The sequence below is a fragment of the Vicugna pacos genome, chromosome 21, assembly GCF_048564905.1.
Source record: "Vicugna pacos chromosome 21, VicPac4, whole genome shotgun sequence".
NCBI classification, from domain to species: domain Eukaryota; kingdom Metazoa; phylum Chordata; class Mammalia; order Artiodactyla; family Camelidae; genus Vicugna; species Vicugna pacos.
This window is the reverse complement of record NC_133007.1, coordinates 12,025,253-12,147,148: the sequence shown is the minus strand read 5'-3', so window position 1 is coordinate 12,147,148 and position 121,896 is coordinate 12,025,253. Positions and strand designations below refer to the sequence as shown.

At 35.5% G+C, this 121,896-nt stretch overlaps 1 protein-coding gene, 2 long non-coding RNA genes and 1 pseudogene across 5 annotated transcripts; 2 read left to right on the top strand and 2 right to left on the bottom strand.

Annotated features, from left to right (window-relative positions):
• Positions 1-2,656: 2,656 nt before the first annotated feature.
• On the bottom strand, positions 2,657-70,929 carry RC3H1 (ring finger and CCCH-type domains 1). Of its 2 annotated transcripts, none has more exons than XM_072946076.1 (20): positions 70,793-70,929; positions 45,283-45,660; positions 42,088-42,208; positions 40,616-40,855; positions 39,928-40,103; positions 37,118-37,318; positions 33,708-33,840; positions 30,187-30,305; positions 28,396-28,508; positions 24,786-25,067; positions 24,254-24,468; positions 22,259-22,629; positions 21,606-21,773; positions 17,747-17,899; positions 15,377-15,590; positions 14,812-14,902; positions 14,559-14,691; positions 12,369-12,539; positions 11,327-11,442; positions 2,657-10,293 (listed from the first exon to the last, which is right to left on the bottom strand). In XM_072946076.1, exons 2-20 carry the CDS (start codon positions 45,511-45,513, stop codon positions 10,143-10,145), a joined length of 3,399 nt encoding a protein of 1,132 aa, XP_072802177.1. In that variant the 5' UTR covers positions 45,514-45,660; positions 70,793-70,929; the 3' UTR covers positions 2,657-10,142. The 2 variants fall into 2 exon arrangements, with proteins under 2 accessions (XP_072802177.1, XP_072802178.1); XM_072946077.1 differs by having other exon boundaries at positions 12,369-12,512.
• Positions 70,930-71,181: 252 nt separating this feature from the next.
• LOC140688034 (uncharacterized) lies at positions 71,182-103,904 on the top strand. 2 transcript variants are annotated; one of them, XR_012062700.1, is made up of 2 exons: positions 71,182-71,672; positions 99,880-103,904. It is a non-coding gene; the product is annotated as an uncharacterized lncRNA (long non-coding RNA). The 2 variants fall into 2 exon arrangements; XR_012062701.1 differs by lacking the exon at positions 99,880-103,904 and adding an exon at positions 77,040-77,388.
• On the bottom strand, positions 101,120-110,189 carry LOC140688035 (uncharacterized). Its single transcript, XR_012062702.1, has 3 exons — positions 110,116-110,189; positions 102,525-102,595; positions 101,120-101,257 (listed from the first exon to the last, which is right to left on the bottom strand). It is a non-coding gene; the product is annotated as an uncharacterized lncRNA (long non-coding RNA).
• LOC116284836 (U6 spliceosomal RNA) lies at positions 110,002-110,086 on the top strand (annotated as a pseudogene).
• Positions 110,190-121,896: the final 11,707 nt, after the last annotated feature.

Below are 121,896 nucleotides of genomic sequence, written 5' to 3'. Positions count from 1 at the left end.
GGTGAGGGGAATGATGGGACACAGCTGACTTCGGCAGCATGTTTGATGGCACCCGTTTGGGTGTTTAGAAATGTCAGTCATGCCTGTGCTGTTCTCAAGTTGCGGCTCAGTTAAACACTGTCTTAGAAGCACCTCCCCTCCTCTTCATTTCCACCGGCCTGGTGCAGGCCCTCACCACTTGTTGTAAGTCTACTGCAAACTGAGCACTGTTCCACTTCAAATCACAATCATCACATCATTCTCAGGGTTAAAATCTTTACTGGTTTTTAATTGCTAAGGGATAAAATCGCAACACCTCAGAATGGTACATAAAGCTTTCCAAGCCCTGGCCTCAGCCTAACTTTTCTAGTCATCCCCAATTCCTCCAAGTTCCGTGCCAGGTGACATTCTTTTGTGATTTTGTGTATGTGCTCCCAGGCTTGGAGTCTCCGCTCCCCACCTGGTTCGTCATATCAATCCTTCTGTACCTTTCAGGATCAACTATTTGGGTGTAAACCCTTTCCTGAGTCATCTTTTTTTCTCCGGCCTCGCACGTGTTCCTTTAAGCAGTCTAGGCAGTGCTAATTATGTCTTACATCTCATTCATTCGACTAACATTTAAGTCTGATGGGCAGAGACTGGACCTTTCTGCTTCTAAAACTGCCCATCATGTAGAAAGAACCCTACCACTCACAAGTGTGGTCTTTGGGCGAACAGTCCCGGCGTCACCTGGGAGCATGTTAGTCATCTCAGCCCCACTCTGACGTGCTGAAACAGTGCCTGCACTGTATCAAGAGCCCCCGCTGAGCTGTGTGCACACTAGGTTTGAGAAGCACTGACGTAGAAGCTATCCAATAAATGTGCACAGACACACAAATGTGATCCCTTCATTGCCCTGCTCACAAGCCTTCTTTGGATTCCTTTGACTTTCAGAATAAAATCTAAACACCTTAGTGTGGTCCGCAGGCCTCTGGGCTCTGTCTCTGGCTCTGCCTCATCTAAAACCACTCTCTCACTCCCTCTGCTTTGGTCCCAGTGACCTTCCAAATTCCGTAACACAGTCCTTCTTTTGCAGAGTTCACACATCTTGTTTTCTCTGACTAGGAGTCTCTTGTCCTACCTCCCCACCCCCAAACCCTTTCTTCAAGTCTTACCTTCAATGCTGCTTTCTCAGGAAAGTCTTTGCTGCCCAGCCAGGCAAGGTTAAGTCTTCTTTGTGTAAGTCTCACAGCTCTGTGCTCTTCTCTTCTGAGGATAATTGTGGTTGATAGCAATCCTTTGGTAATTCTGTCTGGTGTTTTGTGTATGATTGGTACGCATCCTTAAACTGTACACATGTCAAGTTCTGTAACTGGAGTCTAAGCTCCATGAGGGTAGAGAGTATTTCCTCTTTGTCCTTCAGGGTTGTGTCACATGGGGAGTACTCAGTAAACTGCTTTAGTAAATATTGGAGTTTAAGTGTTCAGTGAGTAGTTGACGATTCACTTTTGATGTGCTAAGTGTTCCAGGTAAGGGTGGCAGCCATTAACTAAATAAGCCACCATGTTGGGAAGCAGACGGATTTACTAACTGATCACTGCCGATTAGCTGGTTACTGGGATTGAAGTGCTAAGGCTCACAAAAAACACACTCACATTAATCAATGAGTCTCAGTGTCAGAGGTCAGAAGGCACCCTATCGCTTTTAACCAGGGTAGCCCTAGGTAAGTGGTAAAGACAGCAGGTCTGCTTTGGGAACTCCCACTCTAGATTTTATGACATTGAAGAATGGTTGCAGTAGTTACCATGCTTCATACCTTCTGAACTTTGTTTTTACTGTGGCCCTTTCCCTTGAGGTCAGATATGGTACCACTAGACACCTAACTGCTAACTGACGGTAGTAGCAATGCTTATTCATTGGCAATGTGTATTATTTTCCTTTAAAAAACATTTAGTTATTTTAAAGGAAACTCCAGCCATTGTCATTTATGCATCTTTAAAAAATATGGACATTTTCTTATGTAACAATGTTGCTATTATGACACTGAATAAAAATGTCATTCCTTGGCTTTAATACTCAAAACATAATCAAATTCTCATAATTATATAAAAAATGCCTTTGTGTGTTTGGTTTTTTGGAATTAGGATCCAAAGTCTGTATGTTGCATTTGCTTTTTTTTAATCTCTAAAGTTCCTCTAAATCTAGACCAGTCCTCTCCCCTCTCCCTTTTTCTTCTTCATGCTAAGGTGTATTTTTCGGAGTTCTCTAAGAGAAAAACCTTGTAATTGCAAGGAATGACTAATGGCTGGGGATTTATTTCAAGATAATTAGGAAAAATGAGTAAGGATGGAAAGACAAAAAATGTTTGTGTCAGGGAGGTACCCAGAGCAAGGCCGTGTTGCTTACTAAGCATAAAAAGGTCCTGATTTTAAGAAAATCCATAAAAACCAGAACTTTGGATGCTGTCTTCACTCCTAACGTTCAATCACTATATAAGAAATGAAGGACTCTGAACCGTAGTGTGTGTAAGGTCAGGCTAATTTCTGCTCTATCTATAAAACTGGCTACTCTGAGTAATGTGTTTGCTTATGCACGTTACCTACTTCTCTATTTTTCACCTAAAAAGTAAACAGACACAATTCCATAAAAAAAAAAAGGCGTAAAAAAACAATCCCAAGGATAGAATAAGACAGACTCATTTACAAAAGACTGCGAGTTTCTCCTCATTAATTTATCATTTAATATAAATGCTGACAGAAAGCAGATAAAGACCTTGTAGACACTTCCATATATTTACAAACCAAAAGGTGAATCACCTCCTTCTACTTGTTAAAATAGTCCTTTTATCTGCAACTCATGGGAGCCTTAAACACTAACTAGGAGCAACATGAGGCTGAGTCAGTTTCCAAGATAATCAAGAAAGGAATAGCATTTTAACAAAGTGTGGCATCTTTGATATAAACAACATGCACACAGATAATACAAAATTGAAAAAGATGGCCCTCCTCCTCTCAAAACCCTGCAACAAGTAGAATGTGTACTTATTCAGACCCAGAGTTTTACTACCCTAAACATCTTCCTACTATTATTTTTTTCCACCTCACTTTCCAAAAAGCTGTTTAAAAACTGGAAATATAAACAGATTTTAAAAAGAGAGGAAAATGGTCTGTATCAAACAGGATTTTTTTTTTTCCTATTCCCAAAGAACTCTCAAAACATAGTCTTCAAATAAGATCTCACAGTTTGCCTGGTGCAAAGGAATTATTCACAGCTTGTGAAATTCCAACCCATTATCTGTCTTCACTTTTTAAAGAAAAGTTGGAAACACTTGGAAAAAGTAAAATTTCACAAACTTCAGCAATTTAAAAAGCAGTTGTCCCATTAAGGTTCAATACTTTAATTTCTGAATAGGTGGGGAGAGGCAGGCGATAAAGAAGAGGGAGCTAAGGCAAGGAAAAAAGTAGGAATACAAGAAAACTGTTAAAAATGGTATTTTGTCTAGCACTAATTTATAAGAACAGAAGATATAAATTCTCACTATTAAAACTGTAAGTGATTTCATGAAATTACTTATAACCTCTGACTCAAATCTCATGGGCTCCTTTATTAACCTAGATTATTTTTGTCTTGTTAAATATACCTCTGCAGGGCACAATCACATACAATCAATACGATTGGTAAATTACACAAGCTCTATTCCAAGCAAATATGCATCAATGTTAAAAAGTTACTAAAAAAAAAAAAAACCCCACAAAATAAAACAAAATAAAATCCACCCAAAAAGGTGATAATGACTGCAGAATGTCTCCAGGAGACTGGTTTGAGCCTAAAGACCAAATTGACCATGGTCAGGGGAAAAGGGTAAGAGGAGTAACGTGGGGAAGAGACCACACACAAGAAGAGGAATCTCACAACTGGAAAATGTTTAAGTGGGTGAAAGGTTTTGTTCATTATCTGAATTCACTCTATCCATTTCTCTTGTTCCCGCAAGTTATAGACTGATCATAAAGTTAAGATAATGAGGCCAATGGATCAATGAATACAATTAAAAAAAAAAAGCCCTTTTTCTTTTCATTCCCAGAAAGTGGAAAGAAGAGAAAGGATGAAATGGGGGGGGGGGGGACGGGACCGTAAAGAAGATCTAGGCAATATACCTGGATAAAGCAGCTCTCAGAACAATGTTTTAGTTGAACAGAGGATGTAAAAATGATAAGCAAAAGCTGAAAATGCCTTGAAATCAGTGGGACAGTTTACAGGATGGTTCAGACATATTATTGCGAGAATGGCAGCCAATCAGTGGAGAGAGATTATGCTAATAAATGGTGATTTTTAAAAATCAGTCCAGAAAAAAAAAAAAGGGCTACCAATTATCCTCCCAATGGTTTGTTTTCATTCTTCTCTTGACCCTTTCGTACACCAGCTGGGGTTGGGGTAGGGGACCACCTGACAGTTTCCAGTTATAAGACGACTCTGAGTGTACAACCTAGAATGGATGCCAAAGACTTGTGAGCTCTGTCTAGAGATTAAATTAAAAACAAAAACAAACAAACAAAAAACAAAAAATCACACACACAAAAAAAACCCCAACTAGAAACGTGAGACCTGAATATAAGAAAGTAAGTCACCTTATCTGGTATATAACATACATTAGGCTAACAAGCTCCACAGGATTTTACTTTTCCAACTACACATTTTGGACACAATATTGTCTTGAAGTGTATTTTAAGTTCTCTCTCTTTTTCACAATAACATGCTTTATTTGTGTGTGTGTGAAAATAAAGGTTATTACTCTAGGGATGTTCTGCTTGGGAATAAAGTTTAGGGAAAATTCAGTGTTTCGCTGAAAATTCAGAGGCCCTGAAAATAAGGATTCCAGTGGTGAGGTAAAGCTCCTTTGCCACAATAGGATTTCAAAGGGCTCTTTACCTGCTCGTTCAGTGCAGTGTTGAAGGTCCACCCCCTGGGAATACATTTATTACTTAGCGGTGTTACTTCGTCTTGGTGGTGGTAGTTTCCTATTTTTCATTTTTCATTAACGTCATAGCTAGTATTACTTACGAATTAGAATATAATATGTTACAACATCTCTAACAGTCAAAGAAATGGAATCTTAAGAACCAAATCTTTAGTTGGCATTTACTACAATTAACACTACATTTTTCAAGTGGCTCAGAATAGTTGAAATAAGAATTTTTTAAAAATACTAACTGCAATCCATTTAGAACTCCCAATAAGTAATTTCAGCAGGAAAATTTTGTAAAGTTGAGCTGAAGAAACAAATAAATATAAAAATCAGAGTGTCCCAAGGTAGAGAGTCATGAACGTGGACCAGCAAAATGGGCAGTCAGGTAGCTGGTAACAGCAGCAGACTGCTTGCTGTCTAACCCCTAAAGTCGAAAGTGAAATCTGCTTTCGTTTAATAGCTCTAATTTTTATCTAAAAGGATAGGTAGATTTTTTTCAGGGAGATCACCTTGCAAACATTGTAACTGTATATCACCAATAAAAAATAAACACAATTGGACTCTTTTAAGGTAAAAATCTAAGTAAACACTGAAGTTAAGTTTCCAGGCAGGTTATTAATTTCCCCTAAAAAGTCACTGGGCCTTTCCTTTTAATGAGAAATATAAATCATTACAGATGCTTTTTACAGACAGATTTTCTATATTCTTTAAAATGAGCAAAAGGAAAGTCAAAAAAGATGCATCCGTCACCATTTGTTTATAGGCAATAGCAACTGAGTACTCATTAGTGAAAAGAAGTCAATTTTTCTCTGAATCTGAATATAATCCAACATATACTGACTTCATTATTTCTCACCAATCACATGCTGATGAATTCTTTTACTCAGTCCCATGACTTGACCATAGTGACAGTAGATTTTCCCATAGGCAGAAGTTAAATAACAAAAACAAAGGATGCTATCATGACAAGATAATCTCAGTAAAAGGTAGGAGGGACTGCTTATACACAATATCGTAAAAGATGACATTCACTGGTTTAGAGAAACTGATGAATTTTCATTACTCTTACATTTTGTAAGGCCAGTTAACTTCAACAGTTAACTTTAGATAAATCTACTTGCACACAGTACAATCAACTCACAGATACTAAAAGGTTTCACAATCAAAATGGCTACTATTTCCTCTCAAACCAAAACAGAGTAAAGCACAAGTCTTTGGCTCTCCTTTAAAGAAAACAGCAGGTTACCGTTCCTAACCAGACCTTGGTTTGCCTACCAGTAGGGCAAATACCACATTTGTGCATCACTGAGTAATAACACCATTAGAAAAGGCAACTTCACAGAAGTTATTGGCTAAGCGAATTCATTTGAATGCTCTGTTTTGAGGCAGCAAACTGTCACTGTTGCAGATTGGGGAGGACAGTGGGTAAATCAAGGGCAACTTGCAAGATAGAAAAGGGCCAGAAAAAATAAAAAGAACTTTCAGCTCCAACCCTGAAGATCTATGGAAAGTTTGATGGAGAAACATACTCAAGGTAGCAAATTAAGAGTCATACCAATTTTGTCTTTTAGGCAAAAATAAATAAATACTTGGGAAAGACTAGAAGGGAAGGGAAATAAAATGGGAGAAGGTAATCATCACATTAATGCTGTACCAAATAAATTTTTATACATTCTGAGTAGTTGAATATTTTGTAGCTGGCATTTGAGATAGTGTCTTATTTGAGTATTACTAGAAACTTGTAACTGATTTTCCTTTTGATTAGAAAAGTAACAAGGAATTGATCTTTGGTCACTTTAGCCTCTGTAAATTATCCATAGCCTCTGCAAATTATCAACTGAACTTATGACAATATTTATAAGTAAGGCAAAAGAACTACATTTAAGTCAGAAAACTGAATCTAGACATTTTATTCTCAGTTCTACACTTTTCCAGAGAACGATGAGGAAAGAAAAAGTCAAAAGTATTTTAAAATTCCTAGGTGCAATAAAATTCTGGTTTTGCTACTCAAACAAGAGTGAACACAATTCTTATTTCTCCTACCTTAAACCCTCTCAACTGTTCATGTTCATCTGAGATGTTGAGTCTTGCTTTTGAATTCAGTGAAAAGCAGTCATCTTCAGAAGAAATTAATATTTGAATAAGTAAAAATAAAAAAAACCAAAACATAAAAAATATTTCCTATCTGATTGATTTCATCTTTAACTGTCTCTAAAGGAATAAATTTTAAAAGCCAGAAAAATCAATGTCTTTCACAGATTTTTCACAAAAAAGCAGTTAAGGAGGGAAGCAGTTTTGCCCAAACAGGCCATTTACACTTACAAGCTTATGATATCACAAGGTATATCACACAGAAAAGGAAGAAAACAAAGAAAAAACCTGCCTAATTTGGAGGTTTTACCGAATTCCTAAAACTGCTTGTGAGTACTAGGAAGTTGTAAGAATTTTCATGAGGTAAGTCGGGGTAACCAATTTAAAATAGGTAAGTTAAAGGCACAATGGGAGAATATACCTTTCTTCTGCCTTTCAACCCAACCAGATTTCCTCCAGAGTGTGGGGCCCTACTTAGAGAGGTACAGCTAGAATTAAGGCTGCAATTTAAGAGATCCCACCCCCACACACACCATCCCCACTCTATGAAAATACCTAACACAACAGGGACTATTTTAAATCAGTTCAGAACAGTGGCTTCTCTGGTTGTATTCAGAACAGTAACACTATGTAAGTTAATCCCTGTTCCTGCCTAGCTTACAAAATCAAAACGGTGAAAGCAAGAATCAGTGTATCTGAAGGAAATAAGTAAGAATAACAGAAGTTGAGTTATTAGGGGTTTCAACAGATACCCCAAATGGAATTTTACTTTTATTCCAAGCTTCAACAAAATCAATACCCATAAATTCCTTTTCAACAACAGAATCATTTTGAGTTCCAAATTGAACCAACTGCTTCTAAAATTTAAGAATTAGCTAACATGTCCAAAGGAGAAATAATCTGCCCAAATCTGCCTACAGAAGGTTAGAGGCCAAGAGTATTATTGCCTTTTATAGTTACAGAGAGAAATGAAAAATCTTGGGACTCTGCCAGACATTAAATTTCTCTCCTTCTCCCAAAAAACCCAAGAAGCATTTAAAGAGTAAATGTAAGAGGGTTTTAAAGAAAAAAAAAAAAAAAAAGGCAAAAAAATGTATTTAAAAAAAAACAAAAAAGAAAATATGGATATAACTGACAAAATGCCTCATCTTCATTCAGTGCTTCTACCTCCCAATCAGTCATTTTATCGCAACAGCTGCGCTCATGCGAAAAAATCCATAAAACATACCCAATATATATACAGATATAGCTATGTATATATGTATATATATAATATATATAAATTTTTATTTAAATAAAAAAGAAAGCTCGAATCCCAAGCCAATATGTGTATATCAAATCCTTGACCAGCCAGGTCTGTAGGGCATAATCAAATTCAATGTGAAATAGTATATAAACATGGTGCCTTGACTGGGCAAATTAAATAATTGCTACTCAAAAGAGTGTTCTGTTTGGACTCTCCTACTGGTAGGCAACGGCAGGACTGTGTTACCCTCCCCCCACCCCCCCCCATTTGTTTCATTTAACAGTATGATGGATACAGAGCTTAGACTGAGGTTGTTATGACCTCAGCAGGAGTCAAGGGTTAAGAAAACAAGAAACAAGAAAAATACAAACTCTTGCTTTTACCCAACCAAAGCAATGCAGTAACTTATTACATAACCAGTGCTTTCTGTTTTAGTAGTATAATCCAGAAAGGGGAATTTTTTTAAAAACCAGGCAAACAGGGATAGGAAGGCGACTGTATCAAAGAATCCCCATTAAATATGTTTTATAGGGTCTTAGTTCAGTATAGACATGTGGCATCAGAATATGTGCAGCAGAATTAAATAATAAAAATCCCTCCTTATTCTTTTCAACATCTTCATGAAGAATCTTTTCAATACTGTAAAACCAAGTCTACAGAAAGTGACTTCTAGGTACTTACTACCTACTTGCGCTAATGATTCTGAACAGCAACAAGTCATCAGTTCATAACCTATCCACAAGATCCAAGCAGTTCTTATTTGCCAAATCTCTTTGAAAGCCAAGGGCTCCAGTATATAGGGATTTTATACTTTTGGTTTCTGAGAGTAAAACAAAAACATTCATTGAAAAAATCTGGCTCTGCTCATCTTAAGTTCAAATCAAGTGTTGCAGTTTTAAAACATGGTTGATTGTCCTGGTTTTTATAACATTCTATGATTTCAGCAAAAGTTCAGCTTGGAGAAAGAAGCACAGCTCTAGATTTCCAACCATCAGCTCAACATAGGTAATAAACCAAGCATGTATTTTCAGTGTTAATACATCACAGTTCATCCTTAAAACAGTCTCCATTTAAATCTAATCAAGCAACCTAAAAATTGGCTCATCTTTCTGATTACATCAAGAGAATGAAAAGAGTCCATAATATGGAAAGGAGGACTTCAAAAATTAATTGGCAATTACCTTTCTGAAAAGCTGAAATAAAAACAAAACCAAGGAATAAAGCCTTCCTGAACAACAAAAAGTTTTAACGCCACATGGAAAACCTACCTACACATGAAGCTAGTGACCCAGAAAGAGAAAGCAAATTATGGTTTCCAAATAACAGCATGGTTTGCTGCACATTTTCTAATAACTAGTCTATAACTGTCTGTTTCTCAAGCACCGCATAATTCTTAGAAAGGCCGGTGCTTTTTGTCTATGCAAATTTATGGGGTTATGAGAGCTGGAAAAGACTGAGGGTAAGGAATTATACACTGGGTATGTAATAATACCAAAATACGAGAAAAACCTACTTCATTAAGATCATACAATTAATCAAACAGAGTGTATATATAATATCTTCTTTTTTTTTTAAAGCCCTGGATCCAAGGCGTCCAAAGTTATTAAAATAAAGTTCATTCACAGAACAAAAACAAATTTAATCTGAATTGCTTGCAGATACTGCTAATTTTCTTTTTCTTTTTCTTTTTTTTAAATTAAAAAATGCATTAATGTGAACTATGTGCAGGGTTTGTTTTTAGTAGTGGTGTTTGTGCACATTGCCTCCGGTACTTCTGGATTTCTCTGACCATTCTCAGAGAAAAAGCTTAGAAGTTGTCCATTCTCCTACTCCTATGCCCCGCAGATTGGTTAGGAGCAGAAGATAAAAGTAGGACTCCTCATTTTAGGGAGCAGAACTGGGTGTAACTCCTGATCTCTGGGAGTCATTATTGTCCCCTCCTCCCTCAGGGTCCTCTGATAGGTTCAGAGAGCTGGTCTTGTTTGATAGGAGGCTGATATTCTCTTGTGTCAAGGCTGATCCATTCGGCACATCACTGTTAACATTAAAAAAAAAAAAGGAATTGAAATTTTTTGAAGGAGAGAGATAAAAATGATTATTTACTAGAATAAAACCAACAGGGACTTTCTTTTAGCAGTATGGAAAATACACGAACGGCTTTCAAACTTTAATTTACAGCTCTATATCCATGCTTTAGCATAGGGGCTAGTGAACTAAGGCCAGCTAGCTGCCTGTTTTTGTAAATAAAGTTTTACCAGAACTTTACTAGAGCCTGCCCATATGTTCACATATTGTCTATGGCTGCCTTCTCATTACAATGGCAGAATGGAGAGTTTCAACAGAGACGATAAGGCTCGTAATTTTAAATATTTACTATCTGGCTTTTGAGAAAAAGTGCTGACCCTCATGTTTTAGCAGTTTTACTAGTGTAAGAAATTATTTTGAACTCATGATTATGCATGGATTTAAACAGCCAAAACCTAAGCCTGAAAGCAACAGGACATTAGAAATTGTTACATATCATCAGGAGGGCAACTCAGGACATGCATCAAAAGCCTCAACACACTCCAAGCTGCAAAACACCCTAAGGTGCAAGATGTGCAAACAAAGAATTAGCTACAATACTGCTTACTGCAGGGTTGTTCACGATAGCTGATATGTATCCTTCCACACCCACAGAAGAATATGGATGACACGGGAAAGACCAAATTAAAAACCAGGGGGAAAGGGTGCTGGGTAAGTGGGTGAAAGAGGTTAAATGCCTATATACTTTAAAAAGACCTGAAGGGTATACATCAATATGTTAACACTGGTTTTAAGTCAATTAAAAAACAAGGGGAAGAAGGAAATGGAAGCAGGAAATTTCATTTGTTAGGCATTTGCTTAGGTATTAACAGATAATTCAATCTTGTTTCTGGTCTAAAATAAGTTTCATTAACTCCTAAATTTATGCAAAAATATTCTTTCCTCAGTGTATATAGAATAATGATATTTTAAAAATTAAATTGTATTTATGAAAGTACTTCTGTAATGACTGGATAAAACTATGAAAAGGTCCTGTTCTTTACCTGAATGTCAATGTAAGGTCCTCAGCTGGAACCTTATTTTGTGGTTCTGGTTGTCCATTTTCTGCTTGCTTACTTGTATTCAATTTGCTTTTCGTGTCCAGAGAACACTGGTTCTCCTTTGAAAGACAAGGAAATAAATTCAATTATCTTCTATTTAATGATGCTAATGGAAAAGAGACCAGATATATATAATACAAAATGATGAACCAGAAATCATTTTTAACTTTGCAAAATGACCAAAGAAACAGGCAGACTAAAAGACACACACATACAAAAACATAATGGAGTACTGATAACAAGGGGGAAAATGCCTAGAGTTAACATGGGAAAAGAAGATCTCATAGAAAAGCTGATGATCAGAAAAAGCAAGTCAAAACATAATAAGTGTCTATAATATACTTACTGACAACAGAACAACAAAAATACCCCATTTATTAGCTTAAAAAGAATTTGAAAATTATGCAACAAAAAAAATCAATTACCATGCAACCTGAGGGAATGGTTTAATCCCCTAGGATTCAAATTACTGACATGAATGTTCACGCACTATCAAACAAACCCTAAGCACATCTATGGACACAATTCCACAGGAAGGAATTTCTAGATAGCATCTTACTCATGTCAAAAAAAATATGTCTTCAATATGGATATGAAACCTAGAATGTTATTTGGTAATACGTCTTTGAATAACATGATGACGTTGCAAAAAACACCATCCCCTTTGCTTCCTTAATCAGTGTGTTTAACAGAAATTTAGTAACTTCCAGATAACTGCCTTGTTTTCCCTGAAAAGTTTTTTGTAATGCAGAAAACTAGGACAAAGAACACACTCAAACCAAAAAGGGAATGAGGAGTGATAAAATAAGGAGGCAGTCCATTTTCAATATACGTATTCTAAGTATTAATCATTCACTGCAGTGCCTTGGGGTGATGAATCCATAGCTCGAGATGATTCTAGAACTCTAGAGCCATAAGTTCTATGACACAACTACACAGAGGCTTTCCTTTCACCTTCCCTCTCTTTTCCCACCGTAACACTTACCATACTCAGCTCCCGGGTTCTCTTCCCAATTTCCCTTTCCACCTGGTGCAGTTCCAAGCTCAGCTGCTCACTTGAGATCATTCCAGGCCATTTTGGAGGTGGTGGTGGGGGCTGTGACTGGCCTGCCAGGGTGTTCGCCTCCCTCTGCAACAGCAGCCTATTACTAACAGCCTAGTGCATAAAGCCAAGCACACACAGAGCTCAACACATTTCACACCATGCACAGAAGGACCAGGTCCAATTCCAGACCACAGCCTCAAGTAGCTTATCACTCAGATACTGGCAAGGAAAATGATGCAACTATAAGGTACTGTTTCTTTCTTTGAATACCAGTGGAATAAACAAAGGAAAAGATAGAAGATTTAAACTTCTTAAACAGTAATATAATCTTTGGTAAAAGGCGCTCTTTTTATTTTCTTATTTGAAAGAGAAGTCAACTATAAATGTGCTTCCTTTCCCCTCTTTTTAAATTGAATTTTCTCAGAAAAAATTCTACAATTTATTTCAATGAAACCTCGGTAATGGCAATTTTTAACCACGGTGAATTAAATATATGTCATACTTCCAAATGATGCTGATATTCTCTCTTTTTTAAATTAATTTCTTTATTTTTTAATGGAGGTGCTGGGGACTGAACCCAGGACCTCATGTATGCTAAGCATGTGCTCTACAACCGAACTATCCCCCTCCCCACATGCTGATGTTCTTTTGGTACAGAAAATGAATCTAGAAATTTCAACTAAGACAAAAAGCCATGAAACAGGATAAGGAACAATGCTTTATGGAGTTAAAGGTCCAAATTTTTAACAAACTAGTGAACTAAACATGAACATAATAAACACAGCATTCCTTTTTTTTTTTTTAAATAATAGGAATCAGCAAGAAGTTTTGGACCAATTTAAATAAAGCAATGGAAAAAGGAGACAAACATAAATACTATATAGGTTTTAACTTCTAAACCTTACTGCTTATATAAGAGCACAAGCCAAATACATGTTCAAAATACAAATAAAGAAACAAACGGGTGGGGGAGGGTATAGCTCAGTGGTAGAATGTATGCTTAGCATGCACAAGGTCCTGGGTTCAATCCCCAGTATCTCTATTAAAAAAAAAAAGATAAATAAATAAAAACCTAATTACCTACCCCTCCAAAAAAGATAAGAAAAACTGAAAAAACAAAACAAAACAAAAAAGTCCCTCCTATTGGTCTTCTTAATAAGAAAGGCTAAGATAGAATCAGTTAGAAATTTATTTCCAAAGTAATGCCTTATTTACTATTAAAGATCCTAGTAGAAAGATAAAGACTAATGTTCCAAAAGTATCTTTTTCTCCAGAATGAAGCAATGTATTTATCACTAGAATGTCTTTCATTTTCCATATTCAAAGAATATATAAAGGATAATATAAAAAAAAAAACCTAGTCTTCCTTATGTGGCACTTAAAGGATTTTAAGAATTCTTTCTTTTCTAATATTTTGTTTCTCATAGGTATGAGGTAGCACGGTGGAAAGAACACTGAATTTGGAGTATGAAGACGTGGGTTCATGTTTCAACCTCTGTGAAACTCGTAGCCTTCAACCAAAAAAAGCGGGGACAATACCACTTATCTAATCTATCAGGGACATGAAAGAGTCAAGTAAGATAAGTGATAGTAATTTATAACCTGAAAGAACTACATTAATGCTATTATTATACAGAGGCTTTTTTTTTAAGGTCAAAGTTCTAAGCTTCTACTTTCTAAAGATGCTGAGGATGAAACGAAGTGAGAAAGTTTTAAAAATTAAAGAAAATATAAGAAATTAAAAACAAATCTCAATCTAAAAGCATTTATTGATTACAAAAAAAACCCTTCAACTTAAATGTGTCATCAGGAAATATAAATTACTTTTATATATTTTATTTTATATAATATTTTAGAGAAGCTTTGATTTGAAAATAAAATTCATTTTATATTAATATATAAAACATACAAAATATACTATGTTTTCTATTCTCAGGTAATAGAAATTCTAAGTTTCATATTGTCCCAGACTTCAAAGTACTTAAATTCTTTGAAAAATGGACATCTATACTACCTCTTAAGAAATAGAACATTAAATTCTATGTTCATTTACCTCAAAACTTCCTCCTTTTAAAACCTCTTTGAGAATTCCTCAAAAACTGGAATGAAAAAGTATCTCTAGGCTTATACCTCTAGTCCACGTAGCTGGGTCTGCTGGCTGATTTGATGGTTTAGTTGCTGCAATTCTAGTCGTAGCTGTTCCCTCTCAGCAGATGGAAGAGGTTTTCCATGACTGGCCACTTCTGACATAGATAATCTCTCCCTTTCATGAGAAAGAAAGTGTGCGATAAATTAAAAAAAAATTTTTTTAAATATTATTGACCAGAAAAACAAAAACATTCAATAATTTTAAGTCTGTGAAAGTAAAAAGAATGACTCATACCTCTCACTGAAGTGTCCCTGAGAAGGTATGTTTTGATGAGGTGAATATGGAGAACTTCCCCAGCCACTGTGGGTTCCATATGGACTATAATCTGCAAGACAGTGAGAGTAATTTACAGTGGTCTGATGTAATTCATAGATTTGATTCTTCTTTTAAGATAGCCATGATCTAAAAGGCACAGGCATATTATATACACAGCTATCTTGAAAGATGTCTACCAAAATGGTAATAGGGTATTGATGTTTGTTTTTTCCTCACTAAAACATTAGTCTTTGTAATTTTTCCTTTTGCTTGAGTTTCCTTTTTAAATGAGATGTACTATTTTAACAAAAGCAATAAAACCAAAAAATGCACAGGTTATCTTCATATTACAGACATTTAATTTTAGTTTATACCCCCAGAATTCCCTAGGTTATAATTACCTTTCTACAGGGATAATACCACAGAAGTTTGAAGACTACTGCCTTGGAAGATTACGAAAAGCACTGATGGTAGACGGGGAGCAGGTGGTGCTGGGAGTCAAGAATATGAACCCTCTACATCAGCTTACCTCTGAGATTCTCACCTGAAATGTTAATAGATTTTGTGGGAGCTCCCTGAGGTGCCATAGCCTGCATTGGGCCTGCACCCTGATATATTGTTTTGGAAGTTCGAGAGATGGCACCAAACCGAGATACTGTTGGTCGGTCTCCAAACGGGATGAGATCATCATCACTGGTTTCTGCTGCTCTTCTCTGAAGGTCCAATCGCTGGTCTCTCATTCCTTTACTCTCCACATTCTGATAAAAAGTAAAATGAAAAATCCACCCCACACTTAAATCTCCAACATAATTTCCTCTCACTCTGTAATAAGGTTAAAATAGAGTATAACATTCTTATTGATAAGACTAAAATCATTAGTTGCTTTTAGCTGTCATATAGAACATTGCTTTTGAAACCTCTGACCTTTTTAAACCTAAAATAAGAATTATATTTTACAACATGACCCAATATATATATACATTCAAATATATATACATATGTACACACACATACATAATTTCATAAGAGATATTTACCTTTACATGTACTGTACTCTTGTGTTTATATTCTGTGTTATTCTATTTTTATTTATTTTGGGGGGGAGGTAATTAGGTTTGTTTATTTATTTAACAGTACTGGGGATTGAAACCAGGACTTGTGCATGCTAAGCCGGCACTCTACCACTGAGCTATACCCTCCCTCCTCTACATTATTCTAATTTATTTCTCTAAAAGAAAGACTCATCATGTTCTATGCAATTAATTTTCGAAACTCAACAGTTGGAAAAACAGTTTAAAAATATAAGCGCCAACATAGCCTTTTCAAAAGGATTCCAGTCAGAAAGAACTAAGTATTAGGATAGATGGAAATCTAATTGCTAGACCTTTGCTATTTAAAGGATAGTTCAAGGACCAGCAGCATCTGTGCATCATTTGAGAACTCATTAGAAATGCAGACTTCCATGTCTCATCCCAGCTTTACTGAATTAGAACCTGCATTTTTAACAGATCCTTAGGTAATGTATATGCACATTAATTTTGAAAAACACTGGGCTAGACTTTCATCCATTTGGGAAATGTTCAATTACATCTAGGTTAGGTTGGCAAACATTTTAATTCTTCATTGATTTCAGGAAATGAGTTCTATTTTGCTAATGTTTATGTTACTTTATTATAATAACCCTTTCTGAAAGCCAAGTACAAAGCAAGGGTTTCTATTTCCACCTCCTCATCTCATTCCTGTTCTCGGAGAGGCTGTTTTCTATGGACTAAAAATGACACTTCCCTAATCCTTCTATAGAAAAACAAAAGGTTCATTTTTGATTTTTCCTCTTCTATATCCTTTTCTTTCTGTCTCTTTACTATTTTTAATTGGCTGGCATCTAATCATATTTATGCTCCAGATATGACTTCACTCATTTATAGTGGTATTGTCATCTAAGTCTTCGTTTTCTATTACCAAGAATTGGTCTTCTCTTAAACAGCTGGACAAATCTTTGTCTATGAAAACCTATATAATAACCTAGGGAACCTCTGTTAGATTTATTAAGGGCAAATAGCTTAAGAATAATAGTCAACGCATACCTTTAACCTACCAATACTAAACTTCTAAGCATAACTTTCATGCATACACACAAGGAGACATACTCAAAAATAGTAAAAGATTAAAAACAGCCTAAATGTCCATCAACAGGAAAATGAATAAACAATTATACATATTTATTGCATGATAACAGTTATCATACAATATTATCTGATAAAAGAATTAAAATGAATGAACCTGAACTATAGGTATAAATTTGGATACAACTCAAAAACAATGTTGCATGAAAATGCAAGTGGAAGTGTATCATATATATAAGGTCTATGAACATGCAAAACAAAATTGTTTAGAAGTAGTATAAAATTATCTATAAAATGATAAATTCTCAATTCAGGATAGAGGTTGCCTCCAGGGAAGGAGGGAGGGACAAAATGAGATTAGGGAGGTATACACAGGAGGATTTAACTACTTATGTAAAGTTTTATTTCTTTAAAAGATAAAGAAGCAACTAAGATAAAAGTGACACATTTTAAGCTTGGGTATTAGATACACTGGTTATTACATTATTTTTTGTTTTAGAAAAACCAAGATCTTGATTAATTATGCAAAATAATTTCAATTCTAAAGAGCTGTTGGGTTAATCGCTGGCTGCATAGAAATATAAAAATACTCTTGTCTAGACAAGTATGAAAAGATTTTTATTTATACCTGAAACAAAAAAACATAGCTTAAGTATGATTCAATCACATAGTATAGAATATGGCCTGGAACTTCAGCAAAGCTCAGTTATCTGTGTCTATAACTGGGGTTTATCTTTGATTTGTATTCGTTTATTTGATTGATCTTGATTTGTATTAGTTATGACACGTACCATCATTTCCACACTCCCTGCTGCCGCAACATCTTTGGGTTTTGCATCTTTGGTTCCAATGTAGGAGCCGATGGTGTCACATGACCAGGGTGAGTACTGGCTATAATCATTTCCTTTGTATTTCCCAGCTACCTTGAAGTCTTCATCCAAAAACTATAGATTGGGGTGGGGGGAGAGAAAAGAAAAAAAAAAAAGGAAATGGGTCTATGAATAACAACATAGAGAGCAGGAGTTTCTTTATTAGAACATCATGCTGAGGCAACATAATGATAGTTATTTGATTTGTGTCACAATAGAAGATTTTTGTAGACTATGAAAGATAGAAAACAAATGAAAAATGATGTCCAGCCTTTATATTTCATTAGCAGAGGGTCATAAAGAAGCATCTGAATATCTTTCAAGCAATCAAATTAGGATTTTTGAGGTTTGCTCATCCTCTTTCTCATCAGATGAAATTAACACTCAGGCAAATACATATATCACGTCCTAGTTTTGCTAGATCCTCCTTAATGTATTTTTCAATAACATTCCAGGTAAACAAGGGTATTAAAAACTCTTAAAATGTAATTTAAAATGTTCCATATAGTACATGATGATATAACAGCTTTTTTATTGGAATCTTTTAATAGCAATAATTCATATCTTGAATTAATTCTGATCCTTAGGTTGATTCAATGAAGTGAAAAGGATAAGATGCCAAATTTTCTTTTCTCAGGGTGAGTTCTGGAATTATGTAATAACAAAATAGGTATTCTAGGTCTAATGTATTTTTACTAAAATTGCAACATTTACATTTTTGTAATGTTTTACAGTTTACAAAGTGTGTTTATATATAGACTATCTCATACGTTCCTCAAGTCCTTACAAGACAACACGGGTGATCTGACTGAGGCTATACCAGTATAGAGTGTGCTGAACAATATTAAATTGCTTTCACTTTATGACAGATATATATACCAACATACTAATACTCTAGGGGGTTGTTGGTACATTTAAGTGGCTCATGCTTTCCCCTATATTAAAAACCTCCACTATTTTCTGAGTCATCACCACTGGTCTTCTGCACTGGCAGGGGGGTCTGCTGTTCACAAGTACTACTCATTTTCAACTGCAACTCCTGTTTCTACTGTTTATAACGTCTTTCCTTTTTTTTTGTTTTCTTTTTTTTCCTCTTTCCTTTTTTTGATCATACTTTAAAAAAAAATTCCATCTCCTTTTTTTATTTCCCCTCCACTTAACAAATTTCACGTAGAACAGCTAGCTTTTTAAAGACATGATCTACTAACAAGAGTGCTTTTTCCCCCAATCACAATGTATTATGCAGCTATTAAAAAGAACGAGATAAATTTATACACTGCACTACTGCATCTAGGATAATTAAATAAAAACAAAATACACACAAAAAATGTAAAAAACAAAGCCTGGAGATATTATTACTAAATGATCCTATTAAAAATGATAACTGTATGTTAGTTCACGAACAGAGAAAGTTGAAATATATAATAAGCTGACAATGACAGAAAATGAGATTCTGGAGAAATTTTCTTTCTATGTTATATATTTTATGTATGAATTTAGAACAACTATATGTAGGTTGTTTATAATCAGAACTAAGGTTTAATTATATAGCTTTGTATGTCATTAACTAAACTAATTCTAGATGAAGTTCCTTAACGGCCAGGCCTTATTATAATTTTTTATTACAAATAAAAATATAATAATACAAATAGTCATTATTTACTGAATGCCTGCTAGATGCCAGATACCTTATGTCTCATGTAATCTTCACACCATTATGAGGCAGGTTTTATTATGCTTGATTTACAAATAGAGAAACCTGAACCTCAGGGTTCCGGAAGGTAAGCAACTTACACACTGATCACACACTGAGTGATACAGCTGAACCTCACAAATATATTTCATTCCAAAATTAGCTCACTTTTCAGCGTCATATTGCTTTCCATTATTTCCTAAAAAATGGTATGGCATAACAAGGCTCTAGGATGTCTCTAGTATACAGTTTAAGAAAAAAAATCATGTGATGTGAATACTGTACAAGAAGAAATTATTACGAATATCAGAAGTGAAACGATGAACATCACTGTAGACCCTGTAGACATTAAAAAGGTAAGACAACACTCATTCATAATCGTTAGCACTGTCTTGTAAAAATACTAAGAAGATAATGTACCCTGTAGTACATTATCAGTTTATTCTAGCAACTTTATTTCGGTGTTCTTTTTTTCCTGCCTTTCACTACCTATATTATTAACCTGTCTATCCTATTCTTTGAATCAACTTTATCATGCTGCTGTTTTCCTCATTATTGAGTTAAATAAACCCTGACAGGTCTCATTTACAAAAACAGTCTATAATGAGGAATACAGAGGAATTTCATTAATGTGATAAAGATTATCTACAAAAAAACTGACAGCAAACATCACAGTGGTAAACTAGAAGAAGCTCCGTTAGCTCAAAGACTGGAAATAAGTCAAGAATACCTATCATTCTTTTATTTATTATTATACTGAAGATTCTAGCTTGTACAAAAAGGAAAAAAAAGAAAGAAAGAAAGAAAAGACTTAAGGACTGAAAAGGAGAAAGTAAAATGGTTATTATTCAAAGAGGACATAGAAAATCCAAAAGAATCTACTAACAAATACTAAAATTAATAGGGACATTTACTAAGGCTGCTTTAATAAAGAGAAATTAAGTACATTTTTGTGTATTGACCCTTGTGTTCAGCAGCCTTGGTAAATGAAATTTCAAAAAGTATTCCAGTTAAAACAGCTTCAAAAAACCTTAGTTTTTTCTAGGAGTAAGTTTAATGAAAGATGTGTAAGACACTGAAAACTCTGAGATATGATATTCTTGAGAGAGATTTAAAAGGATCCAAGGAAGTAAATCTCCACGTTCTTGGAGATTTAATACTGGAAAGATGTCACTTCTCTCTAGATGGACCTAAAGCAACATTGTTCAATGAAAATACAATGAGACCTAAATATGTAATCTAAAAATTTCTAGAAGCCACATGAAAAAATAAAAAGAGGTAAAATTAATTTTAGCAACACATTTAATTTAATCTAATATATCCAAAGTATTATCATTTTAACATGTAATTAATAGAAATATTAATAGAAATTATTAGAAATATATTACTTTGGGGGGGTACGAAATTATTTTGGGGGGTACGAAATCTCCAGATCCAGTGTATGTTTTATGCCTACAGCACGGGTGAATTTGGACTAGTTACATTTTAAGCACTCATTAGCCATATTGGACTGCACAGACCTAGAGATTCAATGTAATCCTAATAAAAACTGCAGCAGATATTTCTATGGACATCAACATGCTGATTTTGAAATGTGTTTGGAAATTCCAAGGACCAAGAACAGCAAAGGTAATTGTGAAGACTAAAACTGGAAAACATACATAACCACAGTAAGACATAAAACTATACTAAGACAATGTGGTGTTGGTGTAAGGATAGAGAAAAAGATCTTGAAACAGAAGAGAATCCAAAAACATATATAGTGACCTCACTATGACAAAGGTGACCTGATTATGATAAAGGTGACTGCAGGGGACTGGGGAAAGAGTAGTCTTTTAATTAAATGGTGCTTGATCAATGAGATATCCTCATGGAAAAAACAGATCTTGACTCCTAAGACACTATATACAAAATTCAATTCTAAATGGACTTAGATCTAAATGTGAAATAAAATAATAAACCTTTTAGAAGAAAACACAGGAAGATATCTTCATAACCTTGAGAATAGGCAAAGATTACTTAAACAGGACACAATAAACCACTGATAAAGGAAAAATTGATAAATGAAACTAAAAAAGATATGCTTACTTCCTCTTGATGGAAGGTAGGAGGCAACGTTGGTGAAGGTGCAAAAGGAGGTGGAGAGATAACCTTCCTTTCCTCTAGTTGGGCCATTATTTCCTTTCGTCTTCGATGTAGCTCATCTAGACTAGGATGGGGCTGGGGAGGAGGAGGAAGCCGGCTATAAGGAGGCTCCTGAAAAATGCAAAGATCAATAAAAATTGAAAAATAATTTCAGAACACATTGATTCATTTAGCAAATGTTTTTAAAAAGCAGACTGTATACTTAAATAGACTTAATAAAACAAAGCAAAACAAAATAAAGCCCCCTAAAACTCTCAGGATTTCCCAAAAAGCTAAATTTTTTTAGTTTCTTTTTCTTGGCCAGAGATTGTAATTTCTAAACAGATCTAGAAATGTTAATAAAACCACCTACAGTTCAGAAACTAAGATGGGTTAGTGGGAGTGGGGTGGGAATTTTTTCCCTTTTAACAGTTTAAAAACAAAAACCTGTGCAGATTATGAAAAGGTAAAAAAAAAAAAAAGAGAGAGAGAAGATGCTTTATTTAAAAAAAAGAATTAACTGATCAAAGGGTTATTACCATGGCAAGAGGTTAAAAAGAAATCACTGTAAGCAACAATCAAATTAAATCTAATAATAAGAAAAAACTATGGCATACTCTGTTGTACGCAGGTCTGATTTGAGTTGGATGAGGAGCCACCGGATAGTACCCCTCCATCTGTTGGTATCTTTCTCTGGATTCTGGTACATAGGATGGTACTGCTGCAGGTGGAATCTCAATGGGTATAGGACTTTCTCGGAAAATCTCCTCTCTTGTGTAAGACTGAGCAGGGTATACTCGACGGCCATCATAGTGTGGTGGGTACATAGCTGTGTACTGTTGTGGCTGTGTGCCAAATTGAGAGTTTACTACACGATCTTGCAGGTAGGGTGGATAATGATCCAAGTAGGGAGGACCAGGTTCAGGAGCAGATGGTGGAGGTCGGACAAAGCGAGACACACACTGTGGTGGTGGAGGATAATACATACCTGTACAACACAAAAGAGGAACGAAAAGCAACAATGGGCCAATTTAATTTTCTATACAAGACTTTTCTTTTTAAAATATTTCAACACTAAAGAATTACTAATCCACTCATTTCTTTAGCTGTTTTTCCCTCTGCTTATGTGGTCAGGTTTGCTTTATGAAAAATAACAAGCAAAAATTATCCCTAAAAGCCATTGAAATCACCAATCTACTTATGGTCTACAATAGTAAACTAGGCTCTCAATTGTCTTGTCTTTCCGATGTGCCTTAAGACCCTGCAAACACTGGAAAGCAAAAACCTACATCTCCCTGAAGTTTAGGTTCCATAAATCACTCACTTGCATTAGTTTTGAATGTGAAATTGAGTTAACTGGAAGGAGATGCGGCCTACAAAAGATGCATTTTGCTGGTGCACATCTAGTAGCTATAGCTCTAGAACTCTTGACACAACAACGGTAGCAGTAGCTTCCCAATTTCCAGGCTTTTGCCTCAACTGATGAGCTCCTCGTGCTGGCATTTAGAAGTTTCCTATTTCTACTGCTACTTGACTGAAGCAGGTTCTTCCAGCAGCTGCTTCTGGGATTCATTCCTGGAGGCCTGGCTTAAGCCTACTTTGTCAGTACTCAACTCTGTGGGCACCCAAATGCTCTGCATTAAACCTCTTCCTGCTTAATATAGCCAGAATGATTTCTGTTATTTGCAGCTGAACCCTAATTGATACAATGTATTTAAGGTCAATTCAGAAAAAGTAGTTGAGTTTTTCCTGCAATGAATGGTCAAAAGGAAGATACAGATCAAAAACTTGTACCATATTCTTATATGTATTAATAACACCATACCAACTTAAAACTATTTTTTTGAAATCAGAAAAGACATTTCTGATTCAAAATTGAGATGGTCTTGGAAAAAGGAAATGGATAACAAGTTTAATCTATCCCAGTTTAAAAATAGTGCTATACCATTTCTGATAAAGAAATTCAACACTTCAGTTTAAAGATCAGTGTTCATTTTTACACATGAATTGTATGCATGAAGCCTCAGTCCTCTCCTTCGTTCTCCATACCTAATAATATTAAAATTGGCTAATTTTTCACATTTATCTATTTTCTAAAATACTTCTTTTTTCCCACCACACTAATTCAGACCTCAACACTCACACCTGGATTAACAGCAATCCTTACTCCTCCTCGACTCCAGACTTGACTCTTCTCTTTGCAATCCATTTGTAAATTTTTCTTTCTATTTCTAATACCTCCGCTTAGGGCATTCTTCCATAAAGTCTTATATCCCCTGAAATATTAAAGTCTTTTTTCATGCTTGAAGAAAATTTTGGTCAGGAATATATATATATAGTCTCAGCAAATTTTCATTATCTACCTGGGTGACTTATTTCCATAATATGTGAACATATTTAGCATACAATTTTGCTCTTAGTAAGGGCAATTTGCTTTTCATAGCTTTGCTACTTCATTTATTTCATACTACTTAGTTGATCATATCTCAGTTTTTTCCAAGTACTAAAAAATGCATTTATTTGAGGGGGCTACTGTAAATATGATCACTCTTACTTGAAATGATTTTCATAACTCCTAAGAAAAATGAGCGATGTAAATAAAAGATCATTACCCTGCTGATAAGGTGCTGGTTCAAATGGTGGGGCCGCTCCTCGAGGATCCTGGTAATAAACATCTGCCTGTTGTGCTGGATATAACTGAGAACCTCGTGGAACCATCTGAAGTGGTTTGGTGACAGGCATAGGGGGCAGGTCTGACGCCCCTCGTGGAGGTACAGGATGTGGATTCACAGGCAAGGCAGAAATACTCTTAGGGACAGATTCTAGCCTATAGCAACAAGATTCTGCAAGTCAAGTTTAAGGTCTTGAAAATATTTACAATGTACACAAATTGTTACATGTAAAAAAAAAAAGCCACAATTTAGTTATCTGGTTTCTTCCAACAGTCATCCTTTCTACAAAATTCACAAACTTTGATCCTACTTCACCTATGTTAATTGTTTCTTAAAAATCATTAGCACAGGAAACAAAGAAAAGACAAAATACAGCCCCCAAATGAGTTTCTTCCCCTTCAAAACAAAACATTGATTTTTTTTTTTTGTATCTATAAAGAAACTTAAATAAAAGTTTAGAAAAACAACATACAGGTCAGGAGGTGATCCAGGGGCACTACTGCTCAGGTGATCTATTTTTCCTGGTTTCAGACTAGAATCGTAGCTGGGGTCTGTCCCTCGTGGGATCAGCTGTGTTACTGGATTCCCTGCTGATACAATTCCGTTTGGCAGAGCAGGGGGCTTTCTGCTGGGCAAATCCACTGCACCTTCATCCGGAAGGATAGCTGCTGAAGGCAGGCCCACCTCATTAAGTTGACCCAAAGAGGCACTCAGGGGTCTTCTGGGAACCAAACGTTTGTTCATTTTACGAAATCTATATAAAAAGCAAAGGCATATACCAAAAACAAAAATCATTAAAGCAAAATCAAGAACTAAAATATATTGAAGAAACAAAAGGAAAAGATTCCAAGCACAACATTTTTTAGAAATTCTCTTGAAACACTGGCTCTAGCTATCAATTTGAAAACTTGTGTATGTGTGTATACACATACACATACACACACACACACACACACACACACACACACATTTTGGTGGTGGGTGGGGGTGGGAGGACTATCCAGCAGCAGTAATCACTGTTAACAGTTTGGTATATAATACAGACTTTGCTCTCTATACACTGGCTTAAGTTTGGTATATAATATAGACTTTGCTCTCTATCCATTGGCTTAAATTCTGATGTATAAGATTATTATTTACAGAAATAGGGCTGCATATAACCACTTAGTAAATTCTTTTCCTCTACTTAATAATCTTGAATATTCCTTTAAGTCAGTATACTTTAGGTTGTTCCTAATTTTTTGGTATTAAAACAATGCATTAATGGGAAATTATGTACATGTACTGGAACCCTTGTGTAAACAGCCCAAAGCAGAATTATTAAGTCTAATGTATGTACATCTGAAATTGTTATAATGCTCCAAAGCTATTATAACTCCTACTGATAATAAAAGAAAGGTCTTTTCTCAGTATCTCATTAAACACTGGTTAGTATCAGCCTTTAATAAGTTGACAGTTCAAAAATATCAAGTTTTGATATCATTTGCATTTCTTTAACAATTAGTGAAACTAACATAGTTCCATATTTGCTGCCATTAGTGTTTCTTCTGTGAATTGCCTATTTATGTTCATGATCCATATATCTCCTGGTTCTTCTCTTAGAGATTTGTAGGCACTCATTTTACGTTAGGGATATCAGCCTCTCGTACGTCATTTCCCCACCAATCTTTTTTTTTTTTTTAATTCCAGTGTTTGGGCCATATCTTAGTTTTCAATTTTCATGTAATCAAATTTAATAATATTCTTCTTTATAGATGCTGGGTTGTCATTACTCAAAATGACATCTTTCCTGATGTTTAAGATTATGTAACAACAATAACAAAAATCTCTTAAGTATTCTATAGTTTGTCTTCTTAAATATTTTTTTTAAATTTTTCAACATTTTTTATTGAGTTCTAGTCATTTTACAATGTTGTATCAAATTCCAGTGTAGAGCACAATTTTTCAGTTATACATGAACATACATATATTCACTGTCATTTTTTTTAACTGTGAGCTACCACAGGATCTTGTATATACTTCCCTGTGCTATACAGTATAATCTTGTTTATCTGTTCTACATTGTGAAATTCCAGTCTGTCCCTTCCTACCCACCTCCCCCTTGGCAAACACAAGTTTGTATTCTATGTCTATGAGTCTTTCTGTTTTGTATTTATGTTTTTTTTTTTTTTTAGATTCCACATATGAGCGATTTCATATGGTATTTTTCCTTCTCTTTCTGGCTTACTTCACTTAGAATGACATTCTCCAGGAGCATCCATGTTGCTGCAAATGGCGTTATGTTGTCGGTTTTTATGGCTGAATAGTATTCCATTGTATAAATATATCATATCTTCTTTATCCGGTCATCTGTTTTCTTAAATATGTAAATCTGATACATTTATAATTCATTTTGGTATAAAGGTAAGAATCTAGCTATAATTAATTTTCAAATGGATAGAGTTGTTCCATCATCATCTTTTCTGTTATTGATGTGAAATGCCACCTTTAACATATATGTTGAGTTCCCAATATGTATCTGGAACTTCTTCTAGATTTTCTACTGTATTTCATTGGTCTAGCTATTCCCATGCTAATACCAGTCTTTATTCCCACTTTTGCTCATAAAACAGGTTAACAGTTATTAGTCTAGTCCCTATTGAAGAGTTTTTTTTTTTTTTTCAGAATTTTCCTAACTGCTGGAACATATTTTTACTTCTAAATGAATGATTTTGTTAGGTCCCCAAAATCATGATGTTAAGATTCTAATTGGTATTTCACTGAATATACTATTTATAAGAGAAAATAAAACCTTTATAATTCCAACCCTCTAAGAACATAGTATTCTTCTTTATTTATTCAGTTCTTCTCTTATGTTCCTAGCTAGTTTACCAATTCATTTAATACAGATCCTGGAGCTTTCTTATTAGTTTATTATTGGTATTTATCTTTTATGTTTGTTGCTAATGCAAAAGAGATCTTTAATGTCACCTTTTTAACTGGTTGTATTTACCATTTTAATTTGTATGAGACTAATTCTTTTTTGTAAAGTAATTTTTTGATTTGTTACCTTACTAAATTCTGGTTTCTTTTGTTTCTAGTACTTCTCTTGAGTTTTCCCATGTAATGATTTTGGCTATTTTATTCTCTTGGTTACATACATTAGCTACTTGCACAATATTAAATAATAGTTTTACTATAAGAAAATCTTCCCTTACTCTTGATTCTAACAAGACTGACTCTAATAATCTATTATCAATTAAGCATCATGGTATCATGCTGGCTTTTGATTTGAGATGTAATTATCATGTTGGCAAAGTGTCTAGTCTATGATGTGTTTGTACCACTAAGGGATCTTCATCTATCGTGGACATTGGATATTATTCAAATGCCTTCTGGCATCTTTGGGTATGATCATATGGTTATTATACTCTGTTCTCCAACCTATAGTAATTATATTGTGACAACTTTGCACTTAATAATGGTGTCTATTTTAATGTATTATTGAATTCTAAGTTTTAATATTTAGGATTAAAAAAATTAATATGTGAGATGTATTTGTACTTCTTTATGTGCTTTGTCAAATTTGGTGTCAGTGTTACACTGGTTTCATAAAATAATTAAGAGGTTTTCCTTCCTTTCTACTATTTGCTAGAAATTTAACATCACTGAAATTATCTGCTCCTTGAAATTAGAAGGAATCTGTGAAACTGAGCTTGGCAATAAATAATTTCTTGAGTAGAGCAAAGGGCAAATTTCCCCATTGGAAATGCATTATTCAATTAGTTAAAATCAATCAGTTGAAGTTGATGAAAGTTCTTAAGAGTTTTACTTTTTGGGGGGAATGAAAAAAAACTCACTTTTAGATACAATTAACCATAAGCAACTTTCTATTTTTAGGCACAATGTAATGAATGCTAAAGAAACTGCTTTGGTTTTTTTTTTTTTTAATTTTGTATTACTTTCTAAACACTCTTATTCATTAAAGAGAATGCAACTACCTCTCTTCATATTTCTCAGTGGCAGCAAGTAATTCTGCTTAATAATTCTACCTTATTCAATAACAAGTTATTAGAAGGCTGTCTAATGACTTTCACACTTACTTTTCCAGTTCCTCCTGTGAGTGTGCAAATGTACAGCTGGCCCCTCGAGGGCATCCTCCTCTCTGCTTCATGTCTCGACACATGTATGTTTTGTATTTGCTATGCTGTGGAGGCTAAGATCAAAATTAAAACATTAGCTTCTAAGAAAAAGAAGTAAATTCCATGTTGCCATTTTAGGATCTTAGTAATCTAGATGAATAATTCATACTACTTCATATAATTATCTATATTGCCAAGAGCAAAAGTGCTGGTAATTCATTCTGTCTGAGGTCTTAGAGAGTCCCAAAATTCATTCATTAATTAAAAAATGTAATGCTGATTTTTCTGATATGTCGACACTAACAATCAAACATAATGTAACATCAGATAAATTATTGATTCAATCTCATGAGAGTTGTATTTTTTTTTTTTATAATGGACAAACCACTGGGTATTAGGACTTTCAACTATTTAAACTGTCTTCTAAGTATTTTCTTTGGATGATGTTCAATATAGCTATACTTATAATCATGTTTCCTTATAGCTAACTACAAATCTACAGTAGGTCCTATAACTGAAGAATATTCTGTAACCAATTCTTGACAGGCAGAAGAATATGACAAGGACTTTAAAGTATCTCCAAAGGTATAAATGAAACTTATTATTTACAAATCAGGGATAAAGCAGGAGGACAGATTTGGGAGTTGATAAGATATCAAACACAATACTAAGCTAAGTGAAATTTAATGTATTTCATCATTTATTGGCAGAACTTAAAAGTTAACCGTATTATATTTTTATCACATTCTTCACGAGGTCTAACAGAACAGGGAGTTAAAAATAAGTTTTTTAGATTTTTTTTTTTTTTTTTGGTGGAGGTACTAGGGATAAAACCCAGGGCCTCATGCATGCTAAGCACACACTCTACTGCTGAACTATATCCCCTTATTAAAAGATAAGTTTTTAATTTTCTAAATTTTTTAATTGTAAAGTTCTGATCTGTGCTTAGACTAACTGGGAAAACTGTGTTCCTATGTGGATCTATTCATCTATACAGCAGAACACTTTTAATATTTCTTGCTTTCAAAGAAAAAAAATATTGAATAATCTATTGTTAATATTTACTTGAGCCAGATAAATTAATAACACAGTTTTAATTTCTCAAGCTTACTACTACGAAATAAAGCGTGCAGTGAACCTAACGTAAATCTTGAGGGCAAAATGAAATTATTGGGAGTAAAACTGAAAACTCTTGCCATAATATAGGCTATTATATTTTACTGCCATGTTTCATTTAAAAATATTGGAGGAAAATTTGGCCCACTGGTATAAGACATTATGCATGAATAACATTTAAATACTAATAGAGAAAAAGCATTTACAAAATATGTGAACAGTATTGGAGAGAGAGCATTAGCACCAAGAAGTGATACCTATCGTCAAACTGGAATGTAACAGTAACCAAAGAGAATGATTTTATATAAATGGAATAACCTTTAGCACAGGATCAAATGCTGCATATCCAACGTGAAAAGTGACTCCAGCACAACACCAGACCAACAAGGATTATTTAATTTCAATGTTGTCAGATAAAATTACTAGGCTAACCCAGTAAACTGGCTGTTAATCATCCTAAACTATAAATCTTATTATTTTTGTTACATTCTTCATGATGTTTAATGGAACAGAGAGTTAAAAATAGGTTTTCAATTTCTAGTTTAATTTCCAGTTTCTACAGATTCTCAAAGCACATCATCTTGTCAGCTTTGCTTGTATCTGTGAGGATAACCGCAATGGTTTACTTCTCCTCACCTGCTGTTGATCTGCTCCTTTTTTGCTGTGATTCTGGATATAATCAACCAGCCCATGCACCACTGTACGCACAGCAACCAGCCCATTTTCAAGCTGTTCCCAAGTAGGAGGAGGAGCATCTACACAACAAATTAAAAAAAAATCTTAACTATGTTATGCAATGTTCTGCCCAATATTAAATGAATAAAGGAGTTAGTGTCAGCAATTTAATGAAAAGATAAATAATCAAATACAAAATATTCAGATAATGAGGGTTTGAATGAAGAGAGCAAAGCAAGAAGTGGGACAGGTATGTGTAAAATTCTAGACAGAGTATCCAGAGAAGGCCTCCTTGAGGTTACATTTGATTAAAAACATTAAAGTAGGGTTTGAGTGTGCCTTGTGGATTTATTAGGAGAAAAAACTTTCTAGGAAGAGGGAAGAAGATATGCAAAGGCCCTAATATGGGAGTATGCCTGGCATGTTCATGGAGGTGAAATTTGGAATGAATTAGATGGGAAAAGAATAAGAGAAGAAGCTGGAGAGAGGTAAAAACCAGATCAAAAAAGACTGGCTTTTACTGAGTAATGGAAAGCACTGGAGAATTTTTGAGCAGAGGGGTAACAGGATCACTCTGGCTCCTATGCTACAACCAGACAGACAACAGGAAGCTATTCCATAATCCATGAATAGAGGTTAGGGTGGTAACAGTGAAGGTGCTAAGTAGATAAATTCTGAATGGATTTTAAAGGTAGGGCCTATAGGATATGCTGATAGATCAGATGTACCTCATGAGAGAAAAACAAGTTGATGATGTTTGGACTGAGGAACTGGAAAGATGGAACTGCCACTAACAGGAATGGTGAGAAAGTGGAGGACAGGAGTTGGAGTTCACTTTTGGACAGATTAGCTTTGAAATTCTTATTAGATATTCAAACAGAGCTATTGGATATTGAGCAGTCAGTTGGATATACAAAAGAATTCAGGAAGAAGGTCTGGGTGGTATATATGTTACACAGATTCTAAAACACCATCAACTGTTTAACACATACCATTATTTTATATACTATCAAAATAGAAAAAAGATTGCTAATTATCACGTCATTGATTGTACAAATGAATCCCAACTTCAGTAATGCTATAATCTGAAAACATGTGGGCTTCAGAACTGATGAGATACAGTAAATTTGCATTTCATGTAAATACTATTTAAAGCCACGAGACTGGATAAGATTACCTAGGGAATGAGTATAAATAGAAAAGAGAAGAGATACAAGTATTAAATTCTCAGAGTACTCCAAAGTTTGGAGGCTATGGGGAAAAAAAAAAAAAAGGTTAGACGCTATGGAGATGAAATCAGCAAGAGGCTGAGAAGGAGGGTCCAATAAAGTAAGAAGAAAACTAGAAGAGTGTGCTGGCCTGGAAGCCAAGTGAAAGGAGTCTCACAAGGAGTAGAGAGTAAATAACTATGTTAAATGCTGCTAACAGGTCAAATACAAAGAGAACCAAGAACTGATGTTTGGAATTAGCTACATGGAAGTCACTTGTGACCTTAACAAGAGCAATTTTGATTGTGCGGAAGACATAAAATGCCTGATCAGAGTGAGTTCAAGAGAGCGTCATAAAACGGAGAGAAAGGGAGTGCTAAGTAGATGGCGAATAATGTCAAAAGTGGGTTATGATGGGGGAAGGCATAGCTCAAGTGGTAGAACACATGCTTAGTATGCATGAGGTCCTGGGGTCAATCTCCAGTCCCTCCTCTAAACATAAAATAAATAAGCCTAATTACCTCCCACCAACAAAAAACTGGGTTATGATGAGAGAAATAACAGTACGTTTGTACAGTGATAGAAATACTCCAGTAGAGGAGGAAAACTGATGACATAACAGAGGAAGCTGGACAGATATACTTGACAAGATGATATTAGTACATGAGGAGAGAGGGTAGCCTCAGCTAGTACAGTTTATCCACTGTCATATATAAGAGAGCAGACTGTATTGGCACAGATGCAGGTAGACAGGTTGGTGATTGATGGGGTGGTAAGCTTGTGGAAGTGCTCTTCTGATCGCTCAGAACGATCAAAGCACAGAAGTAAACAAACAAGCAAAAAATCACTGCGCTCTAGGAATAGATTTTATGTTGTCTGATTAAGTATTTCTGGTTGTAAATTTATTACTCTGAATGTCATAGTTAAGAGTTCCAAATCTTATTCTATAAGCAATGGGGTGTCACTGCAAGTTTGTAAGAATAGACATAAGATCAGAGATATGACTTATTTTACAGTAGTAAGTAGACTGGTTGGAAGAATTAAGAGTAGAGGAAAATGGGAGGGCATTTAGTCTTAGGAAAAGGAACGAGGCCCTCACTGAGACACTATTAATAGGCACAGAATAGAGCATATTACGAAGGAACAGATAAATCCTGTTGTCTAAAATGGTATATAGAGTAAGTGAAAGGAAAAGACTCAGGTTTTCAGCTTACACCTCAAGAGAATGAGGTCATTTACAGACAGGGAACACAGGATGAAGAGCAGGTATCAAGTGAAGGGGAGTCTGCCACACAGAGAGGACAGAGAATCTCAGAAAGCATCTGTGGAAGTGGGTCTGGAATGATGAAGAGCTAAGAGCGACACAGACGCGACACAGACACTAGGAGTCTGTTATTAATAAAGAAATAATACCTGATGCTGAGAATGACTGTCATCAATAGAGAGTGCAGGGAAAACAAAATCCAAGAACACAAATGGCCTGCTCTTCAGGGGACAGCAGAGCAAAGAGTGGTCAATATAAGACAGCATTCAGAAAGATCAGAAGAGAATCATTAAGATCGCAGAAAGATAAGGCATCAGGAGAGTTTCTATGTCAAGGAAGCAGTAAACAACATTACCAAGTATTGAAGACAAATCAAGTAATTTAAGGACTGAGAAAAAGTTTGGAATTAGAAACAAGGAAATTACCAGCGACTGTTAAGAGTTTTAGTTTAGTAGTAAGAATAAACACAGAGACAGCAACAGAATACAAGCTAACACATCTGAGATGCTAAGAATTAGGTGAAAAATGAAGACTGGATGATTTTTAGATCAAGGAGAAGGATCAGGAAAAGGCTTATTAACAAAGACATGTAACAGAGGATGTGTGATGGAATAAAATATCATAGAAAAGGGAAAGTTGGGACCAAAAAAATGCAACTAAAGATATGTGATTTAGAAAAAAAATGAGAAAACTTAAGTTTTGTCAAAAGAGATGAAAATGGTAAAACACAGCACAATTTTGTCATGGGAGAATGAGGAAACATAAAGGATCCCAGAGAGAACCTATTTTCTGGATGATTATGAGCAGCACAGTAAAAAGTATTAAATAAACATTAGTTGAAGTAATAAAGAAATAGTCAAGACTGGGGTCAGAAATGTAAGTACTGTAGAAAAGTTCTGGAACTGCTACTCTGGGAAATTCTAGAAAAATATAACAAAAGGTAATTAAAAGAATCATTAAATAGCATTACGGCACATATGGGATAGTCCAGTAACGTCTCTTGGGTTTACCTGGGCTAGGGTCAATGTTTGCTAATAGCTCCAAATGGGGTCTTAGTCGGTTCAAGTTTGCTGGATCTCCAGTCCGCTGGAGAGCAATTGTTAGTTCCTGAACACTTTGTGCAAAAGAGGCTGGGGTCTGCAACTTAAAAAAAGATAAATATTAACTTCCCCCTAAAGGCTAGATAATCCTTTAAAAATAAAGGCTGCTTACAATATCACAATAATTTTTGTAATTTATTAAATCTAATTTTTATCCTCCTGCACATCCCATGCTTTGGCCAGATTGTATTACTCACTACCTGAACCCTGAACTTCTCTGCATCCACAGGTTGGCATATTGTACACTCTCTTTCCTCTGTCCTCATATCCCTCAAATGTGAGACCTTTCTCAAATCCTCAATTTGGAAATATTCTTTACGTCTTATGTTCTTAAAGCACTATGTTAGTTTGACTCTTGCGGGGGGGTCTTTCCAAATAATTCAAATTTGGAAATATAGTCTAGAGATAACGCTATACAGTAGCAAGAACAATGAAACCGAACTCAAACCGAGCTTGAATTCAAGTTCTATTATAGATCAACGATTATGACACTATATATAACCTTTACAGACTCAATCTGAAATCTATCTGTTGTATGGACTAAATGATTTCAAAAGTCCATTCTAGCTCAGAAAAACCCTACATTGGTTTGGGATTCTTGGAAGATTTCAGGTTGTATATTTTCCTAAGACTTAATGACACACATACTTGCATTAAGTCTCCTAGGTTAGCAAATACATATGACCTTTAAAGGAAAAATTTAACTACATGATAGTAACTAAGGGTTCTTACTTGGAAACATTTGACTCTCTATGTAATTTATTAATATAAAAGAGAATTTTTCTCCCCCAAAGGTCATTCTAAAAGGTAATTTTTAAAAAAGCACATATTTAAAAAAAAATGGAAAATACAACTATGTTGACATGCCTTTAATTCAATTTTTCATCTCTGCATGCTTTTTATATACTTACAATCAGCCATTTATAAACTTATGGGTTTGCCTCCCATTAATACTACAACAAAAGGATTTTTATATAGCTAACCATTTTTATTATGAAATACTTCAAAGAAAAGCAACTAACATAATACCCATATATCTACCACCAAGACTTAACAGAAATATTTCACTAACACTTTTCCAAGAAGAAATTAAATGTTATTTATCAGTAGAAAAGAGTATCTGTCCTGACATAACTGCAATTTAATGGCCATTTAACAGTGCTCTGAGTAGACATATCTTAACTTTTTTATCCATCTCCTTATTTTGTCCTTTATAAATACCTCAGCAATTAACACCTTTGAGTTCATACCTTTGAAAGTTTGAATTATTTCCTTAAAATAAATTCCTGGGAATACTAAGTTTGGTCAAAGGACATGAATATTTTGAGGTTTTAATTACTGACAAAATTTTTTCCAAAAGATTTGTAATGCATTTTACAAATCATCAGCAATGAATGAGAGTATATGTTTCTTTACTAAATTAACAGGCAATATTTGGTATGCCACTGTTTTAAATGTGCATTTAATTATCACTGGGGCTGAAATCTATCTCATCAATTAGATATATTTCTCTTTGTGAACTGTTAATTCATGTTTGTCTTTATTATAGCATAATTGCTCTTCTTACCACTTTGAATAAATTCTCTATTTACAGTGTCCGATACAGTAGTCATTAGCAACATTAGGCTATTAAAATGAATTAAAATTTTAGTTTACCAGTTACATAAGTTACATTTTGAGTGTCTAACAGTCATGTGGGGCTAGTGATCGCTGTATTGGACAATGCATATTCAGAACATTTTCATTATAACAGAAAGTTCTATTGATCTGTATAATAAGATGTCACACTGCAAAGTTAATTTAATAGTTGTATGAAAGTTTCAGATACTAAATTCAAATTACTGCTATGGTGAAGGAAAATTACTACAGGACATACATCTAGTTACATAATCCAGTTCAGACAAGAAGGTTAACCTCCTTGTAGAATCTTCATAAAAGAAAGTCAAGTTTCTCTTTAGAGGTATAAAGCTACTCCTTTAAGAGATCATTATTAAGGTTTCAATATGTCACAGTTAGTCAACTGCATAATTTTATACCTAGAAGTTGCAGGTAAAGTTTTGTTAAAGGTATGCAGGAAGCTTACAGGCAGAACAAATAATATAAATTACACTTAAAGTTATTGCACTAAGCAGTTATAAAGCACATTTCCCAATTCTTTTTAACATCAATCTACTATTTATTCCAAGAATTCTATCCTTAGGAATAGAAAAAAAGGGAGGAGGGGCAGAAGAGTCTGAAAAGAGGTTTAGTGATTAAGAGAATGGACTCTAGAGTCAGAATGTCCAAGTTCAAATCCAGGTCTGTTTCTCATTACCTATGTGATCCTGGAGAAATTTACTTAACTTCCCTCTGCCTCTGTATAAAAGGGATAATATAGGACTGTTGAGAAGATTAAACGAATTATTTAAAAACCACCAGGCACAGAGTAAGCTCTCATAAGTGTTAAATATTTTACTGAGGCTACTCTTACATATTGACATTATTTCTCTAAATTAAATGTAGGGTGAACTCTAATGTATAATCATCTCTGTAGTTAAAAAATATTTAAGATAAAAGAGTAAAAATTAAGGGAAACAGTAAAAGTTTAAAAAATTATTGAACATAATATATTTACATGGCACTTTAAGAATTTTTCTTAACAGCTCTTTCATATATTTCATGTTGAACTACAAAAAAAAAACCAGTTTAAGTATTATTTTAGTTTTAAGAGAATTGAATACAGCTCTTAGAGTTAAAATTAAATAGCAGGGTCTGACCTACAATTCACATGTACTTGAGTGATCTTTTCATCGTAACAAACAATACATAAATTAGAAATGTTGCTGAAAATCTGATCAAATTTAGAATGGTTGGTAACTTACTATGTGAAATTATTGAGAAATATAAGAATAAGAAATCTCAATGTATACATCTTCAAAGCTAATAAATGGCTGCTACAGGAAGGGAACAAAGGTATTTTGAAAATGGGTTTGACTAACACAATGATCAAAACTCAAGAGAATAATAAAAGGGAGAGAGGCAATGATCAAACAGAGATGGGAGACTCTCAGAGGAATGGGAGACACTGCTAGATAAAGCATTACAGCACAAATCAAATTAAATCTTATATGAACAACAGCATCTACACCCCAATTTAAAAAATCTTTATACGAACAAACTGGTATTATGATGTGACTAGTTATGACATAACACTCAATGACAGAAAATATAATTTACAAGAGCCTGCCATACAGTATTCACTTTAATATACATTTGTTAAATAAATAAGTTACCAAAACTCCAAGATTAGTCCAAGAAGTAAGGGACAATAAAGGGTCTACCTTGTCAATAATGGACTGCATATGAGATTTGTGAGACTGGTCTCCATAAAGCAAAGAGGACCATTGGTCTGGTGCAATCCGTAAGCCTGCTTCCATCGCAATCTGCACTATTTGGGAGTCATGTTCTCGCCGCAGAGCTTCGTAGGTTCTAAATTCTTCTTTCAACTGCATCAAAGAAGAGTCTTCATCACGTTTGGTGACCTGATAAGGCACACATAATTTCATGAGTCAGGTAAGAAATAAACTAGGCTTGTACTTTATATGACCACATATAGATTAGAAAATACTCCGAACAAAGAAAATACTCATACAATTATTCTGAGAAATAATGTATGTTTCTTCTCCGTATCTGTGGGTTATCACTCTTGGGCTTGCCTGGAATTGAGCTAGCTGGTACTCATAACTGAAAGAGCTTCAATGCTGGTATGATTCTAAAGATGACTAATTTGCACTTGGTTTAATTCTCCATGAAGTTGAGTAGATTAGGTCACCATCAGAAAGTGCAAATCTAAAATGCTGGACTACAAAAATCATAATGAAGAGCATAATAATACTTTTTATTAATAAAAACAACTGACACGTATGAATACACAGTGTGTGCCAGTGAGTGTGTTAAGTTATCTTAAGTGTTATGTTAACATGTGAACTAATTTAATTCTTTAAATTTGTTGAGGAAAGTACTACTCGTATCACCCCTAACAATTCACATTTAGAGTCAAGCTGGATTTATGCCAAAAGCTTAATAAATCAAAGTAAAATAATTATTCTAATCTAGGATTACATCCTAACATATTTTAGAACATACTTTGCCTTGTAAATCTTTTATTCCCATAAAGATTCAAATACCTCTAGTAGAAAATTTCCATTTTTTCCCCACCCATCAAAGAAACTATAGGCTATTTTAGTCAGGACATCTAGGTCATACTTACATTATATTTTTTAATGTATTCCATTCTTATTAGAAGAAGATCTAACTTAAATTTTGTTAGGTAAATCCACAGAGAGATCAAATAGATTTTAAAAAATCAATGACTATAGTCACAAAAACTAAATATATCTTGTCCCTATTCAAAGGCAAATTTAAAAGGCCAAATGTATGTACATATGTATGAAAACACTCTCTCAATATAGGCTAAACCTCACTAAAATGTAGAACATGCTTTCTATATGATGTACTGATTCCCAGGGCTTGGCTCTTTAACTAAAAACACTCAGAGTTACAAGATATGCAATGTCTGAAGTCTTGGAACTGTACTGTACTAAGAATGACCAGAATTATCCTGCAGCCTGAAAAGGCTTTTCCAATGGAAATAAAAGAGATGCTATAAATACACAGCTAAAACACAGCAATGTGGATACAAATGCCTACTAGGAAGAATGGACAATGCAGTTGGAGCCGAGTTCCATGAAGAAGATGAAACGGGTATTGGTAGACACTTAACAGAAACTCTGCCATAGTGAATAAAGTTTAATAAAATTTAGGGTATGGACCCATTGTGATAAGAGAAGATAAATCTTTTCATAATTGAGAGTGTGGTACGAACTACCTCCAAGAGAAGAAAGTAGGTGGACAATGAAATAAAAGGAAATAATCATGACCCAAGTGAAAAATAACTGGAGTTTTACATATTCTAATCTTTTAAAAATTATTATTAGTGCTTTTAATTAGGATTGAGAGAGGTTCACTTTGGGTATTCTGGGGTTTTTGACTCCCTTATTATTCTTCCAGAGGAAAGGCTGGATTTTTTTATTTTTTATTTTTTAAGCTTCCTATATTGTATCTATCTGGTCCGGTTAATGGGGAAGTAACACTGGAAGCAAATGGACATTCTGAAGTGTATCCCAGATCACACTGTACAATAATGTTATTACAATCACTGTGACGAAAGTAAGTTATTCAGGGACAATCTCTGGACTAGTTGGGGTTGTTTTGGCTAGAGGTTCTGAGAAGTCCCTAAGAAAAACAAAAGGGGTGAGTATAGACTGGAGTCCACATCCCATTTTCTGTATATAATCTGACTCTAGAAAGAAACAGAATTAATATTGGCATTTAGCTAGAGCTTTAAAGAAAATTTAAGCTAAATCTGTATGTGCTGTTGACCTGGTGGCCCATTTTAACCTTCTCAAAAAATGAGAGAATAGAATATAGTAGGATGGCTAATGTGGGAGTTGTTTTGTTTTGTTTTGTTCTTGTTTTTTAAGCTTGAGTGTCAGATGAGGGAATGTGGTGACTTCCTTACAGCTTGTATGAATTAACAATTTTTTAGAGATATGCTTCCCTGGCCCAAGAAGTACCTTTACATATCATGTCAAAAGCAAGAAGCCTTGACATTTAGAAGTCAGGAAAATAGGATGAACAATAAATGAAATATAGTGGGCACCAATGTTTGAAAGAGTGTTGATTTGATTCAAGATGCATTACTATATATTGAAATGGCAAATGGAGCTTCAGTACTTTATATGTGGAATTACATCAGGAACAAAGAGTGAAATAAAACACTCCTGCCTCAATGACTCTCTCTTTAGATCAATTCTGTTCATAGTCTTGGTGGAAAACTGACGTGGCTTAATAGTCTCTTCAAACAAAAATCTGTAAGCCTTGATTTGATCTATCCTATTGAATATCTAATACACAAAATCCAACACTACAAGATTTAATAGGACATCATCTACGTTCTTTAAAAGAATAAAGAAAAATTGTTAAAATTTTCTGAAAAGATACAGGCAACTTTACTAAACTCAAAGTTTTACTACTTAAGTTTGGGGAAAGGATGCTTTCTTTTAAGCTGAAATTTAACGTAGGTTCATACCTTGAAGCAAGAGGCTCTATAAAGGAGCTGGACAACATGCCCAATGCTAGTTTTAGAGGCTTGAGGAAACCGTGGCTCCAACCTTTGTACCACAAAGAGAACCAATACTTTTCTTGACAAAGCAGAACCATCTTCCAAGGCCAGGAGAACCAGCTTTAGAGCTTCCTCCTGCATTGCTAGGAAAAGTTGAGCAAAACCAAAACTTAACATGTACAGAGGTAAGACAAACCTGTTTCTTAGAAGGGCAATATTCAATAATTTCTGCGGGTACCACTTAATTAATTGGCAACACAACAACAGACATTCACAGTTACACTTTTTAACCCTTCTGGGACAATTTTGTATTACATTACATTCTGTATATTTAAGAAAGTCAATAAAAGATTAATATATTTCAGGAAAACTTCAATCAAAATGAACAAACTTTGGCATTAAGAGAAAAGATTTCACAACATTGTAAAATGACTATAACTCAATTAAAAAAAATGTAAAAAAAGAAAAAAGAGAAAAAAGCTTTAAGTGTTCTGAAAAACTGACATGAAATTAATTACCCAAGCCATGATTGTCAAGTAAGATATTACTTGATAACAGAATATTGCAAAGAACTAGCCTTTGTACATCACTTACAGTTCTTACACAGTAAGTTTAGAATTACTAATATTATAAATATCAAACTTTAATTATATACCTGGTCCAAGGAACTGGCAGCCCCTAGCCCTGACTGCTGCCCAAAGATTGGAAGAGAGTTGCTGAGGATTCTGGTGCTGGAGAATGAGCTCTGTAACTGTTCGTTCACCTAAAGATCGAGCTGCCCTCATGGCACGAATCCTGCCTTCTTCTTCCACCAGTTGGCAGTGGACCAGAGTCACCAGCTTCCTCTGCATCGGGCGACTCAGAACACTCTGAGTAGTGCTATTCAGACCCACTCCTTTAAAGAGAATAAAAAGTTATTTATAGGTTTACAATGCAATTTTAGAGTCCAGGAAAATTTTCTCTGATGGGCTGACTGACTTACAAATATGTGAATAGTTTGGGGTTCTACCAGAATACTTACACAATAAATAAAATTACACAAGTGGAGCCTAGCTTGCATTTTAAAAGTATACAAAAGCTATTAACTCAAGCAAATATAACACTCATTATGACATTAAATTACCATTATTCATTCTAATCACAGAGGAATAAAGAAAATAAGGCCAGACAACATTAATAATTAGTTAAAATCCCAAATCTTGAGGTCCTAACAGGTCTCACATATTATTTCATAGTGGTTAATCTTACTTTCCTAATGAAAAAATTAGCTGTAATGGCAAGGCAACAATGGCAACTTCCAATTTTGTTACATCTCCAACAGCATACCACAGAAAACTGGATAGAAGGCAGACAACTGAAAGTTGTCAAATGATAGATAGCCCTTCTAAAACCACCAGTGTATTTATATGTACTTAAAAAAAATTTTTTTTTAATTGGAAATACAGTCAGTTACAATGTGTCAATTTCTGGTATACAGCACAATGTCCCAGTCATGCATATATTTGTTTTCATATTCTTTTTCATTAAAGGTTGTTACAAGATAGTGAATACAGTTCCATGTGCTATAGAGAAGAAATTTGTTTTTTAAAATCTATCTTTATATATAGTGGCTAACATTTGCAAATCTCAAACTTAAATTTAACCCTTCCCACCCCCTTCCCCCTTGTAACCATAAAACTGTTTACTATGTCTGCGAGTCTGTTTCTGTTTTGCAGATGAGTTCACAGTGTCCTCTTTTTTCTTTTTTTTTAAGATTCCACATATGAGTGATATCATATGGTATTTTTCTTTCTCTTTAGGCTTACTTCACTTAGAACAACGATCTCTAGGTCTCTCCTGTTGCTGCAAATGGCATGGTTTTATTCTTTTTATGGCTGAGTAGTATTTCATTATAGAAATAAACCACAACTTCTTTATCCAGTCATTCAAATACTGTTTCCAACATCACATAAACTTTAAACTTACTACTTTATTTGATGTAGCTTGTAATGGTATTATTTAACATCAGTGGGTTTGGTTTACACTAAATAAATTTTGTTAACATTTACTTATAGCCCACAGTTTTTATGAGAACAAAAGCACCTTTAATAAACATTTGCTTAGCATGGATAATTTCATCCAATTTACCTCTAGCACTGCTGAGTGGTTTCAGGTACAGTGCTAATTCTTCTACACATTTCCTGGCTTCCTCATAATGCTTTGTATCTTCAACTCCACTACACAAAGTAATGGGCTGCTGCTCAGGGACCTAGAGGTCAAAAAAAAAAAAAAAAAGTGTTTTGAGTGCTCACTAATTAAAATCAAATATTTTACTGAGTATATTTTATGCATTCCTACTGAATATATTTTATACACCGGTAACATGAAAACTACTAAATTTACTGAATTATTTCAAAAGATCTTTTCTATACATATGCACAAAATTATTACATAAAAAATTTTGTTTCTGTAACAGTTTTATTGATATAATTTGCATAACATCTAACTGACTCACTTAAGGTATATAATTCAATGACTTTTGGTATATTCACAGTTATGCAGCTCTCAATATTTTAGAACATTTTCATCACCCCCCAAAAGAACCTCATACTCTTTTAATGTCACCCCTGCCATATTTCCTCCCAAACCCCCACCAGCCCCAGGAAAAAACTAACATAGCTTCTATCTCTGTAGATTTGTCTGTTTTGGACATCTCATGCAAACGGAACCATACAACTTCCAAAGTGACTGTGCCATTTTATATTCTTATCAGCAATAAATGAGAGTCTTTGTTGCTTCATATCAGCACCAGCACTCGGTGTTATCAGGATTTGAGCTATTCAAACTGGTGTGTAGTGATATCTCATTATTGCTGTTTTCACAATTTTTAAAGGTTATATTCCATTTATAGTTATTATATTATGTTGGCTATATTCCATGTTGTACAATATACCCTTGTAGCTTACTTTATACATAGCAGTTTGTACCTCTGATTGATTGTTTTAATTTGCAATTCCCTAATGGCAAATGATGCTGAGCAACTTTTTATTTGCTCATTTGCCATCAGTATATCTTCTTTGGTGAGGTGTTCAGATCTTTGCCCATTTAAAAATTATGTTTCCTTTTATAAGTGACTTGTAAGATTTCCTGATACATTCTAGATACAAGTTTCTTATCAGATACATGATTTACAATTGTTTCCTCATATTCTGTGGGTTGTTCTTTCACTCTCTTGACAGTCTTTTGAAGCACTAAGTTTTAAATTTTGATTTAGCTCAACTTATCTTTTTTTCCTTGTGTTTTTGATGTCATATCTAAAAAACCTCACTCCTATTCCAAGGTCACAAGTTTTATGCTTATATTTTCTTCTAACAGTATTGTGGTCTTAGCTCTTAAACATACAGTCTTTGTTCTATTTTGAGTTAATTTTTGTATACTATGTGAGGAAGGGGTCCAAATTCATTCTTTTGCATATGGATATCCAGTTTCCCCAGGAACATTAGTTGGAAAGACTGCCCTCTCCCCACTGAATGGTCTCAGCAAGTCATTTGATCATAAATGTAGGTTTATTTACGGACTGTCTATTCTAGTCCATTGATCTAAATGTCAGTCTTTATGCCAGCATACCAGTTTTGATCACTGCAGCTTTGCAGTTTCTAAATCAGGAAGCATGGTTCTTCCAACATTATTATTCTTTTTCAAGACTGTTTTGGCTATATGGGGTTTCTTGTGAGTCCATATAAATTTTAGAATAGGTTTATCCTATTTTTGAAAAAAAAATCACTAGAATTTTGAAAAAGCTTGCATTGAATCTATTGTTTTGAATAGTAGTATAATCTTAATAATATTAAGTTGGCCAATCCATGAACATGTGATGTCTTTTCATTTATTTATGTATCCTTTAATTTCTTTCTGCAATGTTTTGAGGTTTTCAGTATACAAGGTCTTTCCCATCCTTCACTAAATTTATTCCTAAGTATTTTATTCTTTTTGATGCTGTGCTAAGTGGACTTGTTTTCTTAATTTCCTTTTGGATTATTAATTGTTAGTGTACAGAAATGCAATTGATTTTTGCATGTTAATTTTGTATCTTGTACCTTGCTAATTCATTTATTAGCTCTGATAGCTTTTTAATAGAAGTCTTTAGGGTTAAAGTAATGGCCACTAAGTATTAAAATGTCCTATTCTCAAATTTTGTAAACATTAGTTGTTGCAGTTAAGAGATGGCAGGGTCTTACTCAATTCTGCAGAAAAAGAATTAGTTCATCTTCACATAACTTTGTGGAAAAAAGTTAAGTCTTGGTTATTTGTTATTAAAATATTGTATCTCTAAAACTGTTATCTCCAATAAGTCTATTTTTAAAACATTTCCAAAATATTTTGGAATCCATATGGGAATTTTCAAAATACAAATTGAAATGATTATGAAATGAAAAATTAAGTATATAAGAAAAAAAGAATCAATTGTACTTTCCTTTTGACAAATATATTGTAGTGCTGTTGGCAACTTCATCAAGTCGGATTTGTAAATAAGTTTTCCTTTTGAATAAGCTGTTCTAGAACTGCTCTCTTTATCTCCAACATACATAATATCAACCTACCCTGCTTTTTATCAACTTACAGGCAGATCAATCTAGCAAATATTAGTAGGGCCAGATCCAAAGTTTTAGGACATTTAATCAGAAAATGATATATGGGAAACATGTGATAATTTTAGACTCACACTACACAAATTAATTTAAGTGACAGATTATTTAGGTGAATCATATCTAGCTCTCAAAAGCCTGCCTCCCTTGGCTTTGTGAAACCTTCTAAAGATATTTGTAAACACTGACACAAAACTTTCAGAACATTACCTTCAGAATTCCCAGACTAACCTACCAGGGATATTTTCTCCTACTCTAGATTAATGGCTCCAAAGGCTGTCTTCTATAGTTTTTGTTACTTTCTTCATCTTTCATTTCAGTTAGTGCCTACTAAGTAAAATTGTCTGAAGCAGCTTCACTTTTCCTATTAAGTAAAATGCAATAGTTTTGTGAATATTTTCCTCAACATTAAGAAGACTTTGTGACTTACCTCATAGGTTTCTGTCATTATCTGAATAGCTAAGGTTGTTGACAAAGTCTGAGAACCAGACTGAATGAATGTTACTTTACAATGACTGAGAAATACTGCAGTACCACAATAAATCTCCTAACATAATGAAAGATACGCACAGTATTGAACAGAATTTTATCTATTTAAATAGAAGGCAATATTACTCAATTTTAACTCGACGTGTTTCTCTCAGGAGGGAAGAACACACACACACACAGAATAAGTATAGTACGTTACCCATCCTACCTGAGCACCCACTAGCTGCAGCAATGCTGAGTTTACCGGGAGGAGTTCAATGTCTGTGTTGATAGTGGTCTGGTCAAACGGGCAAGCCTTGCGGTGGAGTTTATTCAGGCACATCTTGCAGACAGTATGGCCACAACCCAAACTGATGGGCTTTCGAATTGTTTCGTCGAAAGTCTGAGTGCAAATTGGACAGGAGAGGAAATCCGTCCACTGTGGAGCTTGTACAGGCATTGCTTCTGTAGTTACAATTCACTAACACACACACACACAAAATCTAAAGCAAAGATTCCACTGGAATCAAAATCTTTGAAAAAAGTTTATCTTTTTTTTTTTTTTAATATCTTCTGTAAATAGTCAGCACATAGTGTGAAATATAACCTGGAAAACAAAGAAAAAAAAAATGAGTATCTTCCTTTTCAATTAAACTGTGCATTTTCACTCTACTATCTATAACCTTTTATACCATATTTATATCACCACAGCATACCTTTTTGCACTTTTACAAAATTGGAGCCATAATAAAACATCTAGTCTCATCCCCGCATTTTAGAGATGGGGAGTAGACCCCAGAAAGAGGAAATAATTTGCCAAAGGTGGTAAGTTAGTAATAAAGTTAGATCTAAGTCTCAAGTTTATCTAAGTCCACGATTGCATCCTACTTAAAAATTAGCCTTTTTAAGGCAGCCTATAATATTCTGATCTGTGCAAATTAATCTGTTCAACTGTGAAAATGTATCAAGCTCTATACTTACGATGTATACATTTCAGTGTATGTCATATCTTAATAAAGAATTTTTTTTAATTGGCCTAAAATTAAAACTACCTTAAAGTTACTTTATCATCAAATTCGGTATGGGTAATGAGATTAAAAGCTACTGCAGGTTTATTTTTAAGAGTTTTATTTACTGATAAAGACCTATAAACCTCTGTTATGGCTTATACTTATTGCTGTAGTGTGCTGTGTTAGAACACAGTTAAAATTATTTACATCGAAAGATTTTTTTAACTCCAAAATTTAAGAATGATAGAACAATCACAGCTAACCAGAACCATATTTCACTGTCTTCTCTCTTATTTTTGGTGGGGGATTAAAAACCAAATCACAAAACCCATCACCTGTATCTAATATAAATTTTCATTACATATAAGAGCTAACCTAAAATTTCTAGTGTGTATCTTAAACAATACCTGTTGTACTTAATCTAGCTGTAGCTTCTAAAAATGAGAACCAATGCACAGAACAGTAAAGTAACACAGTATTAGAAGTTCTTAAAGATTTGATTATGCCCAGTACAGACTGCTTACAAAGATTAAAAAAGAAAACTTCATTTAAGCTGTAATTAACTAGAAAAGTAAATTATCTACACACCTTATTTTTCAAGCATTATGTTTAATTCATGTTTTACTAAACTAACTCAACCTTAAATGCAAACCCATTATTGACGAAAGAACACCTTCCATTAGGTATGTTAAAAATTTTATCCATTCATTCAACGAATATTTACTAAGCACTACTATGTGACAGACTGAATTGTTAGGGAAAGAGTGAAACAGCACATAGTATCTACCTTCTGAGCAACCTCAGCTTTGACTGGGTTTCTGCAAAGTGTATCAGACAAATGGGCAATGAAAAAAATTTAAGAGCTTACACAATTATCAAGTTAATTTCATATTTATGATCTAAAAATTATCTGCACGTTCAAATAGCCCCTGAAATAACAAGAAAGAGTAAAGAAAGAAATAGTCCACATTTGGGGTGTGGGGGACATAGCTCAGTGGTAGGGCCTGTGCTTGGCATGCATGAGGTCCTAGGTTCAATTCCCAGTGCCTTGTTAAGGGGGGGAATAAAGAGAAACTGTCCACATTCTGATTTCTATACTGTTTTAATTATAAATTTTATTAAAATGCACCTGTAAATAGAACGAGTAGTTACAAGTATGTTTATATTAAATTATGACTACTTAATAAAATGAGATTATCATCCAGAGTGCAAAAAAAGAAAACACAGTATGTAATAATCAGAGTCAAATGCTACAACTGTGTCTGGGGTTACAGAATGCTCCAAAATAAAGAATAAAAAACTAAGTGTTTAGAAGACATAATATTCAGAATGAGAACTGGATATTAATTAGAAAATGTCTGCTGATGCTGATTAAGTTGATAAAGTATCATCCATACAAACTTTTCTATAGATTAGCATAGCAGTTTATATTAATGCCTACAAAGCATCTGATTTTGTGTTAATCTCTGTAAAGTAGAACTAATGGTTTCTTGTTTTTTTTACTAGTATGGTCTTGCAGAGAATTTATAATTTGTTCATTAATCATGAAGTATAGTCAAAACAGCACTTATTCCCTCAAACACTATAAACTACAGAAACCCAAAAGAGCACAAAATATAAATGTTTCACTGCACAATCACTGTAACTTTTACTATTTATACAGCTATGTGCCACATGTTGTGCTAAATGCTTTACACAGAGCAAAACTGTAATAGGCAGGTAAGCACTGTTATCCCATTTTACAGATACAGTTGACCCTTGAACAACACAAGTTTTAATAGCTAGGGTCCACGCATACAAGGATTTTTTTTTCAACAGTAAATACTACAGTACTACACAATCTAGGTTGGCTGAATCCTCCAGTGCAGAACTGCAGATGAGGAGGAACTATGTGCCTAAGGGCTGACTATAAGTTATACACACACACACACACACACACACACACACACACACACACAAACTGCGTGAAGGGTCAGCATCCCTAACCCGTTGCTCAACTGTCAGGTGTATGAGAAATGGAGATTTAGTGAGGCTAAATAAGCTAAAAACAAATAGAGCTGTGGTATTAACCCAGACATTCTGGCTCAAAATCCAAACTCTTAACCAAATCACCACTCATAGATTAAAAGTTGATTATAAAGAAGGAAGAATTACTTGCAGTTTCATTCAAACATCAACTATACTTCATTTTTTTAAAAAAGAAAGAAAAATCAATGTCACAAAGCTGCTAATAGCGATGGTCAATAATTCTTCTCTGGCAAACTTGCCGACAAATGTAATAATGGTCAGGTCATTGTTCTAAACTTACTTGTCTTCTCGACAAGCTATGAAAGAGATGACTATCTTCTCCTTCTTGAAAGTGTCGATGAACCACACTCCCCTTATCCTTCCCCAACTTGCTGGCTTATTGCTTTGATCTCTTAAAATCCTAAATGCTGGAGTGAGTCATCAGAGCTCTAGAGTTTCTTTTTCTCATCATTCTCCAGTTCAATAACCTGAAATCACTCTCTATTACATTAAGAATAAAATCTGCATTTTGTACTTCGGTTTACAAAGCCCAAAATGATAAGACCTGTAATTATCTCTCCAACTTCAGTTCCTAACACTTGTCCTCATTACCCCAACATCCTCCAGCTACTCAAGAGAAGCTTGTTCTCATCTTCAGATAAACTTAGGATAGCTATTCTGTCTAACCTTTGAATTGAAGGCCACTCTTTATCACTTAGATGCCATCAAGAATGTCAACTCCTCAGAACTCCCGGACCAGCTGAGACTCTAAAAGAACCTCTAACTCCTCTCTAGTCCATCAGTATATTTAAATTCTCTATAAAACATTTCTACCATCTGTAAGTTGTACTTTCTTTCTTATATCTTTGTTTACTCAGTGCATATCTTTATTAAAATGTAGACTCCATGAGAGCAAACGCCTAATCTGCCTTGTTCACTGTTAAAGCTACAGCTCGCTTCTCACTAGAACTCAGGCCCAGTAAACATTTTGCATATAATTTCAAAGAGTTCAGAGACCTGTGAAAATCTATTCATAATCTCTAGGGTATTTAAAGAGTCCAGATTAAGAAACTCTAATCTTTATTATTCTTTCACCAATCTTTAAATTGCAGCAACTATTTGAGTACATGTCCAACCCCGTAGAAAACAGAAAACACGGTCAAACACAGACTTAAAATACCTCACTGCTCTCCCACATGATTTCAGATCAGTGCTGCTAATAACAAATTTCCCAAATTATTCTGTTGTATCAAGAATTGTGTAAACAGAATCATAAGAGAAATGACTGATAAAATATACCTTAGAGAACATCTAGTTCTAGACTAATTTTTCAAGATGAGATAATCTGATTTATTTATACCCTGATTCATGTGTTATTAGGCTTTCAAACACCTCTTTTTATTTGATTTCCAAAACCCAAAGAAGTTGGAATTACTTTCCTTCTCATAGAGAAATAAAAAAGCATTCAGAGAACTTGTCCAAGGTCACACAGGTAGTAAATGACAAAGTCAAGACACATAAACCTCAGGCAGGCACATGACACTACAGCCTACGCACTTTCCACTATACCAATTTGACATGGGGGAGACGAAAGACAAAAGACAAATAAAATAGCTTCACTTAAAGTCATGAAGCCATCCAGGATTAGAAACCAAGCTTCCTGACTCCTAGTTTTAGTGTCCCCTGCTTCCCAACTGTATTACCTTGGACATAAACCCTTCATTGAACCTCTAAAAGATTTTAAAAATATCACTCTATATTAAAGCTACAGTTAACAATATTTGGCATAGATCAAGGCATCCATTAACCTTGGAAATAATATGTAATATTGTTTATATATAACATGCTCATTCTTCTAGGAATAAAATCCATGACTTCTATCAGATTCTCAAAGAAGGTTCTGTTTGGAGAGGGAGGGGAAGGGAAATAAGAATCAATGACTCAAATATATTGAAATAAAACAACTGCTGAAAACATGAGACTATAGAAAAATGAAAACACCAATTTAAATGAACACATATTTCCTCTATATTTACAACACAATCTCATCAGACTAATGCTTATAACAAATCTTAAGTAATATAAAAATTTTAAAGTAATATATGATCACATAGATCAAACATTTTTAAAAATGATTACAGTGAAGTGTCATCCTCCCACCTCTCCCATCTCTCTAGCTCTCATTCCTACTTCATCTCCTCAGATGAACACTTTCCTTTTTTATCCAAATAGGTTGATATATAAATACATATTAAATATTAAAAGTATCTTTAAAAAGTTCTACATGTTAGTCTTGGTATTAATGAATATAAATCGATGGAAGAAAAAGGTCTGGAAAAATACTGAACAAACTTAACAGCAGTTACATAACTGGGCAACTTACAAAATGTACATAATTATTTGTTACTTATACAAGTGCAAAATATTTGAAAAAATGAAAACAAGAGAAGATAAATAAATTAATATTAAGACTATTCAAAACATTCTTCCTTATTAAATTGACCTTCTTTTACACATTTGGATAGCCAAACCATGAAAATTTATTAGTTCTTTTCAAAATTCATTAAAAATCATTTTAATAACTTCTCTAGAATTAATGTTTCAAAGAACTAGTATAATTTATTAATTTTATGTATCATTTCCATTTGTATTAACCTAGTAAAATGAAGTATATAGTTGCTAACCTCTGATTAAAAGAAATTTTCACATACTGAAGTCATTCTGGCTTATATATGATTTGACTTAAATTTTATGTTAACTAGAACAGCCTGTTTGTGGCCTATTAAATATACATTGTACATCTGCTTTAATTATTAAGAAAGGGCACAATGACCAGAAGTAAAGAATGTCCACCTTAAAAAATAAATATTAAAACGCCTGTACTCCTTTGATGGTAAGACTCCTTTTCCAGATGCCAAGGCCATACTGACTCACTGGGTAGGTGCTGAACTGTTTTTCGGAAACCTTGAAGGAACGTATCCCTGACTTGTTTGATGTTCTGTATTCTGATGACATAAAACGGCTGAAAACCATGCTTCTCCAGAGCAGTTCCTCAAAGTTACCTGAGAGGCCGTCTTCTGGGTTGTAGTTCTCAGTTTGGTTCAAATAAAACTCTTTTCTATTCCTATTATAGACTGTTTATTGATTATTTTGATTTACACCTCTTACATTTTACAGTAAAACAGTTCTTAAAAACAAATATAATGAACTGGATAGATAAACATACACAGAATCAGCACTCAGTTCTTCACTAAAAATAAAAACATTCTTTTGACCATAAAGATAGGTTTGAGAGACTAAGGGGTAAATAGTATTTTAAAAGTTTGACTTTGCCTGGGAAATATGATGATTAAGAGTAGTAAGTCACATTTTGATGATTCTATGTCAATCATCAAAATCATAAAGCAAGTATTTTTTTTAGAGACTCAAAGTGTCATTACTTGTAGTTATTACCTCTAAGAAGAACTTCTACTTCCTCATTCTTTAAACATCTTTCTCAAAAGTCATCCTTCCAAACATTCAACAGTCTCCAAGCTTCTCAAAGACAGTTGTTTACATCATCTTCAACCATAAAACATTTCTAAACCACACACGATATATGACTTTGTGGATGTAATAAATATTCTTTTAGTCAAGAGTAAACATATGAAATAAAACTACTAAAATTCCAACATCCAGATTCTTTAAACTTCCTCAGAGTAAGGTTTTGTCAGGAAAAAAAAAATTCTATTAATTAAAGCACATGTGCTCAAAGCCTGCCAATAAATTGTTATGTGTTAGAGATATGCCCAAATCTAACTCATTAGGAATAATTCTACTAGAACCTTCCTAATCAGAAACAGACAGAATGGAAGAAAATATTTGCAAATGATGCGACTGACAAAGGCTTAATTTCCAGAATATATTAACAGTTCACATAACGTAATAATAAAAAACAAACAACCCGATCCAAAAATGGTCAGAAGGCCTAAACAAGCAATTCTCCAATGAAGACATACAAATCGCCAATAGGCACATTAAAAAATGCTCAATATCTCTAATTATTAGAGAAATGCAAATCAAAACTACAATGAAGTATCACCTCACACCAGTCAGAAAGGCCGTAATTCTAAAGTCCATTAACAATAGATGTCAGAGAGGGTGTAGAGAAAAGGGAATCCTCCTAACACTGCTGGTGGGAATATAGTTTGGTGCAGCCATTATAGAAAACAGTTTGGAGATTCCTCAAAACACTACAAACAGACTTATCATATGATCCAGCAATGCCACTCCTGGGTATAAATCTGGAGGGAACTCTAATTGGAAAAGATACATGCACCCTAATGTTCACAGCAGCACTATTTACAGTAGCCAAGACATGGAAGCAACAAAATGTCCATCGACAGATGACTGGATACAGAAGTTGTGGTATATTTATACAATGGAATACTACTCAGTCACAAAAAATGATAAAACAATGCCATTTGCAGCAACATGGATGGCCCTTGAGAATGTCATTCTAAGTGAAGTAAGCCAGAAAGAGAAAGAAAAACGCCATACAATATCACTCATATATAGAATCTAAAAAAAGAAAAAAAAAAAAGGACACTATAAACCAATCTACAAAACAGAAATAGACGTGCAGACATAGTAAACAATCTTATGGTTACTGGGGAAAAGGGGTGGGAAGGGATAAATTTGGGAGTTTGAGATTTGTAAATGTTAGCTACTATATATAAAAACAGATAAAAACAAACAAGCTTCTTCTGTATAGCAAGGGAACTATATTCAATATCTTGTGATAACCTTTAACAAAAAATATTATGAAAATGAATACCTGTATGTATATGCATGACTGGGACATTGTGCTGTTCACCAGAAACTGACATATTGTAACTGACTGTACTTCAATTTTTAGAAAAAAGGAAAAAAAAATGAAAACAAAAGAAACAGAGCATGAATGATGAATCCTCTTTATTTCTTAAAAAATCCAAGAGTGACTCTGCTGCTGCTCAATGATGAGAGCAATCATTAACTTTCCCATCAGTTTAAATAATGGCAACTATTAGTGATTTTACTGTTGATAATTAATAGGTAATTCAGAATACACATGATAATTAGCAATCAGTCTATCTTGAAGAAAGCCCAAATTAAAAAATATCATATAACTTCCCCAATAATATACACATTTTTACACCAGGAAGACTGCCCACAGAAAGTATTAAAAAGTTATTTTATTTGGTTACATGCCTTCTTCATGTCATTACATGGAGCTACTGTACAGAATTTGACATTTAACGTTTTACTAATTTATCCCAACTTCTAAATTCTGGATAAAAACCATCACTTAAGACATCTTTATATTTTCATATTAATAAAATTAATTTTTAATATTATCATTAGACTTTTCTCAGAGCTTTTTCTTTTTACAAAGAAATGAGATTTTATCAGAGTATGAAAAAATTATTCCAATGAACAGTAAATAATAAGAACACTGACTCATTCCACTAGCTAAGTGACTAGTTTGCAGATATCAAACTCCACTTCTTGTAGCTGCCTTGTAGTAACTCAACTCTAATCAGGCCTCTGTTGCAAAATAACAACTACATGTTGCAAGCCTCGAGGTTTAAGTGTGATTAAATTAACTACAGAAGAACTACTGTACACAAAATTATGACATGATACATAACAGAGCTTGGCTTTCTGAAAGTAAACCACGTGTAAGGCATTATGTTAGGTGTTTTCAGATGCTTTTCTTACTGAAATGTCTATCACAAATCTAAATCACAACATAAGCTATACCATCAGTATCAGTATTTGTTACAAGTATCTGTTAAGCACCCACTAGGTGCCAGCACTTTCAGTGCCTATTTATATACTGTATTTAATCAATTAAATGTTAAAAACAACACTGTAATGTAGTTATTATCTCCATTTTAAAGATAAAGAAACCAAAGTACAGAGAAGTATCCAAAGAAACAAAATTAGCAGGTGGCAGGACTATGATTCAAACTCAGACCAGCCTAACTCCCAAGGTGTTATTTTTAAATTCTGCAATTTGTGCCACTTACAGATGAAAGTTAATAGTCATTAGGGCAAGGGAGCTTTTAGGGGTGACGGAAATGTTCTAAAACTGAATTGTGTTGGCTGCATAATTCAGCAAATTTACTAAAAATCATTGAATTGTGCACTTAAAATAAGTGGAATTTTATAGTACGTATATTATAGCTCAAAAAATCTGTTAAATAGTTATTAAAGTCTTTTTATAAAAAAAGTCTTAGTTTCCAAATTTTTAATGTAATAATTTAAAAATACTTTACAAATTGTTCTATGAGCACAGCACAACCCTATTAAATAGCTAAATTACACTGCTTTGAAGATTTCATTTAAATATGCTCCAAACTGACATTTAAAAAATTGTTAAAATGTTATTACCATCTCCTCTATTAAGGTTCATTTTATCTGCCTCTGATTTAGAAGGAGAAATACAGACATTAAAAATTTATCCAGTATTCCCTCTGGCCCAGTCACTCTTCTGAGGCATTATTATACCCATTTTACAGGTAACTCTTGAGTTTCAACATTATTAAATAACTTGTCCAAAGCTAATAAACTGTTGAGCTGAACCAAGACTCAGTTCTTGTGAACGTGAAGAATAAGCTGCATAAGTAAGATATTACATCAAACAAAATCTTATTGTCAGTAAGAAAAAAATCTTGGATCTCCTCCCACCCCACCCTATCCCATGAGATAAGTTAAACTATTATTCTTGGCCTTAACTTACTTTGCCATTTCTCTGGGACATTCCATAGCAACAACATGCAGGGCAATATCAGAGAAGAGAAAAAATTTAACTATCTTGAAAAATGAAGCTAAAAGCAGGAAATAAAAACAAAAAGAAGAAAAATAAATGAAGGCCTCTTATAACACTACTCAGTGTTACAATTCTCAGCAGAGTATCAATTAATTTATGGATGAAACAGTCTGAGATTTTTGAGGCCCAAGGTTTTCCAGCAATAACACCCTGTGAAGAAAGACCCAATTTTGATTGTAAAAATATTTCCTTCCAAAATATATGGATTGAAATGTAATCCTATATTGTAAACAACTACCTAGATAAAAATAACTTAATGTTACTCAATAATAGTTATTTTGATTGTTTATATGTAATTATAATACAATTAAGACATAATAATTTTACATTTATATATTTCATCATAGCCTTTTGAGAAAAGACTAATACTGAATATAACACTGACATTGGAATTTGAAAGGTTCTCTCAACTGAAATACACTCTTTTAACAGAGTGAATCTATCCTATTATTTTAAGGCCTAAAAATTACTAATACATTTAAATACTTCATAAACAGAACATGCCTAAATTTAGTTCTTTATTCCTGCAGCATAAATTATCAGTAACTAAAGGGAAGAGCATTCAAGGTACCAAAAGGGTAACATTTTCAAAGCACAGCATAGACAACAAAGCCTTTTACTTGTTTTTATTTTGTTTTTCCTAAAGGTCGTTTTATTGCAAAACCATAAATACAACACTGACATGAAATCATTCAAGCAACTGATTCTCTCTAACCACTGAAAGGATATCTTTTTGCCTTTGCATCAACCAACCAGGAAAAAATGTCGCAAGAATTCGGGGAGGAAAGGGTGCTGAATTTTGGGCTGGGGTTTGTGGCGAACAAATTCTTTTAGAATTAAAAATATGTATCACTTAGGCTCAATTTAAATCTATCTCAAGCTTCTTACTATACTCCAATCTAATACACTTAAATTGTCAACTATGCAACAGTCCTCCATGCTGACGTACCAGAGCAATATTATTCTTAATACTGATGATTCATATATGTCCAAGCTAGATGTTGTTAGTCTTTACTACTAAAGACTTAAAGTTCCTTATCTTCATCACCTTAACCATCTTCAGCAAGTTATACTTGCTTTACCCTACCTACAACTATCTTCATATACTCCCCAAATCTTTCCGCCCTCTATCCCAAGACTGTAGGAGGGAGGAGTGGGAACTGAGTGCTAAGCACTTACAAATCTTCTCATTTAATTCTCCAACAACCTTTTGAGATAGATATCTCCTCTACTTTACTGATGAAGGAAGGAAAGAAAACTGAAAAGTTACTCAGCTCATTTAGTTGGTCTAGTCATAATTTGAACACTTGTCCAATTCTAAATCCTGTACTTTTTCCATTTATAATACATTGTCTTCCAACTTATAATGTGTTACACTTCTTAATAATTATTTTATTAGTCAGCCATAAGTAAACATCTATCTAAATTAAACGTTATCTATTTTATGTTTAATTTGAGGATGATTACTTTTAAATTAAGTAGATTTGGGGGGGAGGGTATAGCTCAAGTGGTGGAGTACATGCTTAGCATGCTTATCATTGAACATCCTAGGTTCAATCCCCAGTACCTCCTCTAAAAATTAAGAAATAAATAAACCTAATTACCTCCCTGCACCCCCATCCCACACACAAAAACCTAAATAAATACATCACTCTTTTCAAAAAATTTTTTAAAAGCCAACCTATTGAAAAAAAATAAGTAGATTTAGTACAAGAATCCTGGAACTATTTAAGCCTATTAGTTTATTAAAAAAAAAAAAGTCAGGTTATAGAAACTACTGTATTTCTTTCGGGAAGAACCACAGAAATATTTTATTAGAAAATTTCACTGAGAAATAATCATTGGACAAAAACAGAGAATGAATCTTAATTTTATAAATAGTTAAAGATATTTAAAATGTCCTGAAAAATAACATACATACATAAAAGGTATACAGATCAAGTGTTCAACTCAATGAATTACCACAAAGTGAGCATACCTGCATCCCCAAGATATACAACATTACCAGCACCCCAGAAGTTCCCCTCACCATCCCTCCCAACCAGTGCTCCTATAGTCTTCCTCTCAAAGGCCACTATCATCACTTCTAATACTATAGATTAGTTTTGCCTGTTTTAAAATTTTATGTAACAAAATCATCAGGATGTATTTTGTATTCTTTTACTCAACATATTTGTTAGATTGTTTTTCCTACATTTATATTATTAAACGGTTACAAAACACTCTAGTTAAATTGACCACAGTTAAGAAGCTACTCTTCATATGAACTCATTTTTGCCCTAGTGATGACATTTGGATTTTGAATGCAGCAGATTTCTGGCACCGAACTAGAACAAAAACAGGTGTCAATAATAAAACTTAAGAAGAAAGACTCCCCTCTTTACTCAAGAAAATAAAGCAGCACATTTATCACACTAATAGCCTCTACATTTACTTTTAACTCATTTCTTTTCTTTTTTTTTCTTAAGGGAGCTTTGTGTCTTAGACTCCTTGTGGCACCTGGTGGCTACCACAGAGGTTTAGCTGATTCTGGAACTCGGCGACAAAGAGAAAACAGGCAGGTGAGCTATATATGCAACATACCTCTTCTGAAATGGTTGGATGATAACCTGTATTCTGACCTAGGGAATTTCTGTGTTAAAGATATAATCTAACATATTTAATAATAGTAAAATAATAATAATAGTAGTAGTATTAAAATATACTGTCCAAATAATCTACTAGCCAAGGCTTAAGAACATTTTTTCACTACTTCCTGTTCATTTTTATGGACTATACCTGCCAGAATTTCAACTATTTCCAAAACACAAAGTCACAATGACTTTCAATTGCACATACTTGAAAAATGCTAAAAAGAAGAATGGATTCATTTTCCATTTTAGCATCAGTTATAGACTGTTATCCCAGGCAAAATTTCATTTTGAGGAGTTTAAAAGACTGAACAAATTGCTACATAGATTCCAAACACAGAAGCCCACATCTGCAATGTGTGTGTGTGTGTGTGTGTGCACGTGCAGATATATAGATATACAGAAATATATATAGATATAGTGTTTTGGAACAAGTAGGTAAATTGTAAAAGAGTATATTTTGCTATTGCCAAGTAGTAGCTACTGTAAGAGAACCTACTGATCTGTTGCTACTATATCAGAATTAAATACAAAACACATCCCCAAAATATGTAATGATGATCTTCTAGGGAATAAATTAATGCTTAGGATTGTGTAATGTGTGTGTTGCAGGGAGGAGGGGATAAAGGATGGGATAAGTCTAACTGCCATGGGTTGCACAAAAAAAAAAAATCTACTAATATTACTCTATTCTTTGGTAAAACCAGGGAGCCCTGCTTTCTTATCTCAGATTACAGTTTGTCCCTCTCTTCTCCTAATCCTGAACCTTTTCCCCATTTCCCTACACACAGTACTATGTGAATTCCCTTAGGGAGGGCCTTACTTGATCAACTTAAAATTGATCCCTCAACCCCATTCACACTAGTACCACACACAAACTATGCTTCCCCTCTTTCCTGATTAATTTGACTCCACAATACTTCTTACCATCCAATATGCTATGTTTTACTTCTTATGGCATGGACCCACCATTACTACCAGAAAATGTAATAAACCGTAAAGACAGGGATTTTTATTTGCTTCTATCTGTACTCTTTTTTGAGTATATTCTATGTGCCAGGTGTTTTAAATGCATTATCTCACTGAGTCCTCTCAATGACTCTATTAGATATCCTTATAGCTCAATTTTAGAGTTGAAGAAACTGAACATATAGATGTTAGGTGATATTCTCAAGGTCACATGGTAACTAAGCTTATCCCTATTTTTAAACTGGTAATTCCTTCTGTAGTCTTTATTTCTGTTTACACTACAATACAACTTGACACTCAATATACACACCTGGTAATCTGGGTAATCATCCTAGATTCCATCCTTTTCCACCCCTATTAAAAATTGTATTATCTCTTACATTTATATCTTCCTTTCCATCTTTACTTCTTTGATTGAAATCTGTATTCATTTACTCAAAAAAATACTTATTGAGCACCTATTATGTGTCATATCCTAGGATCTAAAGATGTAGCCCTGAATGAAATAAAGTCACTGCCCTCATATACCATACAGTCTCTCTCACCTGGATCACACAGTAACCTTTTAACTGATCTCTGTCTCCAGCTTCGATTTTGCCTTCCTCCACCCTCCTCACAGCTGCTGGTCATCCACTTATGGATTTCTTCTTTGACAAAAAACTCAATAAAAAAAGGACAACAGACTTGAAAAGACATTACACAAAAGAGGATAACAAAATGGCCAAAAGTATATATGTTTACTAAAGAGTTACATGATATCACTACGCATGAGGGAAATTTAAATTAAAATGACAATGGGAATCCACCACACACCTACCAGAATGGCTAAAAAATTTCAACGGACAATACCAAGTGTTAAAGATGATACAAACATATAAAATTCTTGTACAATGCTGATAGTGTGAAACAGCACATTCACTTTGGAAAACTGGCAGTATCTACTTAGACTGAACAAAAATCTACTAATGACCCCAAAATTCCACTCTTAGGTATTTATATAAGAGAAATGACTACATATGTCTACCAGAAGACATATGCAATTAACATTCATAGCAGCTTTATTCATAAAAAGCTGAAAACAAACTGTAAACACCCCAAAAGTCCACAAACAATAGAATGGATAAACTGTGATAAATCAATATAATGGAATAGTATACAGCAATAATAAGAATAAAATGACTGATCTACTGTTACATATAACATGGATTTCACAGATATTATAATGAACAAAGCCAGATACAAAAAAGCACCTACTGTAGGATTTAATCTATAGAGGACACAAAGAGAATACATGATGTATGATTTTATTTAAGAAGAAGCAAAACAAACTATAGTGCTAGAAGTCAGAATTAACTCTTAGGAAAGGTGGGAGGCAGTGGGGAGGGTACTGCTGTCTGGGAAAGAATAGAATGAAAAGAACTCTTGGGTGCTAGAAACACTGTATACCTTGATCTCGGTGGTGGTTACACACATGTATACATGTAAAAGGTCATGAAGATGTGCTCCTGGAGGGGAGGATATAGTTCAACCACAGACTGACTGCTTAACCTGCACAAGGTCCTGGGTTCAATCCCCAGTGCCTTCACTAAAAAATAAAATTTTAAAAATTAATTAAAAAATACATAAAGAAACCTAATTACTCCCCCCCAAAAAGATGTGCTCCTACAATTTGCCCTTTACTGCATGTATTTTAGAAACAAGCATCACTTTAAAAAACAAACATCAAGAAAAAACTCTCAGACAGTACCTCAGCAGGATCAATTCCAAGTGCCTGAATGTGCCATACAAGATCCCTGGCATGTGGCCCCCACTTACCTCTCCAGCCTTATTTTTCATCATCATCTGCCTCATATCTTAAACTATAGTAACAAAAGTATGAAGATTTCCCTGCACAAAACATATTCTTTTTCCCTCTAGGTCTTCTTCAACTCAAGTATTTCTCTAAATCTGGAATGTTAAGTCCCTATTCATCCTTTAAGTCCCACTCAGCTCACAAAGCTCTTTCAAGAAATCTTTTTATAGCCCAATAAGTATTAGGGTGCCCCTCTGATGTTCCCAATACATTCTAAGCTCTTTCTATAAGAGAAAGTTCATATTGCTGTAATGCTGCTGCATGGCACACATCTGCTCAAAAATTGTTGAATGACTGTAAAATATCACCACTCTACCTGACTGTAGCAAGTTTCATATTTCTAGAGATAGTGCTGGACAATTTACATAAAAGATAAAGCTGAATGGCAAGTCCCTGAAGAAAGAGAGCAGAAACTATCATCACAAGATAAGTTGTATTTTTAAATGCTAGTACTTAATCTTTAGAAGAAAGAATGCCTATGAAATTAACCACATCCTTTAAAATATCTATAAGTGAGGTAAAACTGAAACTGAAGTGGCAGATTAAAAAGATAAGGAAAAAGAAGCTAATCTGAGAAGGCTACATATTGCATGATTCCAATTATACAATATTATGTTCCACAGAAACATATGAAAAGATGCTCCATGTCATATGTCATCACTGAAATGCAAATTAAAACAATGTGAAATCACTACACACTATTAGAACAGCCAAAATTTGGAACATGGATAACAGCAAAGATGTGGAGCAAGAGGAACTTTCAGTCACTGCAGGTAGGAATACTAAACAAAACTACTTTGGAAGACAGTCTGGTGGTTTCTTACAAAACTAAACATACTCTTACCATACAATCCAGCAATCACTCTCCTTGATATTTATCCAAAGGAGATGAAAACTTGAGTCCAAACAAAAACCTGCACGTGGATGTTTATAGCAGCTTTATTCATAACTGCCAAAACTTGGAAGCAATCAACCAAGAGGTCCACCAGTGAATGGATAAATAACTGGTACAACCAGACAATGGAATACTATTCAGTACTAAAAAAAGAAATGAGCTATCAAGCCAGGAAAAGACATGGAAGAAACTTAAATGCATATTAGTAGGTGAAAGAAGCCATCTGAAAAGGCTACATACTATATGATTCCAACTATAGGACATTCCAGAAAAGGCAAAACTATGGAGTCAATAAAAAGATCCGTGAATGCTAGGAGTTGGGATGGGGAAGGATTAATAGGCAGAGCACAGAGGATTTTTTAGAGCAGTGAAAATACCCCATATGATACTATAATGATGGATATCTGTCATTATACCTTTGTGCAAATCTATAGAATGTACAACACCAAGTGTGAACCCTCATGTAAATCATGGACTATAAGCATCAATGTAGGTTCATCAATTGTAACTAATGTAGCACTCTAGAGGTGGATGTTGAAATAAGGCTAGCTATGCATGTGTTGGGCCAGTGAATATATGGGAAATCTTGGTATCCTCTTCTCAATTTTACTGTGGACCTAAAACTGCTCTTAAAAAAAGTATGTTAAAAACAAAACAGAAAAAAAAATCAACAACTGAATCTGAAATCTCTCTCAAATATGGAGACTCTGTTGACAGAATTTTGCTCCCCCTCTTCTTTCCCCTCTGCCCCCTCACCATCTTGTCATGATACAACTGAGAAGCTTTAAGTTTTATTTTAACATTCTGAGTACAGTGAATTAACTAATGCATGTCAACCATAAGGGGAATAGACGCTGCAACTTCAATATTCAACAACACTTTCTTAAGAATATTATCTGTTCTAAGCTTTGTGATATTCTAAGTTACTTTTAAGTGCTTTTAAAGAGATTTAAACATTACAATTTCTATTCTAAGGATTTTATTTAAAAAAAAAAAAGCCCTCTCCCCACTCCCCTTCTGTTTTCTAAAGCAGTAGAAAGAGAATAAATTGAAAGGAACTCTGTGCCCTTTCGAGCAGGTTTCATCAACTGCAGACCTGTGTAATAAAAGGATACTTCCAGGAAAATAGACCCAGATAACCCATAACTCAATTTTTCTAAATATATGGAGAACCTTACATTTTTAAAAAGTCTTTAATAAATTTAAAGAGGCTAAATTCAAGAAAAAGTGACAGTTTCAATCAAAACAGTAGTTAATGTAAAAATTGACATATGAAACACAGGTTTTATGAGCAGTAATTATAGAGAAAGCATTTCAAAATGAAGGTTAAAATTCAGGGTTTTTCCCTTTTAAATACAGTACTTAAACATAGAAGACTACTACTCTTTAACAGAATGTCTCCGCAAAAATGGAATTTTGAGCAAGTATAATCAGTACACAGAGAAGATCAAATCAAGACCATACACAGTATGGTTACTATCAGCAAAAGCCGAGGTATAGATTACCCCAAAAGAAAAGCAAAAGAGACTGACAGAAGGCTCTCCATTTTTCAAGCTATGAAAACTTTAACATGATACGTTTCAGAAGATACAAGTTCATATGGGAACCAAATTGGATTTTACAGTCAAAGTATTCAAATAGAAGACAAATATAAACTGGTGTCAATAGAATTTTGGATAGCAACAATATTCAGTTAAATTCTATTCATCCCTACCAGCTAATTCATATTAGTACTGGAAATTAGTTTTTATTATCTAAAATGGGTCACACACACAGGAAAAAATATTTTTCCATCAGAATCATAGGGAGAAATCAGCTAAATAAGATAAATTTCTTCAAGTTCTAATTGTTTAAAGAACAAAAATAATAATACACCACTTTTTATTAAATCTATAGCTATAACCTCTATAGTTTTGATTTACAATATTTAAAATTACATAGTACATAATCAAATAGTCTCCAATAAGCTCTTCAAGGTGACCGCAACTTTAGAATTGATTGTAAAAACAACTCCAACTAGTGGAGGTCCCAATAGTGAACTAGAAAAAGGAGATCTAGATTCTAACCTCAACTGTGCCATTTTTTAGCTCTGAGATCCGTACACCTTTGATAAATATTCAAAGGGTTTAGAGAGAAAAGAAAAATATGACTCCAGATTTCAGTGACAAGAAGAGTAAAGTAAAAGATGATGCCTTGATAGGAAGGAAACCATATTATAATGGACAACAATTGGAAAGGTTGTTTCTTTGAGCAAATAACGGATTTTAAATTTCCCATTTACCTAGTTTAGTGTATATGTATAACTGAACTGCTTTCTTGTACACCTGAAACTCACTTTTGTGTAAATCAACTACACTTCAATAATAAATAAAATTTAAACAAACAAACATAGTTTAGGGTTGCTGGTAGCACAAACGAAAGTTTTAAAAATGTAGGCTCGAGGAAAAATTGAGGCCATGCAACTAGGTAAGTTCTCTGTGAGAATGACTATAAACAGAGAACTGAACTTTGGTTTATATTAGCATTCTTCAATAGAACTTCCTGAGATGATGGAAATGTTCTACATCTGTGTTTTTTAATATGGTGGCCACCAGCCACATGCGGCTACTGAGCCCTTAAAATGTGGCTGGTACAACTGAGGAACTAAGTTTAAATTTTATTTGATTTTAATCAATTAAAACTTAAATTGATCCATACAATGGAGTATTATTTAGCAGTAAAAAGAATTAACTATGAAGCCATGGGAAGACATGGAAGAACCTTAAATTCACATTAAGTGAAAGAAGACAATCTCACCCACAGAACTGTACAACACAAAGAATGAACTGTAATGTAAACTATGGACTTTAGTTAATAGTTTGTCAATACTGGCTTATCAATTATGTAACAAACGCACCACACTAATGCAAGATGTTAACAGAAGCAACTGTGGGGAAGGAATATATGGAAGCTATACTTTCAGTGCAATTTTTCTGTAAACCTAAAACTGCTCTTAAAAAAAGTATTAAAATTTTAAAATTTAAGTAGTCATATGTAGCTGGTGGCTGGTATTAAATAGCACAGGTCCATATTAATGAAAGACTAATGTGGGAAGAAAATGAGAATGGAATTTCACTTCTTACCACCAAATCCACAAGTACACATTCAGTCAATCCTAAGGTATATAAAATTTATCTGTAGCTTGAATACTAACATTTTACAGCAAACCTCTTTCAAATAGTCTAGATGATTGTCTTTCTGAAGCAATTTCTGTTAAACAGAATTTAAGGAAGAAAACAGCATTTGTCGAATGGGTACTATATGTTAGGTACTATACTAAATTGATACTTATTATCTCATTTAAATTTCAAAGCAATTCTTTAAAAGAAAGTATTACCATTTCTGTTTTTAGATATGAAGGACCATAAAGTTTAAGATGGGAACCTAGCAGGGAGGGTATAGCTCAGTGGTAGAGTTCATGCTTAGCATACACAAGGTCCTAGGTTCAATCGCCAGTACCACCATAAAAATTAATTAATTGATTTAAAAAACATGGGAGCCTAGATATATGACTCCAAAGTCTGTTCTAATACACTCTGTATATAGTTTTATGATTACCAAAATTACAAACATGATTGAATTTTCCCACAGGAACAATAGGTTATACAGCACAACACAATAATTAATTAATCATACACTCAGAGCCTAATGAGGTGTTCCTGTATTAAATGGTCCCAAGCTAACGTGATTTTTATCTTGTTAACCCACTTGCTGTCCATCTTACCTAGACTGCCTCTATTCCCACACCTAATTTGCACCTTTTAATTTGCTGTGGAAGTAGAAAACAGATCAACTTCTCAGAATTACAAACAAATCAAGAGAGCTTCTAAGCCAGTGCCTTAATGTAGATGATTTAGTTAATTAATTTCATGTTAAAGGTCCTTCTGTCTACTTATTTCAAATTGGGATCTGGATAGATGATGTACTGTTCTATAATAAAGCTAAGAATATAATGACCCTGTTTCATTCACAAAATTTTCCACTAAACTACACTTATAAGCATAGATCTCTAAATATAACCTTATTTAAAGATGTTATTTTATGATTGAATGTATTAATTTAGTGCACTCATTTTCTAATAAATGTTACTATCAAAGAGTAATGAGGTATATATAAACATAGAAATACAAATTATTTGCAAAGAGAGTTGATATTTTCCTGAAAAGTCACATTAAAGAAAAGCAGGAATTTTACAGCATTGAATTCTAAATATTTTTATATAATTCTTCCTCATAATTTTTTATCGTTTCTCTTACACCTAAATTTATCAATTAAATTTTCCCTAAAAGGGAGAAATTAATATCAAGCTTTAAATTCTTACCCTTAAGAGCTTCTGAATCTGTAAACCATTTACACAACTTTCCTTAACAACATAAAACCTGTATTTCACTTCTCATCATAAATTTTAAGATTTAAATTTAATTAGGGGAAGTATCATTTTGAATTTAAGGATAAAAGTATTATTTCCGAAGCCCAAAACTAAAACTTCAAACTTAGCAGTAATTCTGAATTTACAAAAGTCCAACTTTACTATATTTCACTCCAGAAAAAAAAAAAAGGCTTTTTATCTTCTCCCTCAATCAACCAACTAACCAATTTTTAAAAGCTACAAACCAACTAGTTCTGTAACAGCATCTGTGTTTTTGGAGGGAATCAGGTACAGAGCCAAGACTAAGGTTTCGAAGATTTATTCAACAAGCAATTTGTCAGGCAAATCCTAACACTGAACAGCCTCAAAGATTAGCTAAATAGAAGTCATAGCGTTAGATTTATAAAGATTAACAAGTCTCAATCTAACAATCATTTTATAATACAGCCTCAAATAAGTCCTTGTCTATTAATACTCCAAGTTTCTTCTACACATTAAGAAAAACCAAAAGGCAAACAAGCTACAGACAACAGACTAAAGAAAGCATTCATTGCTTACACTTGCAAAGCCCATTAAAATTTAGTTAATTCTCACAACCCAATGAGAAAATATTAATGAGTCAAGAGTCTGAGTACAACTTCTTTGGAGTGACCAAAACTAAAATTTTGAATGTTATGACTCCAAACTTATCTTCCACAAAGAATCCTTGGCAGCATGCCTACTGTACTTAGAGAAGAATGCAAAGAATGAAGTGGTTTTTGATTCCCAACAATCATATCCCAAAGTTTTTTCCTGCATTTTCAAATATACATAACACTGTTTCTCAATCTTGGCTCAAAATAATTTTATGTTAAATCCATAAAGACAGAAAGTAGAATGGTGATTGCCCGGGACTAGGAGAGGAAGGGAATGGGGAGTAACTGCTTAATGGGTGCATAGTTTCCTTCTGGGGTGATAAATTGTTTTGGAATTAGATACAGGTGGTGGTTGCACAACACTGTGAATGTATTGCCAATGAACAACTTTAAAATGGTTAATTTTGTGTTACATGATTTAAACTTCTATTTAAAAAAATTATGTTAAGATACACAGACTCATTTAGAATTCTTCTTCAAAAACATTGCTACCACATTAAAATGCTATTTAAATCTTGGAGATTTTTAGATAAAATGCATTACAAGTTAAATTATTACCATATATATGCAGTTATAGTGAAGTGTGTACTGACAAACCAGTGCTAAAATGCTGGACAAACATCAAAAGAATATTGCTCTCACATACATTTATAAATAATTTCAAAAAAATATAAGTGAACCTTAAAACATTTATTCCTCTGTGACAGAATGTAATTGTTAGCTCAATTGTAAATGTAATATGAACTCAAACTTTTTACTGGAATTCCTTTTCTAAACCTCAACCAGAAAAAATGCTGTGAACTGATAAGAAATGTCTCATATTATATAAAGAGTAAACAAGAATATAAGGTGTATATAGGCACAAATCTGACCAATAACAGATAAATAAATATGCTAAAGCTAACTGTCTTGGGGATGCAGGGCAACATTATTTCAGATTAAGTACACTTCACACTTGAAAATGAACAGAATCTACATTAAGAAACTCTGGAGTAAGAAAAATTCCTTTATATAAATGCCTGACAAGATTAATATTTTGCTATAACCTCCAAAGCTTGTCCAAAGCCAGCCTAGATTCCACGATTAAAAAAAAGAGAAGGAAATCTTAAAGAAGATCCTAAGGAACAGCTGATTTCGAAATCTGTGCCTGTTCTGTTGCAGGTCAATCCGAGAATTTAAATCCATTTGAATCCAACCCCAAAGAATACCTGAACTGAGCATGGACAGAGCCAAAGTTAAACCAGGCCAGTATACCCTGCCAAGGAACATCTTGCTCCGAAGTGTCCACCAAACAAGGATCATTTATCACTTTATCCTTCACCTTATTAGGTGTCAACCACTTTCAAGATATATGCTAGAACAGACTGATTAGACCCCACCAAACTCCATTTCAAGCCCAAGCATCTGAAGATAAAAGATGCTGAATTCTAAACGGTCTCTGGCTTCAATAAGTTATAAATGAAGAATTTCAAACATTAGCTGACCCAACTTTAACATTGCTAAATGTTACTGAAGTCATTTTTAAACTTTCATAAGTATTTATTTCAAAGGCACAATTTAGTAACTGCTTATGTAACAAATTAAAGCCATGAAACAATTGTAGCAACAGCACAAATCTGCCCTATATAAACAGTATGAGTTTCTATATTTATAGCATTCAGATTCGCTGAAAGCAAAAATAAATGCTTCTTTTGTAATTCACATGAATGAATATTTCTCAAACTAGTAAGTGAATATTTGGCAGGGTATAAATAATGATAATAGATAGGATGCTAGGGCTAAAAGTAAGTACAGTATTACAAAACATAGTACACAGTTATAAAAAAAAAAAAAAAGGAAATCTGCCAATACAGGAGATGCCTCAAAGTTTAACCTTGAGACACATAGCGGCAGTAGTACAGCATCTAATTTGTGTCACAAGACCTGGGTTTGAGAAAACTTTCTTACCTATTAAGTGATCTTTTGGTAGTTATAGTTAACTTAGCTTCTCCTAAGCCTCACCTTCTTCATGAGAAGAATACCAATATTACAGCCTAATTAGGAGGAATAAATATTTTTACTCATTCAAGAAATATGCTTTGAAAAAACTGTAATTTAAAAAATTTTATGCACACACAAAAAAACCCTTTCAAATTTCTCCAAATGAATCAAACATATTTTAACTTTTAATATTACCAAGAAAATGCAAATCTAGTTCTTAAGCTTTTGTCCCAAAACCTCTTAGAAGGAAATTCTTAAATATTTATTGCTTGAGAAAATCTGAACTGACATAGTTGAAATAAACACTGATATTGAAGATACAATTGAGGAATCACATCTTAAAATAGTTATGACAAATAAAATCAGAATTCACAAAGATATTTTTCAATATTAAACAGAAATTGGGACCCAGATTCAATCCGTAAATTGTTGTCAGCATCTAATTTCAAACACAAAACCATAACACTTAAAAATCTGTGTTTTTAGGAAAACAGTAAGTATGAGGTGAATTAGTCCTTTGACACATGATAAGATTTGTTTTCACAACAAAGCACACTGACCACTTAGAATCTAAAAACTTGTAAGTTACCACAATTGTTCTAAGAGGCTTAGGATCACAGATAAATTTAAGTATCATTACAATATAGAGTTTACTTACATTCTGTGCTGACCTAACAAAATTCAGCCAAAAAAAAAAAAAAAAAAGACTGATTCATTGATTAAATCATGACTTTGAGCACTAAAAAGTGTCCTTTCTCAAAATCACTCCCAGAAAATTCACATCAGCAGGAATTATGTGAAAGTTCTTTCCCTAACCTAACAAGTCCAAACATCCACAACATTATTATACTAGGCATAAAACGAAAGTCATTCAAATTCATCCACTATACTTCAATCCTAACAACATTAAGATAGTTCAAGCTCCACATTTATTCAGTTGCTAGTCTACTGACTGTTAAGTCTTGTGGAAGAGCTACGGACTAGTGCCTCTCACTAAACTTCATATAACCTGAAAATACTGAATTATGACAAACGTAGACAATTCTAATTAGAAATTTACCCTAAAAATAGGTGAAAAGATGTTAACTGGCATTTTCTCTGCACACAGGTCCTTTTAAGAAAGCAAAATAGATGAACCATGCAACTGCATGTTAAATAGTGGAAACCAGTCCGTTGGACGCAACCGAAGAATTTTAATATAAATTTCTGCATAGCTATACAGAAACTGAAATAGAAATAACTTGAAAAATTTTCCCCCTCACTTGGAAATATACATGGTAGAAGTCGTGAAAAAATTAAGTTTAGGAGAAATAGCAGTTAACTGTTGAAGTTTCAAACGCCACTATGTAGGGCAAATATAATAAGGAGCTGTCTCTTGATAAGCCTTAACATTCAAAACAGAAACAGTTGTTTCCAATTTTTGAAAATCATTTCAAAAAGACACAAGAAGTTCTACCCTGGAGAGGAACCTCTTCTCTCTTCTGAAGAAATGCTTCATTAGGTCCAATTCACGCTAGTTAAGGTTGTTTCTTATGCCGCACATTAATAATTCAAAACGGTTCCTTTGAAGAAAAGTTCTATTCAAACATTACAATTTGTCTTCGCGTTGCCTGTAAGTGGCTTTGTTTCCAGCTTCGGGGACTATTCTGGGATGTCAAGAGTTATATTATTTACTGTTCCAAAAGAACCCTTGTTACACTCTCAGCTGGGACGTGAGCAAAACTGATGTTTGGAGAGAACTGATGCCTAAAGATGTTTAAAGAGGAACACCTTTCAGCCCTCACTCTCTCTCTCTCCATCCCTGGTTGGTTGATAATCACATTTTACCTTGTACATTTGTTGTTGTTGCACTTAAAATTTTTTGAAAGACACCTGTATACACAACCTCCCTATTGCCGCCAGGAAGAAAAGATTTATCAAGCTTGATCTCCAGTAGCTCCAGGGAAGTAGACGTCGTAAAACCCACTTGGCCGAGGAAGGGGAGCGCTGAAGGGGAAGGGAGCAGCCCAGAGGTGCAGGGCGTCAGAGACCGCTCTCGTTTACAGACGCCTTCGCCTCCCCCACCCCCAACTGACCGGGGGTCCAGAAAGCATTTCCCGTGCGCACCCTCCTCCCGGCGCAGGCCCTCGGACCAACAGAGCAGAGGCGCTGGGCAGCCGGGTGGCCCCCTCCCTCCGGCCGGAGCCTCCCTCGCCTTCCCCTCGTCCAGGGCGGCGTCTGCACCTCCCCACGGCCTACCCACCCCAGCAGGCCCTCCAGGCGGCACGCGGGAGGCCTGAGGCCTAAAGGACGATGGCCACTGACAAGTCCCTCGGCCGCGGGCGGGCCTGAGGCCGGCGGCCCTCAGGCAAGCGGACGCTACGGCCGAGGAGCCGAGGGCGGCCGAGGACAGCCCCTTCCCCGCCGCGGCTGCCTATTGTTCCCGACGGAGGCCGGGCCGCGGCCACCCCGCTCCCCACGCCGCCGCCGCCGCCGCCGCCGCCGCCTGCAGCTCGCTCACCGCGCTGGTCCGAGCAGCAGCTCCTCTCAGCTCCGAGTCCCCGCGGCCGTCGCCACCGCCGCGGCCGCCACCGCCGCCGCCGCCGCCACCGCCGACTCTGACTCTGTCCCAGGCCGCCGGGCCACGGCCGCCGCCGCCACCGCCAGCGCCGCCTCCGGCCTCCCACCTGCTGCTGCTGAGGCTGCTCCTGCAGCAGGGGCCATCTTGTTGGTCGGCCTCCTCTTCCTCCTCCTCCTCCTCCTCCGCCCCGTCGCTCGCTCGTTGTCCTCGTCCCCCTTCCTCTTCCTCGGGCTCCGGCCCGCCCCGGAGACTGGGGCGGAGACCAAGGCGAGGCTCCTCCTTCCGGGGGCGGGGCAAGCGGAGGGGCGGGGCGGGCGCGGGAGCAAAGCTCTGAGTCACTCGCCACCAACGCCCCGGAGGGCGGGTGGCGACGCTGAGAGCGCGGACCCGGAGCGCACCCGCGCCAGAGCCGAAGAACTGGTCCACCAGGGCCTGGCGCCCAGCGGGCAAGTGGCCAGATGGCGAGCGTGAACTGGAAAATTTCTGATGCTTCCATTCAGTCCCACGCTTACTTCTACCCTCTTAGCTTTCTCAGCTCGTCCCTCTACTCCTGTTTCTTTTCCATATCTCCCCTCCTCACCGAAGAAGAGTTTGTTCTTAGCTCACTTTATTCAGGTACTTGGGCACACAGCTTTGTCCTAGTCACTCCTCTGACAGAGTCCCAAAAGAGTTCAGTCTCCCATCAGGGAGAAACAGCCCAAAGGCCTGGGCACTCACTGCCCCAAAACGTCTCTCCAGGCCCGTACGGACTATTAAAAGAGCTATCTGAGGGGAGGACAGGAAAAGATTCGGCCCAGAGAAAAGCTCTCGGATCTAAAAGGTAACCTTGTGATTATTGAAAATTTCTTCTCCCTTGTGGAAAAGGATTTAGTTTGGGGTAATGGGAGACCCCTTCAAGACAATTAAATTTAGCTAAACACTTGCGTTTCAGAAGGGAGACAAATAGAGTTCTTCTCATGCCATATGGTACTAATTTCAAAATAAATCGTCTAGAATAATGTAAAGAGATGGTTCTCAAATAAGCAACTGGTTAATATTCTTCTGAATTATCATCCTCCTTTTTTCTTCAGGTCTTGGTCAGGAGAGCAGAGATTTTGCTTTCTTGTCCTTTCTTTATTGCATACATCACCAATACCAAGAGAAATATATTTAGAGAAGTGTCTGCCTTTAAAGTGACAAATTCAAACACTGTAACAGATAATGATTTTATACTATTTGTAAATAATGTATCACACACCTTCCTAAACTCTGAGCAGGGAAGAGTCCTTTTTAATGCTAACACCCTCCTGCTACTTAGATTTCAGCTTCTTTTTAGAAGAGCTATTGATATCTTTCTATTGATTGGCATTTACTCTCTTTGAAGTGGGCTATGTCTCTAACCTTCTCTTCAACCTACTGAACATAAATCCCAGTCCTACAAAGAGCAAATTTCTAGCTACCACGGAGGGATTAGGTTAGTGTGTGCTAATCTAAAGGCTGTCTCTTGTATAGACTTTCCCTTCTCAGCCAGGTTTCAGTCCCCCGCTAGGAACAGATTAATCTGTTGTTCCTCCTGCTTTTCCTCCTCCCTTCTCACTCCTAGGGAACCTTCCACAACAGAAGGTTTTAGCGGCTGTTGCTAGGCAAACATGCCAACTTCCCGGTTTAGGTGAAGCAAGTAACCCAACTTTCATTACAAGCAACCTAGACAATATAATTTATTTGAACTATTAATAGCTGTACCTCAACTGGTAAACCCCCTTCGGGATTCCCTTTAAAAATATTATTTTTAAGTTAAATTTATTTTTATTTCATGAATATTTCAGTTGAAAATACAGTGGCTTCCTGAAATTCGTTTTAATGATATAATTAAATGGAAACATTTGGCAGAAAAAGGAGAAGAGCAGCCTTGAAGAAAACACTTAAGTGTTTACAATAAAAACTAATCTGCAAGAAGTCGTTTACATGCTAAACTCCACTGTTAGGCTAAATGTATAAAATACAGAGAATAATTTATCCCTTGTGACTGAGTATTTAGAAGAAAGATAAAATTCAGTGAGAAAAAAAAACTTTTTATTCTGGATTTTATTTCCCAATTTAACTCTAAGAATTTTAGCTAGTGAATTAAGCTTTCTTCCTAATTTTGCTATTTAAAATGTTTTGCTATGTTATTGTTATATAATAATAACATTTTTTAGAGTGATGAGAGTGAATATGAATAAGATTAGACACTGTTGAAATTTAAACTCTATTTGAACTTCTAAACTTTAAAAATTGTATAATTTGTTTTAATCCAGTGAAATTTGTATTAATACAATGAAATAGTGCTTGAGAAGTATGTTGAGCTAAGATAACTCATTAAGAATGAATTACTGAAGACAAACAGCTTATATGTCTTATGGTCATTTGTGCTTAGAAATCAATATTTTGTAGCTTTAAAACAACTTAAACAATTTAGTTTCATTTTATATTTTAATATCTAATTCTAGAAATGTAGACTCTGCCTCAGCCTCCATCACTGATATACTATGAAAATTAAATGCATCATTTCATGTAAAGGACTTAGAACAGTAGATGGCACAGAGTAAGAACTCAAAATTTTTTTAAATCTATTTTATGCATATGTCATTATAGCCTTTAGTTTTTTGACTGGTCAAATGAAAATGACAAGTAATCAAATACGGTCTTGCTCTTAGCATGAACCCTAAAAAAATGCTGTTTTTTAGATCATACACAAATCAGTTAGAATGAGGCCTTATGAATTTTTCAATGTATTTTCTGACATGCTTGTACTATATTGTTCTTCCTTTGATTATTTGTTTGTTTATTTATTTAGAATAACCTAGGCTTTCTAAGTGATTTTTTAAACTACCACATGCTTAAAAATTGCTCTGGAATGTGTAATTGTCAATGTAAAGCATTGGTTGTTGTATAAAGGCTAGAAAACACCTTAGATACAAACCCAATTACTTCAAGAGATGAAACAGAGACTATGAAAAGTTAGATAGATCACATATCTACCCAACAACTGTTGGTTACAGTTAAACACCGTATTTTTGAGGACAGGTTAGGGAGTGGGAAGGACTGGAACAGGAGGGGAAAATTCAAAGATGAATGAGTCATGTGTCCCTGCCTTAAAGAAACTTAATCTAGTAGGAGGAATACAGTGAGAAGCACACGTCAACAACTAGAGGGTAGTTTGGTGATTACCGCATAGAAAAAATAAAGTTCTATGAAAGTTAAAAGGAAAAAATAGTAGGGATCTTTATTCTAATGTCATAGAACCTACTTTTTGACAGGCTTCAACACTGTTTATGATATTAGGTATAGACCCAGAGTCATTGACAATCAGCTTTCAATACAGGAGGGTGGAGAGAATAGAAAAATAGAAATAAAAAAACCTGGTTAAACCACAACAAGAACCTGAGACTTCTCCAGTGTCAATCATCTCTGTATGGGGGAGAATAACATCCTCGAACACAAATAAATGCACAAAATAGGGAGTACTGGAGCTGAGTCATTTGGATTTTCTCAATTGCTTGAGGTAAAGTAAGAGTGGGAGGCCAATTCAGTCCTCTCCATCCTCCTCACCCTCCTCTTCACCTATACATAGATTCTCTGTAATCTACTTTCTCCCCCAAGTCCACACTCCTATGCTCATTAAGATAAATCTATAGAATAAGAAATAGAAGAAGATGTTTCAAACAATTATGCTAAGGAAATACAAGGAAACCAATAGTTTCTGACCTACCCTTAATCTTTAGAGTCCAGTTCCAAAACAGGCCCAAGTCAGTAACTGCAAACTAAACCTAAGGGGTTGTCTTAGATTCTGGTAACAACCCAAAGTGATTTCTGAGTCCTGCCTGAAATTGCCTCTAAACTGGCCTGCCTTCCATAAATTGAGACTATCTGAGTTTCAACTGATCTCCTGAGACATATCCCAGGGTGATTGTAAACAGCACTCCTTTATTCCTAGATATTTTATTACTTTGGGTGCTATTTTAAAGGGGATTGTTTCTTTACTGTCTTTTTCTGTTGATTCATCATTAGTGTAAAGAAATGCAACTGATTTTTGAACGTTAATCTTGTAGCCTGCTACCTTGCTGAATTCTTTGATTATTTCTAGTAGTTTTTGTGTGGACCTTTTAGGGTTTTCTATTATATAGTAACATGTCGGCGGCATATAGTGACACTTTTACCTCTTCTTTTCCAATCTGGATCCCTTTTATTTCTCTCTCTTGCATGATTGCCATGGCTAGGGCTTCCAAGACTATGTTGAATAAGAGTGGTGATAGTGGGCATCCTTGTCTTGTCCCAGATTTTAGTGGGAAGCTTTTGAGTTTTTCACCGTTGAGTACTATGCTGGCTATAGGTTTGTCACATATAGCTATTATTATGTTGAGATATGTTCCCTTTATACCCACTTTGGTGAGAGTTTTTATCATAAATGGGTGTTGCAAAATGTTATGATAAATCACAGAGAAAAAAAATGTGACAATGAGTGTGTATATGTCCATGTATGACTGAAAAATTGTACTGAACACTGGAATTTGACACAACACTGTAAAATGATTATGAATCAATAAAAATGTTAAAAAAAATAAATAAATGGGTGTTGAATTTTATCAAATGCTTTTTCTGCATCTATTGAGATGATCATGTGGTTTTGTCCTTTCTCTTGTTGATGTGATGTATTACATTGATTGATTTGCGTATGTTGAACCATCCTTGTGTCCCTGGGAGGACCCCACTTGATCATGATGTATAATCTTTTTTATGTGCTGTTGTATTCTATTTGCTAATATTTTGGTAAGGATCTTTGCATCTATGTTCATCAGTGATATTGGTCTGTAATTCTCTTTTTTGATGGTGCCCTTTATGGAAGAGACATTAGACAACTTATGGCAAAGAGGTGCATTCTGGGCACTACTTTGAACAGTGTCATAGCGGAGAGCAGCTCCACTTTTCACTTGGGCAAGACTCACCAGAATATTGTTGGGTTTCATTATTGTATTAGTTTGAATACACAACAAATATGTAACAAATACCACAGACTGGATAGCTTAAACAACAGAAATTTTCTCAAAATTCTGGAGGCTGGAAGTCCAAAATTAAGGTGTAGTCAGGTTTGGTTTATTCCAAGGCCTCTCTCCTTGGCTTGTAAATGACCATCTTCTCCCTCTGTCTTCACACCGTCTTCACTGTGTGTCTGGGTGCTAATCTCCTCTTCTTATAGGAATACCAGGCATGTTGGATTAGGGCCTACCCATATGACTTTGTCTTGATTATCTCCTTAAAGGGCCTATCTCCAAATCCATTCACATTCTGAGGTACTGGGGGTTAGGATTATTATAACATGAGTTTGGTGGTGGGAGTGGAGTAGGGGAGGGAAACCAGACAGTTGGACACAACACAGCTATAACAATTATAAATGCTCATTTTTAGAATATCACACGTAGAAATAAAAGGCACCCTTGTGAAGGTACAATTTTAAATCTACCCAGTTCAATCTGAAGCTTTTCTTTTTCTAATTACTCCTTTTATCATAAAATAGTAATGCTTTGGGGGGGTTATAAATTAGCAACAATAAATAAGGTACTAGAATTTTTATTATCATAAAAATTATTATCTGATTATCAAAAATCTGAGTCACACAGCAATGAGGGTTATCAGAAAACAGACACCAGAAGTTGAATAGGCTCATGATTAGAATGAAAGGGTTTTGTTTCTTTGTTTATAGGGCTATTGATTTGAACATCATTTAGAGCTCTGCCTAATTATGCAATTATAGATCTATTGAGGTCAAATACATTTTGTAACCAAATTCTATCCTCTAGCACAAATGCAATATTTCTTGGGCATTATTAGTATTTATCATGTCGTGGGTAATCGGTTAAGAAAAAGTTGAACTTTGATGGGTAAATCGTTCAGGAAACCAGAATTTGAAAGATATGCTTTGAGCAAGATGGAGCAGAAACTTCCTTTTGCCCCAAACCTTACATTGTAGGATCTGGACTTGGGGGAGTTGTTAGACTTCTTTATGATGTTCCAAGATGTGAGGGATTATAGATGAGCTTTGCCAGTTGGAGGCAGGTTATGAACTAGACAGGAAGATGTCCCCATGGTACACTCCTCGTTGAAGGTGGATGTTCAGCTTGATGTTACTCCATGAGTTTATTTAGTTTATTTCCCTTTTGTTACCCTCTAGGTTTGAATAACATCTTGTTTGAATGTTCCAGTCTTCTCTCAGCTGTGCTACTTTCTATCAACAAGAGAATTTGCAGCCATCATACCTAGGCCAGTCATTCTTATGCAGGTCAGAGTAGCATCAGTAATGGGAAATTCCTACAGCTTCCCTGGAGGAAAAGCAAACTTCAGGGGATAAGAGTCAGAAGAGTCTCTCACCACTTGGATATTTTTCTTCTGTTGTCAGTCTTGGCCGGGTAGAAACATCTAGTGCAAATCCTTGTTGCACTGCTTACTAGCTATGTTAGCTTGTACAAGTTAACCTCAGAATGCTTCAGTTTCCTTTACTATAAAATAAAGATTGTAAAACGCATCTAAGATAGTTTTTATGGAGATTAAAATGAGAAAATACATGTGGAGCCTCTAGTATAAAGCCTGACATCTAGTAGATACTCAGTGGATGAAGATGGTTAAAATTATTCTAGGTACTGTGTATTGCATTAGGCTGGTGGTTCTCAATTTTGCTTTCAACTTTAAAAAGCTATATATCTCCAGCTCTGACCCTAGAGATTTTGGTTTGGGGTTTTGGATGGGGGCAGGGATTTTTTTCTTTTCTTTTCTTTCTGTCTTTTTTTTTTTTTTTTTTGGATTTTATAGGGGAATCCCATTCTATTATCTGAGGTGAGAACCACTGATGTAGATTAATGGTCAGCAGGCTTTTTTGGTAAAAGGTCAGATAGTAAATATTTCAGACTTTACATGCTACATGGTCTTCGTCACAACTACTTAACTCTGTCATTATAGCAGGAGAGTAGCTACAGACAATATGTAAACAAATGAGCATGGCTGTGTTCCAATACAGCTTTACTTACAAAAACAGACAAAAAGAGATGGTGGTGGGCTGGATTTGTCCCCTACACTTTGTTTATCAATCCTGTCTTAACATGAGGGAGATTTTATTTACTGTAGCCAGGGAAAATATTTTATTACTATTATGTTCAACAACAGCTTTAAAAACCTTATAATAACCAATATTTGGTGTTAAACACAATTAATTAAATAGACAGACCTCCTGCCTTCCAAGGAATTAGTAACCTAAAGCAACAACAGCACAGACATAATATTTGTTAGTAACCCAGTCTGAGTAATTGTCATATAAACAGATGACTATCCAAGCAAGACTAAACGTGAAGCTGAGTTAAGAGGTGGGCAGATTTTCCTAATGTTTTGATTTACAAATATCAGATAAAATCAAAGGAGCACAAGGGCTCATTCAGGAACCCATGTGAAAAGGAGAAGCATGCCCCACGTTTGCTCCCCCTTTTCAACAAGAAACTATATAAGGGAGCATCTTTTAAAAGGACTCCTTTAAATGGGACTTCATGGCTCTACACATGGCTGATTTTGCTGCCTTTCAATTGTAATTTCACCAAAATATATTATTGTCAGATTTAGGGGCTATGTTACACATATAGTTTAAGGACACCTTTATTTAATCTGGAACAAAGAAAAGGTTTCCCTTTCTCAACAGGTAGTAAACTTAGAAGAAAAGTCAGTGGATCAATTTGTGTGTTTGTGTGTGCATGTATGTATGGATATGTTTAAATCAAGTTATTGGTAATTTAGTAACCCACTGCCTACAGTTGTAGAAACCATGCAATAGTAGTAGCTGTTGGTTAGAGCAAGATTCTCTTGTATCTCCTCATATTCCTGAAAGATGAACTTATATAATATATATTTACAATTTTTTGGCTGCTCGGTATCTTACCCTCCCCTTCTTATACTGTTTGGGAATTTTCCATTTGGGAATTTTTGCGAGTGGCAGGATCTTTTCTCCCACCACGGAGGCCAGATACTTACCTACCTTCTGCCCTCTGCCCCTCGCCCTCTGGCTCCCCACCTGCTGCTCCCACAACAATCCTAGGGTGAGGGAACGTGATCTAAGTTTGGTAGACTGGATGCTCTTACTTGGGACTTTGAATCTGGACTGAGTTATGCAGAGGTAAGTAGAAATCATCCCACTCACACCTGTCATACCCAGAGTCTGGTGGGACAGTGGCAGCAGTCCCTGGGGGTGATGTCCAGCATCCACTGGCCATGGCAGTAGTACCCTTACTGGGTCATTTCAGGACTGACTTTAGCTCTGGTTCAGGCCATCTAGCTTCCCTCAGTTCCCTTCCTTACCATCAAAACTGTGAGCCATTCAGTGTTCTTCCAAAATATTCCCTCTCTGCTTAAGTTAGCCACTGAGATAGTTCAACGTACAAGGGGAAGGGTGGAGAAATCAAATGTTTGCAGAAATTATCCATTTTCCCGTTTCTCGTATCGTTGCCTTTTACTCAGTTTAATGGAGTTATCCATGTCTTTTCTTTCTTTGGGCCCTGATTTCATGAACCTAGTCATTAGAGTCTCAAAACTTAAGAGTACATCTGTATCCATTTCACTTAAATTGAAGTGGAGGTATCCTAAATTACATGTTTGTTTCTGTTACTCAGTTCATTGATTATAGTCAAATAATAAGTGCTCCTCTCAAGCTTTTGATTTTTTTCCTCATTCTGCCAAGAATCTTTAATGTCGATATGAAAAGCTAACATTGCACAGATCTCTCTAGGGGAAAATCTCCATATAAATATCTCTCTTAACTAAAAATTATTACAAGTGCAAAGTGCTTTTTATTTTTTCTTGAATTCCTTTTGCTAACAGGAATCTTCCTAATCAACATTTCATCTGGGGCAAGGTCCTCTTTGCTAAAATTACATGGAAAAAAAATTGTTTTTAAAATTTTGGCAAAAATATTTCAGCTACCACAATGGAAGTGTTCACTTCTGGTTCTTTTCTGCAGAGATTTGTTTTGTTTCTGCAACATCTAATCGAGCATCAGATGTTCTAGGATGGTGATATAAAAGTCATAGAAAAAAATTAATTTGCATCTATGTTATCACAAGCGATCAAGCAAGCCAGTGACTATGCTATGGTGATACAGCAGAGAGCAAGACAGGCAGAGTTTCTTCCTTGGAAGCTTATAGTTTAGCACGAAAGATAGAATACAGATAAATAATCAAACGACCACAAGTTGTAAGGCCAGAGTACGTGGCATATTTAATAGTGAGAATTGACCTAGCCTAAGATGAACAGAGAAGGCTTCCCCAAGAAAGTAGCATTTAAGTTGAAAGCTGCAGGATGGGTAGAAATAAGCTAGATCAAAGTGTGTCCGCCAAAGAAAACAGTATATGCAAATACACTGAGGCAGAAGAAGTGTGGTATGTTTAAGGAACTAACAGAAATTTCGTTTGGCTGGAGAAAGTGTAGAGATTCAGAGAGAGCTTAGCAAAAAAGATGCTGCAGAGGTAGGCAGGTAGACATTGGGAGCCAAAGAAGGAATTTTGAACTTTATTTTGATAGTTTTTCCAGATAAAATTTCAGGATATTGAATTAAATCTATATTTCAGATATATACCTAAAATTTATGTTTCAGATAAACAACAATAAAATATTATTTATACTAAAAATAGTATAAGTATATCCCAAATATTGCACGGCACAGACGCTGAAAAATTATTAAAAAGTTATATGAAATTTAAATTTAACTGGGCATCCTGTATTTTTATTTGCTAAACCTGGCAACTCCACTCTAATAGCATTGTGAGGTCTGAAAGGCAGAGGGACATGATAAAATGTCCTTGCTGAAAAATTACTCATTAATTATAGAGTGGAAGATGTATTGGAGGTAGAGCAAAGTACACAAGAAGATCTTGATCAGTCACTTTTTCTTGAAATCTCGTCCTTTGCCTTCTTATAAAATCACACCTGGTTTTTCTCCTATCTGTCTGACTGTTACTTCACAATCTCCTCTAATAGATCCACGTCTTTTATTAAACATGTAAATGTTAGTGTTCTGAGACTGACCACAGTTGGCAAGAATATGGAGCACCAGTTCTCTCACGTATAGTTAGTGATACTGTAAAAAGGTTTTGGCAGTTTCTTATAAAAACAAAACATCTATGGCCTAGCCATCCCACTTGTGGGAATATGTTCAAAAGAATTGAAAGGAGGATCTCAGAGAGACTTTTGCACACCCATGTTCACTGCAGCCTTATTCACCAAAGACAAGAGGTAGAAGTAACCCAATATCCATCTATTGATGATTGGATAAAGAAAATGTGATATATGCACAGGATGGAATGTTATTCAGCCTTTAAAAAAAAAGGAAATCCTGTCACATGTTGCAAAATGGATGAACCTTGAGGATATTATGCTAAGTGAAATAAGCTAAGTCACAAAAAGACAAATACTGTATGATTCTATGGTGTCTAAGTAGTCAAATTCTTGGAAACAGAGAGGAGTGGTCATTGCTGGAGAGAGGAGAGCGGACAGGGGAGAGGGGAAATTTGAGAGTTGTTTAATGGGTACAGAGTTTCAGTTTTGCAAGATGAAAAAGTTTAACAGACATGTTAGACACCACTGGACACTTAAACATGGTTAAGATGGTAAATTAATTTGTGTTATTTACTGCAATTAAAAAATTACTTTAAAAATACTATTATAGAAGGATCCAAAAATCCTCTCCATGCAAGAGAGTTTCTTGACTCCTTGAGTGGCCTTTGCAGATTTTAAATTGGATTTGCCTAGTCAGGTCATTGAGTTGAAAAGATGTCAGACATACTTAATCCAGAAATAAATTTGATTTAGGGGAAGGCTTACAAGTCTATAAACATCATTTTGCTTCTCAAATTAGATTGGTCTGCAGAAGAAGTTTTCTATGTTTATTTATATTTAATACAAATGATCCTGGAAGAGTATTTATGTAAACATAATGAGTAGGGATTCAGATCAGGATGACATAAAGGATGGATTCTCTTGCTATGATGCTAATTTGTAAAATAAAGACTCTATCACAGAAAAATAAACAAAACAAACCATTTACCAACCCTCTGACCTTATGAGCAGTTCTATTTCTAGATATTTACTCAATGAATGAAAACATGTCCACAAAGACTTACACAGAATTGTTCATAGCAGCTTCATGCATGATGACCCCATGCTGGAAACAGCGTTTAAGTGTCCATCAATAGGAGGAAAGCTAAATAAACCATGGTATAGCCATAAAATAAAACAACACTCATCGATAAATAAGAACAAACTAATTATACATGCAGCAACATGGGTGAATCTCAAAAACATTATGCCAATGAAAGAAGCCTTACACACAAGAAAAGAATATATACTGTATGATTTCGTTCATATGAAATTCTAAAACAAGACAATCTTTGCTGGAAGAATGTCAGAACTATAACTTGCCTTTGGGGTAGTGGGGGTAGAGTTTGGGAAGAGACTTGAGGAACTTTTCTGGGTTAATGATGATGTCTATATATTGATAGAAATTTGTGTTAAATAGGCAAGTATGGATTTGTTAAAATGTATCAAATAGTACATTTAGGATTGGCACATTTCATTTTACAGAAATTTCAATTTTAAAAAGAGCTATAAATAAATATTGAACTCTAGTTAATGATGTGCATGCTGCAGTGTTTAGCAGTGAGATGTACTAATATGGGCAATTCACTTTGTAATGCAACAAACAATAAGATGGCTTGATAGATGGTTAGAGGAATAGACAGATAAATAGATGTGAGATAAAGCAACTACAGTAAAATATTAATTGTGGAATCTTGGTGGTAGGTATATGGATACTCACAGTGTGATTCTTTATGTTAATTTTTTTCATAATATAAAATATTTTCATGTTATTATTTCATAATAAAATGTTGTGAGGAAAGTATGTTTTTCAAAGCTTAGTTTTAGGCCACTTTTTTTTCCCCCTGTATTCTGTTCTGTCTTCCTGTCCAATCTCATCCACTCCCATGATTTCAAAAACCAGCTGATGATGCCCACATGTATATCTTTATCCTAGATCTATCTGCCAAACTTCTGATCTATATATATCTCACTGAGACATATAGTAGGCATCTCAAACTTAGCATTTCATAACAGACTTAGGGTTATCTTCTTCCTGCTCCAAACTTGAAATTCCTGTGTTTCTGCCACCATCCACTTGTGTGCCCATGCCATAAACCTAAAAACATCCTGAAAACACTTAGATCTTCCTCACATCCAATCACTAAATAGTGCCAATGATAATTCCTAAATTTGTTTAAGAATGCATTGAATTCTTTCTATTTATCATTAGCACCAAAGAAGTCCCAGCTACCGTACTTTTTTTTCTCAGCTATTGCAATAGCCTCCTAGCTGGTCTTTCCTCTTCTCTCTTCCATATGAGAATCATACTGATTCTTTCAAACCATAAATTGTTCACGACATTTCCCATTACAAAGCTCTCCAATGGCTTCTCATCACACTTAAAAGGAAATAAAAATCCATGGCATATGCTATGGGTTAAATTGTGTCCTCACCAAAATTCATATGTTAAAGATCTAACCTCCCATGGATGGTACTGGAGATAGAGCTTTTAAGGAGGTAATTAAGGTTAATGTTGGAGCCCTGATCTGACAGAACTGGTGCCCTTATAAGAAGAGAAAGAGATACTAGAGCTCTTCCCCCACCATGTGAGGACATAGCAAGAAGGCGGCCATGTGCCAGCCAGTAAGAGAGCCCACACCAGAACCTGCCCATGCTGGCCTCATCTTGGACTTTCACCCTCCAGAAACGTGAGAAAATTAATTTCTGTTGTTTACACCACCTAGTCTATGGTATTTTTCTTTTGTGGCAACCAAAGCTGACTAATATAGAATAGTAGGCCACGTATGATGTGGCCCCAGCCTATTTCTCCAGCTCATGCCTCAATATTTCCGCTTTGATCTCTGCTTCAGCTTCTCTTGGTTTATTTCATTTGCAAAATATGACATGCTCTCTCTTGTCTCAAGGCCTTCCTCCGTATTAATCCTTCTGCGTGGAAGCTCTTCTCATTCTGCATCTGGCTAATTCCTGTCCATCCTTTAGTTTCTTTCTTTTCCTTTCTTTTCTTTTCTTTTCTTTTCTTTTCTTTTCTTTAAGTATAGTCAGTTACAATATGTCAATTTCTGGTGTACAGCATAATGTCCCAGTCATGCATATATATACATATATTTGTTTTCATATTCTTTTTTGTTAAAGGTTACTATAAGATATTGTACATAGTTCCCTGTGCTATACAGAAGAAATTTGTTTTTTTAACTGTTTTTATGAATAGTGGTTATCATTTCCAAATCTCATACTCCCGAATTTATCCCTTCCCATCCGTTTCCCCCAGTAACCATAAGATTATTTACAATGTCTGCGAGTCTGTTTCTGTTTTGTAGATGAGTTCATTAGTGTCCTCTTTTTTCTTTCTTTCTTTCTTTCTTTTTCATATTCCACATATGAATAATTTTCTTTCTCTTTCTTGCTTGCTTCACCTAGAATGATGATCTCCAGGTCCATCCATGTTGCTGCAAATGGCATTATTTTATTCTTTTTATGGCTGAGTAGTATTCCATTGTATAAATATACCACAACTTCTTTATCCAGTCATCTGTTGATGTACATTTAGGTTGCTTGCATGTCTTGGCTATTGTACATAGTGCTTCTATGAACATTGGGGTGTATATATCTTTTCAAATTAGAGTTCCCTCCAGCTATGTGCCCAGGAGTGGGATTGCTGGATCATATGGTAAGTCTATTTTTAGTTTTTTGAGGAATCTCCATACTGTTTTCCATAACAGCTGCACCAAACTACATTCCCACCAACAATGTAGGAGGGTTCCCTTTTCTCCCCACCCTTTCCAGCATTTATTGTTCATGGACTTTTGAATGATGGCCATTCTGACTGGTGTGAGGTGATACCTCATTGTATTTTTGATTTGCATTTCTCTGATAATTAGTGATGTTGAGCATTTTTTCATGTGCCTGTTGGCCATTTGTATGTCTTCATTGGAGAATTGCCTGTTTAGGTCTTCTGTCCATTTTTGGATTGGGTTGTTTGTTTTTTTCTTATTAAGTTGTATGAGCTGTTTATATATTCTGGAAATTAAGTCTTTGTCAGTTGCACCATTTGCAAATACTTTCTCCCATTCTGTAGGTTGTTTTGTTTTACTTATGATTTCCTTTGCTGTGTAAAAGCTTATACATTTAATTAGGTCTCATTTGTTTACTTTTGCTTTTATTTCTATTGCCTGGGTAGACTGCCCTAGGAGAAGACTGCTAAGATTTATGTCAGAGAATGTTTTCCCTATCTTTTCTTCTAGGAGGTTTATCCTGTCTTGACTTATATTTAAGCCCTTAAGCCATTTTGAGTTTATTTTTGTGTATGGTGTGAGGGAGTGTTCTAACTTCATTGATTTATATGCTGCTGTCCAGTTTTCCCAACACCACTTGCTGAAGAGACTGTCTTTTCTCCATTGTATATTCTTGCCTCCTTTGTCAAAGATTAATTAACTGTAGGTGTGTGAGTTTATTTCTGGTCTCTCTATTCTGTTCCATTGAGCCATATATCTGTTTTTGTGCCAATACCACACTGTTTTGATTACTGTAGTTCTGTGGTATTGTCTGAAGCCTGGGAGTTATTCCTCCAGGTTTGTTCTTTTTCTTCAGTATTGCTTTGGCAATTCTGGGTCTTTTGTGATTCCATATAAATTTTAGGATTATTTGTTCTAGTTCTGTGAAAAATGTCATGAGTAATTTGACAGGGATTGGATTAAAACTGTAGATTGCCTTGGCCATTTTAACAGTATTGATTCTTCCAATCCAAGAGCATGAGATATCTTTCCATTTTTTCAAGTCATCTTTAATTTCCTTAATCAATGCTTTGTAGTTTTCCATATATAAGTCTTTCACTTCCTTGGTCAGATTTATTCCCAAGTGTTTTATTGTTTTATTGTTTAAAAGGGATTATTTCTTTACTTTCTTTTTCTGATATTTCATTGTTAGTGTAAAGAAATGCAAGTGATTACTGTATGTTAATCTTTTATCCCATCCTTTAGTTTCTAATGTCTTTTGTTCAGAGTGGCCTTCCCTAACTTCTCAGTCTAAGTTGAGTGCCTCTTTCAAAGTACCCCCTAATTTTTCTTGATAATAAGAGTTTATAATGATACAGTTAATTGCATAAGTTTAATATTTCCCCTCTTCTAGAATTTAAGTTTTGTACATGTAGGAACTCTGTGTCTTATTTATTGTTAGGGACAAAAAATGTCTCAGATATTAGGTCCTCAGGAAATACCTGTTGAGTGAATAAATAATGATTGCAGACACATATTCTTTAAGTGTACAAGTATTTTTTATACATTATGAGCATAAAAAAACAGGTTGTGAAACCATGTGTAATATAATCCTTTTTAATAATATAAACACAGAACAAAACTATCAGTGGCCTGGACAGACTCTCCTGCTGAAAGCAATGAAAAATGCTGGTTAAAATATTTTCTTAAAAATGATTTTATATACATACATGAGCTGGCAAGAAAGTGAGGAATATTCAGGCTAAGTTTTGAATAAAATCAGGAGCTCTAAGCTATAAAAGGAACGCTGAGAGTTTTCTCCTTGAGAACATTTACTGAATTTGCCTCTTTTAGTAAACTCAGTTTCCATGGCCCTGAAGGGCTAGCAGCACAAAAGACAAAGCGAGATTCAGGATATAAAGTCTAACCATGAGATTTTTCCCTCCTACAGCCAGGACCCAGAGGGCTGTACCCTCATTATTAGGGTGAACTAGAAATGAGTATCTCTCCTGTTCTTCGGACTACGAAAAATTACCTATTTTAAAGTTTGGTGATGAATGGATGGGAAAAAACTTCCCCTGAGAGTTTATTATCACCAGTCAACCCTTTTGCAGGTTTACAGTTTGAATTTCCACTTCTTGGGTAGGCCAGAAATATCTCAAGCCAATCTTTTCATTTAAAGTGGCTCTTGACTAGTATGCCCACTCACCTGAAAGAAGTAAAAGCAATTTTTTTTTTTTCCCCTGGAGGAACCCACTTGCATCTCAGGCCTCAGGAATTTCCTTTGAAAGTTCAAAGGGAAAAGCCTAATTATTCACAGTAGAACAACCACCATGATAATAATGTCAATCAGTAATCATCACTCAAGATAATAAGGCATCCTGAGCCATCATTGCAGAGTCAGAGCCACAGAATCTTCAGATGTTAAAATTATGCAACACCAAACGTCAATAAGTTTAATGTTTCTAGGAATAAATACAGCTTTAAAGCATGAATCAAGAGTTGGCAGATTAAAAATGAATCAAACATCTATTTATAATAGTGATGGGCTAGGGAGCTCACAGCAACCCTATTTTGAGAACAACTAGAAAAGCTCGTCAAAATATTTTTGATATCTTGATGATGTAAGAGTGCTTACAAGCCAGTAAAAAAATTACAACATTCATGTAATAAATTTGAAAATCTAGATATAATACAAAGTTTCTAAAAATATACAAAATTTCAAAATTGACATGAGAAGAACTTGAGTAAACCTGAAGTTTAAAGATTAAGATGGTAGTTAAGACCTCTCCCTGCAAAAAACAAAAAAACAGGTCAAAATGTTCTTATGGGTGAATTTACTAAACATTTGAGGAGCAACTAATTCTTGTTTTATAGATGTTTTTCCAGGAAGTAGAGAAAGAACAGAAAGTTCCCAGCTCACTTTAAAAGAAAGCTATAGTCTTGATTTCAAAACACAATAAAGATAACAAAATGAAAGAACATATAGGCCAATTTATGAATATGTATGCAGAATCAAACTACACACACATGAATGACTCGCACAAATAATACCGAGTGAAAGGGGCAAATCATAGAAGAATATAATCACTATGATTCCACTTAAATAATATTCAAAACCATTCAAAACTAAATAATATGCTATTTAAGGATTTATATACAAGTGATCAAAGAAAACAGAAACAGTTGATAAATTAAATCAGGAATAAGGCAGTTCCTGGGCAGAAATATTCTGTTCCTTGGCCTAGGTAGTGAATATATACATGTCATTTTAGCATTATTTTTTAACTGTACAATTTCACACATTCTTTTATATACATTATATATCGCACAATTTGAAAATTTTGAAAAATTTAAAAGTCATAGCAGCATCAGAATAGAGAGCCAAAAGCACTGTCTTCTCCTCTCAGGGAATTTACTAATAAAAGAAAAGGATATTTAACTTGAAAAAAATGACAACAACCTTATGATATTTTGAACTTGACACTCAGATATTGACAAAGAAATTAGGGTGAGTGATTTCCCAAAATTCGGTTAAATCACCACATCTATTAGACTATCCACTAACTTCCTATCTATCACAATGCATGTTCAAAATCACAGTCACATAGTTCCCCTAAGATTACTCACTTGGTCTACTCAAATATATTTGCAATTTGAAAGACACAGTCTCTCTGCTTTGGACTCTTTCTTAAATGGTTAATATTGTGGTATGACTGTTACCATGTACACAGGCAAGCATTTATATGTGCAAAGCATCTCATAATTTTTTGATGAGATGCAGAAACCTCCATGACATTTTTTCCAATTTAGACTCTTACCTCAGGTAACCTTGATAAGGTTACTGAGAGACTCAGTGATACTTACGTTTTTAACCAACTTAAAAACCTCCAAGACAAGCTGTTAGAGATGTAAAATGGAAACATAGCCTGGGGGCAGGGACAGCCACCCTTACCACCACCATCACCGTGATCATTGACTAATGGGAGGAGTTTGGAGAGCAAGAGGGAAAAGAAGCCTGGTTATTTTTCATCAAAACCCCTTCCAACTGCTTCAGTGGCCTCTTGGGCATCAGCCATTTCTTCCATGCTTCCAGCTGCTGCTGGGCAGGCTTCCACCGAGTAACGCTCATTCCTGGGCTTCTTTAACACTCCTTTCTCCCTTCGTCCTTTTAGCCTAGTGGCATTCTACTGTGGCTAATCTAAAGCAAGAGCCTTGATACATAAATAAGTGGATGTGTTTGTTCTTCTTGGCTCTGTCACCATGGCCACCACTAACTGGACCTGGGGAGTGCCTCTGACCCAAGAACAGCCAACTGTTGGCTGACTGACTTCTTAGGAGAGAACCTGGAGCTGTCTGGTATTTGATCTATGAATTTAGTGGGTCAGTTATGTGGTAGTAAGAGAAAGGCAGAAAGTCACCCTGAGAGAAACAGAGACAGAGAGAAAAGACATCATGTGATTTGCAGAGCACTCGGAGAGATTAGCAAGCTCCTGCTTTATCTGTATTGGACTCTGAAGAACTTCCAGTTCAGAAACCACATTACAGTCTCTGTCCACTTCAGCTGTCTTCAGACTCCCATTAATCTTGTGTGACCCATGATTGGGCCACTTCCTGCTTCCCTGGTTGGCTGAAATCTGTGGCTGAGATTTCTGCTTTCTAAAAAATTTTTTAAATTTCCTCAGTGGGGAGGGGTATAGCTCAAGTGGTAGAGCACATGCTTAACATGCATGAGGTCCTGGGGTTACCTCCCTTCAAAAATACAATAATAAGTTTAAAAAAATTTAAAAAATAAAAATAAAGTTTCCTCAAGTGTTTTTTCTTTTTAAATTTTTAAAAATTTCTTTTTTAATGGGGGGGGGAGGTAGTTTTAAGTTCATTCATTTGTTTATTTTTTAAAACAGGTACTGGGGAATGAACCCAAGACCTTGTGCATGCTAAGCATGCACTCTACCTCTGAGCTATACCCTCCCCCTCCTTGGGTATATTTTCAGTAAACCATCCACTGCTTGACATAATCTTAGTTTTTGCAACCAATGTAACAACCTAAAACAGTTTCTAAAGCATCTTCATATTTCTTCCATCTTATCTACACATCAGCACTGTGAGATAGGCAGCCTAGAGATTTTTATAATAAAAAAAATTCAAGCTTCAGATTATCTAAATAACTTGCCCAAGATCACCAGACTAAGTGATAGAGCCAGGACTGGCAAATAGGTGTTTTGATTTTTGTGCCAGATCCCATAGGCCTACTTTTGTCTAATTCCCTATAGATCCACAAGCACACACGCATCACCAGTGATTTATTTAGCAGGAAAATAAATATTCAGACATAGTAGGTACCAGATGCTTACTACTGGGTATCCAAGTGTCCTTTGACTTAGTAGGTAATTTATATCTCTGGGCATCCTTAATGATAATGTCTCTCCTGTTTTACAGACTCAAAATTGATAGATATTCCACAATTGAAAATCAGGCAAGTCCGTACATTCATTCAGTAACATTTACTGAGAACCTACTTTGTGGTGAAAATGTGCTAAATGCTGGGGTACATGGATGAATAAAACATCATCCTTTGTAGGTATTTTCATCCCAAACCAGGAGAGAGATAAGTAGCAAATAAATGATAGAGCACATGAGGGGCAACGAAAGTGGAGGCAAATCACAGATACAGACCAGATGAAGGTCTGGTGAACTCTATGGGGTAGATGATAGGAAAGGCTTTTTGGAGGAAATAACACTGACCTGAGTTTAAAAATCTGAGCAGGATTATCAATATTTAAAGATAAAAAGGTAAAGGACGTTATGAAGAGGTTGAAAAGGATAGTCAGCAAGGAAGAAAAGAATGAGGAGAGGTGGTGGCCCAAACATCAAGAGGGATGATGCCAAGGAAGGCTAGATTAAAAAAAAAGTGAAAAAAGTCCAGAAGTATCTGCCAAGCAATATATCTACCAGGACATGCTCAATGGACGTGGCAAGTAGGAAGTTCTTGGCAACTTTTTCCAGGGCTGTTTCAGAAGGAAGAGGTATGGCAATTAAGCCAGTATGCAGTGGGATTGAGAGTAAAAGGGAAGCAAAACAGTAGAAGTATCAAGCGTTTCAGGAATCCCAGAAATGAAAGAAAATTGTGCCAGACTTTGCTAAAATTGGAAAAGGGTTACAGAACGTAAAATGGCATGGGAAATGAATGGAATTTGGGAAGAAGGGTATCTAAGGAAATAATCTAAACTAGAGAATCCTTGATTACTCTAATTTTCTGGCATGCTTTCCATTTGGTAGATAAAGCAGTATAATTGACCTGTTTTTCCTTCACTCTTTCCCATTCTCAAATTACTACACATGTATTATTATATATGCCACCTCCCATCCTCCTCTTAGGGTGTACTACATAGAGTTTAATTCCTACCAATATCTATGATCAATGACCATCTGACACATAGTGAGGCACAGGAAGTGCGGACTCTGGATTCAGACTACCTTGATCTGAATCCTGTCTCCACTTTTTATCTATGTGGTCTTGTGCAAATTACTTAATCTCTTTGTTTCTCATTTTCCTCATCTGTAAGGTAAGGGTAATAATATTAACCTACTTCATAGCATAGTTGGGAAGTTTAAATAAGTTACAACATGTAATATGTTTAGAACAGTGCTTGGCACACAAAGTATACATGGTAACTTGATTATTAGTCATTTTACTTGTGGGAACGATAAAGAAAGTTTGAAATTGAAATTATCCTGGAAAATAAAACTTTTGTGTGTGTGTGTGAATGACAGAAGTCTAACTCAAACTAGTTTCACTAAAAGGGTGAATGTATAGGCTCATGTAATTGTGTTGGATTATTTAGGCAGGGAGAGATTCGTTCTCTCTGCCTCTCTTGGGACTATCTATTGCTCTTTGTCTCACGGCATCATTCTTTTCTGTAGCAGAAAGGAGAAGGAGGATATGGCTAATATTCCAGGGCTGTATTCTGATGGTTCATAATGCAAAAGCAAGAGAGATTCCCCACTCTCAGCCCCATCCTCAGCACAACACACAGGAAAGTCCAGGATGGAAATGGATTGGCCCAGCCTGTGACATGTTCCCACCATTGTGGTTGGGAAAATAGGAAACTTGATTAATCATTCCAGACCACACAGAACTAGAAGAGGGGGTATAGGCAGATAAATCTATGCTACAGTATCTTTTAAGGTTGCACACTCACCACATTTTGGCTTTTAGGGAAGATGTATGAAAACTCACTTTTAGATAATTCAGTAAATGATAACAATAAAGGTTACAATAGCAACTAATTTTATTTGAGTGTTTACTGTGTGTCAGGCATTGTTCTAAATGTACTGACATTGAATTCTTACAATAGACTTATAAATCAGTATTACTATTGTTATTATCATCATCATCATCTCCATTTTACAAATGAGGAGATGACTGAAAGAGAAAGATTAAATTGCTTGCCCCAGGGTCACTCATCAAAAAACTGGTAGAGCTGGGAATTGTGCCCTGAGAGTCCAGTACAAAATCTGGACTTTTAGGCTCTGCTGCCAAAGAGTAGGAGGGGAAAAAAACACCCAGTATAGTTGGATAAGAGAAACCAGCCATTTTTAAGTATCCTTAGTGGAGATTTTGGAATCAAACCAAAAGATCAATTTGGTTTTGAACCTTCGCAAGATGTTGAAGACCCAGAAATGTTTGTTGCAGTTTGGGATGAATTTTTTTTTTAAATTCCATCTGTGTTCTAAATCCTTCAAAGAATATATTAGATGCAATGCATTTCAATCTCCTAGGATAATACCCATGAAAAAGCATGTCTTGCACATTCTTGGGTAGTTAACTAAGAGCTTGCTTGTATTACAAACAACTTTATCTACTGAAGGATTGAAGACTGTCTCTTTGTAGAGCTGAGAGTAATCATTAAGCCAATCTTTAGTTAAGTCAGAAGCTCTGGTTCCAGGAGATCATGGAGCATGCCTTGATATCCAGTGACATCTCTGAACACCTTTCCTTCCCTCAGGTTTATGGAATTCTTCCTGTATTCCTTTCTTCTTCACAGTTGCCATCAACCCATCTATGTTTCTCCCTACGAGGCCATCTGAGAAACTACCTCTTCAGCTTTCTCTAACCATCCTGAATGACCTCAGGGAAAAAAAAGCCCAGAGGTCCTTTTTGTTTTTAAGGACTTACTGTTAATTGCTATGAGGAAACAAATTTGTGGCCCAAAAGAAACTGACAAAAATGGAGAAGTAAGAAATATTTACAAAATTTCAACAAATTCTTTAAATTATTTCTCATATTTTGCCAGAATGAGTCAGTAGACTAGGACTAAACTAATTTTTATCATAGTCCTACCTGGAACTTGCTTTTTGCATAATTATTATTTATTGTGCACTTACATGCTGGGCACTGTTTGAAGTATTTTGGGTGTGTTAGCGTCTCATGACATCCTTGTGAGGTAAATGCAGTTAGCATCCTGTTTCATATGAGGAAACAGACACAGAAGCATTGGCTATTTAAAGTGATTTAGTAAATAATAGAGTCTTGTTTCAAACTGAAGCCACGTAGCTCTAAAATCTATTCCCTTGACCACTGCACTATATGACTCCTCTGGTGCAACCAAAATCGGGACAGGTGATTTGACAAGCAGATGTGTGTAACAGTGTAGGGACTGAGTGGAAGTATGGCTGACGAGCTAGCTGCTCTGGCAGGCCCTCTTTGGTAGAGTACTTGGCAGGATCACCATTGCCCAGTAACTGTTGTGACTGTTTCTCAGCTTTTTTCATAAACTGAATCTTCTCAGTAATTGATGATGAATGCCCTAAAGACAGTTCACACTCACAGAACTCCTAGGACAGCCATGATGTCAAGTGGTATATTCCTTCCTAGTGTCTGGAAATGCTAACCTTCTATCTGGGAGTCACTCTTCCTGGTATCAAGGCACTTGGAAAACCAAAGAGTTTATTAGTGAGAGTAGAACTGTAGCAAGGGAAGTAAAAAAAAATTTCCTTTAGACTCTGGACATGGCCTATGAAATAGTCCTTCCCCCATGCCGGAGGACACAACCTGACGGCTCTCGTAGCCAGATCTGATGTCCTTCTCCACGGGGCAGCGGCTGGATAAACACGTGTTGTATTTGTCTTGGTCACTCCTTGGATGTTAGAAAAAAAAGTCTTCCCCACATTCATGCAACAGAAGTGGAATATAAGCGGCAGAGGTGAAATTCTCATTTCAGCTCTGACTCCAAAGCCAGTGTTCTTCACAGCAGCACCCGCCCCCACCCTGTCTTGAAAGGGAGACAACAGTGGACCACAGTTGGGATCAATCAGGCAGACGTTTACTGTGCTCCTTGTAAGTGCTTCAGTCTGTGGACGTGCAGAATGGATATCCACAACAGCCCTCCCTCAGGGAGGTTACAGTCTCATCCAGTAGGTAAGAGTGACAAACACGAAAGGCTGTGGCACAAAATCTAGTTGCCCAGATGTCAAAAAGGTCAGAAAAGAGAAAGTATCTTTGAGAGCTGGAATGGTTAGGGAAGACTTCAAAGCTGATCAGAAATGTCGAGAATGAGTTTAATTTAGATCGGTGCAGGGGAAAGACAGTACATCTTGGTGGTTTAAAGATTATGAAGGAGGGGATAACTTCCCAGGAAAACAGTGTGGCTGAACAGAGAGTTATGCAGGATAGGTGGAGTGGGAACTGATGCTAACATGCCCTGAAAGGCAGGGAGGGGGTTTACACAGGATGAGTTTGGTGCAGAGGGTGAGAGTGTTCAGGGATGCCAGCCAGGCAGCCACCGTGGCAGCCCAGATATGAGATGCTGAGGGATCCAACTGGGGTGAGGCAGGTGGAGGAATTGCTATTTAGGAGGAAATGTTATTAGGATTTCATTATCAGGAGGAGTGAAATAAAGGATGGGTTCAAAATAACCCTCAGGTTTCTCCCGTGTTCGCTGATGTTTACGCAGTTTTTCCTCCCTCCTCTCTTTCTTTAAACTGTCTTCTGCCAACTACGGTAAAACTATTCAGAGTAAAATAAGATCAGATATTTCAGATAGCCCTCTTTGGGCCAGTTTATAGTTGTTTATTTCTATTATGATTTTTAGGCTGCTGTCTTTGAACATTGAGTATGTGCTTTTTTCTTTTCTCTTTCTTTCTTTTTCTTTCCTTCTTTCCTTCTTTCTCTCTCTTTCTTTCTTTCTTTCTTTCTTTCTTTCTTTCTTTCTTTCTTCCTTCCTTCCTTCCTTCCTTCCTTCCTTCCTTCCTTCCTTCCTTCCTTCCTTTTTTTGTTTTTCTTTTGGATATTTAGGTATTCAAAGCCAAAATGTTGCATTTCCTCAGTCTACAACAGAAATATATTGACTATCTGCCTTTGTCAGTTACATGTTCACCTGAAAACCTCTTGAGTTTCATTATATTCCACCAAATACTGTTTGATTCTCCTGCAAACACTAATAAAAATAACCTGAAGTTAATACTTCACCTTTCAGTCAGAAAGATCCCAACGTTCTTTACAATGTGTACTGATGTTATTATATTATGTAGACACACTGCACGTCCTTAGTGCCTTTTATCTGAGAACCATAAAGTATTCAGCAAACATTAATTAATTCTAAAAACAACCTTGTGAGCTATAATTTTTATGTGTGTGTAGCAGATGAATCACCTGAAGGATCGGCAAAAACAAACAGCCTTTGTAGGGAAGATCAGGTTTGGCACAACTGAATGTGTAAACAACCCAGTCAAACAGTTTAGAGCAAGAAAGGCAACCATCATTTTTGATTGAACTAAAACCACCCAGTCGAGTTTCAGTGAGAGAACAACTACCCAAATAACGACTTATCTAGGTTCCACAATCAACACTTGGGCTTTCGTCACAAACAAGGCCAGAAAAAAGAAGGGAGCGTTAGAGTCTATTAATAGTATACCCTCAGTCTTATTGTCACTCCCAAGACAAGTGCTTCAGCAACGAAGCAGTCCTGCTCATTAACTCGGGCTTTGATCTAGCATCAACGCCCAGAAAGTGTGCCACGGCTTCCAGCTGAGGTTTCCCTGGCGGGTCTCTCCTTCAGGTGTGCAGCAGGCCGAGGCCTATTTTGCTGAAGAGAGATGTCACTTCGGCTGCTCTTTATATTAAAAACAAAAACAAAACTGGAACTTATGATGGAGAAGGTTGAAAAGAAAATGGACTCTTGCCTTGCTAAATTGACTCACTGAACAATAAGGGATAGATACGAACAAATTCTTTCTTTAAATGGGAGCCCACCTTTATTCTAGCTTTTTAGTATAGAAATTTTCAAATACAAACAAAAGTAGATAGAATGATATAAAAGAGACCCTAGGTACCCATCACTTAACTAGCAATTTATCATACGCTTTGTTCTACAAACTGTAATCAAAGGATCAACTAAAAGCTCAATTCAAAAGACATATGTCACTAATGTTAGAAGGGGGGAAAAAAGAAAGAAAGAAAGTGGTAAACATTGTAATTTGAGGGGAGGGTGGGAAAAGAAAGCCATAAGAATTGTTAAGGTTTATGTAACACCAAAGCTAAGGCAAGGGAATTAGTTAAATCTACCTTGTATTTGCTCCATTTGAAAACCCTAGATTTTTTTTTTAACTGGGCCAAATGCATAAACATATCATTTGCTCAGCAGTAGAATAATTTTAAATAGCCATAACTGCATAGTAAAACATAATTTAACCTTGCCTACTGTCATAATGCTAAGTTAAATCAGAAGCCATACAAAATAAATCACCATTAATGCATTCTCTAAATCCATTATAAGCTCATGTCATTCAAGAGCAGTGCACTAAAACTTGAATTTTATTTGCCGAGTTTTCCTTACCTTTTCTAGCAAACTGACTGTCAAGGTGCCCAAAGAGCAAGTGGGGTTCCGTTTGGCATATCTTTTGTAATAAAGGGCCAGTGATCACTTTGTGTTCAGCTTCTATTGTTCAATACTTTCCTTTAAAAAAAAAATTTTATAAGAAAAGTGTTTTATTTTAACCGTTATCAACTTTATTTCATTAAAAGCTTAATCATAGTATTTATTACATACACATAATTCTTTAAAAATCAAATAGCACCAAATAAGTTATAAAGACAAGTTTCTTGCCCCAACTCTTTAGACTACCTCCCAGTGACTGCCTCAGAAGTAATCTTTTTCTTTTAAATCCTAGGAGCTGTTTCTGTGTGTGTGTGTGTGTGTGTGTGTGTGTGTGTGTGTGTGTGTGTGTTTATACATATCTCCATATGCCTAGAAGTTATCTTTATAAAGCTGCTTCTTGATTTGCCACTTTAAAGCAGCGTCTATTGACTCCCTGGTATGGTAGGTGAAAACAAATCAACGAATATTGATCACCTATATATCCCAGACTCTGCTCCATGTGCTGGGAAAACAGACAAGTCCCTGATCTTGCGGAATTTATAACTAAGTGGATTAAATCCTTTGACTGTCTCTCCACCCACTGCTCACACTTCTAATATAATTCTATTGTAATTTTTAGTTCAATGTAAATATTTAGTTCTATGTAAATATTGCTCACTTTAGTACTCCAAACTGTGGCTTTTTTTCCTTTTTTTGGGGAACTCTTAAAGAATATTAATTTTAAAATAAAAATTTTAAATAACTTTTAAAATAAAAATAAAAAGTAAAAGAATTTTTAAATTGTTATAACTACTCAAATAGATATACAATCTACCTGTCACTAGTTTTCACCAAATGCTCACAGAGGACAGAAAAACTGTCGGTCTTCTTGTTGTCCTGGAGACTCATGCATGGAAGGCTCTGTCTTGTTTCAATCTGTATCGAAGCTCTCGGCCTGCTTTTCCCGTGTGGCATTGCACTCCTTCCCAGTTTCCCTGTCCTTCTGTCTTGACCTGTAGTCCTCTTTTGTTTGAGAACATCCTTAGTGAAAACCAGAGGAAGATAGACAGAAAATGAATTTTCTGGCTCCTTGAATCAATGACAATATCTTTAGTTTATCTTATAGTTTGAAAGATATTTTTTCCTCAGAATTTGAAAGCATTGCTTCATTATCTGCCAGCATTCATACTGATAACAGAATTTTTATGCCATTCTCTTTCTTGCTCCTTTGAATAGAAACTGCTTTTCCTCTCTGGACGCCTTTAGAGTCTTCTCTTTATCTCTGGCATTTTAAGATTTCACAATGACAAACTTTTCTGTGAATGTTTCTTTCAGCCATTGCTCAGGGTCCCTGGGATTTTTCGATTTGTAGAATCCTCTTCATTTGGGTCTGGGGAATTTTCTAGTATTACTTTGTTTGATAATTTGCTCATCTCTATTTACTCTCTCCTTCTGCAGAAATTCTATCACTTGGTTTTGGCCTTGCTGGATTGATCCTCTATATCTCTTTTATTTCCTCTTTTCAATCTTTCTCTGCTTTCTGGGGGATTTATTAACTTTCTCTTCCAGCACATCTAATCACTGTTATTTTGGCTATTCTATTTTTAATTTATAAAATGGCTTTTGTATTCTCTGCTTATTTTTTATGGAATTCTGTTTCGGTTTTTAAAATGGGTGTCATAATCTCTCACATCCGTGAAAGTTTTAGAGTTTTTAAAAGAATTTTCTTTTTCTTAAGTCATCTCTGCCTTCTCTGAGTCCCTTTGGTCTGTTTACTTAGTTTAGGATGACGAGAGTCAGCCGCTTCACTGGAGGGTCACAGAATGTTTTGTTGTTTTTCAGGTCTATTCAGTTTTTGCTCTGCAGAATCAGTTACTACTACTTCATATGATTTCAGTTTTTCAAAACCTGGTTGACATTTTTTATCTGCTGCTGTTTCTTCTCCCATTCTCTTAATTTTAGAGGGGTTCTTAGGCAGGAGAGAAGATAATTCATATGATCAATCTGCCATCTTCAACTAGAATCTATTAGAGAAATGTAAAAGCTCTCAAAAAAAAAAGGTTACTTTTCTTTTCTATATATATTTTTTAAAATTTTGACCAAAGTATAGTCGATTGACAATGTTGTGTTAGTTTCTGGTATACAGCATAGTGATTCAGTTATGCACATATATATATATTCCTTTTCATATTCTTCTTCATTATAGATTATCACAAGATATTGAATATAGTTCACTGTGCTAGACAGTAGGACCTTACTGTGTATCTATGTTATATATAATAGTGTCTGCAAATCCCAAACTCCCAGTTTATCCTTCCCCACCTCTTTCCCCCTGGTTTGTTACCTGTTGTTACAAACAAGCATAAGTTTGTTTTCTATGTCTGTGAGCAATTTTTACAGTACTCTTGACAGTTTTCACTAACAGGGATGGCAAGATTTATAGAAGGAGTCTTTAAATCTCACTTTCAAGCTTTCTGTCTGAACTCATTAGCTTAGTTGGGCAGAGCTTGGTAAAATAATGCCAAGAGTATGCGTTTGATTTCCATGAAAGTAGCTTTACTTAGTTTCATGGACTCCATCTTCTCCCCTAACTCACAGAGAAAGTCAAGAATGTTGTTTTGGGTAGCTATAAAATAGGCAAGGAATAACCCAGCTTTCATTTTACCACTATTGTTAACATTCTGTGTCATAGAGTAGTTTTGCAACATGCTGTTACAGGAACTTAAAGGGAACAAAAAACACTGTCAAACTGAAAGGGAACGGTGAAAAAAACAGTACAGACATTACTAGAATTTACTTCTGAATTAAAGCAATTCAGTTCCACTGGGGTAAAATCAACCCATATGCCTTAGATTGTTTCCCCAAAAGCAGACTCTCAGATGGTGATTTGTGGAGAAAGGTTTATCGAGAAGTACTCTCAAGGACAACACCTGTCAGGGAGTGAGGGCAATGGGAAAAGCCGATCTTTGATGCAGTCACAACAGGGGCCTCAGCTGATCGCACAAGAAGTTTTGGAGCTGGGTCCCTTCAGAGTTGTTCCACCTTAAGGCCAGACCTTTATACTTCATAACCTCATATCGACCAGTTATTGGGTAAGAACTATTCCCAGGAAGGGAGCAAGGACTTCTCGGGACGTAGCTATCATCAGCTGAACAACAATTTCTAGAGAGTTTTGAAATTGTGGACCAGCAGTCAATATTCGTGGCAGTTGGGGTAGCAGATCACAGCATCCACTATCCTATATAAAGTACTGTATAGTTCAAGAGCTTGAAAGTTCAAGAGCTAAAATATTGGTTCTCCCTTTCATTTCTCCTAGATTCTTATGTGGAGAAGAAAATGAGTGGTTCAGTGGCAGAAGTGCAACTATATTTGGAGTGAGAAGAAACAAAGGATCTGTTTAGAGCATAAACCAGATAATTAGCCTCCCAGAAACTGGATGCATGGAATAAGCTCCCCAGGGGGTTGAGTATTTTTATTCCACATTATTTTTTGCATTTGTGCATTTTGCATATATTTACTTTGGTTAACAATCATTCGTAGGTTTTAGGTGTGAAGACAAAATTGTTATGTTTAGGTTTATGGTGTTAAATTTGGGGAAAATTCAAAGACAGTACCTTCAGGAGACAGAACACACTCAGAATGTATTTCAGCTTCAGTTAACAGAGCACAGAAAAGTAATAGTCAAAAATTCTCACTGACTTTTCACTCTTTATTTATGGAGAAAGAGGAAACTAGTGAGATCACTAAAATAGGTAAGTCTTAGGCATATGTGTGTATATATATATATATGTATATATATACACACACATACGTACATACACACACACTATTTTATTAGTACATTATTTTAATATTTATAGCAGTGGTATATAATACTGACTATACTGTATGCTCTAAAATTGTATTTTGTTGTTGTCAGTAAAAATATTTTTAATGCTTAAAAAAAATAATTGGGGAAAATAAGATACCAGCTAAAGTACTCCCATCTCCAGCCTTCCTCCTCTACCACCACGCACCATCTCGCTCACTCTTCTCTCCTTGACTAGGGTTTATGTATGTTATTTTATCTCCAATAATTGCAATTTACTCCTTGGAAAAGGTAGAGAAATTTAGTAACATTTTTTGATGCAATTTGTTGTTGCTAAAAAGTCAGAAAGTCAGTATTTTCTAAGCAAAGATATATCAAAATCATTCAAAACATAGCTAAATAACATAATGATTTGAAACTTTAATTCTGTTCTCTCAAGTTTCAAGTCTGTGGAAAACCAAAGGTAACGAAAGAGAGGGAACGTCATAGCCTAAAAGCCTGTTTCTCATTGTTGCTGGGAAACTGAAGAACATTAGTCAACTAACCCAAAACTTTAAAAGAGGGAGGGAGTGAATCTCTGTTAGGTGGTGACTTGATGGCTTCAACATGACAAGATGCTTTGTGAAGACAAGGGGTGGCTGAGTCATGTGTAGGGAACAACCGAGCTTCAACAGGCAGCTGAATTTAGCATCACGTGGTAATTAAGAACAAAGTAAGTTCATTTCTCTGTGTCACAATAAAGGCTGGGAAGATGGTTTCAGCACCATCTCAGAGAAGCTTCAGGAAACTCTGGAGGCTAGACTCATTTGGTTGGAGTTTGTTCCTTATGTTCAGTGGTTTCTGCCTTTGTGTCAACAAAGTCTCCATCATCCACAGAATGTTAGAGCTGTAAAATTCAAAAGGTATTTCAGACAGACAATGAAAACTAAATCTTCCCACCTCTTCTGTTCTCTGGTGTTCTCACTCCCTTCCCAGAGGCAAACATCGTTTCCATTCCATTGTGTATTTGCCCCTAAGATATTCTAAAATGTAGGTTTTGAGAGAGACGGGGGAGGGTATAGCTCAAGTAATGCATGAGGTCCTGAGTTCAATCCTCAGGACCTCCTCTAAGAATAAATAAATAAACCTAATTCCACTCCCCCACCAAAAAAAATAAAAATAAAAGAAATAAAACGTAGGTTTTGAAAATGCACACTTTATATTTTTGCTGACACCACCTCCTTGTCACTTAGACTCAATATAATAACTTTGAAAATGAATTTTGTCTTGTGGATTTATAGTAAACCTCTGCTGGCTCTTAGTGATCAGTTACTCTTTCTTTTAAAAGTGATCCTAAACAATGTGTATCCTCAAATTTCTCATGGGACAGATTTCTATGGTTTCCAGGATTACATATTGAAATTTCTTTGGGGGCCAGCAGGAAATCAAAATATGTGAAATGGCTGGGAAAAGACAACAAGAAGTGGAGGGTAGGGTACAAACTGAAATGCCTAGTCTAAAGGTATTTCAAATACCAAGACGGTTAAATACATAGTACAATGAAACTATCTAGTTTTGTGGTCCCTTATTATACAGTTTATTCTTCTTAAAAATCATACACACACACTTACCCACCACTAACTTTCTCACACCTAGCCCATTTTTCCTAATTCCTTCACAATTACAAAAAGCAGTTCAATCATTTTAGGGTCCTGATATATGATTAGTCGGGTCCCAAAGGACTTAAATATAGTATGGAAATGTTTTAATTTCATTAGGCAGAGTTACAGAGCACTTAAGGACACAGGTTCTGAAGTCAAGAGAGACCTAGGTTTGAGCTTTGGCTTGGACATCGGCTGTACTGGGCAAATTCCTTAACCTTTTGGGCACTTAACTTCTTTATCTACAAAATGGGGATAATAATATTTGTTTTGAAGATTATACTAGAGAAGGTAGGTGAAGTGTTTAGTACAGTGCCTGGTATCTACTTGGTGCTCAATAAATCATTGCAATTATCATTACTTCAAAGACCTTGGTACAGACTTAAGCTGCTTTGGACTTGAATTCCCTCTTCACCAATTTTTCCTACTTGTTTTAATCCCAAGGTCATTTTTGACAAAAGGCAAAAACAAGCTAAGATTTAGTTCATTCAGTAATACATATTTATTGAATACCTTTTACATGACAGGTGCAATTCCAGAGTATTGAAGACAAAAGTTCCTCTTCTCACAGAATTTACCTTTAACTAAGGGAAACAGACAACAAATTAATCAATATACAGTAGAATTTCAGGTATTGATAGGTGCTAGGATGTAAACTAAAGCAGAATAAGAGCCTAGGGTGTGAAGGTGGTGGGGGCAGAATAGGGGTAGAGTATGGATGAATCACAGTTGATGAGTCATTTGTGACACAAAGGCAGAAACTAATAAATGACATAGCCATTGAACTCCAGAAGTGGGTTAGTCCTTTTTTTTTCTTTCACATCCTCCTTAGTATTTTTTCACAAGGCTTAGCTCATTTGGTTTCAGCTCTCCTGATAACTTCATGTTGGAGTCCATCTCTTACATTTGTTTTTGGCTATGCACCCTACTTTTTATCTTTTGTATTTTTTGTTAAGAATTGAGGTTATAGTATGTTGACCATCTGAAACTAATACAACGTTTTATGTCGATTATATCTCAATTAAAAAATACAATTTTTAAAAAATGCAGTAATGGAGAAACAGAGGAACAACAACAAACCATTAAAAAAGAATTGAGATTATCAGAGGTCTCCCTATGTAACCACGGTGAGTTCTCTGGGTCTTGCTTGGTTTTAGTCTTCACCAGAGATTTGCAAATGCTTCCTCTGACACCTCGCTGATGATGCCTACAGTAATGTAGCCGTCCTTCCATAGACCATGTCTGGCTTCTCCCTGTATAAACCTTGAGACACAGTTCACTTATTGTCACATCCTGCCAAAACAAATCTGCTTCACAAAATACTGAGAGGGAAAGCCGGTTTTCACTAAAGATTTCATGGAAAAGAAAAGGTGAAGGGTTATAAGGCATACCACATGACAAATAACTTTAAATTTCCAATTACACATTTTTGTCCCCTTCTCAAAATGCTGCCAGCCAGAGTCTTTCTCTTCTAACCCTTTGTACATCCTCCCCTTAGAGTAATTCAGCATTTTTCAGCTTCTCCAAGTTATAATTTTCAAACTTCCTATATATTTTTTAAAAAATTGAAGTATAGTTGATGTACAGTGTTGTATTAGTGTCTGGTGTACAGCAAAGTGATTCAGATATATATATATATATTCTTCAGATTCTTTTCCATTATAGGTTATTGCAAGCTATTAGCTGTAGTTCCCTGTGCTGTAGAAAAGGACCTCGTTGTTTATCTATTTTATATATAGTAGTATGTATCTGTTAATCCCCAACTCCTAATTTATCTCTCCATTTTTCCCCTTAGATAAGTTTGTTTTCCATGTCTGTGAGTCTGTTTCTGTTTTGTAAATAAGTTCATTTGTATCATTTTTTTAGATACCAAATAAAAGTGATACCATTCTATCTTCCCAAAGGCTTTTTTTTTTCTCTGGAGGTACAGGGAATTGAACCCAGGACCTTGTGCTTGCTAAGCATGTTCTGACCACTGAGCTATCCCCACCCCTACCCTACCCCCCATCTCCATAGACTTTTGAAGCCTAGCCCCTCTAAATGGGTTTGGCAAAGTAGGATTCTTCTGCTCCCTTCCCCCGATCATCTTATTTATCTTGTTACATTCCCAATTCCCTTTTTTCCAGGCCAAACTTCTCTTGTGAACTCTTGTTCTCTGTATCTAGTTGCCACCTGTCTTCTCTGCCTGGATGTCTTTATTTGACCATGTCTCAATTCAAACTTGAACTATTTTCTGCCTTTCCAATTCTATTCCTCTTCTATGTTTTCTATTTCAAAAAATGGTACCACCCTTTACCCGGGTATCCCAAGGCAGGAACCTGGGAACCATCCTTCACTCTTCCCTCCTTTCTCATACCTTCTGTGTTGTCACTGCTCCCAGCCATCTAGCAACCAGGTTCTGTTGAGTCTATTTCCTAAGATATTTTAAATCTACTTTTCATCCCCACTTGCCATAATGAATGGGTTTATTCTGCTCAAAAATTTGCAGCAATACTCTTTATGATTTGACAAATTTTAAAAACGTTCTTTGCTTTTTAAAATGGATAAGACATGAAAACACTTTATTATGATCAGAGGGGTGTCAGGAGTCTCTTTCTCAAGAAAGCCTTTTACATGTGATTAATTTATAAACATCCCTTTCACAGCCGCCTTCTTTTCTTGGTGTGTGTTTTCATGAAAGATATACATCCCTAAAGAGAAAAATACTTTTGTAAGGTTTGAGACAAAAATGAGCAGTTCCATCACATCTCACCCATTCTGTCTCTATAGGGGCAGAACTTTTCAGGCTTTTAATTAGTTCATTTGGTATTGTAGACCTGTAAACGTGCTATCTTTCTATTTAATTTCTTTCTTTTTTAAATTGCGGTGTAGTTGTTTTTACAATATTATATTAGTTTCAGGTGCACAACATACTGATTCATATTTTTTATAGATTATACTCCACTTAAAGCTACTGTAAAATATTGGCTATTTTCCCTGTGCTGTACAACATATTCTTGTAGCTTATTTATTTTATACATAGTAGTTTGTACTATCTTCATCGCCTACCCCTATCTTGCCCCTCTCCTTCGTTCCCTCTCCTCACTGGTAACCACTAGTTTATTCTCTGTATCTGTGAGTCTGTTTCCATTTTGTTTGTTTTGTTATATTCGTTGGTTTGTTTTACTTTTTAGATTCCACAACTACTTCTTAATTTTGAGCCTAGGTCTTACTGCAAGCTCACTGTGGTAAGATGTTCTATTACAACCATGTAAAAACTATTATTAGCTAAGTCAAGTAATAAACTATGACAACCATTCTTGTACAACTTTTTTTTTTCCCTCTGGAATTAATAGCTGTCTTTGTTGATGCTGTGTTATGCAGTTAGTTTTCTAGATCCTTATCAATAATTCAACCCCAACGCTCTGCCAGTTATCTAAATCTCCTCTCCGTTTCTACAGCTATATTAGGTATTCTTTTAATTTAATCTTCATGGAGAAATGTGTCCAGAGCATTCTGTCCTGCTCCATTGTGGACTATTGTCTAGTGCATGTCATTCTGGCATCTCCCTTCACCAATATCCCAGGAATTTTCACACCTCTTCCTGTGTACCACATATTCCTCTTTCTTGTTTTATTTTGTCCCCTAGTTTTGGTGAAGCACACACCAGTAGCTTGCTTAGAAAGAATACAGGGGAGGTAAATTTTTGAGAACTTGTATGTCTGAAAATATCCTTAATTTACTCTAAAAGCTAATTGGTAGTTTGGTTAGGTATATAATTCTAGGTTACAAGTAACTTTTCTTCAGAGTGTTGAGGGTGTCTCCATTGTTGTCTAGCTTCCATTGTTGCTGTGAAGCTGTATTCATTGTCTACTGCTGTTAATAAATCACCACAAATCCAAGTGGGTTAAACAATGCCCATTTATTAGCTAACGATGCTGTAGGTCAGAAATCTGAGCACAGCAGGACAGGGTTCTCTGCTTAGGATACCACAAGGCTGAAATCACCTTCAGGCTCATTCAGGGGGCTGGCAGAATTCAGTTCTTTGTGGTCGTAGGACTGAGACCCCCATATCCTTGCTAGTCTGCCACTATAGCCATGTGGCCTTCTTGTCTTTAAAGCCAACAGTGGAGAATCTCCTTTGTTAGGAAGAGCCCCATCATGTTTAAAGGTCCTTTTCATGCTAAGTCAAGCCTTTCTTAAAGTTAACTGTGCCATATAACACATTCCAAATTATGGGAGTGAAATCCATCATGTTCATAATACACATATTCATAGAACACATGTACACACCAGGGATGGGGAATCATGAGGTTAGAGTTCTGCCCACCACAGAAGTCCAAAATTATTCTAATTCATGATCCATATTATTACTATTTTTTAAAGAGGTCCTATTTTTACCTCTGGAAGCTTGTAGAATTTTTCCTTGTCTTTAGGTTTCATGATGTGCTGTTATATGGGTTTATTTTTATCTGTCGTGTTGCATGCTATATGTCTTTTCAATCTGGAAACTCACACATCTTTCAATCCGTTTTGAATATGTTCATCGATACTCCCTCCTTTCCATTTTCTCTGTTCTTGCTTTCTGGGACCCTCATTATTTGTATATTGGTCCATCTGGATGAGCCTTCTTTCTCCTACTCCACTGCCACCTCCCTTCCCGGTTTCTCTCTCTGTTTTTTGTTCTTTGCTTTACTTATTTCTCTACAGCATCATCTTCCAGATGTTGCATTTCCATCGGGGTTTTTATGTCTTAATTTACAAGGGCTGATTTTTGTTTTGTCTGTTTGTATCATGAATTTTTTTATATGACATCATGTTCTTGTTTTATGGACACAATGTTTTATCTTATTTCTCTGAGATTAATGAGGATTTATTTTTAGAGGATTCTTCTCTCCACATGGTCTTTTTTCTTTTTCCCCTCCAGTTACTTTTACATATTTGTTAGAGGCTTTCCTGAGATAACTGTGATCTTTACTCAACTATTTTAAACCACTGAGGAGCTGATTGTAAGCTCTGAGCCCATGAGGAAGGCTTGCCAACTGTGAAATTTACAGTACAGATTTGGCCATTATGTTAAGGATATTTTAGGTCTTTCCTCTTGGACAGCTCAGACAGTCCTGGAAATACATTTCAAAGCCTTTCATATCTCCTGCCTGGAGGTCATTGGCCTACTTTTCAGCTTGTTGGAGCTGAATAGGGGGAAAGAACTGAGGGTGTATATTCCTGGCAGTGTGTCTGGAATTCAGAATTCTCTGTGTTGTGGTATCAACATTAATATATGCTGTGTTTTTCTATATTCATACCTGGTGGAGTGCTTATAATGCACTCTTTGCCCCTCATCTTTGTTTATTGAATTTCTATCATTCTTCAGAGCTCAGCTCAATTGACCTGCCTATAAGCAATTCTTCCCACTTTTGTGATGATTTAAAATATGGTTCATATCACTCATAGCACTTTAAGCACCTTTGCCTTGAATCATATATAATTGTTTACTTATCTCTTTACTAGAGACAAACTCTTTGAGGGCAGTGACTGTGTCTGTACAATGGAGGTTCACATCACAATTATCCTGCCCTTACAGGCTTCTAACAAATACCTGTTGAATGACTAGTCAGTGATCACAAAATTACTTTGATATTCTCCAAGACATATTTCTACTGATTCTTTACTTTAGGGCTTTCTGGAGAGACCTTTTTGACTTTATTCATTTGGCTTTAGAGACATCATTCAGAAGTGCATTATATGACTGGAAATGTACCAGGAATAGCAAAGTGTAATAGCCTACCGTCTTCTTGTGTCAGGTAACTCCCACATGGAACATTGTGTCAAATATATAGATATTAAGTTAAGACTATTTTTCCCTTTCCTTTTTTGAACCACTACCAAATTACTGTGAGACTTCCATGGCAGCAGGAAATACCAATTCTTAAATAATTGGAAACCAACTACTAGCATTAGCTATTTTATGAATGCTTGACAATGCACATGATAAGATGTCTAGTCATTCTCATTCATTCTGCATTGATAAGGCTCTGCTCAAATACAATTCAGTCTGAACATCCGAATGTTACTCTCCATGCTCCATTTTGGAGCATTTGGACATGCTCCAAAAAACTCATTTTTAATCCTAGAAAAACCTTTCCCCCAGTATTATTAGCAATGTAGACAAGTGCCTGGAGTATCAGAAAAACTTTTTTTTCTTTCCAACTCCATCAGTAATTTGTATGGACATGTAATCTTCCTTCTCTTGGTCTCAGTTTCATTTTGTAAAAATGACAGATGAAATGCCCTAAGTGTCAATCATCAAATCTCTTTTTAAAAAATATCCTGGAAGAAGCAACTTCTAGAAACTAGATTTTCCCTGCTTTCTGATTCACCACAGGGATTATGGCAGCAAACCTAAACCTCCTCCCACTTACTTTTCTGCCAGTTTTTACCTAATTTCTCTTCATCTGTCAAGCCTCAGCACAAATTTTACCCCTTTACTAAGTAATCTCTGTTACGTGAAAAACAGTTTTGGAAATACAAAGCAGATAAAAAAGAAAACAAAATAGTGTAATCCTACCATTCAGAGAGAATAGTCTTTTTATATTTTGGAATATCTCCTTCTAATATTTTTTTAGGGCACAAATATACTATATACACAATTTAATTTAAAATTTAAATATCAAGTTAGATCAATATCTTGCATTTTTTAAACTTAAAAATTATAGAATGGGTATTTCCCCATATTGAAATGCTTTTCAGGAGATGGTGTAGTTAAGAGCACAGGTTCTAAAGTCAAAGTTGTCCCTGGGTTCAAATCTCACTTTTCCCACTTATTTGCTGTTTGACTTTGGGTATGTTGCTTAACCTCTCTGTGCCAGTTTCTTTATCCATAACATGGAGATGGTAACAAAATATAAACTTCAGAATTTCTGTGTTTATTAAGTAAATTACTATATATAAAACACTAGAAGAATACTTTGCACATAATAAGCATTAAGTGAACATTAGCAATTACTATTTTAAAATATTTTTGAATTGTAACATAATACTTTATTATTTGGATATACTATAATTCATGCAATCAATCTCTTATTATTTGACATTTAGATTGTTTCTAGTTTTTTAACATTGTAAATAAACATTGTAATATGCCACAAGCCTTGTGCTCACATCTATGTACATTTATTGAATTATTTACTTTGTTAAATTCTTAGAAATTATAAGCCATGTTATTTGTTTTTCCTTTCTCTGCTCTCTACTCCTGGAAGAGTAAGTTCCAAGAAGGCAGAAAATTTGCCTTTTTTATTTAATACTTAATTTCTAGTATATGGAAGAGTCCCTGACACATAGTAAGGGCTTGATAAATTCTGTTTATTGAAAATCATATGTCCAGTTTAAGAATCTTACCAAATTAATCCCCAGAAATGAACACTTTCTCCTGAGTGTGAGAGTGCCTGACTCATGCCTCCCTTTCCTGTCCGACAATGTAGTTTACATTCTTTGCCTGAAGCATCTTTGATAGCATCCATGAAAGATCATTGCTCTTCTGGTATGCTGTTTATCATATTCTACTAGCTGTAAGCTTGTTAAAGAGGGTGCCTAGCCTTAGACCTTTTCTTTCCTACTTAATGTTCTTTATATAGAGTCACCTTCTGCTTTAGTCAGTCCTGCCTGTTCATCATGATCATTCCCATTTTCATGACTATACTGGGCTCAGATAAGGCATATTTGTTCTAAGTAACTAACCTTAGGCGATTTAAGCAAACAACGTACTTATTTTAAAGACATAATTCTTACATAATTCAAGGATAAGAATGCAGTGAGAGGCTCTGGAAGGGTGTAGTAGGCTCTAGAACCAAAAAACCAGGAGTTTTCTCTTGCTCCTTTTCTCTGCATTTCAGTTTTCCCCACTTCTCTGCCCACCTATGGCTCCTGATATTACAGGATCTTATAGTTTCAGCCATGGTTAAAGACTAACCTACTGTGCTCGCTTTGGCAGCACATAAACCAAAAAAAAAAAAAAAAAAAAGATTGGAATCATACAGAGATTAGCTTGGCCCCTGCATAAGAATGACATGCAAATTCATGAAGTGTTCCATTAAAAAAAACAAACAAACATAAAACACCAACCTACCTACTGTGAATCCCAGTTCAGAATTTCTGAGATGGAGAGTTTGAGCGGCCTGACTTGGTTTGGGTCAAGCATCCGGTGCAGTCTAGTCAGTCTTGCCACAAGAGCTGGAATCAGTAAAACATGGCTATCAGGGCTCATTCCTATGAAGGGAGGGTCAGTTCTGAGGGGCAATTATTTTAAGCTGAGCAGAAATTCCCCAAAATATTTGCCACAGTGATCTTGTGCAAATCCTTTCCTTATCTGAAGTTTTCGGTTTACCTAGACTTTATGTATCTTTAAAACCCCAGAAAGACTCTCCAGTTTTAGACCCATAAAGATACCTTAATAGTCCAAATTATTTTTTAAATCTCTGTCCTTCTTTTGAGAATTTGTTTTCTACCCTTAGTATTTAGTATTATTTTAAGCAATAGGTGATTGTTTAATTCAGGGTTCCAAACTGGTACACATATTGAGGAGGAACAAAACCTCTCAAATTTCATTTCTATACACTTAATATTTAGTGAATTGATATTTAGTGAATTGAATTCTTCAAAAGAGTTAAAAGAACTTCATCCTGCCAAGTAGAAAGCTTGTATCTTGTGTATTACGCATAGAAACATTTTACTAATCACCAGTAGAATTATGAGTATCTATGATACACCTCAGGTTTGTGAACAACTTTTCATCTCCATCATCACCTTTGTTGAGTGCTTTGTCCTCTATCTGAGAGACTATTGTTGCATGACGTTCTCATTCCTTCTCCCTGATGCCACTCTTGCTCCTTTGCAACCCATTCTTCTCACAATAGCAAAAAGAATCTTCTTAAAATACAAATCCAGTCATGTCATTACTCTCGTTAATATCCTTCAGTGACTTCATATTGCACTTAGAATAAAATCCAAACTCTTCCATGGCCGCTGAAACTCAGCGAGATCTGACCCCCACCTTATCTCTTAAACCTCACTTCTCAAGTCACTCTGCCCTTGCTCACTATCCTCTGACTATCCGGTTTTCTTTGAGTTCCTCAGGCACACAGAGACCTTTCTTCCCTTGGGATCTTTGCAAGTGCTATTTATTGCCTCTGTCAAGTGAGCAGCAACCCTCATGACACTGTCGCTCTTTCAGGTCTCAGCCTAAATGTCATCGTCTTTTCCTGACCTGACTCTTACCTCAGCTCTCTCTCTAAGATCGTTTTCCTCTGTCCATTTCTATTTTAACCTCATGTTTATTTCCTTTCTTCATGGAGTGTTCACAACTCACAGCTATTTTATGTTCCTCCTCACATTTTTTTGGTCTGTTTCCCCTTCTAGATTATAAACTTCATGAGTGTTTAGGGACTGTGTGGGTTTTTTTTTTCCCTCCCTATTGTACCTCCAGCACCTTTCACAGGGCCTGGCATAGAATAGCTATTCAGAATACACTTATTAATTTTGTAAACAAATGAGTAACAAGGTACATGGAATGGAACCTAGAATGTTAATTTTGCAGTAGTTGTGTGTGATAGAACTAGTTTGGAAGTAGTTTCCAGTGGTTCTAGGATGATTAAAAAAAATTCAAGCGTCCGTGGTTGATACTATGTCATTTTAAGCAAATCGTTTGATCTTTCTGTTCTTCAGTTTTCCCATACATCAGTAAAATTTAATCATACCCTCTTAATTTGTTTATGGAAACGTTACTCATCGAGGCAATTTGGAAGTGGTGGTGAGTGACCACACTGCTAATTAGGCATGCAAATAGGGTATGTGAGTGTATGTGTGTGTTTAATGAAAAGTGTACCAGCTCGATGTGTTTTCTCCCTGAAAACTGGGAAATTTGTTTATGCAAATTAATGAGAGTTCATCTGTTGTTAGAAATGATTGTATGATTAAAAGATCTTTTAGCAAATCTTCATCAATCAATTTGTGTTTCTTCTTCAATATTGGGATGGAAAACGGACTTGCAAAATCTTAACAGGGGCTAGAGAAAGTATCTTGAAGTTGTGACTGTAGATTTCTGCCTTTTATTGCTGTCTACACTAGCAGGATATACACTATGGTCGAAAGTTCCAAAGCCAATCTCCATAGGCCTGGAATCAAAAGGATATATTGCATTAAGTTTCTGGAATTATTTTTTTCTAACAGCTTGACTTTTTATATGTTAATGATACTTTACATATTTATAATGCCTTAGAACACATTTTCACATTCATAAACAGATGAGAAATTATCAATATTTTAAGGGTATGGAATCTGAAATTACATAATTTGCCCCCAGGCCACATAATTAGTAAAAGCCAATGGCAGAAGGGGGATGGAGGTGAGTAAGTGCTCTCAAACTCTAGCCTTTTGACTTCTGGCCCATAGTTAGTCCACTACCCTAAGCCATCTCTCTCATAAGAGCTCAGTGCTAAGCTGACATTTCCTGGTAGCCCTAATAGAGATTTGCAAATAAGTAATGAAAATCATTGTATAAATAGAATCACTCTTAAAAAAATCTGTAATTGCGCAAGCATCTAGAATATTAACCTTAGTGATCTCATCTATTCATATATCAAACCTTTTTTCTTTGGTTCATGGCTTACTCCAGTTTGGGAACACTTGATATGCTTTTTCAAATCATGACTACACAGTTCTAAAAAGATGCTTCTATTAGCTATTTGGCAACCCGACGTACAAAACTATCTTGATCACCTAGCGCCCTCTACTGAAACAGCTGCAGTATAACAATTAATTTCTTCTAAGAAATTGATTATTGAATGTTCTCAGAATGGAAAAGAATCTCCAATTTTGTAGCGACTCTTCAAGAAATTCTTTATTTCTAAGAATATTATGTTATATAGATGAAGAAATTATATTCCCATCATCCAACTCAGTGACCAACTCAGAGGTCCTTCAATAAGTGTTGAAATAATCTACATGTATTTTGGTTTTTCTAGTAGTGCTCACGTGGCATTCTACAGTGGCATTCTTTTGTAAAGTAACATCATTGTTTTGTAGTTTTAATTGGTCCTCAGTAAATTTCTCTTCCACTCCTGTAGCCCTGCCTTGAGATTTGGCAGTCAGAGCGATTTCTAATTTTCCTCCACACCCATTCCCTCAGACTGTCAGTTTTAGTTTTGCTCAAAATACATTTACAAGATTTACAAGAGCTTGGGCTTTTGAGTAAGGCAGATCTGAGTTTAAAATCAGACTGCCACTTCCTTGAACAAATTACTCATCCTTTAAAAGGATTTTCCCATATGTAGAATGGGGAAACAGTCAACTTTGACTCCTAGGATGATTGTGAGGATTCAAGTGATAAAGTGCAAATAAAGGGCTCAGCACAATGCTTGTCACTTAGCAACTGCTCAGTTATTGTTAGCTTTTACTATTATTTTATTAGTTTTGTTATATTTTGGCTTAAGCATTGGCTTTGTTTGAATATTGAATTCACTGGCTGAGGGAATGCATCGAAGGACTGGTTGTTGCTATACTGGACAGCATTTGCAGAATGTATTTATTAAAAATCTCTCAAGGAAGGAAATTTCTGAAGAAGTTCCCCACATTCTATAATTCTTTTTTCGTATCTCATGTTCTAACAATTTTCAGCCAGAAAGACTTGCCCTAGATTCCCATCCTTTCAGGCCTCTTTGTACTTACCATTTTTTATTCTTTCTTCTCCATTCTTTGTGAAAATGGTAAATAATCTTCATTTAATAAAATATGAGGGCCTAGAGCACAAAGAAGGGGAAATTTGGAAATCATGGAACTGGAAGAAGTTGGGACAAACAAGGTTTTGTGTATGTTACTATTCTGGTGGAAAGGAGTTGGCCACATTTTAATTTTGCTTTAAACGAAAGAAAAATCTTCAGTATGTTGGGGTTTCTCTTTAGTGTAAATTTTCATCACATCGATGCATATACATAGTCTAAAAAGCCAAATAGTATTATAAGGCTTGTAATGAAAAATGCACTCTCTGGACCCATCTCTCCCCCAAAACTGACCCCCTCCCTCCATTTCCCACAAGTTACTGCTTTCAGGTCTTTTAGCCGGCTGCTCTGGTATTTGTGCTCATATTTCTAAAAAACATGCCTATACTACTATTCCTTAATATTTCAGTTTCAAATATTAACTATTTGTTACTATTTACCAGCCCCACATTCACAGATACAAATATTTTTCCCTTTTTCCATCCTTTCATCTGGTCGTATTGTTAGATGAATACTCAGTATTTGTTATTATGACTTTTATTATGACTCATGGTTGAACAAAGTATGAAGACTCTTATTTTTCCTTCTTGGTACTACTTTTTATTTTTCCTCAGTTAATAGTTGCCTAGTTCCTTTGCTTATTTTGCTGTACAGCTATGACAAATTGCTCTCCCAACTCTTAGGAAAAATTGTTAAGTATCCTTTCAGAATATTAAACATACCAGGTAACCCACTGGTTTCTTTATCACTTTCTTCCTTTCTTTAAATTGCAAGATATTCATCCTAGAATTCTCCAATGTCTTGTTCCAATCTAGGTTCTGGTACATAGTAGTCATCCAGGTCTTTGCTTCATCTTCAATTTGAGAAATCCCTTTGCCTTGGTGCTTTATTGGATTCCATTTCCTGGATCCTATATCTCCTACTGTACTGGATATAGTTCAAAATTCCAGTTGACCTACTCTCCCCTACAACTCCTCTCCTCCTTTCGCCACTCTGCTATGTACAGGTATGTCTTGTTTTATTGTGCTTTGCTTTATTGCACTTGGCAGATAATGTGTTTTTACAAATCAAAAGTTTGTGGCAACCCTGCATTGAGCGCTTCTATCAGCACCATTTTTCCAACAGTACTTGCTCACTTTGTATCTCTAATGTCACATTTTTGGTAATTCTTGGGATATTTCAAACCTTTCACTAGCAAAGAGGTTGTGTATGATTCAGTGAAGGCTTAGATGATAGTTATTGCAGTGGTCTGGAACCAATCTGCAATAACTCTGAGATATGCCCTTCTCTTTGGCCTTCGATTAGATTTGGCCTGTGGGAGGCTCAGCATTCCATCTGAGGGAGGAAAATGAAGGTGGGGTGTTTGCTTTCCCGACTTCTTCCCTCTGTCTAAAGCCACAGATCCCATCAGGTGGCCCTCTTCAAACAGCATTGTCTCTGGGTTCCAGTAACCACTCCCTTCCCACGCACCTTCAGGCCTAGGGTGTTGCTGGCCCAGAGTGCTACGCTGCTCCTCATTGCTTTCCCTAAACCCTGTCCACGCCTTTCTAAACAGCCTCCCCCGTTACCGGTTTGAGTGCGCCATTTGGTTTGTTCCTTCTTTTTGGTGACACGTTCTCCAGCACACGTTCTCAGTTCCTGAGAAAGGGTGCATGGGCAGTCATTTTTTTTAAAAAAACCTTGTTTGCCAGAAAATATCTTGATTCTACCCTTGCACATGACCAGTAGTTTGGCAGGGATGGACATCTAGGTTAGAAATAATATTGCCTCATACTGTTCTTGTTTCATTGTTTTCTAGCTTCAACTATTGCTGTTGAAAAGCCTCAAGATATTCTGGTTATTAACCCTTTACATTTGAGTTGGTTTTTTATTTTTTTGTTTTTAAACCTCTCAGAGCACTTACGGTCTTTTCTTAATCCGAGGTCTGAAATTCAGCAACAATGTGCCTTGATGTGGGTCTTTTTCACTTGTTGTGCATTTTCCTGTGTTATGTATACTCAGTTTCATTCAGTCTTGAAAACTTGTCCTTAAACTATAGGAAATTTTGTTGTATTATTCTTTTTCTAATTTTCTATATGCTATTTTCTTTTTCATTTTTTTCCAAATTTGGTGTTGGAGCTCAACTGACTCCTTTAATTTTCTTTCTTTTTTAAAAAAATTTCTCATTTTACTTCAGTTTATGTTTTTATTTTACTTTTTGGTAGATTTTATCTTCTAACTTTCCTACTTAATTTAAAATTTTTGTTGTATTTTCCATTTCCTAAGTATTTTGCTGTTGTTATTCTCTAAATGTCATCCTTTAAAAAAAATAGCTTTATCCTCTTATTTCATGGATGCTGTCTCTTTTATCTCTTTGAGGATAAGTTTTTTTTTTATGGCAATTTTTTTTTTCTGTTACCTACTTTTTTCAGTTTTCTCCAAGTTTTTTTTGACTATTTTTATTGGGGCTCTTCCATTTTAGAGACGTTCCTCGAGCGTCTGATGATTCTTGCTGTACATATATATTTAAAGTTGAATCTCCTTCAGGGATTCCAATTATATGTGTCTTAGGCTGCTTAAAATTGTCTCACCGATGATTCTTTGTTTATTTTTTTCAGCATTTAAAAAAATCTGGAAAGATACACAGAAAAACTATATTGGATAGTTTCTATTACTATCCCTCCAAGTTCACCAAAATTTTTCTTCTGCAGTGTATAATCTGCTGTTATTTCCAATCCTCTTTTTAGAGGTTCAGTTTGTGTCTTTTTACTATTTTCCATGTTTCTGCTTATTATTCAATCTTTCCTCTACCCTGTAGAACATAGGGAATATAGTTATAATGACCTTTAATGTTCTTGTCTAAAATTGTATCATCTGTCTCATTTCTCAGTATGTTTTTATTTATTATTTTTTCCTACTTATTATGGATTGTGTTTTCCTGCTTTCTTTGTGTCTGGTAATTTTTTATTAGATGCTGTACATTGCTATTTTACCTTGTTGGATGTTGGATATTTTTGCATTCCTATAATTTTTCTTGAGCTTCGTTCTGGACCTAGTTAAGTTACCTAGAAATAGTTTGATCCTTTTGAAGCTCGCTTTTAACTTTATTAGGTGAGACCAGAGTAACCTTCAACCCAGGGCTAATTTTTGCTCCACTACTAAGGCAATGCCCATGACACAATTTTCCACATTTGTAATTCCACTGTTTTCTATCCTCACAATTTTTCATTATTCCCAGCAAATGAAGCACATGTTTCAAGGGAAAAACAGATTAATGAACTGAGAATTGACCATTGGATTTGGCAACATACAGGCTATTGGTGATGCTGGCAGGCAGTTTGAGTTGAATGTTGATGGCAAAACTCTGATTGGAGTAGGTTTAAGAGAATATAGGCAAAGAACTTATAAACCGAGAATACAGTCAACACTTTTGAAGAGTTTTATTATAATAAGAGTAGAGAGATGGAGTGAGAGCTGGAGGAAGATGTGAAGTCAATAGAAGACTTCTCTCTCTCTCAGGGTGGGATGTTTTATAGCATGTTCCTATGCTCCTGTGAATGATCCAGTAGAGACAGAAGAGCTTTTGTGCAGGAGTGTGAGGGTAGAATTTTTAGAGTTATGTCCTTTATGAGGTAAGATGAGAAAGAATGGGATCTAGTGCTCAAATGGAGGCATTGGCTTTAGAAGCACAGAGATAATTTTAAGACAACTGTATACTCCCATGTAACAAACACCCAAGTCAAGACAAACAGAGAACATTTCCATCAACACAGCAAGTTCCCTCCAGCCCCTTTCTGTTCAGATTCCTCCTCCTCATCCTTCTACTTCCTGATGTCCAACAATGCCAGGCAGCTACTCTTCTGATGTTTATCACTATAGATACATTTTTCATCTTTTTAATCTTCACTTAGATGGGTTAAATCAATAAAGTACAGTGTTTTGTGTCTGGCTTCTTTTTCTAAACACAATGTTTTTGAAACTATCTATTATGTGTATCAATAGTTTGTTATTTGTTATTGCTGAATAGTATTCTATTGCATGAGTATACCATAATGTGTGTATTCATTCTCCTATTGATGAACATTTGAGTTGTTTCCAGTTTGGGGCTATTATGAATAAATCTGCTATGAACATTTTTGTGCTAGTCTTTTTGACAACTGTTTTTTTTTTTAACTCAAAAATCTGTACATTGAGACAGATACATTTCCTTAGCTGCGGTTTCATATACCCAGTTGCCTACTTGAATCACCATTTGAATGATTCCTAGGTTCCTCAAAGTCAAGATGTCCCAAACTGAACTCTCGCCCTAACCCGATCTGCCTCTAGTTCTCCCCTCTTAGTGACAGCACAACTATCCACCCAGCAGCCCCTGCTAGAAACTAGTAGTTATCCTTAACTCCTCCTCTGTCTTTTCTGCAGTGTCTAAACATTCACCATATCATATTGATTCTGTCTCCTAAATGTTTTTTTTGGGGGGGGTGGAATATCTTTTGAATCTACCCACTTATCTACACTAGATTCCAATCCATTATCTACATGGAAAAAATTTTTTTCCTGAATTTTCTCAAATCTGATCATCTCTCTCCTGTTAAATTTTCCCATAATATCTCATGACTCACCTTTAGGATAAAAACCAAACCCCTTAGCATGGCTTATAGTCATTATCCAGGCCCGGATTACTCCTCTAGCCTAGTCTCTAAGCTCCAGCCACAGTGAGCATGTTTCTGTTCTTCAGATGTCCTCTATTGCTTCTCAGGCTTAGAAGAGCTCTTCACTCTGTCTAGAACACTCTCTCCCCTCCTCTTGTTTGTCTGGCTAATTCTTAGCAATCCTTTAGATCACAGTTAAAATTTGACTTCTTCTAGTTTGTCCTCTTTGACCCCTAAAATAGGCCAGTTTTCTCTACTGTATGTTTCATAGCACACATCTGATTACAACCACTTGTTGGATTTTCTTTATTTCCCACTAGCTACTAGACGACGGTCTTGTTCACTGTTGCATTTCCAATGCTTATCACATAATAATGGCTCAATACATGTTTGTTAATTGAATGACTGAATGATGTTTAATGGACTTTAATGTCCGCTGCCCATATTTTGTAGTGTAACTTTCTCATTTGGAACTCATTTTGATTTATTTCTTAGTTAGGTTAAAATATACTCAAGATTTCTTTAAAGAAGAGAACATGAATAATATTTTTATTCTAAAACCTCTCATGTTTTTCTCTTGCCATCACACATAAACACATTGGTTCACACTTAAACAATAGCTTGAATTTCAAATTTTATCCCTCTAAACTTTGTTACAAGCTTTGTTAAAGTGGAAGCTCTAAATGAGGACTACCTGATTTTTGATCATTTATAAGCAATCTTTTTTAATCTGCCTGAATGCTTGTGATTCGACTTTTTTCCTCCAGGTTATGTCTACATGTGAATCTTTTTCCATTAATTTTACATCACATTTTTCTTTATTTTTAAATCTTCTTTTAGGTCCGGACATTGTTATTCAGTTTGTCTTTGACTTACTATTGCTTCTGTCCTAATTCCTTTGGGCCACTCCTCAGACATACTCATAATTCTCAGTTTGGGTTTTATATCATATCCTTTTCTTTTGTGCTTCTGAATCTGTTTCATACAGGCCATAACTTCTTGTTTTCTTATTAAGGATGTCAAGCTGTTTTCTAAGGGAAAATCACTTTCAGAGATAAGTAAAACTTCTGAATCTTCAGGGCTATGTTCATTTCCCTTTTTTCTATACTATTTTTTTATATCACTCTTGGGTGAGAAAAGGGCTTGGCTATCTGACATGGACCAGAATTCTCAGGATTTGGGGCAAGTTGTGTGCCAATAGGCAGGGCTGGCCACCTGCTGTGGGTAGGGAGCAAAGGGCAGCCCAAGTCTAAGAGCTTTGCCAAGCAGTCTTGAGAAGCAAACAACAATCTGAAACATGAAATCTGTAGGGGAAGGTGAATTCGAGAACTGGATCATCTTCAAAGATTGAATTTAGCTAGTAGGTTCTGGAAACAAAGCCAGGAATGCTAACCTGAGGAAACAGAACACACAAGCACGTGATAGCTTTTCATACTGCTAGATTTGGTTGGCATTTTTTTTTTTAAATATTTGATTCTGTCCTGGGAAGGCACTGCAGGATGCTGGGACATATAGATGATTCCTGCAATTCAGGGAGCTTACATTCTAACAGATACCTTGGAAAGCTGTCATTTTCTTTCTTTTTCTTTTTCTTTCTTTCTTTGTTTCGTTTTGTTTTGTTTAGTGGGGAGGTAATTAGATTTATTTATTTACTTTTTTTTTAGTGGAGGCACTGGGGATTGAATCCAGGACATCGTACATGTTAAGTGTTCCCTCTACAACTGAGTTACGCCCGCCCCCTCTTTGGGGGGAGTTACTAAGACCATATGTCAGTTAGGAGAGTTTTCCCCACTCTTTGTAGTCTCATCTGTACCCAGCATACCATCATATTCCCAGACAGGAAGTATGGATTTCCTTTGGCTCTACTTTCAGATCTTTAATTAGAGGCCAGATTGATATACCCACATCCAGACTAATTCCCAGTGTTTTTTCTTACCTGGCTCTCCTATACTGCGATGGGACAGTGCGGTCCTAATGTTACAGCCTGACGGATAGGAACTAACTGATTCTCTGAAAAACCAAACCAGACCAGTAGCATTCATGATCTGCTATCAGCTCAACAAATACTGTGACCAACATTTTTCCTGTGGACTTTGTTCATGAGGACAAACCTGCCAGGGCACAAAGGACCACTGCCTGCTTCTCCATTCCTATCCCATCCTTCCCCACTGAATTTTGGAAGTGGCAGCCTTCGGATGCACACAGGAACATGCCAGCCTCTAATGGTACCATAGCTAAATAGCGTAATTTGGAATTTTGGAGACAAAAGAGGACTGGCTGCTCAGTTTGTAACTCTCTGTGGATCCTGACTTCCTAAATCAGCGGGCTGACAATGGGGGAGGGGTGCTCAGACATCCTATCTTTTTTCAAATGGTTGGATCATGAAGCAGAGTATGGGCAGGCCACCAATTGTTTTCCTGACTCCAACTCCATTGGCCTCATAAATTGGAGTCATTCCTCCTGGCAATAAGCAGCCTGTCATTCTTCACACTCTGTGTTGGTATGAATTTTATCATTTTTCTTTACCTCTTTATGTGTTTTAGGCAGCATTTGGGAGAGGCTGAGTCAGGGGCTGCCAAATAGCACTTAAAACTAGAAATGCCCCATTGCTTTTTATTACAATTGCATCAGCCTGTCCTCATTTCATCGAGCTTCTGACTGCGGGGTTTCCCTGGGCACAGATTTCCTGGGACACAGCCAATCTACAGCTGGTCTTCCTCGGGCCACTCAGTCTGTACTCTCCTTCAGAGGATTAATCCACTCTTACACCTTCATGTCTGATACCTGATGACTCTCAAACTGCTGGTTCTAGCCCTGTCTTCTCACTTGAATTGGGGTTCTTTATTTTCTGATTAAAAGGTGATTCTACTTGTCCACTTCACAAAATTCTTGTGTCTCTGCTGGATATACTTCAGCCTTAATTATTAAAACTGCTAACTAGCAGAGCCAAAAGTCACGGGGACAGGAAAGAAACACTTTGTGCAAGGACCAGTGGTTAAACTGTGGGAGGCATAACCCCCATTTGCACTCTTTTGGTTCCCAGAAAGCAGAAAGTGCACCATAAATTAGTCAAAGGTTTAGAGTTTACCTTATCCTGCAGGATCACCCTAGCTTCACTCAATATAGCATAGTCCCTGCCATTGGCAATGTAAATAGCAGTTTTCAATAGCCACGTCACTGTTGTGTAAGCACAGTATCAACTGCTTCTGGGTGCTGGGTTGCAAGACAAGACCTGTGAATCCAATGGGTGTCATACTATTGACCCACAGAGCTATTTTGTCTGAAGCAATGTTATATGGAAAGTTCATCTCATCTAGATGTTTTCAGCTGCAAGGCGCAGAATATCCACCAAGTTATAGTTCTTGAAGGTATCCCCACAGGAAGGATATTTCATTCCCACTGTCCTTCAGAGTTCACCTAAATGGAGCTGAATATCACAGAAATCCTTCTAGGGCAAGAGCTACCATAGTGTACAGAGCTTTCTATAAACTTGGTTAGATTTTTTTT

What these genes read in the sequence shown, in the direction of transcription:
- RC3H1 (XM_072946076.1), bottom strand. Translation starts at nt 45,513, where the DNA reads ATGCCTGTACAAGCTCCACAGTGGACGGATTTCCTCTCCTGTCCAATT. An exon ending in CCCAGCTACGTGGACTAGAG is followed by an intron (nt 12,540 to 14,558) that starts GTATAAGCCTAG and finishes TTTATGCACTAG; the next exon opens with GCTGTTAGTAATAGGCTGCT. An exon ending in GACCTTACATTGACATTCAG is followed by an intron (nt 10,294 to 11,326) that starts GTAAAGAACAGG and finishes TAATGTTAACAG; the next exon opens with TGATGTGCCGAATGGATCAG.